The sequence below is a fragment of the Corythoichthys intestinalis genome, chromosome 22 (genome assembly GCF_030265065.1).
Source record: "Corythoichthys intestinalis isolate RoL2023-P3 chromosome 22, ASM3026506v1, whole genome shotgun sequence".
NCBI lineage: Eukaryota > Metazoa > Chordata > Actinopteri > Syngnathiformes > Syngnathidae > Corythoichthys > Corythoichthys intestinalis.
This window is the reverse complement of record NC_080416.1, coordinates 80,962-210,223: the sequence shown is the minus strand read 5'-3', so window position 1 is coordinate 210,223 and position 129,262 is coordinate 80,962. Positions and strand designations below refer to the sequence as shown.

Here is a 129,262-nt window from a genome sequence, read left to right as displayed (position 1 = left end):
GGCCGCCAACCTAGTTCATAGCGGTCTGAAACGAAAAGTAAGGGGGAATGAATTAAGTATGCCGCTCGGGACTTTTAAGGCTTCCCTTAGATCCAATATAGGAAGGGTTGAGTGCCAAAAAGAACACCTCTTTATAATGTGATGCCACAGGAGCGACAGTAACTATAATAAGGTCCCACTCGTCACAACCGAGGTATGCAGAAGAGCATCTCTGAACACGTCAAAACCTTGAGCATGACAGGAGTGGCACCTGGTGTGGTGGTCTTCTCCCACCGGAAGACTGTGTCCTCTTCTGACACAGACTGGGCGCTCCCTGTGTTTTGGGACCCCAAAAAATCCTAGACATGGCTGTGAGTGAGAATTCCACTTTCTGAAATACTCATGACAACCTCAACCATCTGTCACCAACCGCTATTAAAAGGCAAAAATGCCATTCGTCGTACGAAAAAAATGATCTATTTCCCTCTTCTTTGGTGGCATTACAAAATATCCATTGATCAAATATCCTTTTATTTTTCGGAGCTTTAACAGCTAGTACAACTCAAATCAGACTATCCGGCTTATTTGCCTATTTACATCGTCCCTTTTAAATATCCCACTGAAGGCACTCTCCTTACCACAACCTATTCACATCAAATTGAATATCTTTGGCTCACTTTATACATTGAGCCTCCAGAACAAGGCGCCCATGCCTTTTGCTGCATACTGTATACACTGCTGGCCAAAAGTATTGGCACCCCTACAATTATGTCAGATCATGCTCAATTTCTCCCAGAAACTGATGGCAATTACAAATGCTTCGGTAGTAATATCTTCATTTATTTTGCTTGCAATGGAAAATCACAAAAGAGAATGGAAAGAAAATGAAATTATTATCATTTTACACAAAACTCCAAAAATGGGCCGGACAAAAGTATTGGCACCCTTTGAAAAATCATGTGATCTCATATACTAGGTGGTGTCAATAACAAAATCACAGTTGCAGCCAGTAAAAATGGATTAAAGATGACTCAACCCGTGTCCTTTTGTGTACCATATTGAGCATGGAGAAAAGAAAGAAGACCAAAGAACTGTCTGAGGACTTGAGAAGCAAATGGTGAGGAAGCATTAGCAGTCTCAGGCTACAAGTCCATCTCTAAAGACCTGAATGTTCCTGTGTCTACCGTGCGCAGTGGCATCATAAGTGTAAAGCCCATGGCACTGTGGCTAACCTCCCTAGATGTGGACGGAAAAGAAAAGAGATTTCAACAAAAGATTGTGCGGATGGTGGATTAAGAACCTCAACTAACATCCAAACAAATTAAAGCTGTCCCGCAGTCCGAGGGTACAACAGTGTCAACCCGTACTATCCATCGGCATCGGCGTCTGAATGAAAAGGGACTCTATGGTCGGATGCCCAGGAAGACCCCACTTCTGACCCAGAGACATAAAAAAGCCAGATTAGAGTTTGCCAAAACCTACCTAAGAAAGTCAAAAACGTTTTGGAAGAATGTTCTCTGGTCAGATGAGACAAAAGTAGAGCTTTTTGGGGAAAGGCATGAACATAGTTTACAGGGGAAAAACAAGGCCTTCAAAGAACACAGACCCCACAGTCAAACATGACCAACATCCCTGATGTTTTGGGGTTGCTTTGCTGCCTCTGGCACTGGACTGCTTGACCGTGTGCGTGGCATGATGAAGTCTGAAGACTACCAACAAATTTTGCAGCATCATGTAGAAAGCTGGGTCTCCCTCAGAAGTCTTCCAGCAGGAAAATGACCCAAAACACACTTTAAAAAGCACTAGAAAATGGTTTGAGAGAATGCACTGGAGAGTGGCCGGACCTGAATACCGTAGAACAGAAGAGAGATCTGAAAATGGCACCCTTCAAATCTCAGAGACCTGGAGCACTTGGCTAAAGAAGAATGATTGTCTAAAATTCCAGCAGAGCATTGTAAGAAACTCATTGATGAATACTGGAAGCGGTTGTTCGCAGTTATTTTGTCTAAAGGTTGTGCTACCAAGTATTAGGCTGAGGGTGCCAATACTTTTGTCCGGCCCATTTTTGGAGTTTTGTGTAAAATGATCATGACTTTTTTTCATTCTCTTTTGTGTTTTTTCATTGCAAAGAAAATGAATGAAGATATTACTACCAAAGCATTTGTCATTGCAATCATTTTCTGGGAGAAATTGAGCATTATCTGACAGAATTGCTAGGGTGCCAACACTTCTGGCCAGCAGTGTATGTCATATATGTGGGAAAACCCATTGGCAGTGTATCAAATACTTGTTCTCCCCACTGTATAGGACCGATGATCGTCAGGATTTTCTCTACTTTTGGAGCAGTTTTTTTCCCTCCCTCTCAACAGGCTAAAGGAGTATGTTACAAGTTTAATGTCACGATCAAGGTGAATATGACAAATGGTTTTGCAATCTGAGTCGGCTCATCACATCGAATAGAAAAGACGACACACTGTTGCTAATGTTCTATACAGTATGTTTACAGTCTGTTAAGGATGTGACATTTTTGAGAACGCATCACGTGAAAGCATAATGCGCACAAAGTGGATCAATCATTGCAAGTGGCGCGATAATGGACTCCGCTAAAGGCGTCTTAAAAGCACTCGAGAGATGAGAGCTGTATTTAGCAAAACTTTTTATTATCTGCCTTAAATGCCAATCCGTGCCCATGCTCGCCACCTTTGCCTGGAAGGGGGAGACGGATTTTTAAATGCCAACATTAAGTGCAGACTATTACCCGATCGTTCCAAAACACGCGCCGCTGCCGGCAGAGATGGTAGCCAGTCAAATTCAGCCTGTTGCACGGAAACGTATAGCTGCTAAACACTCGTTAAATTAAGAATGACATTTTTACGGCGAGGACGCCGGCCGACTAACTACATGCACAATAAGCAAACGTCACGATTCGGGAACGTACGACAAACTGTTGTGGCATTTGCGTCTCGTCCGAATGAAATTGGCCGTCGTCTCGTTAGTCACGGTCACGGCGACACCGGCGTCGTGAAAAAAGTCTTATCGTCATCGCTGACGAAAATCTCAACGCTGCTCTAACAAATCGTTTCTAAAGGCTCCAGATTTCAGTTCGGCACTACTGGTACCGGTTCTTGATGCAACGCTAGCTATAAATGTTGTAACGGTCACTTCTGTGATCCTCTTTGTTCCTTAGGACATCCACCACACGGTGGCGCCTCTTTATGTTGTATGTTCACTTTCTTCTTCAGTTGCTACCTACTTTTTGGGGAGTCAAGTGTGATCATGTGTACATGGTCCGTTGTACTCCCGAGTGACTGAGCTGGATTTATTTATTTTTGTCTATTAAAAGTGCATAAGTGGACGTCTGCTCCCGTTTTTTTTTTTTTAACCTTTTATGCACTCATCCTGCCCTGCCACGCGTTACAATGTCAACTACCAAAAGTGTGGTGTTTACCAAGTAACAAAAACACATACATTTACTCTATATTGAACACTATAGAATAAACAAGAGAACGTGCATACACAATTCCACTCCGATTGTTTCTGATGTTTTTTGTCGTCGTGGTTTTTCCTAAAATAAATTCTTGATCATAAGTAACCCCGTGCAAACAGTGAGAAGTCTGATCAACTTCAAGTGGATCAGATTTATTGGCATTGCGATCTCATCCAACCGAAACAAGCAAATGCGCCACGTCGAGGTAAAGAATCGGGATAACGTTCCCCGTGAAAGGTCGCCGTAAATTGAAACGTCTGCCTGGTCGGGTCTTGATTGATAACAAAATATAGCTTCGATTGTAATCTGTTTTAGCGGCGGCGGCGGTCTCGTTGAGGTGTAGGGCGTTCGCCGCAGTAGTACAGTACAGAGGAGTTGTTGATTTACACTTGGCAGAACATTGAAGAATATGTGCGCCGTGCATAGAAGCAGTAAAAGCTTTAATCGGAAAGGCTGGAGTTCATTATAGACGCAGTGTTTCTCTCTGCCTGCGTGGCTTAGATAAACCTCGCTCTGACCAAGGCTTCATCCTTTCTCCGTCGCCCCTGGCCCTCTCTGAATTGATTTCAGTAATAAAGTCACAATCTTGCCTCAATGTACCGACGGCCTTTAATTCATGCCGGTTACGGCGCCAAGGGCGTACTTGTTTAAGGCTTTATTTACACTCTTGCGGCGCTGCCTCGCATGCTGTGCGCCACGGTGAATCACGCCACCGGTTGTGGATAAAAGCTTTGAAATGCCAAAAGCTCTTAGTTGGCTGCGTGGCCAGCATTTAAAGTCTTCCGCCGTGAACTTGTGTGGGCCGGATGCGCGACTCGTTATCGCGAAAAGGGCGGCCGTTGAAAATTCCGTCCTTATACTCGCCAAACACGTTGGCTTTCAAGTGATCTCGGAGTACCGGTACGGAGGGCTATTTCAATTCATCGGCCACGACATTGTTACACTTGCCCTCCCTCCCTCCCTCCCTCGGGAATTCAAGTATGGCAAAGTAGCAAAACCTTTCCACCAACTTTGGGCGCTAGACTTTCAAATTACGGCACGGACACCGCAAGCGTGGAGAAGCTAAAATCGGGGCTCCCTCTTTGGCGCGCCAGTTAAAAGGCGCATTTTGACTCCGAAATAAAAGTGCCTCACAGTCGTAAATGGGCTAGCTGAGGCTAAGTAGAAATAAGCTGGTCTTCGGGTTTATTCTGACTCATTTTACGCTAGATATACGTTGGCTGCTCATGACCTACAAGAGACATTTAAATCATAAAGCGTGTAGGCTGGCCAAACGATGAAAAGCAACCTGTCACTGCATCCGCCCGCCTCCGTTTTCGTTGCCAACAAGCGCTCGCCCCTATCGAGCGGAAAGTTCTTCCGATGCCCAGTGGCGGACTTGGCAATTTTGGGGCCTCAGGCGAACGTATCCAGGGGCCCTCTTCATGGGTCATGGGTTAAAAAGGTGAGAAGGGTGTGGAGGAAATATGTTCCGGTATGTCCTAAACGACAAATTTTCTCCAGATTTTTTTTACTAATTTAGCAATGAAATTTTCGTTGACACCTATTAATTGACAAAACTATTTTGGAACACTTAAATTCTTTATTAAAGTACAAATAATCATGTAAATAACAATCACAAATAAACAGTGAGCTTAAATGCTGATAGCATTTACTAGTGCAAAAGAATGGAAAGTAAACACATTCAGAACACTGACTTTGGTTTTGAATAATGTTGGAAAGGCATTCTTAAAAAAAATTCTAGCAATTTTATTATAGTATACTACTATATAAAACAGTATAATAATTGTAATCATTATTCATTGCCAATCATATTTGTCATAGTGTCAAGCTATTCTTAGTGTAGAATCTGTATTCTGTAGTATTTACTCTACATATAATAATATTCTGAAGTACGTGGGATTAACTCCAGAAATCGTTATTTATACGACGAACATGACGTGCTTTTATTTTGAAATGTTCACCGGAGGTACGTTCGCTAAACCGCCAACCGAAAGCTTTACACTCCGTGAAAAAAACATTCTTCGTCATTGTTTGTGGTGTCACTAATAGATTTTTTTTTTTTTTCGTTAGCAAATGCTGTTAACCAGCTGTTGAGTGTTATTGTATGACTGATTGGACATGGAGGCTTGAAGGATAGGGGATGCCCAGGACTTGACCTTTATTCGTTTCATCTCTATTTATTTCATCTGCTGTTTCTAACTGTGTATCACATTGCCTCTGCAAAGCCCTTTGAGACAACCTTGTTGTGATACAGGGCTATACAAATCAAATTGAATTGAATTGATTGGAACTGTACTGCATTGTTTCGCCACAGGGTGTGCTGTCGTGTATTTTTGGTGTGAAGAAGAAGAAAGTTAAACAAGGCATTAGAGGCCTGTTCTCAACTTCTCCCTCACTGCACTTTGGCTCAGCGGTGCTAAACGGAGCTAAGCGAAGCTAAATGGCGCTAAATGAAACTGAGCGACTGATACTCAATCCATTGTAGTGTGTGTGTGTGTGGGGGGGGGGGGGGGGGGGAGGGGGGTGTTAATATAAATGCAGCATTCAAATGGCTTTCGTTTTTGTTTTGTTATTTGTTTGTTTTGTATGCTGACCTAATTATACATGGCGAATAGTTGGAGGTGCTGCTGGCTCCGGTGGCCCAAGAACATGCTCGTTGGGGCAAGGGCAGCTGGTTGGGGGCTCCCTACTGGTTGGGGGCCCAAGGCGATCGTCTACTTCACCTGAATAGTAGATCCGCAGATGCCCATAGGAAAAAGGAGGGAGGGAGGGAGGATCTTCATCTCAACCAAGGGCCACGTCTGCTTTTGACCAATAATGCAAAACATATTTCACACTGTGCAAGGACCAAGGAATGTGTTATGCATTAACAATTGAAATCTTTAGTAGGTTATAGCACTTTTGACAGACAGAGATCACAAAGAGCTTCTCACATTTGCGGATTATTTTTTCAATTTCAATGTGTTTTTATCTCTAGGGGCAAAAAGAGATGCTATTAGCGATCGGGCTTTTCCAGCAACGAGCACGCGAGCTTCCCGCTATTCAAAGGCTCATCGTCTCTACCTACACCCCATCGTTCATCTAAATGAGACATATGAGGATACCGACGAGCCCGGTATTTACTGTCTGTATTTGCGATTTTGATTTTTTTTTTTTTTTGTGATGGCCCTTTCTGTGCTTTGCAGTGCTGAGCGCTTTATCAACAGCACATCTCCGGCTGGCATTGTTTATTTAGATCTTTCCAACAGCCCGTATGTCTTCCTCGGTCAGCCGTTTGCAAATAGCCACTTAAGTTTCGTGAGTAATGACAGGATAGAGCATTGTCTGACAATCTGACACGGATCCTGTGAAGAGGGCAGATAAAAAATAAATTAAAAAAATCACATGACTTCTATGTGTTTGCACTTTTGTAGTTTGAATAGCTCTGACTCATGTTAGCCTCTCAATTTTCAGCTCTGTGCATTCTGTGCTCTGTCAAAAAAACAAAGAAAAAAATTGATAAGCCTAAGAAACAATGACCCGAAAAACCATGTTGCAAACATACTGTAGATGAGCTTGTGGCTATATGTATGCAACCCCGTCAACGAGTGTGATTTGTATGATCAATTTTCCATTAGCAGGCAGACGCGACATTCTGATTTTAAGGCATGGAGGGAAGTGGCGAGACTTTAAATTTGCCCGTTTCAAGTCCAAGCAGGAGGGAAAGCCCTGTAAGATTGTTGGAGCATGAATGACATTATCTAGAGGCTTGCGTTTTGGCTGAGAAGACATCGTTGATGATGGAACGCCAGTCGTTTCAGGCTCCCCATAGTTGAGCTCCAAGCGTGCCATCTGAGAACGATGTCATTAGGCATCAATGGGCACATTAATGACAACGTGTCCCACCAGTCTCCCACAGAATATTAAGAAGCTCCATATACGTAGAAAAAGAATAATGGTACTTACCTGACAACAGCCTTGTCAAGTGGGTAGGTTGAGTCAAAGTGCAGCAACCATTCACACAATAAATCTTGAGCACATATACTGGAAAATGCAAGTATCCATTTTCAACCTCATTTGTTCTGTTCTGTCCGCATTTCCCAAATTTTTGAAATCGTGATTTTCAAACTGAATGTAAAAACAAACCAAAAAAAGTGTGTTGGAGGCCATTGAATAAGAAGCTCCCTCCCTCCTTTGTTTCCTAAGCACAATCTCGCTGCACTACATTTTCTTATTGGTCAGCAGGAAAGGTAAATCATCAACGGTCTGAATGGAACGTGATAAGGTTTCATTAACATAAGTGAATTTTCTCCTATTGAAATGCCCGCTAAAACAAAAGGACAGCTTATTGTTTCCGTCATCGTGGAAGCATTGAAGAGGATGTGGGACGGTCGGCGCTGGCGAGACAATCAAATCCCACCGAAGCAGATGGGAAATACTTGACGTGAAGGACAGATGGCTTTCTCAGGTGGGATCAACCTGTACCTGTACAGCCCCCACAGAAAGGACAAATCTTGACTGTTGGTCCAGTCTGTGGAGATGACATAAGGTCCTTTGCATTCCCAAAAGAGCCCCTTTGAAGACATGCTCCTCACTGTCAATTCAGAATTTTATTGTTGACATGGATGAGGGAACCCTAAAGTGAACACAAAAAAAAAAAACAGCCAAACCTAAAGTGAACAAAAAAAAAAAAAACAGCCACGTGGCATGCCTGACACTTACCCAATCAAAAGAAGCGGGTCTTGAGAGGAAATACAATATATATAAACGAGACCATAATGTGATTGACACAAGACAAAGGTCAATATACTAGAGGCACAATGAATTACATGCAACAGCATCCACATCTCAGACAACACTCCCTCGCGACTAACTAGTAGGAGTTGCACAAATGTAAGTAAACACTGCCCTCTAGTGACCGTGGAAATGCCATCCAACCAGTTACAAATGTTTGAAAGCATAGAATAATAATAAGTGAACCGTGAGTCCCGGGGCTAGTTTGGAAATTCAAAGATTTAAGTAAGTTCTTATAAATAAATGGAAAACATGTATTGCTTGATTGTTATTATTTTGATCAGGGATGTGCCGATATTGACTTTTTCCCCCCCTTCCGATTCAAATTGACCCCCCACCCCCCAAGATATGTTTTGCCGCTACCGATCTGATACTTATGTATATATTTTTAGAGCAGTAAAAATAATGCAAAAAGTCTTTTTAAAAAAAATTTTTTTAAGCCGAACTCCTCTGGCACCTCAAGAATATTACTCGATGCTCTGTTACTCTCATTCATTTCTAAGTTGCAGTAGTCTCACTAGTGGTTTGATTTACAGCGGCCAAAAAGCACCACGGTACTGAAAGCACGCGACTACCGAATCGGATCCAATCTCGTGGCCAAATCCGATATCGTCCGACGCTCAAATAATAGCCTTATCGGTTGCCGATACCGATATTGCATTTCTGACATCCCTAAAATTTGGATTCAACCAGGGAAATACAATTTTTCTGTAAACGAATACCACATGCGTAAACAAATAGCTAGATTTACACTTTTGCACTAGCAGCCTCAAAATGTAGGGAATTGGGTTAAACGAGTAGTGTATTCGCATTAAGATATCCGGCGTCCTCCGCAGATGTTACAAATGTCCACATGCAGGACTCGTCGTGTGCGAATCGGCGCTATTAATATACTCGACCGGAACGGAAGTCGCTTGATACCCGGCGGAACCGCCCAACTAGGAAACCCGTTGCTCGTTGCTCGTTGCTCTTACTTGACGCCGATTGGTAGTATTCCTTGCAGATGGCGGAACCGGGTGGTCAATGCTCCAATAGATATCACGTAGCTACATATAAAACTAGATGCGCTATTGCGCTGCGAGCTAACCGGGACGGCCGTAATCACCCGTCGGCCATTTTGCGTCAGCACCTGTGCATTTTGAAACGCTATACAGTATAAATAGCAGATTTTCCAATTCATTTTATCAAACGTAAGAGACGCACTGCCAGTTTAGCGTCTAGCCCGTCTTTTGTTCCAAATCAGCTGGGAGAAGCTCCGGCACTCCGTGACCCTGACAAGGATAAGCGGTGTTGAAAATAGGTGGATGCTAAGAGATGCAGTCAATGTTTCAAATATAAGCTTTTTTTAATCAAGCAGCCTGAATCATTGAAACGTGAATCCCGTTTGTTATTTATAAATCAAAGGTTTGTGTAATCCGTCAAGAGTTCGTCGACTTGAGTGGAGAAAATCAAGCCATTTTAAAGTAGAAGCCGCCAGAGATGTCTACTGTTTTAAGATGGCCGCCGGCGACCAACGCCGCAGACTACGACTCTCCGCGTCTAGTTCTGTATAGGGCATATCAATGAATGCTACATTTAGCAAATAATCGTTTACATGTTTGCGAGTTGGATTTAGTAAATATACTGTTCGGACATTTTAGTTAGTAAATCGTCGTTTCATGTTTTTCTACCTACTTTTATTATCCGACCCGCAATCGTATATGTATTCTTCTTGTATATTATTGACACAAGAGTGTCCCGGTAGCATCTTTGTTGGAAATTTAGGCCTTGAGCGGCTATTACTGTTGTTGTAACAATAGCCGTAATACCATTTTGGAAGTTTTACAAGTTTTTTTTAAAGGATAGAATTAATACCGTGGGAGTCCAGTGGGCTCCGATGATTTTTAACTGCTGAGGCGTGTGTTGTAATATCGGTGTAATTGAAAACAGTTTACGGGCGGCGTCATCGGTCACAAAGGAAGCAGTGGAATGGATACTTGGATGGTAAATAAACATGATTATGTTCTCATTATTATTAGCATTATTATAAGAACCTACATCGTGGTGCATGGAGGCCCTTAATTATCGTTTGTACCAGCTTCATTTTTAAATGACTGAAAATATCATTTACACATTGCACTGACAAGTATAAGATTAAGATATTTTTTTTTTTTTTTTTTTCAAATACACAACTCTAACCATCCGTTTTTTTCTACTTAATTTTGAGGGTAAAGGCTTCAAACATGCAAACAACCAGGTCGACGTACATACGCTTTATAATCATTGATTGTACAAGGTATTTTTCGGGATTGGGGGGCACATCCCATTTAACGAGTGAAGGTAAAAGCTCTTTCATTTGTCATCATTTATTCATAAGAAACATTGGTTACATTTTATATTCATTTTCATCACCAAACAGGAGTATTTTACTTGCATCGACGATGAATATTGATCATGAATGCTATGTTGAATAATAAGAAAAATCTTATGTCAGTGAGAGAGCTTACTACACGTCACCAGAGTTCATAATAAACTCTTGATCCATATGACTGCTCACAAACCAAATTTCTGCAAAAGTTTTCATGGAGTCTGCAAAAATCCACATCTTATATGAAGTCTGGTTTATACAGATTTTCCCCCCTGCCCACGGTTGCTTATTGTACGCCAGTTGACGTCTTTAGGCAAGCTCTGTAACAAATTTTTAGTTGTGAACTATATAGGCGAGATGGCTCATTCCTCCATATACTGTACTTATGGTAGGTATTTCATAGAGCCCCTTTTCTTGTCATTTTTTGTTAAGACACGGGAGAATGATTCCTCGCATTCGTCGGTTTTGCCGGTTTGAACATTGGTCCGTTTTTTGTCCAGGAGGCAGCAAACGGTAGGGGTGTTTCTGTCAATATGGAAGGAGCTAAGAAAGAGAAGTCCAGTTCCAAGCTGTCTGTGGAGAGAGTATACCAAAAGAAGACTCAACTTGAGCACATTCTTCTTCGACCTGACACATACATTGGCTCAGTGGAGCCCATTACACAGGTGAGTCAAATTCAGACTCTGCGTTAATCCTTCACGTACAACTGTACAAGATCCGCCCGCGCGGAAGAATAAAAAAACGATATCCATATCGATGCATCAGCGGTGCCTTCTTTTCAAAGACTGCCTTTCATATTTTGGACTCACGAAAGTGTCAGTTTATTGTTACAGTGACTTTACCGTTCTTTCCCTTTCAGGTCATGTGGGTTTTTGATGAAGAAGTCGGAATGAACCAGAGGGAAATTACCTATGTACCTGGCCTCTACAAAATATTTGATGAGATTCTCGGTGAGTCTAAATGTTGATTTGATCAGTAGTAGTAGAAGTAGTAGGTTTTTTTTTTTTTTTCTATCTCCAATCAAATTTGCTCTCTTTTGAAATTCTTCCTATGCAGTCAACGCAGCAGATAACAAACAGAGGGACAAAAACATGAATGCCATTAAGATCAACGTTGATCCGTACGTACGCTGTCATATGCGAATATAGTATAGTTTTGATTTGATAGAAAACAGTTTTCTTTTCTGCCACCAGTGAGTCCAACACTATTTCCGTGTGGAACAATGGTAAAGGAATACCCGTGGTGGAGCACAAAGATGAGAAAATGTATGTCCCGGCTCTCATTTTTGGTCACTTGCTCACCTCCAGCAACTATGACGATGAAGAGAAAAAGGTCACGGGTGAGTGGATGCCGAGCCGGGGCAAATATCGATCATTTGTTCGGCTCGGTGACCGTAAATGTCAATTATGGCTCACTGAAATAGGATCTTATTTCCATATCTGCGTAAACGGCAGCTGTCACCGATCAAAACAAACTGATCAGGATAGGGGATTGAGAACAATTTTGTTATCACGTCAAAAGAAAAAAGAAAATACTGTAGTAACACACTCGGGAGCTTAAGGTTCAGCCAAACATTGCGGATTTCCTAATGCCAATGGTTTTATCGGATGTATTTTTCCATGTGTTTGGCGCCAGGTGGGAGGAATGGCTACGGTGCCAAGCTTTGCAATATTTTCAGTACCAAATTCACTGTGGAAACTGCCTGCAAGGAGTACAGACACAGTTTCAAACAGGTGGGAAAAGATCCTCTCTTCCTATATAGTGGTGTCAAAGCGCTTTCAGTGCCTTGACCGTGACGGTGGAATGGCGCTGCGTCCATTCCGCTCCCATTATTCGGAAGGAAACCCGTATGAACCGAAGCGTACACTTGTACCGTTCCTTTTCTCGCGGTCCGGTCAGGGTAGCCGTGGGTCGGGAGAAGCGGGAAGTATTGTTATTTGAAAAAGCCCTCCTGCATTCTTCACTCAGACGTGGCAGTACAACATGAGCAAGACTTCGGAGCCCAAGATCAAGTTCTTTGACGGAGATGATTTTACCTGTGTGACTTTCCAACCGGACCTGTCCAAGTTTAAGATGGAAAAATTGGACAGGGATACGGTGGCTCTTCTTACGCGGAGAGCGTACGACGTGGCCGGCTCCTGCAAAGGCGTCAAAGTCACGCTGAACGGGAAAAAGTTACCGGTAAGTCAAATTCAAACGGACCTGCAATTTTTGGCCTCAAATGTCAGGACCAAATCAATATGCTTGAAATTGAATTTGTACTTCAAAAAAAAAAAAGTCTGGATCCGTTGTGCTTTTCAAATATATAAAAAAATATATGTGTTGAAGAATTGCCCCGGCTTTTCTCATATTTAGTTTCATCTCGCCATCCTTGGTGGAAAGGCCTAGTTTCGGCGAGAGTGTCCGCCGGAAAAACGTATTGGTCTTTGCTCGATGACGGACGTGTTGAATCGTTTGAGCGTGCGAGGTGGCATTTGATTGGATGAGTATTGAAATGGATCAACGATGTCTTTCAAGGTGAACGGCTTCCGCAGCTACGTGGATCTGTATGTGAAAGACAAACTGGACGAGACAGGCGTGGTCCTCAAGGTGCTCCACGAGACGGTAAATGAGCGGTGGGAGGTATGCCTCACAATGAGCGAGAAAGGATTTCAACAAATCAGCTTTGTCAACAGCATCGCAACCACCAAGGTATGTATAGCGACGCTCGCCCTTTACGCTACGGGCCGTGTCCGTAGTCATTCTTTACAGCGGATGCTTGAAATCGCTGGACGGGAGAAAAATCTCATTGCGCGTTCTTCACCTCAACGTTTGACCACAATTGGATCACATTTTCAAACAACTTGAACACAATTGCTTTCACTCCGTTGACTCCATGACTGCCCTGACATTCTAGGGTTTATGACCACACCTTTTCATTCAATATTGAATGAGGTTGGAAAATCTTATTTTGCAGAAACTTTTTCAACCTTTTCTTCCAGGGCGGAAGGCACGTTGACTATGTGGTGGATCAAATTGTGTCCAAACTTATTGAAGTGGTGAAGAAAAAGAACAAGGCGGGAGTGTCCGTCAAACCTTTCCAGGTACGACGTCATTTTAACATGGGCGTTCGCCATCCTAACCGATATTTGCGCCGCAGGTGAAGAACCACGTTTGGGTTTTTGTCAACGCGCTGATCGAAAATCCCAGCTTTGATTCCCAGACGAAAGAAAACATGACCCTCCAGACAAAAAGTTTTGGTTCCAAATGCCTTCTGTCTGAAAAGTTCATCAAGGCTGTAAGTTTGTTCATTCCTTCCTTCCTTTCCACCCCCGTGACCGTTGTTCAATCTCCGTCATCCGCAGGCGACCAATTGCGGGATCGTTGAGAGTATACTCAACTGGGTGAAGTTTAAAGCGCAGACGCAGCTCAATAAAAAGTGTTCCACCGTGAAGCACAGCAAGATTAAAGGCATTCCCAAGCTAGACGACGCCAACGACGCCGGTGGGTTCCGACCGCACAAAGTCCCATATCGAGTACCTTTACGTGGACACGCGCCGGTCCGTTTTCGAGCATCTCGTGACCTCTGCCATCTTGTTGGTGGATACGTATCGTGTCGGGAAATGATCGAGTCGGTCTCTTTTTGTCAAACCAAAGTAGGGTGATATCTCCCTGCAGTCTTGGCGGAATGTTTATATTATGCCTCACATGAGTGCTATTTTTAAAAAGGAAACCGGACAAAAAGTTCTTGTTGACAGTATTTTCTTTTGTCAAGGCGGCAAACACTCTTCGGAATGCACTCTCATCCTCACCGAGGGAGATTCGGCCAAATCTCTGGCCGTGTCCGGGCTCGGAGTCATCGGGCGCGATCGCTACGGCGTGTTTCCGCTGAGAGGAAAGATCCTAAATGTTCGAGAAGCCACCCACAAGCAGGTACGCTTCCATCGATTTCCCCTTCGACAAGTACTGTGCCGTGAAAATGATTCACAATCACGCAGGTACCAATGAATTGATACTGATGCGATTTCATATTATTGATTAAAAGGAATGTCCTCTTTCTTTTTTTTTTTTTCCAGATTATGGAAAACGCTGAAATCAATAACATCATCAAAATCGTCGGACTCCAATACAAGAAGAGTTATGACGACGCGGAGTCCCTGAGGAGTCTGCGCTATGGCAAGATCATGATCATGACAGATCAGGTGGATGCCGGGCAAATTTCCAGCGCCGTTTCCATTTGCTCATGTCATTGTCGTCCTGTTTTCTAGGATCAAGATGGGTCCCACATAAAAGGTCTGCTCATCAACTTCTTTCATCACAATTGGCCATCCTTGTTGAAACACACATTCCTAGAGGAATTCATCACGCCCATCGTCAAAGTAAGGCTTACAACATCTTCCGTCCTTGTATTTGTTTTGGAAAATAGGCTCGCCGTCATCGCGCATTTTAGGCCCAAATCATCAACCCATACAAAGTACCGTCAAACTAAAAATGTCTGTATGTTTCCGCTATTAGTCACGTAACACAACTGTTAGACCAAATAGCCACGCCAATCATTCATCTTTTATTCGGAATGCCGTGTTTTGGCTAGTAGCAGCACATAAAACACTTTCTTGAAATGAAAATGTGGCATTTTGTGTATTTATCCTCAGCGATAGACAGCCTGACCTGCCCATCTTGTGGGTTTTTTTCAGCTTAGCTCCCTAAAAGGGTGTACAGGACACCAGGCTTTTTCAAATAAAAGAAACACTGCAGTTAATAGTTGACTGTTATGAAAGACCCTCGGTTGTATATTTTTTTAACGCTATCTCCCGTAAATCAGCAATTAGTCTGAAGCCAATGATCGTTTCGAAAATGAAAAAGCTAAAAGAAGGTCTGTTGTTGTTTCCGTGGCTGTACAGGTGACCAAGAACAAGCAAGAGCTGGCCTTTTACAGCATTCCGGAGTTTGACGAGTGGAAGAAACGGACAGAAAACTATAAAAGCTGGCATGTAAAGTACTACAAAGGTATGCTCTTTCGGCATCGATTGAGCACGTGTCCCGATTCGTCCGTTATAATGACTACGGTTTGGGTTAGGTTTGGGCACAAGTACAAGTAAAGAGGCGAAAGAATATTTTGCCGAAATGGAGAAGCATCGCATTACATTCCGATACAACGGTGCCGAGGACGACGCCGCCATCACTCTGGTGAGTTGCCGCTTCCCCCTTTTGGAAATCCCGTTCTTCTCGCCGGTCGAGGTCGCGTCGCTCGTCGTGAAGAAAATAAAGAGCGGCGCGGTGCGGCTTGACCTCAGTTTATATATTTTTCTTTGCACAAAATGTTTTTCTCTCCATGTTAAATGATATGCTCTGAAATGAATATTTGATTCTAGTCATTCAGTATTAAAATACATTGCTAATAACGATTGTTATTCCATGTGCTTATATCACTCAAATATGCACCTCATAAATTAAAATCATTTTCCTCATACCAAAAAGAACTAAAGGACAGGAAGCCTTCCAGCTTTACCTTGTTGTTCTTCAGAGAGTGTCATGGGCTTGTAACTAAAACATTGACCTGGAACAAAATAGACATTTAACAAGTCGTGTCTGACCTGGAACAGGAGAGCCTTAGTATCAGTCAACCCTCTTTTAGTTCCAGTGAGAGAAAATTTGGTCAAAAATCAGCTGTGCCACCTCACGCTAACGTGTCGTAGTTGAGCGAGACCCGTGTTCCTTGTTTTTGATGGACTCAGGCCTTCAGTAAGAAGAAAACGGACGACAGGAAGGAATGGCTGACCAACTTCATGGAGGACAGACGGCAAAGACGAATTCACGGTCTCCCGGAGGTCAGTGATCGTCAATTGAAGTTTTCAGGGGTTTTTTGTCTACAAAACAACAGAGAGCACGGGAACCTTTTGAATTGATTTTTTTTGTTTTTTTTTTGTTAGAACTTTTCAAACAAAGTAACGATGCATTTGTCAATCCCCTCCTAGCTTTTTACAATGATTACTCTTTTCATTTCAGCAATACCTGTATGGAACACAAGCCAGACATCTGTCCTACAATGACTTTATCAACAAGGAACTGATTCTCTTCTCCAACTCTGACAACGAGAGATCCATTCCATCGTTGGTCGACGGTTGGTATACTGTCGTGTACAGTATATCTCTACCTCGAGTCATTTCGTATACAGTACAGTCCATTATTTGACATTTTCGCACATCGCGACTAAACAAATCTGGCCCTCGTCAATCACGGCTACGTTATAAACCGGGATGCCCGAGCGTCGTCGGCGAAGGCCGTACGCGCGGGGCGTGTCGTATTCCACACTCGGTCACAAGCGACACGGTATTCAACTGTATGTTCGAGTTTTCCATCAAAATAACACCGTTCCAAAAACTGTCAACAATGCACCGGGTCGACAGCGAGCGCGACAGAAGGCGTTCGGAAGTCGCGCGTCAAGATTCCAATTCGTTCCGCTTCTTCCCAATGTACATGCACATTGAAGGCTGAACGATTTCTCCTCTTCTCAACGGAATTTGCGGTAGGAGAAGCCATGAAATGAGCTCTAAATTAGCCTTGTTTCCAGTGTACTACATCCATTAAGACTAGTTGTCTTTTTGTTGCGCAGAGGGCCACAGTTTTGATTTCCTAGCGACAATAAATCCTCCTTTCCCTAATCTCAAGGTGTGCTGGGTAGACACTCAATTCAATCCAAAAGTCAAACGCATCTCAAATTGTCTTGACGAAGGCTCGAATCTCCTCAAAGCTGTGTGCGCTGAGGTTAGCTTATACGGTAATATGCGAAATTGGATCATCATGAGCATTGAGATATGTTGAGTCATTCGCAGACTTGTTGTCATTGACTCCACTCACTCGTCTCATCTCCGCTTTGTTTGTGATTTTTTCTTCAGGCTTGAAGCCCGGCCAGCGAAAAGTGCTTTTCACTTGCTTAAAGAGGAACGATAAGAGGGAGGTGAAAGTGGCACAGCTGGCCGGTTCGGTAGCAGAGATGTCGGCTTACCATCACGGGGAGGTACATATACAACTGCGTGTCAATCATCGCATTGCAATCTATTCTTCCGTCTAAACACAGTTACAATGGATTAGAAGTCTGAATTGCTATCAGAACAAAGAAGAACTATATTGTCTCTTCATTGACCCCAATTTGCCCGTTTCAAAAAAAAGATCTCCTTTTTACTATATTTTGAGAAAATGTTATACTTGGGAAATGACGGTAGCTCTCGTATTCACCACTTTTCTTTTTAGCAAGCGCTCATGATGACCATCGTCAACTTGGCTCAAAACTTTGTGGGCAGTAACAACGTGAACATCCTGCAGCCGCTGGGTCAGTTTGGCACTCGCATCAACGGCGGCAAAGACGCCGCCAGCCCTCGTTACATCTTCACCATGCTTAGGTAAAGGCCATATCAACCATTCATTCTTTCAAGCCACAATATTCCTCCAAAAAGTCAGCAAATGTACTACTTTTTCTTGAAATGCGGTGGTAGTTTTTTGTTGATGAAATGTCCAATTTGACCGACGATTCCTACAGTCCTCTGGCCAAGCTGTTATTTCCAGCCGTGGACTCCAACCTGCTCAAGTTCCTTTACGACGACAACCAGAAGGTGGAGCCCGAGTGGTACATTCCCATCATTCCGATGGTGCTGGTCAACGGCGCGGAGGGAATCGGAACAGGTTGGGCGTGTAAGATTCCCAACTACGACCCCCGAGAGATCGTCAATAACATCAGCCGGATGCTAAACCATCAAGAGCCCCTGGCAATGGTAAACTCGCTAGCTATCTAGCAGGTTTATGATTGTATTGTGAAAAAAACGATTCCACATAGGGCCGCAGTGGGCGCAGGATTTCGTTCCAACAAAACGAGACACAAATCTGGTGTCGTACAAGTGTAATCAGCTGATTGCAGTCAGGCGCTGCTTGTTTTAGAAGAAACCTCATTGGTTAAACTGTCTGTGCTCGATGGGTTGGGACAAAAATCAGGACCCACACTACAGCGGCCCTCGAGGACCGGTTTGGAGACCCCTGGCTCAGGCAAAAGGTTCAATATCTCAGGCAGGCCAACGGACATATTGCTTTTTAGCGGTCGGAGTACAAATAGGGCAATACGACGGACACGGTATGTCCGTCGTATTAGCAGATGTGGAGAAGCGGCAGCGCTAAAAACAGGGTAGAAAATGATGAAAGTCAAAGAAAAAGTCTGAGCCAAATTTATCCGCGTCCACTGAAAGCACAATGGTGATTGACCTCTCCCAGCTCTCTGCGTGCTTTAAAGTGCAGGAAATCCAGCGTAGGCTTTACAGTATTTTGTCACCTAGGAAATCGCTTTTTTACAATCTGGGTGTTTGAATGTCTGGCAGATGGATTGATCTATGACTTGTTTCCTTATAGCTTCCCAGGTATAAAAACTTCAAAGGAGTCATTCACGAACTTGGTCCAAACCAGTACCTGGTCAGCGGAGAGTTGTCCGTCCTTGACAAAAACACCATCGAGATCACGGAACTCCCCGTACGAACGTGGACGCAGGTATATTTCAGCTCCTTCTCTGTAGACAAAATTGTCTATAGTCAGAAGAACTCTGATATTTGATGGGAAGAAAGGGAGAGAAAAACATTTTTTCCCCTATTATTATTTTACTTAAGGCACTTGGACAGTGGACACGAAGCAAACCACACTTGTCAATGAATGTGTGTCTCCATGCATCTATTGATACTTTGTGTCTTAAAAAGCACTGTGCCAAAAGTAGAAATTGCAAAAGAATGACTCCAGACACATACTGACATGCTCTTTGACCATGCGGCGCTCCGATACAGCTGCGGTGACATGTGACAGAGAAAGTCTCTTCCTTTTGGAAACAATATTATTAAAGCAATACCGGTACTAGCATGAGCGCAAAACACAACAAACAACAGCTGCGCTTCTGCCAATTTGTCACGCGCAGGCTTATAAAGAGTCCGTGTTGGAGCCGATGCTGCAGGGCTCCGACAAAACGCCGTCGCTCATCAACGATTATAAGGAGTATCACACAGATTCCACCGTTAAGTTTGTGGTTCGTATGTCTGAAGAGAAACTGGTCCAGGCTGAGGCAGCCGGCCTCCACAAAGTCTTCAAGCTCCAGTCCAGCCTCACCTGCAACTCCATGGTAAAGCGGATTCCGCTTGAAGTGGGCGCACAGTGCCGCCAATGACGGATGTTTTTCTTTTAGGTGCTCTTCGACCACATGGGTTGTCTAAAACGATACGATTCCGTCCAAGACATTCTCAGAGAGTTTTTCGAGCTGCGTCTGCACTACTACAAACTTCGAAAGGACTGGTTAATCGGTAGCCTCGGAGCTGAAGCGGCCAAGCTTTCTAATCAGGCCCGTTTTGTCCTGGAGAAGATCGAAGGAAAAATTTCCATCGGTAAAAGAGTCCGATAGGTCTCCTTCGTTTTGAACAACGGTCTTCAGATCTCACGTCTTATTCATTTGAAACCATTTTCCAAACAGAGAACAAAGCCAAGCGTGAGCTCATCCGCATGTTGGTCCAGAAAGGCTACGAGTCTGACCCCGTAGCTGCCTGGAGCAAAGCCCAAGAAAAGGTAACTATCAAATAATCCTTTTACGATACCGCGTCGGCATTTGACCTCTTTTAGTTCGTGCTGTCGTAACCGCGAGCTGACTCCCAGAAAACTCAGGACTTTCCCAAAAGTCAGCATTAATTGTCTCCCGCAGGCCCAAGAAGGAGACGAGCATGACGGAAATGAAAGCGACAGCTCGTCGCACTCCGGTACTTCGGCGGGCCCAAATTTTAATTACATCCTCAACATGCCTCTGTGGTGCTTGACTAAAGAGAAGGTGGAGGAGCTCCTGAAACAACGTGACCAAAAGGTTTGCCTTCTTTTTCTTATAGTTGTGGGTACATTGCCAAAAAAAAGAATTCCTTAGCCAATCACTTTATGCCGGCCATGGCCTGCCCGTTATGTCAATCGCGATCGAACGGTCGATCGTAACTCTAGTGTGTGAGTAACATAACTTTATTTATTTCTAAAATCATTTTGTCCAGACCGGAGAGCTTCGGAATCTCCAGGAGAAATCTTCCGAGGATCTGTGGAAGGAGGACTTGGCAGTTTTCATTGAAGAGTTAGACGTAAGTGTTTTGACTTGTTATGATTTAGCTCTTCAGTGGACAAACGCTTACTTTGTCCTACAGTGTCGTGAGACAGTTTTGCGTACTCGTCACGCACAAAGGTCTCGGTTCATCCGTCCAATTTTAATATTGCACAGAGAGAATAAGAAATACACTTTCCAAGTGCTCGTTTTCTTCATCAATGGGGGGGAAAATGACAAACCTATTATCATACTTATTCAATCAAAAAGTAACTGTGACGATCCACCTAAAAAAAACAAAAAAAACAGGCATGCACAAGCCGACCTTTGAAATGAATAAAACCTTTTAGCATTTGGCAAGAAAGAAGGAATAAGCCAATAACAGCATCTGTTTAAAAGCAATACGTTCGTCTCAAATGAAAACATATGACAAGAATAGGTTTTCTTCAAATTAGAGCAGCCGTTTAAAAGCCAGTCCCCAACACGGACCCACCCGATTTTTCACTGAGTGAATTATGGATTCTCAGACAAAAACTGTGTTTTGAAAATTTGCAATCCCACCCCCCATTGAAAATGTACCACTATGTCGGCACCAAACGCCGTTGCCAGGGCACCCGGTTTAAGCCCAATCAAGCCGAAGAATTTTCCATGCGGGCTTTGCTCAGCATCCCTGCAAACAAAGGGAAAGTATTCTATTCAAACCGTTTCCAAAGAAAAGATAAAGAAAACATTTGATCAAATTGTCAGGCGACTAGGCCAAACCTAACCCGAGGAAAAAGTTACGGCGGAACTGCGGTTGAAAATTGTGGTATCTGGTATTGGCAAATCATTCCTTTTTTGCTCTATTTTCTTTAGAAATTTGAGGCACTTGAACGAGAAGAGCAAAATGTAGGCAAAGTTATCAAACTCGTCAAGGGTAAAGTGGGTAAACCCAAAGCAAAGAAGATGAATCTAGAAGAGACCATGCCGTCGCCGTTCGGCCGAAGGGTGGATCCTCCGTCTCAGCCGCTCAAAGTTGACGTCAACAAGAAACTGGCCAAGAAGAAGAAGGTAAGTACAATGTCGTTATTAAACAAAGTTTATACCGGCATGTGCCGGTATAAACTTTGTTTATGAGATTCTGACTGTATGATAAGCTTAAGCAAAAATTTTGCAGTAAAACTATTGCGATTACAGCTCTAAAATGTTTTATTTTAAGATGTCTGGATTTTTTAAAAAAAAGAAGCTTTTTTTCCACATAGGACAGGATTTTTATTTTTCAAAACAACATTTGAAGCAAAGTTAAGTATAATGAAATATTCTAAATAAAATTCAAATAAATGAAGTCTTTCAGGTGGGAAAGTATAAAGCGACGTGTGGTCACATAAATGCAAAATCATATGGGCCTCCTCTGGCAGCCATCCTCCGCAAATATGTTTTACATGTCGGTTGGTGCGCTCCCTCTCAGCCGCGGCCGTCTGTAACTTTTGTGTAGCCAAAGTATTCCCATACCGACAACTTTGTTTTCTTTGTTGGGGGAAAAGCTCAGGTGTTTGACCTCCTCCAGCCATCGTGTAGCATAGCTGACTCACTGAGCAACAACCGGAGGGGGAGAGGTAAGCCCTGCAGCTGCAAGCGACGGATTTCCACCTTTGCGACATAAAAAATATCGTAGCAACGGTATGATGGAAAGTTTTTGTGGTTTTGAAACCGTGACGTTTTCATGCCACGGTGTACCTTGAAACCGGTAACCGGCACATGTCTACAGTGATCCCTCGTTTTTCGCGGTAGTTGGGGACCAGAACCTGCCGCGATAAGTGAAAAACCGCAATGTAGCCCCCCCCCCCCCATGTATTTATTCAGATCTATCATTGGAAAGAGATACATAAAAGACATGTTTTTTTTTTTTTTACCTTTTTCCCCAAAATACACAGTGATTCAAAAAGAATATGCCAAAACCATTGTGGTATATTTATTTAACTAGCTGGATACAAGTATTGTACATAACTGCAAGTTTTTATTTCATGCTTTACATGTGCTCAATGTGACCACCACCAGCGGCACGGACAACATCAAGCCGACAGGACTTTTCATTTGTTAGAATTACTACTTGTTAAAAGGAATTTTAATTCTTATTTAAGTTTTTCTTAAATTAGTAATTATGGAATAACTAATTGATAATTCAGTCTATTTCAATGATTTTAAAATGAATACATCTGTGATGATTTTGGAACGTTGTTTTTGAATCACCCTGTATAACCAAAAAAAAAAAGTATATATACTGTATATTTTAAATCATGGTTTTTAAGCACTTTAAATATAATAACTATCCTTTTTTTAAACACGTTACTGTCCCCCAGAATTATTTTTAAACAAGAAAAAAAGTAGACCTCCAATCCATTTAAAAAAAGTTTAAAAAAAAAAAAAAAATGCTTGTCTTTATTTAAAACTTCATTGAGTGTCCACTCAAATCCGCTCCAGCTGCTCTCCTACACCCAATGACTTGCCACAGTAGCTGTTTAACAAGTTAAATGATGATTGACCCATGCGGCACTTTGAAGCTCAAGTCTCTGGCAAGATCAAAGCTAAACCGTCTGTCAATCATCATTTACTTTAATAGGCAATGCAAGTTCACTCTCTGACCAACAAAGAGCCGGGAAAGGGAAGGAGGGAGCGAGCGTGAGACTGCACGATCGGCTCGGGATAGCTCATCTGTACTTTTTTTTTTTTTAATTGGAAAAAAAAAATCCGCATTGGACTGAGGGCACGAGGTTTGAAGCACGAAGTAGTGAGGGTAGTCTTTATTTTTTAGTGTCCCGTGCGCATGAGACCGCTTGACCGCGCCAGACTTAATCCGTGGCGCCAAAACGACCCCGAACAACTTGCTGTTCACGTCACCTCAAAATAAGTCATGTGGTGACTTTTTTTTCCGTTCATGTGACTTCATCTCCTAACGTGACACCAAAGGCAGTTACGTGGCCAAAGTCAAAAACAGCTTCCGGTCCACGTCATTTCAAAATAAGCAATTTTAATCTCGTCTGTCATATTACAATTTGAATCTGCTAGCATAACAACTTTATTCTCCAATGTGGTGACATTTCTCTCTCAAGATGAGGGGGGAAAAAAGATACAAACTCCAAACACAAAGGGCGGGAACCACGACTGAACCCTCAATCTCGTAACTGCCTTGCAGCCCAGACATGAATGCAGTATCTTTAAAAAGCTCTTTATACTGTACTGTAAAAAGTCCATGCAATTTTCTCCAGTTTCCAAAGGTTATTGATCATGATGCTCATTGAACCTGTTAGTTTTCTATGACCGAGCGCTTGAGATGGTATAACAAAAGGGCTTGATTTCTTTATCAATCAACTGCTCCTGTAAACAATTTGTTACATGAAATGTTTACTTATTGAGGGCATTTGGCACTAAAACAAATTGCCCGTACCTAAATCAGTCTGAATCTCTATTTTCCCACGCATTTTGTTACTCCAGGGTTTGGGTAAAGCTATTTAAGAGCATTTTTGGGAGCTGCCGCCCGCAAAAATGCACTCCTCTCCTTTGTCCGCTTTCCAAAATAATACGGAACCGAGTTGATTTGAAGCGAATTTGTTTCAGGCCGACTCAGACCCGGTTGTGAAGTTGGAGGGCGACGACGACGACTTGGGCCGAGATACGGCGATCGGCCAAAATCCCGCCGTCAAATCCAAGACTCCGCGTGTCAAGAAGGAAAAGAAAGAACCGGGTTTGAAATTTTCCTTGACCATTTGGTTTTTGCCTCCAGTAATGGTGTACCGTACGCTTCTAGAAACGATTTGAAGATGAGACCGTGGACTAAAACGGTTTGAAATGGAAACACCTCATAAAGTGAACCAAAAAACGCTTTTTTGTTGAGACAGGACTTCCTAGAGCGAGAAAGACAGCGGGACCCAAAGGAACTCCTGTAAAGAAGGTGAAAAAACGAAATCCCTGGTCTGAAGACGACTCCAATTCAGACAGCGATCTGGAGGACAATCAACCTATCGTCCCCAGAGAGACCAAGTCTACGAGAACCTCGGGTACGCTTCAATTTTCAGCATTGAGTCGCCATCTGTTGAAATTTTTCCCATACCTCCGATGCCTTCTTTTCATGACAAATGTGAAAAGAAGGCGCTTCATTCATTACGTTATAGGAAGTCGCGATTGCGTGCGATTCGGTCCGACGATGACCGTCGACCGGCAGGAGAGAAATGACGCCTCCGTCGAGACGGGTCCGTGACGAGTGACCGACCGCCGGGCGGGTTACGTTTCCGGCCGTGCGGCCCGTACCGAATATTTGTAGAAAGCCACGATATTGTGAGCGACGACGCTCAAATGCAGCTAGAAGAGTTGTACCGATCGATCGGCCTGCCGGCAGCATTGGCTATCATCGAGCCGAGTTTTGAGTTTCCCGGTGGTCGGGTGCAAAACCCTGTCCAAAATGGCTCCTCCGTGTGCGAGACTGAAAAGCCATGCTCATTCTTTCTTTCTTTCAGCATCCAGGCCAAAATACACGTTTGACTTCTCAGAGGAGGAAGACGAGGGGGATAAGGAGGATAACGAAGATGACGAAACGGCGGCCGCTTCTCCCGGAGCGGGGATTAAAGATTCGCCCGAAATGAAAGAGGACAACAGTGAGCGCGACGAAGACGACTTGGATGACGACTTTGACTCGTACTCCGCCCACGACCAAAAAACCACGTGAGACAGTTTTGTAAACGTACCTACGTCATCCCATGGTACATGTCCGAAATTGATCAAGTGTCTTTAAAAGAAGCTTTCAAAATGGTGCCGCGCTACATATTATGCAGGCTATTCCTCTCAACAGATTGTTGTCTTGTTTTGTTTTCAGCTCAGGGCCTGCGGCTAAAAAGAACGAGACGTCTTCAAAATCCTTCTTCTCGGAAAAGAGCAACGACAGCGGTAACGTTCTTCTTCTCATCATAGAAATGACATATGATTGACTGTTGTCGCCGTCCATTATTTTGGACATGAAAGCATACGCGGAGGCAGGCGGGGCGGCCAAAGGTTTTGTCGATAAAAGCAATAAACAATGCTGATGAGTGCTGAATGATTACTTTTCCTACAGATCATGTGACTAGCAGCTTTGCTTTGCTTAGCCAAAACGACACCTGAGGAGGCAAGACGGATATTCAGAATTTCTTTAAACCTAAGCTTACATTTTGCGGAAAACACTCAGGTGACTTGAAGTTCCGCTCTGAGACCCCATATTTAGCCAACTTTCAAAATTGTCCGTTATGCATGTGTGATACATCCCCGCAAAGCTTTAAATCTCAATTTTCTAGGGGAAAAAAATAATTTTTGAACAGGAGGGCATTTTAAAAAAAAAAAAAAAAAATTACATTTTTAAACAGCAAAACCCTATCCGGAGCAGAATTACAGACGCCATGACTTTAACGAGATGTTACCGCGTACTTACCTTGTCTCGATCCAAAAACTCCACGTAGCATGTATCACTGAGTGTCAAGACACAGCTGTGAATGGCCACAGCTGGATTTTTGGAGGATTTTATGCGTGAAACATGCTCATATAACAAGGGTCGCGATGCAGAAATCGCAGACAACAAGGAGTGGTTGAGATTTTCTTTTTCATATATATTTACCCTTTTAAAATTTATTTTCAATTTTTCTTTGCTTGGGTCGATTATTTCTCATCTAAAATATTGGGGAAATTGCGAGGGTAATGAAAAAAATACAATTAAGCGATAGTTACGGGGTAGATATCCGTGGCTTTTTTTACAGACGCCAGTTTTTTTATTGCGACGTCATGTGTTTAAAAGTTTGAAATATGCGAGGGAATCATTTTTTAAAGTTGTTTTATTTTTTCAAACTAAATATTAGACATCAATTAATGATTCAAAGCTAAAAATGACAAACATTTCGAATAATAAATACGATTACTTACCTTCTTTTGATGACTAGGTTGAAACAAAAGCAGTTCAGCGACGTCTGTAAACAGGCGTTTACAGGGTAAAACGGACAAATTAAAAAGAGTTTGCGGGCTTATTGCGCCATAAATCTGCTATGGCAGCATATAGACATATTGTTCTATCAAACACAACAGTTCTTTTGGCTTAAAATACAGCAGTTTTTTTTTTAAAGAGGGCCACAAGAGCAGAAACTGCTTTTTCAGCCTTGTCTGTGTTTTCTGCCATATATATGCAGTAAATCAGTGCCTTTTTCGTCAACGATGACTATAAAGAAAATATTTCGTCAACGAACAATTTTTTAATGACAACGACGAGACGATAACGAACTCAAAATGTGTTTTGGGAGACTAAAACATAACAAGACTAATGCCAGTTTTCGTCTGACGCAACGAGAACGAGACGAAAATGCGCAACACTTTCCGTCACGTGTTCACAACGTGTGACATTTTACGTGTAGTTAGCCTGCATCGTAGCAGTGTCTGGTTGTGTCACTCACGTGACACGCTGCTGCTCTCCTTTCTACAGGTTAAAGGTCAGGGTCAGGTCAAGGTAAGATTTGTTTTCTTATCTCGGGCAGAGAGAATATACAATGTTATTTTAGCCTTTAAAGGTCTGTGCTAAGTGATCAGCACACACTACATGGAACTTGTAGCATTAGCGTTAGCCTGAAGCTTACGCCAATGCTACGCTAACGGAGAGCATCCTCTTAAACTCTCGGACAACTTTTTTTATATACAATTTGTGGCATCCAGGTGGGTATAATTAATTGAAAATAATGTACTGTTTTCTTGCTGAGTGTGTATTTTCACCAAGTTGGCGTTGTCCTTGTAGTGTAGACGCTACAATATGTGCTCGTCTGTCAACGTTCATTCGAAATAGTTGGAAATCTTTATTTATTTATTTTTGGAGTGATTTTTTAAAAAATTTGTTTTACAGATAAAAACATTTTTAGTGAACGTCGACCAAAATTAGACAAAACTAGTCTCGAGTGTTTGTCAACAAAAACTAGATAAAGACACGCATTTTGAGATGACTGAAATATGACTAAGACTTAAAAGTATTATCACCCAAATGACTAAGACGAAAATTAAACGGGATGCCATAAACAACACTGATATAAATGTATAAATATCTTGTAAGTTCATTTTTATTTTTTGGGTCATCGACATGTCCCCCCCCCCCCTCCCCACCACCACCACCACCACCACAAAGGTCAAACTCGGCCTATGGATTCAAGTTGTAATATTACGAGAACACCTGGTATACGTAGTAATAAGACGGGGGGAAAAAACGAGAATACATTCATACATGGTATCAGAGGAGAACAAACTTTTGACTTCTCCGTCGCTGGACGACACTTGTAGCACAAGTACAGATATGTTTTGTATGTCTGCTACAGGGAAAAAAGGCGCATTCATTATGAACACTCTGGTAGCGTTTAGTGCCATATCTAGCCTTCTCCCAATACTAGCACTCTTAAAACATTTTAGCTATACTTATTCCAAAATACAATTAAGTATAGACATGCCTTGATATGCTTTTAGGGTCCAAGTCTGACAGTGACTACGATGCCGTCACCTTTTCGAGCAGCTCTGCATTTGATGTTTCATCAAAGGGAAAGAAAGGTAACGCATTTCCTTTTTTAAACTATTACGGCGTGACGTGAACACAAGTAGTACGGTAATTGTCTCCGACACCGTTGACTTGCTCGGCGCGCTGATCCGCCACTAAGATGGTGGCCTTTTGACTGTGGGGAAATCGCTATTTATTGTATGAACACTCCATAAAATCAAAACATTTTGCATTTTCATCCACGTTAACCGCTTTTGTGACCGCTTTTGCTGGGCAGCTTCAGCTTGACCTTTGCCAGACTGACAATTCAAGAACAGCTAAATCTGCTGTATGTCTAGGGTCTAAGAAAGCATCGGACGCGGTTCCAAGACCTAGGAAGCCGGCCGCGTCCAAAGCAAAGAAAGCCGATAAATCCGCCGCGGACTCGGATTCGGACACGGGATTCAAGAAAGGTAAAGTCCTGATACAGGGATTCCGCTGTTCAATTCCTACAACACCACTAATTTGACTTTTTGAAGGAACACACATGACCCATGTAAATCACGCTGACAAATATTTCTGAACAGTAAACTCGAGCAGGCATGAATTGCGTGAGTCGAACAGTGTAACTTCAAAACAAAGTACGGGTAGTCCCCGGGTCGGGAACAAGTTCCATTCCTACGCCTGCGACGTCACCCGAATTTCTGCATAAGTCGGAATGAACCCTTCAAGTACCCCTAAATTTCAAAATAACTGTCCAAAACATGTATCTTATTGAAGTAAAAAATAAGATGGTGTACTTACCATCAATGCTAATGGATGGTACACTGAGTATGCTGGGTTGTTAACAAGTGGAGACACAAGAGTTTTTGTTTCACTGACGTTTAAACAACAGACACGACGTAGACACTTAGGCCTGCGAGTGAACAAACAGGTATGTCGTTGTGACTTATGAAGCTTGTTTAGAGCTTGATTTCAGCAACTTATGCTGCATCGGATTCTACTTCCTTAGTAAAAACAGAAAGCGACTTGATTGGGTCTGCGCTCACTCTAATAAAACTTTACTATTTGATTTGAACTTGTAAACACATAATCAGTATAGTCCCAAGAATGACGACAGGAAAACAAAATGCATTACATGCTCAAAAAGATTCAGTCATGTCAATTTTTTAACAACAGCTCTTCAAGTACTTGCAGGGAAACTAGTCAGTTGTTACATTGAGAAAGATACAGAGCTCAAACACACACTCCACACTGTTACACGGCCCCAAAAAAAACTCACAGGGACTCCTTGTAAGTTGAAAGTATCAGTCTTTGACAATAAAAGCAGCATTTTGGTGGTTTACAGCTAAAGGCCGTGGAAGAAAGAGAAAGACATCCGACTCTGAGGAGGATTTCTATAGTCCAGTGAAGAAAGCTGCAAAACCGCCAGGCAGGGTGAGTATCCCGACCGCTAAATATGCTGGTGAATCGATTGGGGTTTAGATTGGGCTGAATGTTCAGGTTGCCCGCAACCTTTTGAGGTTGAGCTCGTGGGCACGCGGCAGAGACCGAGCGGTCTTCTCGCGCGTGGATTTACCATCATAACTGCCGTATTCTTACATAAGAGTGTCCCTATGTGCACATGAGGAGAGACGCCGCTTGTCTTTTTCTGCACTGTGTTTTTTGAACAATGACAAACTCCTCGACTGACACTTTTAACCACACGGCGAGAATAAAGCAGCAGTTGTATTTTTGCCAAATGTAGGTTTTCTCAGATGAACAAGGTGTAAGTTTACCAATGAACCGTTTCGTTGTCCTTTTTTTCCCCTTTCTTTCGGTCGGCAGCAGAAGTCTCAGAATCCTCCGTCGGAGGACGAGAACGACAGCAACAGCGAGGGGACCGCCAACGCTCCTTTCCGGCCGGGACGCGCAAAGAAAGACGTCAAGTATTTTGCCGAGTCGGACAACGATGACATGTTTGACTAAGTCCACATCGACAACGTTGGCTCCCGTTTGATGGAATTCCGCTACGCTCCACAGATTTTGTACATCTCTTTCTCTCTCTTTTTTTTTTTTTTTTTTTTTTAAATGGTATTGTTTTACATTTTGGATGTGTAGTTTTTTTTTTTATGTGATTGAAATGTTCCGTATTTGTCAATGGCAGCTTTTAGGAGTATAGAAAAAAGCTTTTGTTAAATGTAACTCTGTCCAAGTTAAGAGTAAACAATGAAACGTGTCCGTCACCTTTGCTCATTTCGGACGATTCCATTGAAAATTTGATGACTCGGCCAAAACAGCTGTTACACAGAAAATATTCTGCGAGCAAACTTAGTATGAGTAGATGCAGGTTCCTTGTCTTGACTGTGTAACCAAAAGCATTAAGAATATTTGAACAACCACATTTCCATTAAAGCATACTGTATGAATGAATTTGAGTCCGCTCAAAACATAATCATCCAATCCTAAAAGTCGGCCAATGCCACTTTTTGGATTGACATGATGTCACTTTAGCAATAAAATGTTGAAGCACCTGCAAGGCTATTGGCTTCCTTCCGCCATCAATAACCAAAATGCAGACGATCATAATCTTCTCGCCACCCATCCGCAATGTCCGTTCACTTTTCATTTCAACTTGCATCAATCTCTGACAGCGACCGCTAATCGACAAACACGTATTTATTTACTTTTATAATGAATACAGATACGGTCCATTATGAATGAGCTTGTTTATAGAAACAAAAATACAGTAGCTAGAAAGAATTCCATTTTCCGTGGCGTTTATCGGCGAAATGCCAAGATTCCACAGAAAGGCGTCCCCCGCTATTGACTTTTTTTCTTCTTTTGTGGTTTTAATGGAAAAAAATGACATCGGATTGGAAAAGGTAAACATCTTATCTTGAACAGAAGGTTGACATTTGGGCTGGGCTTATTTTTTCTGGTCTGAGTCAGTGATGAGACGACCCTGTTAACGCTCTCTTCTGAAAGGGTTATTTGTCTCTCTGTACAAGCCATTTGCGGTTGAAATCGTCCGGGCGGGATGACCGATATTAACCCATCCAATCCCTTTTATCCTGCTTGAGTGCAATGGGTCTACGTTTGGAAATAAACTCATTCCTGTACGCTAGGTGGCGATATCCACAAGAGATACGTCAGTAAAAGAAAAGAAAGAAACAGTATCCTCCCATGCGATTGGTGGAACGGCCCCTGGCGATCGACGGATTCTGCGCAGAACGTCACCGGCGCTGAGAATTCAAATTTGAAAAGAAGTTGTCGTCACTACAAGTAGACGCGTATGCTGTTGACTTTCTTCATTGCGTCGTCCTGTCTTTTTGGACATTTGACGGTGACTTGGGCACGGAATGGATCCTTTTACTGAGGTACAGTTGAACAATCGACAAAAAGCATGGAAACGATGCGGTTTGTCGCCTTTCTTTTGAATTCTAGTGGCACACTAACGTTACACTTTGAACGGAAATGGCGATAGCCGAAACGGGACGTTTACGGTTATTATTCGAACCATTATCATTCTCGAGGGAGATTCCGGCTAACACATTTAAGCAAAACTACGAACTATGTCCAATCCCCTTACTCCTTATCTTCTCTATAAACGTGTTCTGCGTGCACTAGACCAAACTCATTCGCGGGCCACATTTATGTCTTATGTGTTGGCTCCATTTCCCTGAAATCACTGGCTGCCATTGACGGCGCTAGACGTCTAATCCGTTTTGACCGAGAGGAAGGGGCGAATGAACGTTGCCCCTCCCAGTCAAGATGCATTCCATGATCAGTGAATGGGACGTCTATCATTGTCAACGGCTGGCAATTCAGAGTTCATTTTGCATCACTTCCATAAATTTCATTTTAAGATCATTCCTGTTCGTGTCGGATCGTTTCCTGTTGGTTTTGGCTCACTTCCTCGTTGACTCATTGGCTGCCAGGGATGTCAATTACTTTTTGATAGGGAGCGTGCAAATCAACCAATATGAATGAGTGCAATTTTGCTTTTATGATGTCCAAATAAAGAATTGTAATATTATATGTACAACATGCCTGTCAGGCAGAACGACCCTCGCCCAATCGGACCCCGTGGCGGCCCGCGCGTTTGGCACAAGACGTATTTGTCAGTGTGTTAGTTTTCCATCCGATTCATCGACTCGATGCCAAATTCGCGAATCAAAACGATTGCTTTCATTTTGTTGTTTTCTGCGTATCTGTAAGCATATCAAGTTGAGTCACGTAATAAATGCTTGAACCCCAACAGAAATTGTTGGAGAGGACGAGGGCTCGCAGAGAGAACCTACAGAAAAAGATGGCTGCCAGACCAAACGCCGCAGAGCGACAGATGGCGAAAAGAACAAGAGAGCCTCTGACGGATACTAATGGACCGGTCGCTCGAGCCGTTATCGATGAAGGTACCGTTTTGCCACGTGAACTGAAGTCGATGGACTATTTTCTTATATTTGTTGTCCTTTCTCCCAGTTCCTCAGACGTCCTCCAAACCTTCTCCATCCAAGCGCAGGTGTTCTGCAGAAAATGTGAAGCCCGTAGTAGAAAGCGGTCCTATTCTTCCGGATCCCCCGACAGACAAGAAACCCCCTACGGTCCCGGCGTGCGTCCGACCTATACCTTCCGCGGTCGCGACGGACCCTGCTCCGCCTGCGGAGTTGAAGACTGTCCAGCTCGAGCCCCAAAAGATGGCTACTCACCAGCGGACGACGTCAAAAGTTCCTGTTAGTCCCGCGAGGGAAGACCCAGATTCGGTGGCCCCTGCCGCTGGTATGAAGTCACGTCTGCAGAGGCTTGCTGAACAGAGGAAATGCTGGGATAGCGCCGGTAAGAATTATTACAAGCCATAAATGGGGACGATTTTTCCCAAAACGGTCATCGAAGCCATAGGATGGCTTATGTTCACTGTTTGGATGATTATCTTTCTTATAAAAAGGTCAAACAATCTATTGGCAGGCTGATATATCGAGCCATATGTGGATTTTTTTTTTTTTTTTCAAGACCGGCCGATATATACTATAACCTGTAGAACAGCATAACTGTTATGTTCACTTTTTGGGTGATGATCTTTGTTAATTGGGATTTTGCACACGTAGTGGCCAGTGTTACAAAAGGAGGAATATATACATTTATATCATGAGGGTAAGCGGCATGGAAAATGAATGGGATGAATAATGAGTGTTTCCTTACATAATCGACATGCTTTTAGAAAAAAAAATTAGATGGGTTTACAAAATCACCTTTCGGCTGAATTTTGGGGATCGAAATCGGCCTTTGAAAATCCCGTATCGTCTAATTCAAACGAAGGGTTGAAAAAATATTGAAAATAATTTTCTATTTTTTTCCATATCGCACAGCGCACATTTTTCCATGCTTCCATGAACTAACTGAATGATTTTGACTTTTCCAGACTCCGGCAGCACAGATGCGACACCTCCGTCCCCGTCGAGATCCGACGTCCGTCTCCCGACGTCCGCCGCGAGCCGAGGCGGACGGAGAGAAAGACTGGCCGTCCTCGCCGCGACCATCGGAACTTGGGAAGACGACACGAGCCGTGTCGACGTTTCGAAAGAGAAAGAGCCCGACGCGGGTTTCGCTTCCGTACGGGCACGCGTCGTTTCCGTCAAGCGAAACGACGAGCGTTCGGCGGTCTCAAATGGGGCAAGTCGGCTTTATCGTTATTCCAAAAACCTGACTAAAAGTAGGCTTTTGAATCGGGGCAAACCCAATGTTTTTTGGAGGTACCAGTAGTCAGTTTTGAGGGGAAAACCAAAACGTGAAAAAAAAAAAAGAACCATATCGATCGGCAATGATTAGGATTGTCCAGTAGCTGTCTAGCAAATGCACCTTTATTCCAGTGTCGGGTTTTTAACGCACATGTACCCTTGTGCTCCGCCTGGCCATAATATTCTCTCTTAATCAACAGGATGCAAACATGTCAAGCCCTGACAAAAGTGACACTCCTGCAACCAAATCAGCACTCGATTCAGTAACAAGTTCCCATGGACCGCCATCTTCGCAGTCATCGTCTCAAAGCTCTGTAAAAAGTCCCGATTTGGCCTCGGATTCTCAAAAAGCAAATATGTCCGGCTCCGCTGTCCCGCAGGCAAAGAACGTTGCTCGTCCTCCAGGTAATGTCATTCACATGACACACGATTCAGGGTTTTTTTTTTTTTTTTCGCTTCACCAAATTTGAAGTGTTTTTGTGCCAAAACTCAATCTTCATTGACTAAACGCAGATCTGGACGGTAGATGCTATCATTTTTCTGTTGGACGGCCAACAGGAGTCCAGGTGAAATCCTTCCTGGACCGATTTCAAGAGAGATGCCAAGAGCACGCCAACTCCCCGGCGGGGGGGAACGACCGGTCGCCCGCGGTCCTTCGGTCGGCGACGCCGAGCAACACGCCCGTGCGAAACAGGTTTCTGGCCGCTCCGGCCGCCAAAACCGCCACGGCGGATCTCGCCGAGAAACACAAGCTGGTGGGCGAGCGCCGGCGCAAATGTAAACCTCTCGCACCGTGACGCGCGCTAAATTGACGAGCGTCTTTTTCAGGAACGCGAGTCTGAGCTCGCCCAGATTCGTCGTTGCCACCAGAAGAATCATTTTTGGAAAAATAAAGATGAACAATTGGTGGAGGAAAGGGCAGAACCCCACGCTGGGACCGTCTCTTCAGCATATACGGTACGCTACGTAAAGTGAGCCTGTCCAAAAATGAATGAAATGTCATTTTACTTGTAGAAAGCATATTTGCCTTATGGTTCAAAAACAAGGGCGCCAGAAAGGCTTTTTTCTCCAATTCTGCTCTGCCCTCACGGCGACCACTCAAAATGTCTAAGCACTAGGCCTGAACGATATTGGAAAAAACTATTGTTGCGATTTTTTTGAGGTGTGCAATATATTGCGATATTATATTGCGATAGTAAAAAAATATATATATATATATATATATATATTATATATACAATTTTTTTTTTTTTTTTTAAGAAATTTTCACTAGATGACTTGAATAGCTGTTTGGAAATACTTTGCATGACACACCGTGACCACAGTGTATTCATATAATACCGTTTCATTTGTGAATGATTAAGATTGCTGTATTATTATGAAGGGATCCAGGAAGCAATGTCTGCACAAAATAGATAATTTATTGAACACAATATTTGACACTTCAACAGCAGCAAATACATTAAATGACAAATAAAAGAGCAGGTGCATTCGTCCCCTAAGTTTTGGACAAAATATAACAATAAATCAAAACTTCTGTAAAATAACAACAAAGTTGTAAACATAGTTGAACAAAAATATTAAATATGACAAATAAGAGTTGTTCACAAACTATAACAATAAATAAAAACCTCAGTAAAACAATAAAGTTGTCAACATATTTGAACTTAAATATTAAATCTGTCAAATAAAAGTGCAAGTGCATTAGTCCCCTGAGTTGTTTACACAAAATATAACAATATAAAACTGCAAAACTGCAACAAAGTTGTAAAAATATTTAAAAAATATTAAGTATCAAAACTTTATGTGCAGCTGTACTATAGTTATTTGAAAAATACGATTTACAATTAATTTAAATATAAAAGAAACAGAAACTCAATTGAACTTGTAAATAATTGAACTGAATAACAGCAAATAACTGATGAATAACAGAACCATTTTAACTCCCAAATTTCCTGCCTTCCTGTTAGCTGTCACATGAATAAAAAGAAGAAAAGACATTCCTGCAGCTGTGTTATGTATTTGTCTGCATATCGTCCACCTTCCTTGCTCAGCAATTCTCAACTGGGTCTCATAGGTTTTTGGCCAAGACTACTAGTTTATCCACCATTGCAGGCTTGAGACAACAACGTTGGCACGTAACAATGTTCCCACCTGTACTAAAAAGCCTCTGATGGGAAGCTCGTAGCAGGAATGCATAGATACCTGCGTTTAAAATGGTCCCACATGTTCGACGGATTACTTCTTGTTGAGGCAACCATGGCGAGGCACTGTCGACAGGGCTGTTTTTTGTCCCTTATAGTCTTGTTCTTGCCAAAATACTTCCAAAACTCCTTTTGGAGACAGTCTTCCCTATTCAACGTGTTGCTTGCTTTCACTTTGAAAACGGCCCCTCCTCCCTCCGCTCTGCTGTTCGGCCCCTCCTCCCTCCACTCCGCTGTAGCAGGGGAGGGGGAGGAGCCGATGACTGCGAGTTGGAGGGAATGAGATGAGAGGCTGTGCGCTCTCCTTCGCGCTCCTTCCTCAAAACAAACGTTTGTGGATTTAAAAAAATGAAATGAAAAAACTATCGCACGTCCTTGCGATGGGACTATTGCGCATGCGCACATCGCGATGGCGATGTTTAAACGATATATCGTTCAGGCCTACTAAGCACGAGCATTTGCAGACGCAAATAACTATTTGTACGCATGTACGGACTTCTTTTTTTAAAGGAAAATCCTGAGAGAGCCGCGGACGGCGTCGTTGCCTCAGTTCGGCCAAAAGATGAATCGAAATCCCATTTGATCGAAGCTGTGGAATCCGATCCTCCAGGTAGCGACTTTGACAAGTGATTCCTCATTTCTTTTGAGCAATGATTGTTTGGATGTTGTATTATGCAGATGAATACTGCTGTTCTTCAGACAACAAATACGGGACATTTTCTATCCAAGCACTTCTTGGTCGGTCGTGGCCCAATCTTTTCATTAAACTGAGGTTTTACGTTGTTCCTTCCTTCCCGGTCCCGCGCGCCATCGACGGAAAGATGACACCGAGACGCACGAGGACAAATTTGGCGAGACGACAAAAGAAGACGACGGAAAGGCCGGATGGCACGCCGACCGGTCCGTGGATTCCGCGGTCATCGACGATCTGTTCGAGGGAGTTCTGGAGCAGGAGGAGGAAGACGCTTTGAATATCTCGTCCATGTCCCTTCTTACGCCGGTGGCAGAAAGCGTGGCCGCTGTTGTCAAGAGTCCACAGAGGAGCGTGATGGTATTTATCCATTCTAATTGACTGACTTCAGGAGGGGAGCTCACCTACTGACTCTCATTTCATTGAAAAGTCAAAGCTTCCAATGTACGATTTTCAGCTGCGAATCAATAGCCACTTTTGCCGGTGCCACTTTATGTCTTGACGGAAAAGAGCCGATTTTTTGTCTTTTCACGGGTTCTTTCATTCTTTTAACGAACAAGAGATGACGACACACAATTTGGGAATTAAAAAAAGATCACGGGCTTACATTTAGACACAGACAAGACATCAAGACAGACAAGATAGCGGCAGATGTGTGTTCCCCCCTCTGAGCGCATAGCTGAGAAGAACGCCAGCCTGGCTCCACCTCCAAGCTAAGGCAAAATAGAACGAATAAATAGAAATATATTTCTACACTCTGGTGCTAATCTTCGGCAGATTGAGTGTTTTAGACCGTCTGATGTGACACCTTTTGGATCGTAACGATAACATTTGATGATGGATGAAATATGATATTGATATAAGAAAACACCATTTATGAATACGGACTGCTTTAATGATCGTCATAGACCACATGGACGAATCGAGGAAGGCGTATGTCCAACATTTGGAGTAGGCCATCGGCCCCATTCCACCTACTAGTATATTGAGAGCGGTCGATAAGCTTTGTACCGATGCGCTCGCGGCTCATCCGTTTTGGGACACCTGCTGTAATAGTCACGTTCCAAAACTTGTTTTTTTTTTGTTTTTGCAGACCTCGACTCCAGCGTGTTCTTTCTTGGAGAAGAATGAGACGCCAGACGACGTGAGCCAACCTTCCAAATTCCAGAGAGCCAATATAAGGAGTGTCCTATCCGACAGTATCGAGGAGGACCATAAATTACTTTATAGGTATGATGCCATTGCCTGAAGGCTGCATATTGCACTATGGCCAGCCAATTTTTCACTTCAATGAATTCAATATGAATCTAAATATCAATTTAGTCGGTCGTTGAAATACAGATATCGACTTGAAACTCCTACCTTGCCGACATAATGTCATATTTTGGATTACTGCTACGTACTTTTTCCAAGTCAATTTTAGAAATCAAGAGACTTACCTGGGTCCGCTTTGTGCACACATTTCAAAATGAAACTGTTAACATCTGCCAAAGTTGAATGAAGCAACGTGACGGAAAGCTCGCGGCGTTTTCGGGTTCTCATTCCTTCATCACGTCTGCTCCTAATTTGCACCGTTTATCTGTTGAAGTATCGACGCCTATAGGTCCGTTCGATTGAAGGAGCCCGAGAAGGAGGCGCCGGTGAAAAAAGATGCTCCTCGCAGAGCGGAGGAAGTGCGAGGACCCGCCTTGTTTAGCCTCAAACAGAAGTTGAAGGTTTGCGACCGACCGCGCCGTCGGTCCCGGCTGGGCTTGACGCTTCCCATCTGGCGTCGGCGTGCAGATTCTGACCAACGAGATGAACCTGCAGCAAACCATCATCCACCAGGCCAGCCAGGCTCTCAACTGCTGCACCGATGAGGAACACGGCAAAGGATCCCAGGTGGAGGCTGAGGCAGAGAGACTCTTGCTGGTCGCCAGTGAGTTCATCTTTTCATTTCAAGTACCAGCGAGTGCAGACGCACTTCAATGCTGTACTCGCCTGCCCATGCTCACTTTCATTTTGAGCTATTCGCCTTGAAAGTAGGCCGCGCTCATCCATTTTGGAGCTTTTTTTCCACCGGCGATTTGTCCTTTTTGCCTTTCTCACTGGTCAAATTGGCTTTATCTAGCCTTCCTTTTGACTCTTGCTTTCTTTTTGTCCACCCGCCCCAGCTGAGAAAAGGGAGGCGCTCAAGACGGAGCTGCAGCGTCTGAAGGGCGAGGGTCAGAAAAAAGAGCCGACGGCGTCCGAGAGCGTCTCGCCCTCCGAGGGCTCCGTTTGCCTGCAGGAACTACGCCTGCCCCTCAAGGCGGACTTTGTTTGCTCCGCCGCAAACAAAGCGGGTAGAGTCACTCGGTCGAGCGGCCAAGCGATGGCGACCGCTTCACTTTTCTTTCCTGATTTCAGAGTCCACCAAGCATTCTTTCTTCCTCATGATTCGGGCCGGAGCCGAAAACACGGTGGCCACTCCCCTGGCGAGCACGCACCGCGGGCTCAGCGGGGACACCCTCACCTTCCCCACAAAGTTCAGCGTGTAAGCACGAGAAATGACGTTATCAAAAATACAGAAAATGGCACATTTTTCCACTTTCAGATCCCATGTCAGCAGTGAGTTTGCCATTGATCTTGAAGTCTATTGTCTGGTGAGTATTTCGGAACGACACTTTTTGATGAAATCAAGGAGACAAAAAATAGAATACCATGAAAGCGAAGTGAAGCAAAAGTACACAAGGTCCTCCTCTTTAGCTATATTCAAGCCATTAATCACAATAGTGAGCAAAAACCATCCAGGATGTCATTGAAATGTTTTGCTTTCTGCATCCCTACCTTTGCGGAAAAGTATCAGGCGAACTACACGTAAAGAGATCGGCTTTATTTGTACTAGGGCTGCAGCTATCGAATATTTTAGTAATCGAGTAATCGACTGAAAATTCTATCGATTAATCGAGTAATCGGATAAAACAAATATTTTTAGGTGAGCAATTATACATATACATGAGAAAACAAGACATTTCATCTAATCTTGAACCATTTTCAGTCAATCAATGTCTTTATTTTCGATGTATATTGTTGAAAACAGCCAACAATTGCATCTCAGATGTAACTAGAATTAAAAAAAAAAAAAAGACTAATTCACTGCTTTCACTCAAAAAACTTTTAGATCTTATTAAAAAAAAATATATATATATATATATATATTACCTAAAAATGCCATTACGCTTGATAACACACATCACTTAAAAGTTAGGATTTTTTCCCCACGTGTTTCAATTGAATTTCTCTTTGTGTCAAGCCATTTTTAAGTTCTAGTTAAGTTTTAAGTTAGTCTAAACTGTAAGTCCTGATAGGATTTTGAGTTTTTGCAGTGTTCAAAATAAATGTATGATACAGGCTGTAATAGGGACCAGTGCTACTTGGTGTTTTATCCAGCAATGACTACTGAGCTAAAATTGATAGTTAGCATGATTAAGTTTTTATTTTACACCCTCATCACTCCACAGTGCTATGTTATGTTAAAGCCTGTATGTAAGACATGTTAGCCACGCATCGACAGTGGTCATAATTAATTGAAACCTAGCCCTCCGCAGGGCTAACGTTACGTGAGCTAGTAGCGACAGTAACGTTAATCTTATTTATTAGCGCTTAGCGCTCTTTATTAGCGCTTAGCGCTGTACTGCTTTAAGATGGCGGCTGTTTACAAACGCTGCCCAGACGCGGCCGAGTCTGTCATTTCGCATCTAGTTCAACATACATGTGATCTCTATGAGACGCACCAGACGCTACCTGTTACCAATGTAGCATTGTGCGGGCTAGTATATAGCAACGTCGGCGTCGTTTGTGGCGGCTTTCGGCTGCGGTAAGCCCCCCCCTTCTTCCTCTCCACACGTGACAGCGCGTTGTCCCGCATTAAAAGTAGTCCTAGCAAAACGTGATGCTTAGAGCTGTCAAAATAAACGATTACTCGAGGTGAATAAAATTACTCGGATCAGTTTTTAAACTCGAGTTACTCGAGTTGCTCGAGTACTCGTTTCAGCTCTAATTTGTACGAACGCGACCAAATCTCATCCCGAACGGTCGCGACGTCACTTAGTACGGGCCGGGCCGCCTGCCAGAGAGCCCTTCGCTTCGGAAGTATCAAATGCGGAAAGGGGGGGACTCAAAGCCTCAACATTAAAAGTGCAGTAAACCAAAACGCCACAAAGTAAAACGACCCGTGGACCGCGCCGCTTCTGTACAGCCACTAGGCGGGGGATCGGAACGCGAAGGGTCGGACCCCGAGGTCACCCGGCTCGGGTCGGACCCCGAGGTCACCCGGCTCGGGTCGGACCCCGAGGTCACCCGGCTCGGGTCGGACCCCGAGGTCACGCGCAACATCCGGCTCGCGGCGGACCTCTCCGACCCGAACGCTCGGGGCCTCCGCCGAGTAATGGCAGCTTATCTCTCCGCCCGCCCGCGCCCCTCAGAAGTAGCGGTTAGGCTATTTCTGTAGGCTAGGGTTAAGTGAAGAACAATCGGCACCGATCCCACAGGATTGTGAGCTGTCGTGGCGGAATGCGTCTCAACCGATGAGCAAAGCGAAAAAGGAGGACTTTTGCGTGCTATCCGGAACATTCTTTTGTTGGCAGAAAGTATGATTTGACATCGCAATCCTTCCTAAAATGAACATTATTGTACAAATATTTGAACCCCAGATATTCATTAAATGACTAGAGGAACCGCCGGAAAGTAGGCTTTAAATAAAAAAGAGAATGCTAACTCTGCTCGGACTTTTGACATCCATAGATTCAAAAGCGTGAAATTGGTGGCGACAAGAAGAAGAAAGCCAGCAAGTCAAAGGTACGTTAGCAACAATAGCCCGTCAACTTGGTTTTGCTTCATAGAGTAAATTGTTTGGGAATAGGAGGTCAAATGACAAAGTCCTATTTCTCCTATATTTCAGGCCATAACGCCAAAGCGATTTCTGGCCATCACGGTAAGTTTTTTTTCTTCTTTTCAAAAAGAATAACACTGAGTCTATGGACCCTTGATTTACTACAGTCATATTTGCTTTAACATGAAGAGAAGTTTAGGCTGCTCACGCAAGGTCTAAGCAGTGTTTCTTTGCGGTTAGTCCGTGATACGTTTGTGGCCCGAATGTAGAGGAAAGAAATTCACACAAACTATGGAAGGAAATGTCATTTTCCCTATTATTAGTGATAAAGGGACCTTTGAAATGGGAATATTTTCTTTTGATAGTTTGCACAGTAAGAGCACTTCCATTCCTTTGTGCAATAAAGGCCTTCATTCATTATACTCGCGCCCGCCGCCACTAATAAAAAGAGGAAAAACGGACGGCTCTGGTTTTGTTCGGTTTCAATTTCACAGTAGCTTGTCTTCTTTCGACTGTGTAAAATGCATTTTTCAACTTGGCTGATGTCTTTTGTTTTTCAGAAAGGCGCCCAAACACCAGGTATGTCCATCTTTTAAAAAAAAAAAAAAAAAAATTCTGGCTGTGACATAACTTGGTTGGGTCGGATAGCCAGTGTGAAGCCCATGGTATTTAACAAATATCACTCCCAATTTCTTTCTTTCAAGTTGTCGCGAGCCCAGGCGGCCCCGGCGCCGTTCGCACCAGCAACTTTGTCCTGGTGGGATCTCACAAGCTGACGCTTTCTTCTATTGGGGCAAAAAGGTTTCCTTTGGAAAAGGTAAAGACTTGAAATTTGGAGAACCTGTCCTCGGTTGTAATGAGAGCGCTTCCTCCGTCTATGAGCCATTGTATTTTTTTTTTTTTTTTTTTTTTTGTCTTAAATTTCAATGATCCATTTTACCGGCAAACACAAAGGCAGTTTTGCAACTTTAGCCTCAGATTCTTTCATCTGTTAGGCAGTTAAAAAACATGTAGTTTTCCTAGTTCTAGACTCAATTTGATTTCTTCTATTGTAAATGACACTCAGTCAAATCTCTAAACGATTTTATTTTGATCAGCTGCTTTATATTACTGTTGAATGGTTTTATCCTTGTTTCAAGAACAGCTCATTCATTCATCACTCATCTTGCAACGCATGAAGGCATTCAAAGTGACTTCTTTCATTACTGTCTCTTTTTTTTTTTTTTTTTTTTTTGCATGTGTGTGTGTGAGAAGGCCCACACACAGTCTTTTCCCTTTTCACACTTGTAATAAATGACAAGACCAATTGTCATTCATATAGTCATTCATTTTTTGCATTTAAAAACATGGTCAGCTCTTAAATCTTGAAGACTGTTTGTCACCGCCAGATGCCGTTTTTCATTGTTGATGTGCATTTTCCAAAAGGTCCCATTTTTGTGTCCTTTGGAGGGCCACGTCTACCTCCAGATGCTGTGCCAAGTCAGCATGAAAGTGGAAGAAAAAGGTTTTCTGGTGAGTGCCCTCCAACTGAAAATGGCTGGCTGTCTGCATATCCAAAATAATACACGTGAAAAATGGGGCTTCTCGGTTCCCTAACGACTCACCGACCGACAAGCGTCGCTATACGTCTCTCGCCGTTGAACGCGGAGAGCGAACGGAAGCCGCTGCTATTTAGATCACGAGTGAGCGCAGTCCACTTATCAAAAAAATGTTGCCACTAATGCGTGAAAGGAGTGGAAGGCCGCAAAATTTGAACTGTGTTTATGTATCATCAATATTGGAAACCCTAAGTAGCATCCGTTGGTTAATTCTTTAGTAGTTGCTTGACGTCTTTCCACTGTTAATAGCGCCACGCCGCAACCACCGTTGAAATAGATGGCTGCTGCCGAGGAATATCAATCCACACGGCGGAAGCTTTTTGGCCGGGAGTCCTTTTCAACACGGGAAAAGCCCGCACTCATTCCAGTACAGTCCTGTGACTATCCAGTACAGGGACACTTGATGATAACAAAGGCAAAGTTGCCAGTGACGGTCTTTTTGTCTTCCAGACCATGTTTGAAGACGTCAGCGGATTTGGAGCCTGGCACCGAAGGTGGTGCATTTTATCGGGAAATTGCATCTCCTACTGGACGTATCCAAATGATGAAAAGACAAAGGTGCGTGGGTTATTCAAAAATGGATCTTTTACTTTTTACCATCGCCGTGCCGTTTGGACGCTGGCCTAAAGTGTCGTCTCGGCAAATGTCGGCGACGCGAAGGACGGAACGACGGCCGCCATCGACGTAGCGACGAGCTTGTCGAAAATGTTTTATGTCTACATACGGGAATCTCTGAAACGCACTTTCAGTTTTTTTCCTGTTTTTTCCTCAGAATCCCATCGGCCGTATCAACCTAGCCAATTGTACCACTAAGAGTGTGGAACCGGTCAACCGAGAGTTTTGCGCCCGACCCAACACGTTCGAGCTGATCACAATCCGACCGCAAAGAGAGGACGACAAAGAGACTCTCGTTAGTCATTGCAAGAACACCATGTGCGTTACCAAGTAAGTGCCATCCGTGAATAGTAGGCGTAAGGTTAGGCAGAAAGCCCCCGATGGCAGCGGTGTCCGGCGTGCACCTCGGTAACTCTCGTCCCGTACGTACGCACGCAATTTTCACATTTGCCCCCCTCCCGGTCAAAACGGCGCGGTCGACGGTAGACGACGAGTGAACGGAGAAATGTCCCGAATCCAAAAAGAAATACCTCCAAATCAACAGGAAGTGTCACGTGCTAGCATGTTGCATCAGGCTTCCATCACAAAGTCTGTTCTGTCATGTGCCACCATATTGCATCACAAAGGTTTCCATCAAAAGGACTGTGCGCTCTTTAATATATCACAAAGAACAACTGAGAACAGTATATAAGGCACAAACAAATCGCATTGAGTTTCAAGTCGTCAGTGTTCCGGCATACGCTAGCGTGTCAACTGTCCATTACCGCTTGACCTGATTGTTTCCTTTGCCTGTCAACTTCAATAAAGTCCCGTGTCTGAGATACCTCCGTCCCTTTCGTGACGGGAAGCAGCTCGGGAATGAAAACAAACAAAAAAAAGATTTCAAATTGAAAAGGAGGGACTCGCTGTAACAATGTGAAGTGACACAAAATGGTCAACCACAGAGGTCCAATTTACTTTCAACTGGGAAGGCTTGGGATGCTCGTCCATCCAATCTATTTTTACCGGGAGAGGCGAATGGGTCCAGTCCAAACGAAAAGGCCAAAAATGAAATAAGTTTGACATTGCTGGTCAAATTGTAACATGCAAAAAGTGACTTCGCCCATTTGTTGTTTCCAAAAAAGCCATGTCTTTTTTTTTTCATCATCGCGAGCGTGCGAGCGGCGCATTACTGTGCAAAACATTTCAACGTGTTCCTAATTGTTTTCTTATGCAGAAACTGGCTGAGTACGGACACTAAAGATGAGAGGAATGTATGGATGAAGAAGCTGAACCAGGTTTTAATGGATTTGCGCATGTGGCAACCAGATGCCTGTTACAAGCCTCTGTAATTAAAGCGGGGAGCGCAGACCGGCCGGCCCTTTTGGTAACAACGTGCAATGGAATTTACGTGCATGCTATCCTACAATCTATACGTCATAGTCAAGTGTGGTTTGGTGGGAAGGGGAAAAAATAATGCACCATGGCAATACTACAATATATTACGTTTTATTCAACTTTATTTTTTTTTAGCTTGAATGATTTCCTAAAGTCTGTTGAGTTCTATGCGCACACATAACTTTTTGCAATGTGTGTTAAACCATCAGCCGTCCGTTTCACACGGCGACCCTATTTATTTACCACGATACATATTTTAGAATGAAATTGGCTTTAAGCGCACTTAGGAATGGATATTCTGTGGCGCAGCGTTTGCTGAAATATAAAGCAAGTACAGTATGTTCATTTGAAGACCAACAGTTATTTTGAGAAGGGGCCGTCCTTCCTTGTTCTTATGTATGGCGTGCGCTCGCAACAGCCTTCCGACTCCATTTGGGTTTTACGTGACCGACGTCTCCGTTATTCTTTGTTCGTGAATGTCAACTCGAAGAAACAAAATCCTTGTTTTTGGCATGACTTCCGGGAACAACGGATTTCAGATGTTTTCTGTCAATAAAATGCCTGATTTGATTTCCAAATAAAAGCTGGTCTTTTTCTTTTTAAACGAGAAATACATCCAGAAAATGGACAAACCTTTATAAAATGAGTCTCATGTAACTTCATTCATGGAAATACTTGTGAAATTCAATTCAAATTGTCTTCCGGATGAAACTTTAAAAAAAAAAAAAAAAAAATTTACTCCCTCTAGCACAATTAAAGGTTAATTCATTGTGGAAATGATAATCTGCCGTTTTTGGATATCTAAATGGGATGCCACTTCACCAGGCAAAGTGGCCTTTGGATAGAGCAGCTGGGGAGCTTTTTTTTCCCTCCTTGAATCAAATGATCATCTCCTGATTATTTGATTCAGGTGTGTTGAAGGATGGAAAACAAACTGGACAGAAGAATCTGTTACGGATGGAACTCTGGAATCTGCCTTTTCTTAGACTGTATGTCGGTGTTCTGCGTAAAACACGTGTTATTTTGTCTTTTATGTGTTTTTTTTTTTTTTTTTTGTCACGTCTAGAATAAAGAATGCTTCACGGTACCGGTTTTAATGGTTGTGAGTAAAATGCAAGTAGACGACACAAGGGGGTAGAGGCAGATCAAAGAAAACTACTACAAATTTTGAGAGCACTCCCTTTCTCATATCCGGGATAGTGACCGCATGGAATATTTCCAAAAGAAAAGTGATGGGCGATTTTGCTTTTATTTTGAAATGACTCGCTGCCGTTTACGTAAGGGCGATGAAAGAGGGGAAAAAAATGAAGATGCGGTGCACGCCTGCCTGACCAGACGGCATTCACAGCCGGAGCCGCACTTGAACCGTCAGCAGCCTACTTAGACGCGCCACTTTGAAAGAACAAGGTAACTTGAGACTTGAACTTGTTCCGTTTAACAAAACGTTGCTCGTCACGATTCCACTTGTCGGCTATTTCAAGTCAATTGACCACAGAAAGAGATTTGGCATGCCTTTTCAATTTCATTTTGACACGTCCAACGCGTGAAGTTGGAGACGTGTGTACCGTTGTTTTTGGACATTTGTGAGGTGGAACCCAATTTGGTAATTATATCCTAGTTTCCCCCTTTCGTGTATTAACATGTGTTACACGTTTGCATTTAATTGACAAAGTAATCCTCTCATTTGCATAACCTGGACAGAGGCACATGTTTGGGTATCGTGCAGTAACTGGGAAGTTTTTGCTTATGCTGCCGCGCTACCTGCTGCTTGGGAAGGACGGGACATTAATGAGACTAAAAAGATTGGCTACATTCTTCATAAATGGCTAGTTCCTATGGAAAAAAAGTTCAAATTATTTTCATCGGAGAAAGCCATTTTCAAAATACTTCATATAAAGGATGGGGGGGGGGGGGGGTCAAAATGTGCAAGGGCTGCAAATAATGTATATATTTTTTAAAAATGCAGAAAATACACATTTTAATTTTCAATTCAACTTTGCATTTAACAGAAAACATACAGGAAGACTGCTCTCGAAGCAGCTTTGTACTCGAGTTTTACAGGTTTACAAGTTCACATAGTTTAATGTGGTGATGCTAACTGTGATGCAGGTCAGACATTCAGTAGCAAAATTAGTGGCGTGTTCCCGACATTGACGTCTTTTTACATGACTTACTGTGGCTGCTGCCGCTGGCCGGAAAAAACTTCTAATATCCCTCCTCTTCAAAGGAGGCGGCACGATGACGTGTATTTGTCGGGATTGTGTGAATGTGGGGGTTCTAGTCATCAGCCGATCAAACGTGCGCTTGGGGGGGGGGGGGATGGCCCGGCACATTCAGCAAGTGAAAAGGGGTAAATGTCAATCTGAACATAATGAAAGTAATTCACTTAATAATGGTCGGGTCAATTGTATCCTTACAACAAATGGGAAGGCAATCTAAATTACCTACCGTATTTAACTGAACTCATTATAAAATGCAAATAAAGATGCTTAAAAGATGGGGACAATTTGAGCATCCTGAAAAGTTGCTAGTGTTATGTCCCTACCGTCCCTATACAAACCTACGCCCTTGGTATGAAGATGGTCTAAAGAATTAGAGGAACCCAAGTTGGCTGGCTGCAAAATGGAGTTAATTGTTGAAAACGAATGCCATATTCTGATAAGACAGAGTACTAAGACCTTGCAAACGCAGTAATTCTGAAAATGTAAATATCCTGTCAGATGTCTTTTTTTTGAGCCAGCCGAAAGACGGACTGTGTACAAAAGCGTTTTTCAGTATTCTTCTTCATTTTCTGACTTCGGAAGCTGAAAATATTCACAACAATATTTAGCAACGTCAGTATCTCATTCTAAATGATAAGTGTTACATTTCGACCAGAGATAAATATGTACTTCATTCAAATCTAAATATTGAAACCTCTGCGCTAAATCGAAAGTTTAAAATGAGAAATATTTATTGTATATAATGCATAAATCTAAACATTTGATCTAAATCACAAGTATTACGTTTAAAGCTTATACAGTGCCCTCCATAATTATTGGCACCCCTGGTTAAGTTGTGTTTTTTAGCTTCTGCTATATATATATATATTTTTTTTAATTCAAATAATATGGGACCTTAATGGGGGAAAAAAAGAAGAAAAATCCAACCTTCAATACAAGTGCATTTATGTGGGATTTTTCCCCCTACTGAATAAAGAAATAATCATTTGACATCAAATAATGTGTGTCACAATTATTAGCACCCCTTTGTACAACCCCCTTTTGCCAACAAAACAAGGTCTGGGGACTGAGATGGCCATGGGAGGAGCTTGATTTTGGGTGTGGTGAAGCATTTCTGTGTAGATTTGGCCATATGTTTAGGGTCATTGTCTTGCTGAAAGACCCAGTGACGACCCATCTTCAGCTTTTGGGCAGAGGGCAACAGATTTTGATTTCAAATGTCCTGGTATTTCAACACATTCATGATGCCGTGCACCCTAACAAGGTTCCCAGGGCCCTCGGAAGCGAAGATTCCAAAGGCCCTTTGGAACCAAGATGGAGCTTTTTGGCAACAAACACTCTAAGTGGGTCTGGCGTGCCACAAAATGCGCATGCTGAAAAGCACCTCATACCCACTGTGAAGTATGGGGGTGGGTCAGTGATACTGTGGGGCTGTTTCGCTTAATTATTGGCACCCCTTAACCAGGGGTGCCAATAATTATGGAGGGCACTGTATCTTAATCTTGAATAGGGTAAAACGGAAAGGAGTGGTGACTGGAAGTAACGAAATCCCTATGCCCTTTTTAAAAAAAAAAAAAAAAAAGGCCTCCCTGCTGGCAGCCAGCAAAATTTCAACAATCCTTCTTGCCTTTAGGACTAGATTACATTAGTGTCTTGTTTGTTTTTTGGGTTATAAGCTCCTGCCAATACATTTGGTCAATATTTGCATTGCTGGGGGAATAATACCTCCATTAGCGTATGACAATATGGCATTGCTTTTTTTCCTGCTACGACAGAAAACAAAATTAGCATGGGGTTGGAGGGGTGGGGAAAAAAAGGATGCTATTGTTCTCTCGTTTGGTTGCACAACCAAAGTGTCTGGAGTTGCTTTACCCCGCTCTTTCTCCAGATGTCTCAGAATTCAAGGGTCCTCGTTCACCACGTACGATACGGGCCAAAAGTTTGGACATTTGTGCCTTTCTCTTTCATTTCATGACTATTTACATTGTAAATTCTCACCGAAGGTAATTAAACTATGAATGAACACGTGTGAAATGATGCACTTGGCAAAAAAAAAGACAAAATAACTTTAAAAAATATGCATCATTTCAAGAGGGAGTCACCTAAAATGGTTTTGACTTCACAGGGATAATTAAGAGTGGACCTTCATTTGGGTTGCATTGAATAAGGTGTGTCCCCTCCACTCCAAACCTTGTACCTGTACCGTACGTACATTTTGAGTCGAATTCATTCAGATTGTCAACAATGGAGCGTTTTCGTGATTTTCACCAAGTTCTGACATTGGGATTGATGTATTTACTTTGGAGAAATCGTACCGGTGCGGTCGAACGCCCAGAGCTGTGAGGTGGAGGGAAAAAAATTCAAATCCCAATGGAATCATTTGATTCCGTGGCGTTTCGTCATTTGTTTTTGACGTGTCTCACTACCGTATACCGCAGATCCGAGATGTGCGGTATCTGGGCTATGTTCGGCAGCGACGAGTGCTTGTCGTCCCAGTGCGCCAACGCCGTGAAGATCGCTCACCGGGGCCCGGACGCCTTCCGCTTCGAGAATATCCACGGCTTGGCCAACTGCTGCTTGGGCTTCCACCGTCTGGCTATTCTGGATCAGTTGCACGGCATGCAGCCTTTGCGTGTCAAGAAATTCCCTTTTTTATGGCTGTGCTACAACGGAGAGATTTACAACCACCTCACAGTAAGAATGTTTTGGTTTTTTTTTTTTATTGTGCCACAGCAACGTTTTACGATGATACCGTCTTCGACTCGACCGCATTTTATGACGAACGACCGCCGTCGAAATGGTGCCGAGATGTCGCCTTTCGGTATCTCCGCTGTTAGAGAAAGAAAATCTACACCCGACTTTGTTCTTCTACCTTCTCCCACAGCTAAAGAAGCAGTTTGGCTTCGACTGCCAAACCGAAGTGGACGGTGAGATTTTGCTCCACTTGTACGATCGCTTCGGCGTGGAAAAGGCGGCGGCTCTGCTGGACGGCACTTTCGCTTTTGTTCTTTTGGACACCCGCGAAAGCAAAGTCTGCCTCGGAAGGGACACGTACGGCGTCCGCCCTTTGTTTAGACTCCTTACCGACGACGGATTACTGGGCGTCAGCTCCGAGGCCAAAGGTAACGGAAGGCGTACGTACGCCGAAACGGAGTCGAAATGCGCCTCGTTGGCGTACGTACGCCGAAACGGAGTCGAAATGCGCCTCGTTGGCGTACGTACGCCGAAACGGAGTCGAAATGCACCTCGTTGGCGTACGTACGCCGAAACGGAGTCGAAATGCGCCTCGTTGGCGTACCCGACCTGAAAAAAGATTTGCCCGTTGCCGCCGGCAAATGCGTGTTATGTCAAGAAAACATCATTTAGCAAGATGATTTGATTTATTGAGAAGGGCCTTTGGCTCCAGAAGGAAAAAACGATTGTATTTTTCGGACTATAAGGCCGGCGTGTCATCCGTGAAGGACTTTGTTTTTTCATACAGAAGATGCACCTGATCATATGGCGCAATAGTGTATCAATATACAGTATTTTTACATTGCAGTTATTGTTTTATTCTTGCGTTTCTTGAGCACTTTACCAGAGCAGACAAAATACATCGCATCCGCAACAGCTCACCGGATTACAAAGAAAACTAAAGTCTTTCAAGTGCGCTTCATAGTCTGAAAACTAAGGTCGGCGATTTTTGATTCCTTCCAAAATCTGGTAGTGCTTCGCTTGCATTTGCACTGAACCGTCGGAGAGAGGCGCACGTCACGAGCCGTGATGATGGATTTTCTTCCAGGTCTTATGAACGTCGTCCGCGCCCTGGACACGCGTGCTAAAGTCGTCCCCTTTCTCCCGAGCCATTTTCAAGTCTTTGAATTGAAGACGGACGGCAAAGTGAAATCCGTTCAATTTGAGCCCTTCCACCAATGCACCGACGCGCCCGCTCACGCCGTCTACGACACCGCGGGGAGACTGCCGACGAGTAAGAACGACCGAGTCGTCGGTGCGCTCGACGGCGCCGTCTGTCAAATGTCCGCCTTTCTTAGGCTTTGACGAAAACGTCGTGAAGGGGAACATCAGGACGCTGTTTGAGAATGCCGTTCGGAAACGTCTCATGGCCAACAGGAGGATCGGTTGTCTTCTCTCAGGTACGTCGTGACCCTTCCCTATTGTGGCAAAACGTCTACCCGTATCAAATGGATACAAAGTACCGGCCAATGCAGTCTAACCTTCCGAGTAAGAGCGCTTTTTCAGCGGATGGACCGAGGCGTCGACCATTGTAGTTGACAAATGAAGCTACAAATCAGCTGTTCAGATACAGACTAGTGCTACGCCATCTCGGGAGCGCGTCGAGGCGGGCCGTTTTAAACCTCGCTCGACCCGGGGCCGCGATAAAAATGGGGTCACGTAGATTCCGAGCCGCGAGCGCTTCACGCAGTCAGTCATCGTTGTCACAGGCAGATGCCGGTGATGAAAACCCTTCCGCTAAACGGAGCCTACGGTACGTCATCTTTGAGGGACGTTTCTTCCCGAAAGCGGCTTCTTTCGGTGGCAAAATAGCTGGCTCCGAGCACTCTCTCCAGGTGAAGCCGGAGACGAGCGTTTGTGCGGTCGAGGCCGGACCGACCGACCTTCGACCGGTTTGAAGGAGCCGGCCTGCCTTCCGTTATGTCTAAAATTCCACAAAGACGGGACAGGCACTCCTCCTTCCGTTGCTTTTTCCAATCCCATTTGGTGGTGATGGACAATTTGTGGCCGGATCCCGCCACGTTCCTCCGCTCGCGGTCTCAATTTGCCAACATGTGCGCCGATTGCCCTGCTTTATCCATCCCGTTTTGTCGCCCCCTCGTGACGCTTAACCCAAAGAGCTGCATGACACATTTTATTGGCGGAGTCCCTCAGAATCATGATCCATTTTTTTCCCATTCGGTACATTGTTTTGAAGAAAAGTGCTCGTCACTAGAGAGTCACCTAATAATAGGCAGGACAAGATCATCAGAACAGGGAGCCTCAGGTTCACGTATATAAAACGACAAACAAGTGGCATGACAGTAGTTGATTCTGTCACACATATTTCTTAGTATTGTTTTGGGGATATTTGGAGTGAATCCAAGAAATCTCCACCCACCAGCAGGAGAGCTCTTTTTTTGTTTTGTTTCTCCCCACCGTATGTACTCTGTATTGTTCAGGGGGTCTGGATTCAAGTTTGGTTGCCGCCACATTGGTGAAACTGGCTAAAGAAGCAGGGCTAAAATATCCTATCCAAACATTTGCCATTGGGACAGAAGACAGCCCTGACATTTTAGCCGCTCGTAAGGTAAGCCGCAAATGCCGACGGTAAAAATGGCAAGTCTGAGTCTTTTGTGTCCAAGGTGGCCACTTACATCGGCAGCGAACACCACGAGGTCAAGTTCACTGCGGAAGAAGGCATTCGGGCCGTGGAAAAAGTCATCGTGTGCCTGGAGACCTATGACATCACCACCATACGTGCCTCCGTAGGTAAGGGGAAAAGCCGCGAAACGGCGCCAGAGACGGATGAGCCCCCCCCCCCGTCGCGTCCATTTCAAACATTTCTCTGTTGGACGGCCTTCCCGGTTTGAGCGGCGGTGCGCAATTGCCGCCAGCTCTAAAAGTCCCGAGTTGACACACCTCCGTGGCATCTTACTTGACAAAACGGATCTCGTCCCGAATTCAAAGGAAATCCAAATCATTTCTCTGGTCGTGACCAAATGGCCAGATCTCTTGTCTTTCCATTGCCGGAATCCATCTCGGTGACAATTTTAGCTCCTACGCTTCAATTGGTCTGGCGCAATAGATGAGGGCTGGACCGGCCTTACCTTTCAAACATGATGAGATGAGCTCTGTAACCCTTTTTTTTCCCTCGACCGTAGGAATGTACTTGGTTTCCAAATACATCCGTGAGAAGACGGATAGTGTGGTGATCTTCTCCGGAGAAGGTTCGGATGAGCTCACGCAGGGCTACATTTACTTCCACAAGGTAAGTACCACCGTTTTCGACCTTTACATTTCTTTTGTGCGCTGCCGCCGTTATATAAAAGAAATGGGGTAGCGCGAGTTGGCATGCGCTCGCGTGGCTTTTTTCCCTTTCCCAAAAACAGGCACATGCTCCCGATTCTCAGAGGCATTTGGCAAGATGTGCCCTGCCATTGGTGGGCAACCACTGAGTAAAGATGAATCAATAGGAGTATTTTGGGGTTGCATTTCATAGGCAGGCAGCCAATCTGGACCCGTGCGGGTTTGTGCCACTCCAAGGTCAATGGTACTTTAGTATACCACATCAAAAGAGATTTTAAGCCATTGAATGTTCTGCTCCCGACGGGTACCGTGTCCAGGTCTTTTGTGTTGATGAAGGCCATTTGCATTTCCGTGCCACTTAGAAATGGCCGAACGTGACCAAACGGACAGCGGATCAGATGCCGTAACCGTCGTACGCCCTTTTACGAAGTAAACGCCGGCGGCCGCTAATTCCGCTACGTTAGCAATGTTTATCCCGAGAAGAGAATGTTCCCGCTCGTGTTAACGACGGGTGACGGAAGAGTGGTTAAGTCAACAATCATGACAGAACGGAGATGTTTTCTCAGCAAGCATCAAATATTGACCGTACTCACGTTGAAGTCAATATGTTTTTAGTACAATCAAGTCAAATATGCTCGGATTTCACCACCGTGTGTTTTGTTTAGGCCCCGAGCGCCAAAGCGGGAGCGGACGAGAGCGTTCGACTGCTGAAAGAACTCTACCTGTTTGATAATCTGCGCGCCGATCGCACCACTTCTGCATACGGGTAACTGGCGGCTACCTTCGCCTGTCCCGAGTCCGGTCCCGGAGAGCTCCTTTTCTCTCCTTTAACGCACCCGAATCAAATGGTCGGCTGGAGCTCGATTATTTGAGTCGGCCGTGTCGGAAGAGATGCGGGAAAACGAGCCGGGACCGGACTCTGATACCCCTGGCCTCTCGGCGAGCGTTGAAAACCCCGATTCCCCCGCATTTTAGTTTGGAACTCCGCGTACCCTTCCTGGACCACAGACTGACTGCGTACTACCTGTCCCTGCCCGAGGAGATGAGAAATCCCAGGGTGAGTGGCCCCCGCCGCCCCTTCGATAACTTTCCCAGGTGACGTCTCGGAAATTGGTCCGCAGCACGGCATGGAGAAATACCTTTTGAGGGACTCGTTCAGAGATTCCAAATTGATCCCCGATGAAATCCTCTGGAGGAGGAAGGAAGCCTTTAGCGACGGCGTCATGTCTCTTAACAAGTCCTGGTACATCTTCCTGGAGGAGCACATCGGGTCTCTGGTACGTGTCGTCCGCTCACCGCCGTCGTACCGTTTCGACCGACTCAAAGACGGTTTTATCCGTCCGATCCGAACGTTCGGTGCCAAATCCCCCCCGCCGCATCGATGTCCGAGCCTCTTGTACTTTTAATTCCATTTACTCGGGTAGCTTTGTGAGGGGGGGGGGGGGGAAATCTGTTGTTTTTCCACAGTGTACATTTTTCAACGGATTTGTCCAGAAGAAAGTTTCTTTATCCCAAATATTAGATTTTTGCCAGCGCGGCACGGCGGCTCTAATTGTGAGAGCTCTACCTCGCACGACGCCGATCGGATGTCACCAAAGGTCAAAAGATGTCCTTATTTGTGAAAGCCATTCTAAAACATCGTACGCTCTCGATATCGTGGATTTGAACGTCGCGGCTAATCGGGCCGCGCGTAATAACGCGACTTTAATCTCACGGCGTAACTTTCGTCCGGTTTTCGACGGTTTCTCGGGCCCTGTTCCGCCGCGGCGGATAACGCCGGCCGTTCCGTTCAACCGTGCCCTTTTCGTCCGGTCTTTCGACAGGTCACCGACGATCAGATGGCCAACGCGCCGGGGACGTTTCCTCACAACGCTCCCTTCACCAAAGAGGCCTACTACTTCCGACAGGTGTTTGAAAAGCACTATCCCGGGCACGCCGAGTTACTCCCCCATTTCTGGATGCCGCGGTGGATCAAAGCCACCGACCCGTCGGCTCGCTCGCTGTCCATCTACAAACTTAACAATTATAATTGAAGTTTTTCTCAAAACATCCAGGGCGGGCGGGCGGACGGACGGACGGACGAACAGATAGCTTTTAGTCTTTAGCGACAGTATCGACTTCACGCAAGTGCTTTTCAATACTTGAAATTGGTTCCCTTTAATCAGTGGCTCCCTACTTGCATCTTTTTATGATTTTAGGTTGGGTTCGTATGGCCAATCCAATGGTGCGTTTGCCTTCTGTCTGTCGGGCGGGGTCCAAATGAAATCAATCTTTACTTTGGTGTATCGCTACAATAGTTCATCATTGAACTCATTCCAAATGATTTCTGGCCATCTTTGGGTCCATCAATATAGAAACAATTGGGATGATTATTATAATGACAACAGTGAGCCATTTTGACTTTTCCTACTCTAGAAACTTTGAGTGTATTCCAGTGAAATATAGAAGCACATTTAACTCTTCATTTAACCTACCAAGCATCCTTTTTTTTTTCTTCTTCTCCATTTTAAGCTTGTGTGCGCTTATCACGTGTTTTTATTTTTAGCTCGTAGTTCTTCATATATCTCAATGAACTAGTAGTATTGGTGACCCCAGAGGAAAATCAAATATTAGGTGAAGTATTGAATTTAAATGTTGTACAATTGTTTCTGTCTTGACATTAGCTACACGTGTTAGATTTGCTATATTCTCATTGCCTCTGCAGTGCAACAAAATAAAAACTTTCTAAAACACTGTTGCTTATGTACTCATCATGCAGTGTCAATAAAGAAAAAAAAAAAAGTCAAGTCGACTCCCAATTTTTGACCATCTCCGAATATACTCGCAGGGGCGCGGCCACAAAAACAAGCAAACGTCAGATATGTATTTGTAATTGTCTTTTGCAAAGAAGGAGAATAAATACCGTAGTAGACAGTGTTTTTTGCATTGAAATAAGACTGGAAAAGAGGGGGTTGTCTGATATTCGCAGTCTAGACATTATACCCATTCACGACGCTCGATGGCGCCAGATATCATCCAAGCGATGTTCTGTCATGAAAGATCTCAGCTACTCTCAAGTTTAACCAGTTTGCATTATTGAAATGTTTTTCCTTATTCAGATTTGTTTCAAGACTACAGTTACAGTTAGAACTCACTTTGATGGTTATTGCAATTTTGTTGTTTTATCAAAATAGATTGGTTTACATTTTAAAAACCAGAAGCCATTCATTTACGAATGTGATTGCATTTTAGTTGACATATTTAAATGTTCAGATATTAAGATTTGAATGAGGCTAAATAACATTTTTTCTCAAATATATTTTTATAATCATTTGTTTCAGATGTACTGTAATTATTTTCTGTATAAAACAATTTGGTGTTCAAAAAAATTTTTTTTTCTTTTCAAACTTGAGACTTGAAAAAGAGGAGGTCGTCTGATAATCAGGGCCGTCTTATATTGGGGCTAATACGGTAGATGGCATCTCATCTAAGCACAGAGAAGATTAAAAGCCAGGGTGTTCTGGTGAAATGTCGATTTTTCGCTCCCCGTTGAATCGCTGCCCAAAGCGCTACCGAGCGTGCGCGTGGCAACCGCCCCCCCCCCGTAGGTCGAATGTCCGTCGACTTGTTTGACGACAACGTCGTTGCTGCAAATGAGTCATATTTTTTAAGTATATTCATTTTCTAGTGCCTTTTGACCACTAACCATTTCGTATCCAAGAATAGAATATCGGTATTGTGAGATCATAGCCTCGTTGTACGATGAGCAGTAAATGGTGTTTATTGTTCAAGATAGAATATTGACATAACAGCGGAAGTATCAAAATAGACGTGTCAAAACGTAGGTAGATTTGTTTGCAATGAACGGGCGATCGAGCTGAAAAATTCCCATCCGTCAGTCTTCTCTTTTTCAACAAAGCGCAGATGCATCCGTGCGGCCACCGGGAAGGAAAAGTTGAATGCTTTAAATGATAGGAAAATGACCGTCGTCGGGAAAGATCAGTTGACATTAGATGTCTACTCGGAATAGTCTTTGACGGAAGGATGATCGGACGACTGTTTGTATCCAAAAAATGTGCAATTCTTTGGACTTTTCACAAGAAAGTTGGAAATTTGCTCTCCCAACAAAGCGCACTGAGAGGAAACAAGTTAAAAGGCCAAAATATTTTGTTGGCAAAAAAAAAAAAAACAGAACAGCGTGTCCTTTGTCGTATTTTTGAAAAATGGGAAGCGGCCGTCGCTCACGTCGGGCTCGGAGCGGGTTCCTCCTCCCGCGGACGTTCCGGGTCTCGGTCGGCGCCTCCTCGGTCGTCGTCCTCACGCCGCTCCCCGACCTTCCGCGCGCTCACGTCGGCCCCAGCCGCCGAGTCGTCCGGGCGCTCCTCGTCCCGGCTCGGGTCTCGCCGCTGGAGGAAGTAAGCCCTGAGGAAGGCCTTCCCGCTCTTTGCCTGCCAAAAAGTGCATCGTCGTCTCCCGATGTATACAAAATGATGTGTTTGATTTTTTTTTTTTTTTTTTTTTGGATCAGACCAGGGCCCATTCAAAATAAAAAAATGGGTCTAAAATGTTCAGTCTGAAGTTGAAAAGTTCTTCTTCCTGTCAGCCATTTTGATGATGACAATACTGATGAAAGTTGGCGCAAAAATCACAGGGAAGCTTTTACAGTTTTAATACGTGGGCTGGCTCCCTCTGGTGGTGGGCCAACAAATGACCAAACTTTGGAGGTTGAATTGACATGCGCTACATGTTCAGTTTAACCCTTTCATGCACAATTTTTTTTTAACCTTACTAAACTGATTGGCTGCCATTCATGACGCTAGACGCCCAATCCATTTAGACCAGGAGAAGAGGGCGAATGAACAACAAACGCCACAAATTGACCATCAATGGCAGACAATTTGTTAAATACTGTGGGAGGGAAAAAACCTTCGACTGTTACTTGGGGCCATCTTAGCACTTTTTATTCATTTATAACTAAAAAATAGTCATGATTATTAGATAAAGCATGGCTCAAAAGGACCCTTATGATGAGTAAATCAAATGAAGTCAAGTTTCCCTTGCCCGGACGCGGGTTACCGGGGCCCCCCTCTGGAGCCAGGCCTGGAGGTGAGGCTCAAAGGCAAGCGTCCGGTGGCCCGGCCTGTCCCCACGGGGCCCAGCCGGGCACGGCTCAAAAAGGCAACGTGGGTTCCCCTTCCCATGGGCTCACCACCTGTGGGATGGGCCAAAGGGGCCGGGTGCGTAGGGAGTTGGGCGGCAGCCAAAGGCGGGGGCCTTGGCGGTCTGACCCCCAGCTGCAGAAGCTAACTCTTGGGACATGGAATGTCACCTCTCTGGCAGGGAAGGAGCCCGAGCTGGTGTGTGAGGCAGAGAAGTTCTGACTAGATATAATCGGACTCTCCTCCAAACACAGCTTGGGTTCTGGTACCAATCCTCTCGAGAGGGGTTGGACTCTCTTCCACTCTGGAGTTGCCAACGGTGAGAGGCGCCAAGCAGGTGTGTGCATACTTATTGCCCCCCGGCTTGGCGCCTGTATGTTGGGGTTTACCCCGGTAGACGAGAGGGTAGCCTCCCTCCGCCTTCAGGTGGGGGGACGGGTTCTGACTGTTGTTTGCGCTTATGCACCGAACAGCAGCTCAGAATACCCACCCTTTTTGGAGTCCTTGGAGGGTGTGCTGAAGAGCGCCCCCTCTGGGGACTCCCTCGTTCTTCTGGGGGACTTCAACGCTCACGTGGGCAATAACTGTGGGACCTGAAGGGGCGTGATTGGGAGGAAGCCTCCCCGATCAGAACCCGAGTGGTGTTCTGTTATTGGACTTCTGTGCTCGTCACGGTTTGTCCATAAGAAACACCATGTTCAAACATAGGGTGTCCATATGTGCACTTGGCACCAGGACACCCTAGGCCGCAGTTCGATGATCGACTTTGCAATCGTGTCATCGGACTTGCGGCCGCATGTTTTGGACACTCGGGTGAAGAGAGAGGCGGAGCTGTCAACTGATCACCACCTGGTGGTGTGTTGGCTCCGATGGCGGGGGAAGATGCTGCTGGCCAGACCTGGCGGGCCCAAACGTATTGTGAGGGTCTGCTGGGAACGTCTGGCAGAATCCCCTGTCAGAAAGAGCTTTAACACCCACCTCTGGCAGAACTTCTCCCTTGTCCCGGGGAAGGTGGGGACATTGAGTTCGAGTGGGCCATGTTCCGCACCTCCATTGTTGAGGCGGCCGACTGGAGCTGTGAGCCGTGAGGTAGTTTGTCCCTTTCGCGGCGGCAATCCCCGAACCCGCTAAGGGATGCCGTCAAGCTGAAGAAAGAGGCCTACTGGGCCTTTTTGCCCTGTGGGACTCCGGAGGCAGCCGACAGGTACCGGCTGGCCAATCGGACTGCAGCTTCTACGGTCGCCGAGGCAAAAACGCTGACATGGGAGGAGTTCAGCGAGGCCATGGAAAACTTGCCTGGTACACCAGACTCACCGCTGTTCCAGCTATTGAGTCTGGCCACCATTCAGTGGATACAATTTCCAGGGTGGAGCAAGCCACAGCAAACGGACAGCGGAGAGGACCAATCAGCGACGGGCAGACGTGACGTTAGTAAAACGCCGAGGGCAGGACGAGGGACTTGCGCGCGGAAGTAAACATACGAGGAGAGCGGCGTTTATTCAACATGGCTAGCGCGAGACAGACTGTTGTCAATGACTCGTGTCGATGTGTTTTTGGTAGAGCTGTCAAACGATTAAAATTTTTTATCGAGTGCTTAAAAATTAATTAATCGTAATTGATCGCAATTAATCGCGATTCAAACCATCCATAAAATATGCCATATTTTTCTGTAACATATATATATTCTGTAAAATGTTGGAATGGAAAGATAAGACAGAAGATGGATATGTACATAAGGACTCTACTGTCATTTACATCTGTCTATGCTGGCCTCACTCTGAAGTGTCTACTTTTTCCAAAGCTAGACAGCTAGTGAACGACGCCTTAATAATCAGACTTCTTCCTTTTTCATCTGATTTATTAATAAAATGGCCTCAAACCATTGTCCTCTTTAGACCGTCGTAAAACTACACTAAAAAAGTACACATGCATTGCATTAGCAACAACGTTAGCTTAGCACGCTATACAGGTTCACTAAACATAAACAAAAAGCGTCTCATACAAAAAATAGAACATTTCGCTTAATAACATAATATGTACATTCTTTACAACAACCATACTTGCGGACAAATCTTGTCCAAGGATCATATAAGCACAACATTACAACGTAGGCGTCAGCCATATTGAACTGGCTAGAAAACAAACCATGTCGCAAAGCGACCACAAGAGTTTGCTGTTAGACAGCACAAAAAGCCTTGCTGTAAAACTTAGCAAAAGGCAGAATACTGTCTGAGCGGGACATGTGCGTTAATTGCGTCAAATATTTTAACGTGATTAATTACCGCGCGTTAACCGATAATTTTGACAGCCCTAGTTTTTGGTAATTTAAAACGGATTTTACCGTGGATTGGAACATATTCTCAACTCTCCTGTTCACCATCTGTGTTGTTGTGGAGACGACTTTCGACGCGCAAGAGTGACGTTGCTCGTTAAGAACACGTCACGCAAATAAACGAATCTGATTTGTTGATTGATTTTGTACCTGCTCGAGAGGCTGTGAATGGGCTGGGTCCCAGACTTTTCTCTCGGTGTTTGAAAAATAGAGAGAGAACAGTCTGGCCGTGCCAGGCAAATGGAAAACCACTTCCGGAAGGCTTCGAGGAAATTCTGGTCCACCATCCGGCGTCTGAGGAGAGGAAAGCAGTGCACCATTAACACTGTTTATAGTGAAGATGGGGTACTGCTGACCTCGACTCGGGTTGTCGTGAGTCGGTGGGGAGAGTACTTCGAAGACCTCCTCAATTCCACCGATACGTCTCCCTCGGAGGGAGCAGCGTCTGGGGACTCCGAGGTGGGCTCTCCAATCTCTGGGCTTGAAGTCACTGAGGTGATTGGAAAGCTCTCCGGTCGCAAGGTCCCGGGGGTCGATGAGATCCGCCTTGAGTTCCTAAAGGCTCTGGATGTTGTGGGGCTGTCATGGCTGACACGCCTCTACAACATCGCGTGGACATCGGGGACAGTGCCTCTGGATTGGCAGACCAGGGTGGTGGTCCCCCTTGTTAAAAAGGGGGACCGAAGGGTGTGTTCCAATTAAAGAGGGATCACACTCCTCAGCCTCCCCGGTAAAGTCTATTCAGGGGTGCTAGAGAAGAGGGTCCGTCAGGAAGTCGAATCTCGGATTCAGGAGGAGCAGTGTGGTTTTCGTCCCGGCCGTGGAACAGCGGACCGGCTCTACACCCTCGGCAGGGTCCTCGAGGGTGCATGGGAGTTCGCCCGACCAGTCTACATGTGTTTTGTGGATTTAGAGAAGGCGTTCGGCCGAGTGCCAAGGGGAGTCCTGTGGAGGGTCCTCCGGGACTACGGGGTACCGAGCCCCTTGGTAAGGGCTGTTCGGTCCCTGTACGACCGGTGTCAGAGTCTGGTCCGCATTGCCGGCAGTAAGTCGAATTCGTTCCCAGTGAGGATTGGACTCCGCCAAGGCTGCCCTTTGTCACAGATTCTGTTCGTAATTTTTATGGACAGAATTTCTAGGCCCAGCCGAAGCGTTGAGGGTAGGCCTGTCACGATAACAAATATTAGTGTGCGATAATTATTCTCATAAATTATTGCGATATGCGATATTATTGCGCCCCCCCCCCCCCCCCAATTTTTTTAACCAATTTACAATAACAACAATAAAAAACAACAATATTGATACCGCACAGCACCACAGAATAAATAAAATGTGTTTAAAAAATTTTAAAAAAAAAAAAGAGAAAAAAAATTGCACCAAATAACTTAAGCATTTAGGCAAATGAAAACTTTTCCCTGTCATAGCTTCTGCAATGGTGTTCCATAGGGATGCAACGATACAGTTAAGTCACGGTTCGGTACGATTTTTGATACGGGGGTCACGATTTTCGATCCGATTCAATACATTTAATCCTCCGTAAAAAAATATAACAATTATATTTTTTGTTTCGTTTTTTTTTTTTTGCTAGCGAGCAAAAATTAAATTGCCATCATATAAACATGCATTTTAGTGCATAATATTTACTGTATGTGCTTACTTCTTACTGATCTGAAAACTGTTTGTACAAAAGTGCTGAGAACAATCTTTACGTTTTGTAAAGTGAGGCAAGGCACACTGTTGATTGCTACAGCTTTCTTAGCAGCTAGGTTTACTACATGAGCAAGACATCCTATTTGTGGTCCGAATCCATGTGTCACGTACTGATTTAACAATATTTGCAACATTATCTGTAGTCACTAGTATGGAATGATTTGGCCTTCCTAACTTCCATTCAGTCATGACAGTTTAGAATTCATCTATGTAGTATATGGACTACGTAACCCATAATCACTCTGTGCTCACGTAGCCAATGGCATGGGACGTAGCACATCTAGTGTGCCATTTCATGATATCTAGTGTGTGCGCGCATTAAAAAAGTTAACAAGCGCCGCTGAAGTCACGTCTGCTCATTACTACTCAACACCAGCATATGACACAGCGCTCTTAATTTCAATCAGCTGTTTATTGTCAAAGCGAGGTTGTTCGTAGCAGCCTAGTCGGTAACAATGTTTTGGCGGACTTCGTTGTAAATATCCGGCCTTGTGCCGAAAAACAGCCACCCGCGTGAAATGTCACTCCTGACGGGAGCGCCCACACGTCAACGACACCGGCGCGCTGTAGATGGTCCACAGTCACTCCGGAGCACTGATGCGGCCGGTATACATTGAACAACAGGATATAATGGGAACGATTGGCTCCGGCGCTAGTTTTTGCCGGACTTGGAACGAAGATGCATTTTGCGCAGTTGGTAACGAGGAATCCGAACTTTTAACAGCACGTGCAGCGTCTGCAGTGATGCGGACTCTGCACCGGTCCGTTGTGGTAAACAAGGAGCTGAGCCAAAAGGCGAAGCTCTCGATTTACCGGTCGATCTACGTTCCTACCCTCACCTATGGTCACGAGCTGTGGGTCGTGACCAAAAGAACAAGATCCCGGATACAAGTGGCCGAAATGAGTTTCCTCTGCAGGGTGTTCAGGCTCTCCCTTAGAGATAGGGTGAGAAGCCCGGTCATCCGGGAGGGGCTTGGTGTCAAGCCGCTACTCCTCCGCGTTGAGAGGAGCCAGTTGAGGTGGCTCGGGCATCTGGTTCGGATGCCTCCTTGACGCCTCCCTGGAGAGGTGTTCCGGGCATGTCCCACTGGCGGGAGGCCCCGGTCGACCCAAGACACGCTGGAGAGACTATGTCGCTCGGCTGGCCTGGGAACGCCTTGGAATCCCGCCGGAGAAGCTGGCTGAAGTGGCTGGGGAGAGGGAAGTCTGGGCTTCCCTGCTACAGCTGCTGCCCCCGCGACCCAACTCCGGACTAAGCGGAAGATAATGGATGGATGGATTATTAGATTAAAAAAAAAGGCCATTTCAGGTGAAATGGCAATGGTAGCTTTGCTGTGATGTTTGTTTTTGTCTGTCGTCTTCTATACCTTCTATTGATTTTGGAGGCATTTCGAGGTCACTTCCTGCTGTTGTGGGTTGTGTCCTATTGATCCGGGGTCACTTCCGGTTCATTTGTTGGCAATCAATAGGAGTGAATGGGAAATTTTTGGGTAGGGTGGGAGAAAAGAATGGCCCTACTGTATAATTTTTGGCAAAAAAGATAAAAATTTTGACGTCCTGAATTTTTTCATGTACAATTGATGTCATCCGGATAAAACCTGTAGGACAAGTAGTGTTTTGAAATGCTTTTTTCCCCCCAAAAGACACACATTTTTGGCCGGTCATTTAAAAAAAAATTTTTTTTGCGTCAATCAGATGGCCCGCCTGCCTGCGTCGTGCGAAAATTCTCATCGTTTTGGTGTTTGAACACTGTCGCTATGGCGTGTCATGTAAAGCTACCATCGATGATCATTTTAAATGAGCAAAAATAATTTATAAACTTTTTTGTTCACTGTGGCCCGTGGCCAGTTTGCGTCCGGATGATTCCGCGACGCTAGCCAGCCTAGCGCATCGTCGTATTAGTTCCGGTGCCTTTACAAACCTGGCCGGGTGCGTCCGCTTCCCGTTTGAGGGCGCAGGGCCGCCGCGACTTCCCGGACCGGCCCCGGAAACGCTTCTTGGACTTCTTGGGCATTCTGGCTGCTCCGTCCGGCGACGCTCGCGCCTCCTACGGAGCATAAAGAGCGTGACGGGTGGCCATCGTGCGAGAGGTCGCCTCCCGACCGACCGACCTTGCCGGCGCAGTAGAGGTCAAACCACTTGAGGCTGCCGTTCTTGACGGCGTAGCGAGTCTCCCCGAACCAGTTGACCACGTAGCTACGCGGCAGGCCGCTGTCCTCCGCCATCCGGTCGTAGTCCCTGGCCGTCGGCCGGCGCGAGCGCACAAACGCTTTCTTCAGGACGTCCAGCTGCGCCGGGGTTTTCTTCAACGCTCGGCGGCCGGAGGGCGGCACGCCCGCCTCGCGCGCCCGGCCTTTGCGCCGATCGCTGAACCAGGCGTCCACCTCGCGACGCGTCAGCTTGGTCTGCGCTCGCAAGCGCGCCACCTCTTCGTCGGACGGTGTGCGGCTTTTGCGGAAGCTGGACTCCAGGATGAGGAGCTGCCCCGAAGTCTTCTCTTTGAACTTCTGGGGCGTGAAGTCCGGGAAGGCGTGGCGGAGTTTTCCGCGGCGCTCCGCGGGGACGGCCGGCGAGGGGGTGACCGGTGAGGAGGCTACCGGCAAGGGGGCTGCCGGCTCTTCGCCGGGGCCGCTCGCCTCCTCGCCGGCATCCCCTTCGGCCGCCGCGCTTTCCCGCCGAGGCTCCCTAGAGTTCCTCTGGTTGTAGCGCGTGTCGCTGAACCATTTCTTGATGGCGCGCTTGGACAGTCCGGTGACCCGCATGAGGCGCGAAATCTCTGCCTCGGTGGCCACCCGGCGCCGGCCGTAGCTGGCCTTCAGCTCGGCCAGCTGCTCTTTGGATTTTTTGGGTTTGGAGGCGCAAGAGGACTGTGCCTTTTGGGCCTGGGGCTCGGCGCCTTCCGCCGCTTTCTCCCCGGGGGCCGCCGCAGGGAGGCTCGCGCCTCCAGGTGGCGGCGCGAGGACCAGGCCCGGCCCACCCAAGATCCGGCACGTCCGGAAGACGCCGTCGGCGGCCGCCCGGACGGGGATAACGGCAATGGTCGGAGGCGGGCTTTGTCGGAGCGTCTGCGCCGCGCCGTTGGACTTCTTTCGGCGCGCCTCTTCCACCTGCCGCCGAGGGACACGTTAACGAGGTCGTCTCGACAACGGCGACTATTTTTCGACGGGTTCCAGGGTTAGATTACATTTAGCCGGCGAGCGGACGTTACCGACCTCTTCCGGGGTCCAGCTGACGCCGCGTTTCAGTCTCTGAGCCGAGAACCAAAGCTTGACGTTCTCCTCCGCGAAGCCGGTCCGCGCCGCCAGCGCCTCTGTCTCCGACGGCGCGGGATAAGGAAACCTGCGTCGGGGTCCGCGGATCAGAACGGGACCGCCGAGCCCACGCGCGCCCGGCACCGCCTACCTGTTGTAGGCGCCCAGCAGAAGGACGTCGCCGTCCATGGCGGCGTCGTAGGTCGGGATGCTGCTGACCGGGATGAGGAGCTGCATCTGGTTCCGCTTCTGTAAAACCGACAGGACCTGGGCCAGAGCGCCCACCGGCAGGGCGCCATTCAGCACGTCGGCCCCGTTGACCAGGAAACTCTGCGTCCCTGTCTGGATTTGAAGCGGCGCCGACACAGGGACGAGCCGGGCGGCGGTCGCGACCGGTGGCGCGGGCAGCTCTCGGTACTCATCCGTCTCCTCCTCGTCCTCATTCCCCACTTCGATGAACTCTTCGCCGACCGTTTGACGCGAGGCGGCGAACTTCTTGGGTTCCGGCCGGGACCTCATGATGGGCGTCTTGCTGAGGGCGATCCCCTTCCGCCCCGGGTCCTCGACCCTCGCCGTCTCGACGGGGCTCGCCGCGTCCTCCGTCGCCGGCTCGCGTGTCGATTTGTCCCGGCCCGGGCGACGTAGCGCGTCATGCGTCTCGAGCTCTTCGTAACTGTGGCCAAAACGGAGAGGACGAGCTATCGTTAGCGAAACGTACGTAGCGAACGCGCCGACGGCTCGCAAAGTCGCACTCGATCTCATGGGCTCCCTCTGCCCCGCTGTCTTCGTGGTTGTGGGACCGGCCCGCGTCCGCCGCCCTCTCGCCCGAGGGGCGTTCCTCCCGGGACGGGAGCATGCACGGCGTGCCGGACTTCCTGCGGCTCGCCATCGCCGATCCGGCCGGCGCTTCAGTCGAGGGCACCGCCCCGGGGCGTCTGGGCGGTCATCGCGCGTGTCGCGGTCGGGCCGACGGAAAGGCTCTCGGTCCCGTGACCGCTGTTTGAACGGACCGGAAGATGAGCGGCGAGCATTCCCGTGAACGAGGCGCGCTTGCCGGTCACGCTAGCCTCAAAACGAGCTTACGCCGCCTTCACGTGGTGTCGTAATTATGGGAAATAACAACTGTCGAGTCAAAAATTGCATGTGAGCGCCCCCTCAAGTTATTTTCTACAAATAACAAAGTTGTGAATGGTAAGAAAGTTTCAATGAGGATTCATCGTCAATTTGCACTTTTTTTGACGCCAGCATAATAATGTAGTGTACACATTTTTAAAACTTTTTTTTTTTTTTTACCAATTGTTTGCTGAAATGTTCAGTTACAAACCAAAATTGACTGCTGGTATTTTGTTGCAGTCTCTTCTTGTAGTAGATAAATGAATAGGTCTACGTAACAACCCAAAATGAAGTCCGTGTCAGCTGTTTTTTTTTTTTTGCTACGACAACAAAACCTCACGAACAGAACGTCCTCGAACTGAACAATTAGCAAGTGGTAGGGCTCATCTTTCCCAGCGCTTATAATGGCAGGATTAGCTAAGCTAGCTAGGTGCCTTTTTCGTTGAGGTTTGTCGCTCCGCTCCGCGGTGGCCAACTCGGTCGGCTCACTGTTAGCTAGTCGGCTAGCACGTCCGCTGCCTGGCGCGTGTCGATGGGTTTGCTCGCTCCCGACCCGTCCCCATTTTGACGGGACCGAACCGCCGACACCCGTCTTATCTTGAAGTCGAGTCGTCCACGACGGTAACTACGCCAAAGGCTTTCTTCGGGCTCTCAAGTCAAGGTGATGATAGAATTGGAGACGCGGCTTAAAAAAATAGCTCGTGGCTTCCGCTTTGGGCTTTTCCAACTAAATCTGATGCTCGACAAATCACCGTCGCGTCGTCGAAGTTTTTCCCTCATATGGATTGATGTTTGCTCTTTGCGAAAATAACTCGCGTGCTGCGCATCACCGAAAGGTCTCTCCGATGGGTGAAAGGACCTCGTTCGCTTGCTTTGTTTTGAAGGGTTATATCAGAGCGGAAGAACCGTCTGTGCGACTAATTGATGATGTTTTGTTTTTCTGCGTTATAATTATTATTATTTTTTAATTTAAAATAGTACAATATACAGAAACCGCAAATCAATTTAAATGATGTACTATATATGTACATCAGATTAAGTCATACCAAATCATATTGAGACATAGGCAAAAAATAGATATACTTGGTAAATGTTTCTGAATGAGCTTCAGTTGCAGATTGCTTTTTCTGTTTTCACAGCGACTTGAAATACATTTGCGCTTCAATCAAGAATAAATATTGGGGCTTTTGGGGCTGAATTTACGGATGCGCCCCCCGCCCCCTCCTTCACCGATGCGCATTTGACGCTCGACGAACTGCGTCCGATTGACATCATAGTACACCTGGGTCTTGGCGTTTCCAAACCTGCGGCAATTCATTATCGGAATCCTTTATATGAATATAACGGCCACCTGTTTGCATTTCCGGGCACCGGAGAATGTTCAACTGCGGAGCAATCGGGATTGTCCAAGTAGGAAATTGACACCGTGCATTTTGTACCCATTTATTGAGCCAATAAAAAGAGCCACGAAAAGAGTGCAAAAGTCCAAAAGTTTGAAAGGGAACAACTCCGGAGATCGTCTGTTTTATACGTTTCTCTAAATTCATACAATGTTCATTCAAAACAAATTCATGTGACAATTAAGCAGAAATGCACATGCACGGCCCCCAACAAGTAACACTCTGAAATTGATTTCATAGTCATGTATTTAACTAGACGCTTGCCAGTGACAAGGACAGACATTCAGTTCATTTCAACCAGAATCACTGCCTAGATAGCAGACCGACATTGAAAAGATGTCCATCTTATATTATTGAATCAACGTCACTTTTGCGTCCTCAATTAATGTTGTTTCAACGTTGAAATCCTTACGAAAGCCAAACGTCATTTCGATTATTAATAATATTGGAACAACGCTGAATCAATGTTATGTTTTGGACCAAAACTCCCGCTCATCCATAACGCAATGACTTTCCGATCATATTTCCCGGTCAATCGGAAATCAACTATTTGTCAACATTAGTTCATCAACTATAAAACAATGTTAACCCAACCGTCGCCTGACATACCATAGAACAAGTTTGTTTCAACGTCACTTGACGTCGAAAATTTCCATGTCGACCATGCTGATGAACGTTTATTCAGTGTCGCTCTGCTATCTGGGCGGCTGCGTAGGAACGCTCAGTTCTGCTCCAAATAGATTGGCCGTCTGGCGGTGTCCGTAGCAGACGGTGAACTAAATGAGTGCCCTGTCAGAGTTAAAACAAAAAATCAATGAGAATTTCTCCACAAAAGTGTTCAAAGGAAGACAAAAATTCCACTGGTATCGGCCCGTCCCGTTCCAAGCCGTCGCTCATTCGGCGGTCAACAGCTTTTCCGCGTGCTGCGGAGGAGCGGAAATTGTTAGTCGCGGATCGTCGGCGTCCGTTACCGTCGACATTCTCACCTCGGCGCCGTTCTCCGCAGACCCCACGCCTGCCGAGACACAAAGACTTAGCGCGAACTAGCTGTTGTCGTCGCCCTCTGCGCGCTTCCCGTGGTCTACTTACCTGAATCGGAGGAGAGAGAAGAGTCGGAAATCCGGCCCGATCCCGTCAGGCTGTCTGCGAAGGGAATGAAAGACCGCGGGAGTTCAAGAGCGCTCGCGTCGACGGACGTAAAACACGGCATATGCGTGGTACGCTCAATTTCAAGTGTGTGCATCTTATGCATTGCGCCTTTCTACACAATAGTTTGACATAACATCAACAACATGGAAAAACCTGATACTGGAATTTGTGTGTGCGTGGCAGCAACACGCTTCAGTACAGCACTGAATGAATTCAAGGATAAAGGAGTGCGAGGTCATTACCTAGTTGGCAGTTAACATCCTTTCCCGCAACGACGACAACATCACCGTCATTACGCATCCGACGGATCGGCCGTTTCCACGGCCACCTAGCGCCTCCTTTGCCTTTCTTGCAGCGGCGCCACACCAGCACGGCGACCGAAACGGCGACCAGGAGCGCCGTCGCGCCCAGACCCGCCGCCGTGGCCACGGTCACGGCGGACCGGCCACAAACCTCGCCGTCTAGAGGGAAAACGTATACGGAGACCGTTACGCCAATTTCATAGTTCGCGGCGGCGGCGTCAAAAATGCGCTCACGCTCGCCTCCTCACCCCAAAGCGTTTCCACGCGAAGGCCGGACGGCGGATGTCGTAGAACGCAGGTGAAGCGGGCGCGGTCCGTTTGGAGAACCTCCACGCCGTCCCGCCTTTGGAAGGTCCAGTCATGGTTGGGTCGCACGCCCGTGGACGCCACGCCGTCCTCCGCAAGCAGCGTGCGTCCGTCGCGCCGGATCTCCAGACTGACGTCCTTGAAGGGGAAGCCGCTGGCGTGGCAACTCAGCAGCGCCGTGCCGCTCTCGGAGCGCGTCTTTTTAGCGAACATGACGACGGACGGCGGCGCTGAAGGACAAAAACGGAGACTTACAATCACACGCGGCTACCGATCGGCCGTCCGACCGAGACGAGAATTTGGCCCGACTAAAAGCGGGCGGATGGACGGCGTACTTACGCGGAGGCCGCGCCCGGTCGCTCCGGTAGCCCAGAAAGCGGCTCATCCAGGTGACGCACTCTTTGTCCAGGTACGCGCGGGTGTAATCCTTGAGGTTGGGCACATCGTCCCACTTCCTTTTGGTCTCTTGCGCGGCCGCCGCCGTCGCCACCCACTCGGAGCGCTCGTGGTGGAAGGACAGGAAGTCCGAGCCGTCGTAGCTGTAGGAGTCCACGCCGCCGCGGAAGGCCACCGCTCCGTCGGGCCGCAGGTCACCGCGGCAGCCGTGCCGCCACTGGAGGACGTGCACGTCTGGGGGGCCGAGCCAAAGCGTTAGAGAGCGAGCCGGCCGGCCGGCCAGTTGGACGAGGGGCAAACGGCCCTACCCGAGCGGTTGTGTCCCATGCGTTGGAGCAGGATGTCCACGTTGACCCTGAACCACTCCTGCTTGCTCCTCCTGGACAGGCTGCCCTGCTTCCAGTAGTTGGCACTCATCTGACTTTCCATCCACGCCTGCTTGGGGACCTTCTTCTCGACCCCGCTGTCGTAGTAGTCGATGACCTGACCGTCCAGCACGCCCATGGCGGTGAACTCCCGCGCGCCCGGCAGCCGCAGCGCCCCTTGCGACAGCCCCGTGTAGATGTACATCAGGCTGTGAGTCTCTGTCGACACGTGAAGAAGAAATTGCCTTTCTCTAGGTTAGGTGTTATAGGAAAGCCCGCTCTTTTTTGGATTTTGTACTCTGCATCTCAAAGACTTCATTTAATACAGAACCGATGGAGCCTTCTGACACTTGTCATCAAATTCTCGAGCTATTCTTCCAAAGTCGCGTTTGACAAAGTGACACGCCTCCATTCAGCGGTGAAAAAAATAAAGAGTGTTATTTTGGGCTGACTCCCAATGCCACTCGCACTCATCTGCGAGCTGACAGTCAACTCACCTGTCGCGCGCACAGAAAAAGCTGGCCCGACCTGACGCACGCACGCGCGCGTTCAGCAGTTGCCTTCCTCGCCTTTCTGTTTCTGTTTCTCACAAAATCAGCGCTCACACATTGTTGACTGACTTTTGGTGCCACATTTCGCTTCAAAATCAACAATCAAAATGTTTTTTTTTGTATTTTCACTTTACATTTGAGGTGAGACCCAACTTACCTGTGTTTGAGATGAACGGAGCATAGTTCAAGAAAACCAAGAAGATGACAAACATCTTCATCTTTTTCCCAATCACATGAAGTCGTCCAAAACCCTGAAACGGATTGAATTCCTGCTGAGAAACGTCGATCGATCGATTGTCCGTCCGTCCGTCCTTTGACTCCGTTCCTCAAGACTGTCAAGATAGCTCCTCCCCTCCTTCCATCTCATCACGTCGCGTTCACTGCTGATCGGAAACTTCAGATCCTTCTTGCTTTGTGGTTGGGCCTCGTTTTCTTGCCCCGATTTTGACAAATTCTCTGTGAAAGGAGCTGGACTCGACAGTCATCGTCGTCGCGAGGACTTTGTTCGAACCGCTTTCTTTTAATTTTGTTTGCACTAGTCGACTTTTTCCTGACTTTCGTTTCGTTTTCTTTCACGTCGTGTCTGGCCGGGGCCCCGTTGTCTTCCGACAGATACTTAAAATTCCAACTTTTGGCTGTGTCCAAAACGCAGCGAACTAACTCCATGGAAACGCCTGCAAGCTAGCGACGTTTGTCTTCATTTGTTTCGTTCGTTCGGCGTGAGTGACGTCCGCCCGCCCGTGGACTTTTCTTTTTACTTCTCGTTTCTCGGCAGAAATGATTCGAACTCCCGATGCGCGAACGAGGTAACTTTTTTTCCCGTCATTGTTTTGGCGTTTGTTTCAAGGGAAGGCCGTCGGTGTTCGCCGAGCTAATTAGCCGCGTCTCGCTAACGCGTCGAACCTCGCAAGCGAAGGAAAAATGCGAATCGTCATTTGGCTTCGGCAGTCACCCTGGACTCCAAATCGCACTCCATCAGTATTATTTTTGTGTTAACAGCGCACGCACGTTTAAACAACAACGATGTTTTTGAAAATAAGTTCATGTGCCATTTTCGTTTGCCGTTTGCTTGCCTAGATGTATTGTAGAAGAACAGCGCTGTTTATTTCAAGCACGTTGGAGCAGTGGCGTTCCTAGCCTACACTGTGCCCTGGGAGATAAGACACACAGAAAAACATACAATCACAAAAAAAAAAACGGCAACAGTTGACCCACAAGATATAGCGCATGACGTATACTTAGCACAACCAAAACACAGTATTTGCTAAGAATGATACATTTATTACCGGTGTTCGGCCATTCCTTACTACACAATGTTCAGTGCGCTTGCGCAACCATCCGGATGCATGCGCACATGTGCAAGCGGCGAGTACTCACTATTTTTGGTTTTATTTCGTTTTTTACAAGCGTTTCATTGCCTCAAAGATACTTTTTGATTGTATTACCCTCTAATACTTTTAACCATTGTGTTGTTTTGTGTTAGCTTTGAAGCAGTTGACCACACTAGTCAAGTACGTATTTAAACTGTCCTTATTTGATATTTGAACTACACTAAGTATTTTCTTAAGGCATTTTTAGTACGTTCTGCCTGTATGCATCGAAACAAAACAAGTTTAGAGCACACGGTAGTACTTTAGGTGTCAAATTTGATTAATGTAGACCTTTCGCCGATGTAGGAGATTTTGGCAGAACATCGGTATCGAACCCGTTGAAGGTGCACAGCAATAAACATGTGCAAGAGAATATTAGTTTAACATCACAAACGATAACAAGGAAAATGTGGAAGATTCTACTCGTGTCTAGTTGTCTCAGATGTGTTGACTGCTACAGGGGCCCCCGTTAGAGAGCACAAGAAATGAAATCAAATACTTTTTTGGGGCTCACGTGCAGTTGTGCATACATTTACAGTATTATCTGGTGAATAACATATAGTCAACATTCACAGGTTTCCTAATGTGTTTAGCTTCTTAAACCACAGCATTTGAATGGTAAACCAACTATAGTCCCCCTTCAAACCACTACATTAACTGCTCACACCATTATTTGAATATGATGCTAACCATCAGAGCCGGTTAAAAAAACAAGCTAACCACTACGACAACCGAGGACCCCCATTGCGTCGGAGGCCGTGACCGTCGCGTTTGTTTTCAGGGACAATCAGACCAAGAGGATCCGGGAGAACATTAGCAATGTTAAAAAACACTTTGGCGAGCTGTGCGCCATGTTCGCCGCGTACGGCCGCAAGACCGCCAAGCTGCGCGACGAGGCCGACGCGCTGGTGCGAGAGATCGCCGACTACGCCGACACCGAGACGCCGGGGCTCAAGAAAAGCGTGAAGTGTTACGCCGAACACCTGGCCAAGATTCAGGACTACCGGCAAGCCCAGGTCCGTCCCCTCCGATCGGCGACAGCTGCGCGTCCGTCGCCGATCCGCACGTCCCGACCCGTCCCTTCTGCCCGCTTACAGGTGGAGCGACTGGAAGCCAAAGTCATCGAGCCGCTCAAAGGCTACGGCGCGCTGGTGCGGCGGAAACGGGTGAGTGGCGCCGTCGGCTTAGCGTTTAGTCGGGCGACCTTGACGGCGCCGTGGCGCAGGAGGACGTGAAGGTGGCCTGCGGCGCCAGGAAGCACGAGTCCAGAAAGATGGAGCAGCTGGAACGAACTCGACAGCGAAACCCGGGCGACCGGCAAGTCATCGTATCCTTTATTTTATTTTTTTTCTCGCCCGTGCGCTTTGGCGGCTCCGGGGCCCCTTTCCTGAACCCCGCCTCCAGTCCCAGGTGTGTCGTCGGCGCTCTTGCGTGACATGTGTGACGCCGTGATGATGATGATGATGATGGTGTGCGTCAGGCCGAGAGCGAGTTGCAGCGAGCCACCGTAGACGCCGCGCGCACCACGCGCCAGCTGGAGGAGACCATCGACGACTTTGAGAAGCAAAAGATTCAAGACATCAAGGTGGGACTGCGGCCGTCCTCGCTCGATCGCGCGTCGCTCATCGCTCGCTCCCCATTCAGAGGATCCTGTGCGATTTTGCGTGCGTGGAGATGACCTTCCACGCCAAAGCCTTGGAGCTCTACACGCTGGCCTACCAGAGCATGGACGGCGTGGACGAGGAGGACGACCTGGAGGTTGGCGGCCACGCGCTCGTAGAGCCGGGAAAAGCCCTGACCGTTGCCGCCTCTTTTCAGGTGTTCAGGAGCTCGCTGCGTCCGCCCGACTACCCGCCGCGCGCCAACTCTCGCGCGTCTTTGGACGGGACCGCCTCCTCCTTCCTGACCTCGACGGTGGCGCTCCAGGTAGAGTTTGCCCGCCGGCTACGGCCGCCGCCCGTCTTTTAATGCCGTCGCTCGCCTTCGCCGCAGAGGGCCTTGGGCCGGCCGGCCGGAGAAGAGGGAGAATCGGAAGAAGAGGAAGAAGAAGAAGAGGACGAGGAGGAGGAGGAGGAAGAAGAAGAGTCTGAGGAGGAAACTCGATGACATGGTTTTTACCCTAATAAACTCCACGTGTGCTGCTCTGGCATTACACCAATGTTGACGGACACTGAGGAATTCACGTAGCAATCTTTCTTTTGTCTTTGTTATACTTGACGCTAACGGATGTCCAATCTACATGGACTAACCCTCCCGGTCCAAACAGATCGCCGCCGCCGAAAGAGGAGCGTTTGCGGTTGAAATGAAGCCGACGCGCGTCGGTGTCAACGGCAGGCGACGAGATAATAAAAAGAAATCAAAGTCCAGATGCTGTGTTTTCTTCTCACATTGATAGAGAAAATCAAGTTGTTTTTATTTTGAAACCATTGGAAGTTTTCATTGTCTTTATTCTAAACTTGAGGTCGACCGTAAAGTCGAGAAGTTCTTTCATCGTCATCGAGCGCACGGTTGCTAGGTGGGAAAGAAACTCGGTCGCACCGTAACATTCGCCCAGTCCAATAAAAATACATTTTTAAAAAAACAGCCCAAATGACAACCTCGCCTTCAAGATAAGATGTTTGCCTTCAACTCGATCCAAATTTTGATAACCAGGAGGGAAAAAATCAAAAGTGGGAGATGGGAATCAGGAGATGAAAAGGCTCAGCCTATTTTATTGCCATTTCCATGCACAGAATATTGAACAATTAATCATATATGTAAACAGAAATCACTGACTTGAAGTACAACTTAGCGTTTCAAATCGGCTCAATATTGTCATTCTGGAAAAAGAATATTGCCATTGTTGATGGCGTGGCTCAGTGGTAGAGTAGTTGTGCCCCAACCAAGAGGCTGTGGGTTAGATACTCTGCCCTGATGATGGCCTTGAAAGGTGGAAAAGCGCGATATGAGGAGAACAACACTATTTACTATTGTTGTCAACAGCAGAAAGAAATCCACTGGAGACCAGTCAAAACCCCAGAATATATGACAAAACACCAACAAGAAATAAAATGGATGAACACGTCATTTTTCAAATTATTGTTGAATTCGTACCTCCAAATCAGAAATGACATGCAGTTCACAGCTCCAGGCGCTGAGGGGCGCAAAAACGCCATATATAATTCTAGCAAAAAATAAAAAGATGCTACTGGATGCCGTGCAGCTAAAGTTCAAGGTGTAGAGGAGACATACAAGTGTTAAAACGGAACCAAAAACCCTCAAATCAAAAGTGTTTCTTCCAAAACCTCCAAAGTTGGCCAAAAGTAGCCCAAATACGATCATACCCCCATCATCTGGCAACGTTGCTACTAGCGCGCATGCGCGTAGTCACGTTTCAAAGAGCAACCCGGAAGCGTCCGCGTTTACCTCGGCGGCGCTAAAAATGGCGGAGGCTAAGGAAGAGGATGAGGAGGACGAGAGGCCGAGGCCCACGCCGACCGAGAGCCGCCTGAGGGAGGCCGTCGAGCGCCAATTGGCGGCGGCGGCCGAGCGCGTCCTGCGGCTGCTGCTGGAGGAGCGGCCGAGCCCGGACGCGCGCCGCCTCAGGCGCCTGCTCGCCGACGCCCTCGCCGCCGCCGTCGACCCCATCTTCAGCGAGTACGAGGCGGGAGCGAGAGCCGTAGCGCCCGCGGGAGGTCAGTACTCGTCCTCGACACCTGGGCTGCCGTTGACGGCGCTAGACGTCCGAGTCACCGGATGTGGGAGGGAGGGAGGGAGGGGGAGGGAGCCCCCCACGTCATTTTCATCGTTTACTCATTGGCGGCGAGCCCCCCCCCCCGAAGCGGGAACGAACGAATGAATGTTTATGACTTCAAATGCAGGGATTGGACGTCTACTAGGGGAAAAAACTCATTTCAGTTGACAGCACAAGAATAAAAAGAGCCAACTTCAATGCAACTTACAGTATTTCTTTCGATCAGTGTCAAAGCATCAGCAATTAACCTGCCAGAGATGAACAATCTAGTTGAAATTCAAACGGTTTGGACGTCAACCGGTGATTCACTACAGAAGCGTATTGCTCCCACTCAGGGGAAAAAAAGGCAAATATCACGTGTTTACATCTGATATCAACTACCATCTAAAAACCTAAATCATTATCGTGTAAAAACGTGATACTGGACTTTGAGTAGCAGCACTACACTACCGTGATTCAAAGACTGTCATTTTCAAGAGCCACGCTATTGGATCATCACCCGTAATTAAAAGCAGGATTCATTTTTTGATGCTGATGATGAAAATGGCATTTTGACAGTGACAAGAGTGCAAAGGTAACAAACGGTAGGTCTCCTCCCTTTCAGAGGCCGAGCCGGGGGAAGCGGGCGAGGTGAAGTCCTTCTCCCTCCTCCGGCGCGTGGCCGGACGCGCCCGGGAGGCGGAGCCCGCCCGGGGCCGTCCGCCGGGCTCCCAGCGAAGGACCTGCCGGGTCTGCGGTGAGGGGTTTCCCTCCGGCGGGGCCAGGGATGCGCGCCGCGGGCCCATCTCGTGCCCGGCGTGCGGGAAACGCTTCTTCGATCAAAAGGGAAACGTAACGGCGCGGCGCCGCCCCCGTGCGCAGGTGGCGCGCTCTGCTCTTTGCCTCCACATCGGTCAAAAATGGTTCAACTAAGAATGCATGATTTTTTAATCTACATATTGCATTTTCTAGTTGTATAAAGCAAAAATCGGTCTGAATTTTTGTCAGAAGAAGCAGAGACTCGCTCGAAATGACACGAGACTTTGTGCCTTTAGAACCCTCGGAGCGGCGGCGCGGACGACAGCAGAAGATGCGGGCCCGGCGACCGCCCGAACGACGAGCGTCCCGGCTCTGACCTCGGGGACGGCGTCCAATTTAGCGTTCCCGTCCGGGACGACGGCGCCCAATTTAGCGTTCCCATCCGGGACGACGGCACCTTCCCGTGCGAGGCGGCGCCGCCGCTGTCGTCGTGCCAAGCGTGCGGCAAGGCCTTTCCCGGCAAGAGGGCCCTGAACCGCCACGCCAGGCTGCACACAGGCGAGCGGCCCTTCATTTGCGAGTTCTGCGGCAAGACCTTTGCCGAGAGGGCGGTCCTAAAGCGGCACCTGAAACGACACGCGGGCGGCGGGCCGCGCACCCACGGCTGCGAGGCCTGCGGCAAGACCTTCGCCACCGCCCAACACCTGCGCGTCCACCAGAGGATCCACACGGGCGAGAAGCCCTACGCCTGCCCGGCCTGCGGCAAAAGCTTCCGGCAGGCGGGCAACCTGTCGGCGCACGCCAAGATCCACTCGGGCGAGAAGGCCTTCGTCTGCAGCCTGTGCGGAAAGAGCTTCCGCCAGAAGATCTCGCTGGAGACGCACGAGCGATTCCACCGGCAGGAGCGGGCCTTCGCCTGCCCCGACTGCCCCAAGCGCTTCGTGCAGAAGGCGGACCTCAAGCGCCACGCGCTGACGCACTCGGGCGAAAAGCCGCACGCCTGCCGCCTCTGCCACAAGCGCTACCGGGAGAAGCGCTCGCTGGAAGCGCACGCCAAGGCGCACGCCCGCGCTTGCCTGACCTCAGACGGCGGCCGAGCGACGAGCGCGCTTGTTTGAGAGCCCCCAAAGTCACGGATGACAAAAGGGACCTTTGTCCTGAAACTGAACGCGTACCTTTGGCGTCCACCTGATTGTTGTTGTTTCATTGCTGTCAAAATGACAAACTCTGATGTCTAGTGGCTTCATTCATGCTACCTTTGCGCAAAAGCTTTTTTCTTGCCAGACCCTAACCCATAGTTAGGCTAGGTCTTAATGCACAAATCCAATTTTTCGTCATATCTGATTTTTGGCATGCCCGTTCAGACTGCCTTTGTCCATTGAGACCGTTCAAGTATGACGCATGCGCACTCATTCGCAGTCCGACACGCGCTGAGCAAGAAGACCCGTGTGCGCAGAAGCATCAAAACAAATGACCACACGTGCCGTCTGTCATTCCAGGGAAATCGTAGTTTGATTTCCAAAAAGAGGACACAAATAACAGATATAAATAATCCCCGTTTAGGCTTAGGGTTTAAAGTTCATTTGGATCGATTGCACGCACGCGCTGTCTGTGCATGTCACACACACATACGGGCAGTTGCCCCGACTGTCTGCCGTGTAAGCAATCTAGAAATATTGCTCATATAGAGCAGAGAGAAAACCCAGCATTCTGAGGCCCATTTTTATGACTCGTCAAGCCCGACCCTTCCCCAAAAGCCGTGTTCGAGGCAAGCTAGGCGCTAACGCACAGCTTCCGTAGCGCCCCGTCTCTCTCGTTCTTTGAGACATCATGAATTCCGATTTGGGAGACATTCTTGTGGCCCAGATCGGATTTGAAACGGTCCACTTCAAGTTAATGCCTCACTCGAATCGGAAGAACATGAAAAAATTGGATTCGTGCCGTAAGACCTGCAGTACGAACCTAGCCTTGGAGTCATCGACACCATTTGTACACCAAAACGATCAAAATTGTCATGCGACGCAAGGTCTTTTTGTTTGACGTCCCAAAAATGACCGCCCGAAAATGTGGCTTTTTTTCTATGTAATTTTAAAGAAAAAGTGAAAAAATGCTACGTGTCCTATAGCTTTTGTCCAAATCACATCATTTTACAGGATCAAGACACATCCAAATCAGGCTATTGTTCCTGTGGCAGAAGGTACACTTTTTCTCATTCGTTTCCAATGAAAAAATGTCTCCTCCGTTTAATTCAATGGTCTTTTGGCCAATTCCATCGACCGGAAAAGCCACAGGAAGTGACCCTGAAATCAACAGAAAGTGAACCCACAGCAACAGGAAGGGGACCCTGAAATGTCGCCAAATCAACAGGAAGTGACCCGATAAAGTAACCATCTCAGCAAAGCTACTATCGCCATCCCTCCAGAGGCGGCTTTTTTTAGTTGCAGAGAACAACGTCGATTTCGTCAACGAGTCGTTTGAAAATTGCTGCTGCTGACTGCGTGCAGTACGTCCTCGAGTCGCCGGAGGGCGCCAGACGCGACGAGACCGAAGGTTGCTCCCGAAAACGAGTTAAGAAACGTCGACGCTGACGTTTTTTGTCCATTCGGCATCCAGGTGTTCTGACAAAATTTGCAACCCATCAAAAATTTCTACCTTGCGGGTTTTGCGCATGCGCGTAACATTAAAAATGGCCGGGAATGCGGCGATTCCAAAGTAAACACTACAAACTTTCATGAAGAAAGGAATATTTACTTAATTTTCATCATGTAAAGACATGTACAAAAGTTCTCAGACACATCCTACCATGTTAGCTGCACACAGTAACTGCACTCCGCGCTCTCACTGTTAATAACTTTGCCGCGTCGTTAAGTATTAATTTAAGCCATTTTCGTGTTGCGCATGTATGTTTATGATGTATCTAGTTTAGTTAGCACTTTGGATAACATTGAGAGTCCAACTGAATGTAAAAGAGGGGGTTTTCAGCGCCACAAAAGCTTTGGGAGAAAAATTTTATAAGGGAGCAAATTTTGACAGAACACCAGCCGGGCGACGCGTTAGCCTCACTCTCGATTTTGTTTTCAATTGCCCGAACGGGCACGTTGCCGAAACGTCACCCTCTCTCGGTCAAACGGCCGCGGCGCTAGGGGCGGCACGGCACGTCAATCGTCCGCCTTTGGCCAATCGCCGCCGCCGCCAGCGGGCGGGCGGGCGGAGCTTCTCCCGGAGTCCATTTCCTCCTCGTTGCTAACAGGCTAGCTAAGCAGCTAGCGCGGACGGGCGAACGAGCCTCTCTCCTGTGCGTGGAATAGGAAGCGCCCCTCCCTCCCTCCCTCCCTCCCGTGCGTCCGTCCGTCCGTCAGGAGACGTCAAACTCGTGGGAGCGCCTGAGATGAACGTCGATCGCGACGAATAGGTTGCACCATGAGTCTGGATGTTCTGTGCGACTTGGACGTCGGACGATTCTTAGCCGACAATCTGTTGACGAGCGAGGACTGGGGTGAGTCAAAGTAACAACGGTCACGCTCGCTCCCAAGTCAATTTGCTCCTTTTGCACGGCGAGGCTTCATTTGGCTAAGCACGAGGGGATGTTTTGCTGCTTCCGCCTTCCTCCGACCCGGATATGGCCTCTCGATTAGGGACACCTCGCTCGTTTCAACGTGATCGTCATCGGAACGCTTTTGTCTTCCAGATGCCTGTTTGTATCGCTGCGAGGGCGACGCGTCGGTACGTGGGCCGTCCCGAGTCCTGACCCTAACCCCTGACCCCGACGTAACTTCCCGTCCCTTTTCCCTCGCCAGCCGGACGACGAGCTGTCCCTGCCGCTGGCCGGCCAAGCCCCCTCGTCTCCGTGGCGACACGCCTACGATAACGTGCTGACAGGTGAGGCCGGCCGGGGTTGCAGCTATCAACGGTCATCTCGGATGAGGAACGTTCCATGCGTTGCACAATACATTTTAGGAGAGGCACTTTCAAAACAGCGTTCAATACAAAAATGACATTGTCCTAACGATGCGGAATTGCACTTTCATTTCAAAGTAGCCTACCTGAGCATTGTCTCAAACGATACAAAAATCAAAAGTGAGGATCAAAGTCAAAAGGACCGTAGGCTAACTTGTGTAGCAAAAATTGGCTCCTTCATATGCTGTAATTGCTATTGCCAAAAGAATCATAATCATTTCCAATGAAGATATTGGCTGTTTCGGATGATCGAGAGTGTCGCAAGCCATAAATGACGTCGCTTTTGTCACACGACCCTAAAAAAAAAAATGTTGTTTGGCGGCAGGGGCCGACGTCCGGAGCGACGGCGCCGAGCCCATGGAGCTGCGTAAGTTTTCCGAGCCCTCCGCCTCCGCCGCCGCCGCTTTTTCATCCCTTGTCGTGGCGTCCGCGCGCAGTGTTCCAGGTGAAAGCGGAGCCGCCGTCGCCGGAAGCCGACCGCTCGCCGCCGTCGCCCCGTGACCCTCAGGTGCGTATTGGCGACGCCCGTTTCCGTCCGCCTCTCGCTCACTCTTGGCGCTCGCGCGTCCTTCCGGCAGCTTCCCGTGAAAAGCGAAAACCCGCCCACGCCTCCCTACGCGCTCGGGGACGTGATGTCGCCCCCCTCGCACCGGACGGCGGCCGTCTCCGCGTCCGGGAGGCCTTCCGCCAGGACGCTTCCCGCCGTCGTGGTATCCGTTCGGAAGCAGGCAGCAGGTGCGAGGAAAGAATCATTTGGATTCAAGTTCCACGTGGGCGGAAAATCTCAATTCATTTCTCTTCGCGCCGTCGTATACGTGCCTTCGACGCCGGTTTTTCACGAGGTGACGTCCGATCCATTTGAAGTGGCCGCCTGCCCTCCCGCTTCCATTGGATCGGACGTCTATCGCCGTCAACGGCGGCCGAGGAGTCCAAATTTTTCCCCTCGATTTTTTTGGTTTTTTTTTTAACGATCCGAGCTCATTCTAGAAAGATGCGATCGGGCTCTTAAAGTAGCACGGGCAAGAAAGATTGTGTCGTCTCTTCAGCGGTTGCGGCGGCCAAGCCCCCCATCCGGCCACGCCCCCTGTGCCTGGGCGCGCCCGTCGCCAAGACCCTGTTCCTGCACGGCCTTCCCGCCGCGGAGCCCGGTGAGAGCCGCGCTCGCTCGGAGTACCCGTCCGACCGACCGAGCTGATTTTGACGCTTTGGCAGCGGCGCGCCTGTCGTCGGCCCCCGCCGCGGTCAAGACGGAGCCCCTCCCTACCTCCGCCAAGCCCATCGTCCCGGCCGGCGCCGCCGAGCCCGCCGGCGGCCGCGACCGAGTAGACGTGAGTCGGAGCGCGCCTTTGCTCGAGTTTGTCCGAAGGGTGACCTTTGGCCCCGCAGATAAAAGTTCTGAAGCGGCAGCAGAGGATGATCAAGAACCGCGAGTCGGCGTGTCAGTCGCGCAAAAAGAAGAAGGAGTACGTGCATAACCTGGAGCTCCAACTGAGGGAAGCCCAGCTGGAGAACCAACGGTTACGCCGCGAGAACCAGGAGCTCCGCGACAGACTCGGCGCCGACCGGGTGCGTCGCGCTCCTCCGCCGCCGTACCTGGCCAAACGCCGTGACGCCGGCCGTTTCTTCCGCAGGCCGGCGAGTCCGCCAACAACAAGAGAGCCGCCTGCGTGATGGCCGTCCTTTTCTTCGTCGCCTTCAGCTTCGGACCCGTCAGGTAAAAGAAAGCGCTCGTCGTCGTCTTACGGGTCCTCAAACCGCGGCTTCGCTATGTAGCATCTTGGACAGGAAGTGGACGACGGGCTTCGGAGACGGGGCCGGGTCCTTCGCCGGTCGCCGGCTGCTGGAGATGCAGACGGCGCCGCATCGGCGAGAGCCTGACGACGGGGAGACGGAAGTTTTGGCATCCTTTCCCTTCAGGTGAGCGCTCCGCCGCGAACTACGCGGGCGACCCTGACCTTTTGCGGTCGCAGGAACGGCAGCTCGGCCCCGGGCCCGGTGGCGGCCAAGGACGACGACAAGCTCCTGCGCCGTCTGGAGAGATACTTCAGCGACGCCGTCTGCCCGCGCTTCAACCGCTCCGAGTCGCTCAGGTGGAAAGATTCAGTGACTCTAACCCCAACCCTTTCTCACGGCGCTTTTGTCGTGCAGGCTGGCGGCGGAGCTTCGCGGCTGGGTGCGACGTCATCAGATCGACCGCAAGAAGTTGGGCGGGAAAGCCAAGAAGGCCAAAATGGCGCAGGTGGCCCACTTTCTGTAGCCTGCCGGCACGCGAGCACGCCATTTGTGACCTGTGTTTTTTTTTTGTGTCTGTGCGCGCGCAGCAGCGGGCGCAGCTGAGGAAGGCCAACGTGTCCAGATACGTCCCGGCGGAGACGCATCGCTCCTTCGAGAGGTGGGGACGCCGGTCGGCCGGCGGCGCGCTCGACCGGCCGCCGTCGGCTAAGCCCGCTTCGGTCCGCCCCTTTAGTCAACTACAAGTGGTCCCCGGGCCCGAGGTGACCTACGGCGACTTCCTGGACGCCATCGACCGACGTGAGGACACCTTCTACGTGGTGTCATTCAGACGGGTGAGAGAGAGAGAGAGAGAGAGAGAGAGAGCGAGTGAGCGTCGCCATCCCGAGCCGCCTTTGTCGCTCACGCGCGTATTCGCCACAGGACCACCTGCTGCTTCCCGCCATTAGCCACAACAAAACGCGCCGTCCAAAAATGTCGCTGGTGATGCCCGCCATGTCTGTCAACGGTAGGCCCGTTTTCCCGAAGCGGCGCGCTAACCCTAATCCGGGGAGACGACTGACGGGGAGCGTCTTTTGTCAGAGAGCGTGTACGACGCGTCTCCGGGGTACGAGCTGATGATGCAAGTGGACTGCGAGGTGATGGACACGCGCACCGTCCCCATCAAGTGGTCGGCCGTCCCGCCGTCCCTGCGTCGGGCGCCCCCGTCGGCGGCGCCTCCGCCCCACGCCACCGACCGCGCGGCCCTGCGCGGACGGCCGGCCTCGACGCCGGACTACCTCATCGACCGATCGGAGGGCGTCTGAAGGACGGGCGGCCCGCCTGCCCGTGATGGCGCAGTTTTTTTTTTTTTTTAATTTAATATTTGTATATAGTGATGTGTAAATATTGTTTTGTTTTTGGTTTTCGTTTAGATTTTTGGATGTTTGTCTGAGAAGAAAGGTATCCTTGCGTTCGAAATTCAGTCTGGGTACTACCCGGTTTTGTCCTGGAATAATTTAAGCTGGAGCACAGGCCGACGGGCGTCGCGTTGATTCGGGCTCCCCGTCGTCGATGGCGGCCAAACCTCATCAATATTCTATTTTGATGTTTTAGCACGTACGTCAAAATGGTAGTCCGTAACGACGGACGTGTGACCTATGTTGGCCTTTGGCGGCCTCGCGCGTGCTCGAGGCCCGAGCAATGGGGTGGACCGGCGACGTCCGAAAGGAATCCCTGTCGCGACCCCGTTTCGTGGGCTATGCGGAGCGAACGGCCGCGTACTTTTGAGCTCGAGATGGGCACCCGAGGCTGCGGAACCGTCACCTTTTTTGCAAATCCCGCCGGCTCGCCCTCTCGTCGCATCTTTCGGAACAGTCGCTCGGCCAAATATTTAGTTTTGAAGCTGCGACGCCGCTGCCGTCGGTGCTAAATTCAAAGCCGCTGCGCTTTGTTTGGCTCACTTGACGATGATTTCAATCATGTGGACTTTTCAAGGTGACGGTGAGCAGATTTGATTTTGAGCCGTTTGGTTGTTCTTTACATCTATTGAATGAAATATGAAGTTGTTCTGATCATAGGGCGAGTACAAGGACTGTGCCTCAATGTCAAAGGTCAAGTTCGCGTCATCAAGATTATGTACCGAACATTTGATTAAATAAAAATGATGTGGCTTGAAACATTTGGAATCCACTGTATTTGATCCGCAAGTCCTCGGCCAGGCGACGCCTTAAAAGCCTAAGTGATTAGCCTCACTCCCATGGAAAGCCCTTCCTAACCCCTGTCCCCTAACCCTAACCCCCGTAGACAGAGGGCTTTGATGCCACGCAAGGGGGACGGGATCGCGACAACCGAAGGATTTCGCTCTCCGCCGTTCACCTCTCGGTACAGGAATGCCTTGGCGTCTCCCGGAACCGAAAACAACAGGTATAGCAGAGACGAGACGACGGCCACGTTTCTGTACACGATGTCTACGCGCGCTCCGAGTCAATAAAGGTACGGGACGGACGAGTGTGGCGCGGCTCCGCCCGCGTCCTCGTCGGGCCACGGTTTTTGCTATCAAAAGGGGACACTGTGCATTTTCTACAGTGCGGGCATGAGCGTTAGCGAAGCTTTATTTCTTCGCGGGCTTCGACGATCGCCGTGATCTCCGCCGGACAATGACGAGGCGCCGGAGCGCGTCGACCGAACCGGACGTCCGATCCCACGAAAGCCAAAGGGCCGGCGCTCAACAAAGGAAACGTACGTTCGCCGCGCTGAAGAGATCGGACGTCGTCTACGAGTGACAAAATGGCTTCGGAAGCACGATCGGACGACTGGTTCTACGGACGGACGCGCGTTTTCTCGTAGCGGAAAATCTCCAGGCTCTAAAAGGAGGCGCTTTCCGCGACGCGGCCTCGTCGAGCAGGAGCGGCCTTCGGCGCCAAGGTCGGCAAAGGACAAAACCTCGTCGCCGGTGTCTTGGAGACGTTTCGGTGCCGGCGAGCGCGCTAATGAGGCCGGAGCGGCAATCAAGCCGCTAATTACGCTCGTCGGCCGAAAGCGTGCGTCAGCGGGCCCGCGGGCGACGCCCACCTCTGACCCGCCGCCTATAAAAGGTCACCGCGCCGACGTCGCGCAACGCCGGGACGCCGAGGCCGACCAAAGGTAGGAACGCTTTTTCCGCATTTCGGACGAAACGTCCGTCGCGCGCCCTGGCACGGACAATTGACAGACTTGAAAAGGAAGTCCGTTTCTTCCAGGGTCGCTTTCAGGGTATTTTTATGACAGACAAGGTGCTGTTTGCGTGTATAAGTGTGGTTTTTTTGGTTTGTTTTGTAGTTTCCATCTTAGGGGGTATTGGCCTATATTAAGGTCACATAGTTTGCAAGTTTGATTCCATTGTTCGGGAATGTATGTTCAATTTAACTGGGGGCCGGAAAACAATAAAAAAACAAACAAACAAACAAAAAAATATATATATATATAGTACACTCCATTGATTTAAAAGCAGGCCATTTTTCTCGAGTTGAAACTGTAACCTGCATGTTGCACATGAAGGGTAGCATGCATCCTTGATGTTGCCTTTCAGATGAAAGCGTGCGCATCCCCCGGCGGCTGCCGGCTGGCCCTGCTGTCCCTGAGCCTCCTGCTGCCGGTTCCCCCCGCCGTGACGCCGCATCCCCGGCCCCGCCCCCCCGCGGCGCGCTCGTTCGAGCCGCGCTCGTCCTCCTTCGTGGTCTCCTCCTCCCGACCGTCCTCCCGGCAGACGTGGGGGCAGCCGCAGCTCGAGGCGGCGCTCCGGACGCGGCCTCCTCCTCCTCCTCCTCTTCGCCGGGCCAGAGAGGACGGCGCCCAGGGCGGGGCGGGCGGCTCCAGGACCGGCGAGGCCCTCACCTCCATCCTGGGGGGCCTCCAGACGGCGGGTCGAGAGAAAGGCGGATTCGGCTTTCGCTTCGGCAGAAACTCCGCCGTCCGGGGGGGCTGAAAGCCCCCCCCCCCCCCGGAGTCTCTATACTCCTCTAATAAAAGCATGAAAGCCTCGGTTCCGCGTGTCCGTGCATGAATTGACGAAAAATTGGTTTGGAGCCAACTTTGAGAAATATCAGGACCATTTTGTCAATGTTGGCATCCTCGTGGTTAGCGTGCTCTTCTGGCTTCACCTCTGCTCTATCTCCACCTTTCGCTAGGCGAGATGGGGTGTTTGGACTACCACCCGCTGTGGAACGCGAACGCATATGCAGGAAATACACTAAAATGTTGGTCTTTGCGCGGTGCTGTTGAGCTCAGTGTTTCAATGAGACCACTCATTCCAACTAATATTGATATCCCATACAAGTGGTCAGTTGTGGCAGATGTCCTTTTTCTTCACCATAATACACTTAACCGGCCAAATTCCTAACAGATCGGGTATGATTTCAAACAAACGTTCAGGTTGGATTTTACGGGAAAATGTGATTTTTAACGATGTGTCACTTAAACTCTGACGTTTATGAAAAAACAAGCCGTTTGATCATCGTTCATGTGTCGATTAAATGAGTGAAGATGAGAAATAGTATTCTAATGAAAGTAACAGACCCTAAAAATAGTTCTAGATGTAGGTCAAGCATGTGGCGTCATTGTTGTGCACGCATAGTTTATGCCTTTCTAATTTTGTAGTTTCTGTTCCTGTGTTTTCTTATGTCGTTTTTCTGTTGTTTTGTGTGCTATAGACGCCCTGTGTGATTCTGGAATAAAGATCTTATATATCAGTTTAAAACGGAGCAATTTGTAGCTATTTCAAAGTACACGCTCCATCGACTATAATGTCATGTTTCCCAAACGGCACTGACACAAAATGCCCGACACGGGCTGACGGCGCACATCGGACATCTAGTTCTACCAACGACGATAGCAGCCTCGAAACGGACGTCCCATTTTCAGGCTTCCAAGGCAGGCGGGTGCCGATTGGCTCTTCGTCTCGCTTGGCATTGGCGGAGTTTGACGTCACTCGGAATCCTCCGCCCGGTGATTGGAGAGGAGGCCGCGCGTCACGTCGCTTCTCTTCCTCAAATCGAAAAAGTAGCACGAAGCGGCGCACTGGTTGGGAAAGGAAAGCAGCTACTCGAGTGCAACGAGTGCCTTTTTTTTTTTTTTTTTTTTTGGCCCCCGCCCCGTGCCGTCCGCCTGCGAGGGGGACGGGGCTTCAATTAAGCCGGCGGAGATGGAAGCCGCCCCGGTCAAGGCCAAGCCGCAGGGCCGCCTTCTGGTGTCCACGCAGCTCGACGCCAAAGACGAGCTGGAAGAGGTACGAGTGCAGTCGAGCGACGAGCTTCGTGCCGCGGGCGGGCGGGCGGGCGGGACTGAGGGAGGCAGGAAACGGCGCTTCGGTTTCACCCGACCGACCCGCGGTGACTTAAAACGGCTAGCCGGCGGCTACGGGTGTTAGCTTAGCCCGTTAGCATCTAGCTTCAAATGGGAGCCTGTAAACAAATGGACAGCCTCGAATGCGCAAGCGCTGCAACTTGACGTTGGCGCGCGTGTGTGTGTGCGCAGAAACTGGAGCGTTGCGTCGGAGTGGTGCACTCCTTGACCAATGGCCTTTCCGAGAGAGAAGCGAACGACGCCCTGACGGCCAATGTAAGTTGATGACGTCATCCCTCCCGCCGTCTGAGCTCCACCGATTTCACATTGGTCCCTCAAATCAAGATTTGGGGCTCGTCCTCTCAAATGCTTTAACGGCAACTCTGCTCCGGGAATTTCCTGCTAGGAAATCCAGCGTTATGTTGGCGCTTGTACCAGCAAGACCCATACCAAACACAGCACCTAGTTGGGTTATGTGTTACAACTAAGTGTTGTATGTGTTTTGGTACAGCTCTTACCGGTACAGGCATCATTTTTGTTCCGATAGCCCCTGAAGCTCTTATTTGCATTCATTGCAGATTTGTCATTCTTGCTTCAAATCCACAAGCACGTTATGCTGAGCGTCTGTTCCATGCGATACCAAAATCGATGTATAAATGCTCTGCCTTAACGCCGTCACGCTCCCTCGCTCTCGATTTGATTATTATCGGCGGAACTCGTGAACGAGTTCATTCGGAAGAAGAAACGCGGACAACAAAAGGCATCGTGACGTCGCTGTGTTTGTTACCGCGGCGAGCAGGTGTGTAAAGGCCAGCAACAGCACGAAGAGGTTTGTCTCGGTCTCTTGGCGCTTCTTCTCACCGAGCCGGCGCAGGCCCAGAGGGTAAGGACCGCCCCCGCTCGTCGTCGCGCGGCGAAACGGCCCCGGCGACGGATTTTGCCTTTTGCGCGCAGTGTTACCGAGACCTGACCCTGGTGAACAGAGACGGAATGAACGTGGTCCTGGTCAAGATCAACCAGATCCTAATGGAAAAGTTCCTCAAGCTGCAAGACGTCCCCAGAAAGCAGGTGAACTCTCGATCGCGTACGAGCGCCGCGTCTCCGCGATCCTGACGTGCGGCGCGCGCGCGCGGTTCGCAGTTGGTGTGGCTGGTCAGAGAGTTGGTGAAGAGCGGCGTGATGGCGACGGACGGCGTGGTCATGACGCTGCTCAAGCAGATCGCGGGTGGGTCGATCGTCGCGCGCGCCCGCCCGCCCGAGCAAAAGTCCGCCTCGGAACCGTCACGCCTATTGTGCCTTCGCAGGAGGCGACGTGTCCGCCAAGAACTTGTGGTTGGCCGAGAGCGTCCTGGACATCCTGCTGGAGCAAAAGTAGGACGGGCGAGCTAAATGCGCCGACTCCGCTTTCCCTAACCCTTTTGCCCTGCGCAGGGAGTGGCTGGCGAAGAGCGGGATGCTGATCGCCATGTCCGTCTACACGTACCTGCGGCTGATCGTGGACCACGGCGCCCCCAACCTGCTGGCTCTCCGCCAGAAGGAAGTGGACTTTTGCATCGGGATGCTGCGGGAAAAGGTGGCGGCGGGGCAGGGCGGGGTGAGGTCGGGCGAGGGGCCGCTTCAACCCTCCGCCGCTTTGCGCGCAGTTTTTGGAGTGCGTGATCATCGGCCGCGATTTGGTGCGCCTGCTGCAGAACGTGGCTCGCATCCCCGAGATGGACCTCCTGTGGAGGGACTTGCTCCACAACCCTCAAGTCCTCAGTCCTCAATTCACCGGTGAGAAGGGAATTCTGTCCCGAATCCTGTTTTGGGCAGAAGGCGGCCGCCTAGACTTTCAAGAGAAAATGTTACAGATGCCCAGATGTGAAGTCAATACAATCAAATCTTCCTTCATCCAAACTAGGGCTGCAGCTATCAAATATTTTAAAAGTCGAATAATCCATGAAGTAGTTTGTTCAAATAATCGAGTCATCGGATAAGGAACATAAAAAATGAAAACACCTAAGCTGAGCCTCATGTACAACAAAAGAACAATTGGGTAATTTATATAACACAAGTCTGCTAGTCTAAATGCTATAAAATGCTAACTTATTTACAATCCTCTCAACAAATGGTTCAGACACATATTCCCACAAAAAAACGGCTAAATATAAACTACTTTACGAATGCATTAAAAAAAAACATTAGCTCAAAGAAAAACTTAGTTTATGTTGGTCTGAACAGGGAGCAGCTGGATTCAGCCACGTGAAGCGAGGCAGAATAGAGGGCAGTCTATCCACCCAAATCAGTAAAACTAAATGCAAACACTTTCAAAACAAACCATGACAACACCTCTTTAACGAAACGAATACTCGAATCTTTTTGTTTCATCGAAGAGTACTCGAGTTGATCCACTCTAATCCAAACCTGTTTGTTTTAAATAACTTCTACAGCGGCAGTGGGTTTTGTGCTGGCCGTCAGGTGGGCTCGCGCATACGCCGTCTCCCCTTGGTGACGTCGCACCGGCTAAGAAACCATTTTTTAATCGGCCATTTATCTTCCCTGGGAACGCCTGCTTAGTGGGCAAGTCAAATGGTAGAAATGCGGAAAACGGAGGCTGAAGGATTATTTGTACATATATGAAATAATCATAGAAAAGTACAATGGTGGAATGTGATTTTGACTTTTTTTGTTTTGGCTCTCTCTCCGACGTCAGGCGTCCTCCAGCTGCTGACGGCCCGGACTTCCCGAAAGTTCCTGGCCTGCCGTCTGACCCCCGACATGGAGACCAAGCTCCTCTTCATGACCTCCAGGGTAAGCGGCGGCCTCCCTCTCGCCGGGCGGCAAATCTCCCGAAAACGCTCTCCGCGTCGCCGGCAGGTCCGCTTCGGGCAGCAGAAGCGCTACCAAGACTGGTTCCAGCGCCAGTACCTGTCCATGGCGGAGAGCCAGTCGCTGCGCTGCGATCTGATTCGCTACATCTGCGGCGTGGTCCACCCGTCCAACGAGGTCCTCAGCTCCGACATCCTACCGCGCTGGGCCATCATCGGCTGGCTGCTCACCACCTGCACGGTAAGCCCTCCCTCGCATCGCATCGCCTCGACGCCGCCCCCGCCCCCTTCTAATCGCCGAGATTTGCCTGCGCGCAGTCCAACGTGGCCGCCTCCAACGCCAAGCTGGCGCTCTTCTACGACTGGCTGTTCTTCAACCCTGACAAGGACAGCATCATGAACATAGGTGACACGCTCGTCCGTCCGTGGCGGTCGCGCGAGTAACCAAAGTGCGCGCGGTGTGACGCAGAGCCGGCCATTCTGGTGATGCATCATTCCATGAAGCCTCATCCCGCCATCACGGCAACACTGCTGGACTTTATGTGTCGGGTGAGGCGCCGCACCGCGTCGCGGCCGCTCGTCGTCACCTCGCTTCCTCATTGGCCCCTTCCCTCCTCAGATCATTCCTCACTTCTTCCCTCCGTTGGAAGTTCAAGTTCGTCAGGGCGTCTTCAACTCGCTCACGTTCATCATGGAGAAGCGAGTGCTGGCGTAAGTCCGGCGCGCCGTCGCCTTCCGATCACTTTTCAGTCGGCGGGGGGAGAACGGGTTAAGAAGCGAGCGGCGCCGCTTTTGGGAAGCGCCGATAGGATTTTGCTCTCGTAGGCACCTGGCGCCGTTGTTCGACAATCCCAAGCTGGACCGAGAACTTCGCTCCATGCTCAGAGAAAGGTTTCCGGAGTTCTGCGGCGCCCCCTCGCCGCCGACAGAAGGTACCGACGCCCTGTCGACGCCCCGTCGACGCCCCGTCAACGCCGTATGTGTGCGTAGTGAAAATGGAGGAGATGGCGTCTATGGAGATGGAGCACATGTTGGACAAGGAAGAAGGTTGCTACGACAACACGGAAGCCGCCTTCAGCGACGACGAGGAGGAGGTCAACAGCAAAGGTGGGCGGGCGGGCGGACGGTTGACTCGACTCGGCCCGGTCCTCCCGATAACCCACGGTTTCGCTCGGTCGGCAGGAAAGAAGCGCGAGTTCCGCTTTCATCCCATCAGAGAGGCCGTCGCGGAGGAGCCCGCCGACATCACGCCCTGGCTCCACCAATTGGAGGACACCATGAGGGACAAGGTGGTCCAGCTGCAGAAGTCCAGGTCGGAGGTGGACGCGGCCGGCCGGAGGTTGCGCCTTCCGCTTTCGCTCACTCGTGTCCCGTTTCCGTCCCCCGCCAGCGATACGGAGACGCAGTGCGAAGTCATGCAGGACATCGTGGACCTCATCCTGGAGGTAGGACGCCGACTCGGCGAGGCGAGGCGAGGCGGGACGGCATTAATAACCTCCCCGTATTGCAGGAGGACTTTGACACGGAGCAGATGTCGGCTTTAGCCTCCTGTCTGGCGGAAATCTTCAAAGAACATTTCCGCGGGGACGTCCTCCCCGAAGACATCACCGACGAGTAAGACGGCGCTCGCCCGCGGTCGCTTCCGCTTCTCACGCGCGTGCTCTCTTTAGGTCTCTGGAGGAGTCGGTGTGCAAGGCGGTGTGTCTGGTCTTCCGCAACTTGGTGACCATGCAGGAGGACAACAGCGGCTTCTCCGTTCTTCTGGACATGCTGGCCGAACTTTACCAGAAGCAGCCCAAGATCGGTTACCACCTGCTCTACTACCTCAAAGCCAGGTGAAGAAGAACTCCCGACCCAAAGCGCCTGCCCGGCCGGCACTAACGCCCCCGTGCGTGTCGGCGCAGCAAAGCGGCCAACGGCAAGATGATGCTGTACGAGTCCTTCGCTCAGGCCACGGCGCTGGGCGACCTTCACACGTGCCTCATGATGGACATGAAGGCGTGTCAGGAGGATGACGTCCGATTGCTCTGCTACCTGACGCCCTCCATCTACTCTGAGGTGCGCCCGTACGCAGACACGCACGCACGCACGCAGACGCGGTCCCAGCGCCTTTTTTTTTCAGTTTCCGGACGAGACGTTGCGAAGCGGCGAGCTGCTCAACATGATCGTGGCAGTCATCGATTCTACTCAGGTAAAACGTCGCCGTGGCGCCGCCGGGCAAAGAACGGTCCGCCTGACGTCGGCGCGATGCAGTTGCAGGAGTTGATGTGTCACGTGATGATGGGCAACCTGGTCATGTTCCGCAAGGATTCGGTCCTCAACATCCTCAGTAAGCGCCCTCGCCGGATGGTCGGTGCGTCGTCCGACACCTTTCTTCTTCACTTTCTTTTCTGCGTCCAGTCCAGTCGTTAGACTGGGAGACTTTTGAGCAGTACAGCACGTGGCAGCTTTTCCTGGCGCACAGCATTCCCCTGGAGGCCATCATACCCATCCTGCAGCACCTCAAATACAAAGGTGGCGTCGGTAGCGCGCCGCGGCCGGTCGCCCGTGACTCATCGGCATTTTTTTCCCCTAACTTTTGCCGGCAGAACACCCCGAGGCCCTGTCCTGCCTGCTCCTGCAACTACGGCGGGAAAAGTAACGCCGGGCGGGCGGGCGGAGCGGGCGTGCCCGCGCCTCTCACCTGTCTTATCTTTGTCAGACCCAGCGAGGAGATGGTGAAGATGGTTTTGAGCAGGCCTTGCCACAGCGAGGACCAGTTCACCACCAGCCTCCTGCGCCACTGGGCGTCCAAACACGACGACACGCTGGCCGAACACATCAAGGCGCAGCTCATCAAGAACAACAACCAACCGCGGAAGAGGCAGAGGTGGGAAGGCGCCGGCCGACCGAGGCGGAGAGTCGAGTCCAAACGCCGTGCCGCGCCGCCCTCACCTACGCCCGCCCGCCCGGGGCGCCCTTTGCAGTCTCCGCAGCTCCAGCAGCAAACTGGCTCAGCTGACCCTGGAGCAGATCCTGGAACACCTGGACAACCTCAGGTTGAGTCTCAACAACACCAAGAACAGCTGTCAGTACACCCGCCTTTCCGTCCGCGGACAGACAGACGGACGGTCGACCGATGTTTCCGTGTGTTCAGTCTTCAGCCAGACGCCCATCCTGCAGGCCCTGCAGCACGTTCAGGCCAGTTGCGACGAAGGACACAAAATGAGGTAGGCGTGCGTGCGTGCGTGCCTCATTCTCATCAAAGCTATGCATTACGGTCAAGAAGGACATTTCCCAAAGCTTGACTCATCCACAGTTTGAGCTCCCTAAGATTCGATTGATCTCATGACATATTATGGTCATGATCACTTATGATGAGTGGGTAACTATCAACAATATCAAAAAATGCCAAATTATCTGACCCTGTCAATGTCTTGAGTCGATTGAAAAATAAGTTGGCAGGCTTGGACACTAGATTTTCCTTCAATAACTTTTGATTCAGTGTAAGAAAATGGCTTACCAAATGTATTGAATATTTATGGTTGAGGTAAAATACGTCGTAACATATTTTGGTATACAAACGGCGGCCTGACTTTCGACTAAAAATCAACAGGTCGTCTCCGGTTTCCACGTCCGACTACCCCGAAATCTTCTATTCGGAAACATGTAACATATTAATAAAATGAAGTCCAAAATACGATGGATCCATAGATATTCATTCCCGCCGGTCACACCATCGTTCTTCTTACAACTGACATTTCTTCAGTCCGAATGATGAACACACCATTAGAAAATAAAATACAATAAGGTCATTTATAGTGCTTCTGAAAATGGCCGCGCAATGATACCGAGGGCAATTAGACAAGGAAAGCGGCACCGGTCCGGCGGTCGAATAGCGAGCGAACGTGGCCGATCCTGCGCCGTTTACCGTTTCTCTGCCTTCTTGAAACGTAAACTGGCATTCACCCCACGTAAAAGCAGAAAGTCCGAGCGCAACAAAGGAAAGCGGACCGACCGACCGCACATATGAAATAGCGGGAACTAGGGGTGTGACAAAATATCGAATACTTTGTATTAAGCCTGAACGATATATCGTTTAAACATCGCCATCGCGATGTGCGTGTGCGCGATAGTCCCATCGCAAGCACGTGCGATAGTTTTTCTTTTTTTTTGATCCACATACGCCTCACTTTCTGGTCTGCGCACAGCCTCCTACCCTCCCTCTCCCAGCCTTTTGATCCTCTCAGTCACAACAATGGCTTGGATCTGGCCAAAGAAGCAGACTTCACACGGGCATCTGTCAATCATCGTTTAACTTGTTAAACAGTTGAAAAGAAGCCGCGCTGGAAGTAATGTGTGTACTGTGGGGACGTTGGAGAAATTTAAATGCCAGAAGTGATCATGAGGAGTTTGAAATTTCTACATGTCACTTCAACGGTCACAGCTAAAGTAGATAAACAGAAGCATTTAATACAGCCAAGCATTTATCTGCTACAGTACTTTATTCTTGTTAAAAAATGATTTGGTTGGACAGTTATGTTTAAAACGTATCATAATTATGAAATTTGAAGTGCTTAAAAACCATTTATTTATATACATTTTTAAAATCACTTTGGGGGGGGAAAGTGAGAAAAAAACATGGACATTCTTATATGTATCTCTTTCCACTGCTAAATCTGAATAAATACACTGGGCACAAAAAACACACAAAAAAAAAATTTTAAATGGGGGGGTGGGCTACTTCGCGGTTTTTCACCCATCGCGGCGGGTTCTGGTCCCCATTAACCGCGAAAAACAAGGGATGACTGTACACTGTGGTGATGGTGAGTCATCTAAAGTCTTTCCAAACAGCTATTTAAGTCATCTTGTGAACATTTCTTGAAAAAAAAAAAAAGTACATTTTTTTTAATATCGCAATATAATATCGCAATGTATCGCAAACCCAAAAAAAATCGCAGCAATAGTTTTTTCCAATATCGTTCAGGCCTACTTTGTATCCTAAAAGGATATCGATATGCTCCTGTCAAGAATGGAGGTATCGTTTTAAAAAGGTGTCCGTTTAAAAAAAAAAAAAAAAAAGGCTGCCATTGACGGTGCTCGACGCACAATCCATTTAGACCGGGAACGTTGGCTCATTCAAAACCAGAGCATTCAAAGTCATTCGGTCAGATATTGGGGGCATTTACAGGTCACTTGCTTTTCATTTTAGGGCATTTACAGGTCATTTCCTGTTAAGTTTGAGTCACTGCCTATTCATTTGGGTGAACCTCCTGTTCTGTAACTCAGACAGGAAGAGACCCATAAAATGCCCCAAAATCAACGGGAAGTAACTGAAAATCAACAGGTAAATGGCCCGAAATGACCTCGTTGCCTGGCATTGGCTGCCACTACCAGCCATGGGGAATTAATAGCCATAGGGAAAAAATAGCGAATGGACAAATTCATTCGCTGCCCTCCCTCCCACTTCAAATGGATTGAACGTCTACGAGTGATAAACTCATTCCAGTTGACAGCAGAAGCTTGTTTTTCTGTTTATTAGTTTTATGTAGAATGTGCTATAATGATTTCCTGACCAATGTATCCAAAATCCTTGTATCGCTATATCGTCAGCTCATCGTCATCGTGAGCTTTGTATCGCAAATCGTATCGTATCGTGAGGTACCAAGAGAGTGGGAACCTCACGATACGATACGAAGCTCACGATAATCATTATCTTACAATATCGCGATTATTGATGTATTGGTCAGAAAATAGATATTCGACGACAGGGGTCCCCAACCTTTTCTGCACCACGGACCGGTGTGATTTGGGTCTTTTTTTCACAGACCGGTGTTCTGTCAAATTTCTCACCCTTATAAAATTGTGCTCCCGAAGCTTTTGCGGCGGTGAAAAAAGCCCTCCTTTATATTCAGTAGGACTCTCAATGTTATCCGACGGTACTAAAAAACTATTTACGTCATAAACATACATGTGCAACACGAAAAGGGCGTAAACGAATGCTTAACGAAACGGCAAAGTCTTTAAGTGAGAGAGCTGCGTGCAGTTGTTGCGTGCAGCTAACATGGCAAACGTAAGTTCATATTCCTTTCCTTAAAGAAAGTTTGTAGTGTACGTTATGCGCATGCCAAACTTGTCAGAACACCGGCGATGTGCGGCAGAAAAATACAGCACGTATAAAATAACATTTGTTTTTAGCCCCGTCGTGTCATGTGCGGGGAAAATACAACTCGCCCGCCGAATCAGCGGGAGGCCCGAGCTTGTTTCTTTGAGACGAGATGGGAGAGTGAGAGAAGCCCGTTTCACAAAGATACGATGTTGGAATTTGTAGCACACTTTTCAGTGCTCTCCTAGCGATGTCAGGATATTCCGAAATGACTTGAATCCAGAACCTCGGTAGAGTTGTTGTTGTTGTCTCAAATGTACGTTTAAGGTCGCCGTCTTTTGCCATCTCTACAAGCTGATATTCCTGCTTGGCAGACATGCTCGAATCACTCGGTTTATTTGCATACGGGTCACGAATCCGCTCCTTCGCAGTTGGTGGGTCTTTAGTGATTGGGAAGTAGTGTAGATTTTGTTTTCTTCGAGGTTGTATGCTCATCTTCTGGCTCGTCGGGTTCCCTTTTCCCCGTAAAAAATCTGTTTTTCAGTCATTCTAGTGTGGGGGTTAATTATTTCTGGGAAGAAATGTGATTGGCCGACCACCTACATCATACGTTATTATCGAGTCCAAGATATACAAAACGAGATTTAGTGCTAACAGCCCAATCAATGCATTTCTATGACCTCCTCCTATCCTGTAGTTGTATATCTAGAGTAGACAGGGATACTGGTGTGTTAAGCGGCACAGGCCAAAGTCAAGGCTACATCTATCAACATGCATATCACTTGATATATATTTGGGAAACCATTTTTATAGCTTATCGTATCAAAATAGCAGTAATCGTCGTCGTTTGTGTAGTCCATTTGATGGAAAGTGCTTCTCAAATAAATTGGTGTAAGCTTGTTTGACCAGCCAACTTAAGGTCCACACCAAATGTCATCCAAATTCTTTACATTGCAAAACATCAAGTGATAAAGGCAGGCACCACTTGGTCACCGGCTGCAAGTGGATGTGCATATTCATTGCTTTTTCTTACACACATTGTTCACCTTTCTTATTGGTGTCCAATTAAAAGGAATATTTTCCGCCACTACTCCCGCTCAACATTTTTTTCCCCCATCCCACTTGTAGCTCCCTCTCTTCTCCTCGAGACAACTTGCGCTTTGCACTTAACTAGGGCTGCAGCTATCGAATATTTTAGTAATCGACTGAAAATTCTATCGATTCATCGAGTAATCGGATAAAACAAATATATTTTTAGGTGAAGAGCAATTATAGATATACATGAGTAAACAAGACATTTTATCATTTTCAGTCAATCAATGTCTTTATTTGTGATGTACAGTGCCTTGCAAAAGTATTCGGCTCCCTTGAATCTTGCAACCTTTCGCCACATTTCAGGCTTCAAACATAAAGATATGAAATTGAATTATTTTGTCAAGAATCAACAACAAGTGGGACACAATCGTGAAGTGGAACCAAATTTATTGGATAATTTCAACTTTTTTAACAAATAAAAAACTGAAAAGTGGGGCGTGCAATATTATTCGGCCCCTTTACTTTCAGTGCCGCAAACTCACTCCAGAAGTTCAGTGAGGATCTCTGAATGATCCAATGTTGTCCTAAATGACCGATGATGATAAATAGAATCCACCTGTTTGTAATCAAGTCTCCGTATAAATGCACCTGCTCTGTGATAGTATCAGGGTTCTGTTTAAAGTGCAGAGAGCATTATGAAAAGCAAGGAACACACCAGGCAGGTCCGAGATACTGTTGTGGAGAAGTTTAAAGCCGGATATGGATACAAAAAGATTTCCCAAGCTTTAAACATCTCAAGGAGCACTGTGCAAGCCATCATATTGAAATGGAAGGAGCATCAGACCACTGCAAATCTACCAAGACCCGACCGTCCTTCCAAACTTTCTTCTCAAACAAGGAGAAAACTGATCAGAGATGCAGCCAAGAGGCCCATGATCACTCTGGATGAACTGCAGAGATCTACAGCTGAGGTGGGAGAGTCTGTCCATAGGACAACAATCAGTCGTACACTGCACAAATCTGGCCTTTATGGCAAGAAGAGTGGCAAGAAGAAAGCCATTTCTCAAAGATATCCATAAAAAGTCTCGTTTAAAGTTTGCCACAAGCCACCTGGGAGACACACCAAACATGTGGAAGAAGGTGCTCTGGTCAGATGAAGCCAAAATTGAACTTTTGGGCCACAATGCAAAACGATATGTTTGGCGTAAAAGCAACACAGCTCATCACCCTGAACACACCATCCCCACTGTCAAACATGGTGGTGGCAGCGTCATGGTTTGGGCCTGCTTTTCTTCAGCAGGGACAGGGAAGATGGTTAAAATTGACGGGAAGATGGATGCAGCCAAATACAGGAACATTCTGGAAGAAAACCTGTTGGTATCTGCACAAGACCTGAGACTGGGACGGAGATTTATCTTCCAACAGGACAATGATCCAAAACATAAAGCCAAATCTACAATGGAATGGTTCAAAAATAAACGTATCCAGGTGTTAGAATGGCCAAGTCACAGTCCAGACCTGAATCCAATTGAGAATCTGTGGAAAGAGCTGAAGACTGCTGTTCACAAACACTCTCCATCCAACCTCACTGAGCTGGAGCTGTTTTGCAAGGAAGAATGGGCAAGAATGTCAGTCTCTCCATGTGCAAAACTGATAGAAACATACCCCAAGCGACTTGCAGCTGTAATTGGAGCAAAAGGTGGCGCTACAAAGTATTAACGCAAGGGGGCCGAATAAAATTGTACGCCCCACTTTTCAGTTTTTTATTTGTTAAAAAAGTTGAAATTATCCAATAAATGTTGTTCCACTTCACGATTGTGTCCCACTTGTTGTTGATTCTTGACAAAAAATTAAAATTTTATATCTTTATGTTTGAAGCCTGAAATGTGACGCAAGGTTCAAGGGGGCCGAATACTTTTGCAAGGCACTGTATATTGTTGAAAACAGCCAACAATTGCATCTCAGATGTAACTAGAATTTTAAAAAATGACTAATTCACTGCTTTCACTCAAAAAACCTTTATATCTTCTTTTAAAAAAGTATATATATATAAACACACCTAAAAATGCCTTTACGCTTGATAACACACATCACTTAAAAGTTAGGATTTTTCCCCACGTTTTTCAATTAAATTTCAATTTGTTTCAAGCCATTTTTAAGTTCTAGTTAAGTTTTAAGTTAGTCTAAACTGTAAGTCCTGATAGGATTTTGAGTTTTTGCACTGTTCAAAATAAATGTATGATACAGGCTGTATTGGAGCACATTAGGGACTAGTGCTACTTGGTGTTTAATCCAGCAATGACTACTGAGCTAAAATTGATAGTTAGCATTATTGAGTTTTTATTTGACACCTTCATCACTCCACAACGCTATGTTATGTTATACCCTGTATGTAAGACACATTAGCCACGCATCGAAAGCGGTCTTAATTAATTGAAACCTAGCCCTCCGCAGTGCTAACGTAAGGTGAGCTAGTAGTGACAGTAACGTTAATCTTATACAGTATATTAGCGTTTAGCGCTCTTTATTAGCGCTTAGCGCTCTACTGCTTTAAGATGGCGGCTGTTTGCTAACGCTGCCCAGACGCGGCCTAGTCTGTCATTGCGCATCTAGTTCAACATACATGTGATCTCTATGAGACTCACTGGACGCTACCTGCAACAAACGTAGCATGAGCGGGCTAGTATTTAGCAATGTCGGCGTCGTTTGTAGCGGTTGTCGGCTGCAGTAAGTTTTTTTTTTTTTTTTTTTGCTTCTTCCTCTACGCACGTGACATCAGCGCGTTGTCCCGCATTAAAAGTAGTCCGAGCAAAACGTGATGCCTAGAGCTGTCAAAATAAAGGATTACTCGAGGTGAATAAAATTACTCGGATCAGTTTTTAAACTCGAGTTACTCGAGTTGCTCGAGTATTCGTTTCAGCTCTACACTTAACCTTCACTGGACCGCCGAGGAATTGCTCAACAATTATTCAATGAGCCGTGAATGGCGATGAATCGAATGGCCAAAATGTCAAATAAAAGTATCCCTACTTGGCGGGGGCATATCGATAACCGTTCGGGTTGCAAAATATCGCCGTCTTCAGAAATATTGTCACACTCTTAATATGAAATACCAGATATGTATAGCAATTACAAATCAACCATTTCCATTTATTATATGACAAATAATATTCAGTACTTACCATCCATTCTGAGAGGTGGCGGACGAGACTGTTACGTCACTGCAAAAAAGCAAAACGGCGGACGAGACTCGGGCGTCGTAACCCGGGGACTACCTGCGTTTTGCGACGAGATCCCTACAAAGACATAGTTTGGCTTCATGAGAATCAACCACTTGGAAAAAGTTGAGTCCAACCCGACGCGCTCCTCCCCCGCAGGTTCAGCGACCTCTTCGCCCTGGCCGAAGAATACGAAGATTCGCAGGCCAAGCCGCCCAAGTCTCGGCGCAAGGCGGCCGCCACTTCGCCGCGGTCCAGGAAAGGCGCGGCGCCCCCCAGCAACAACGAGGAGGAGAGCGCGTCCAGCAGCGCCTCGGTACGGCGGGCGATCGCCGTCGCCACCGCCTACCCTGGCTCACCTCATTTTCACCTTTGCGCCTCAGGAGGAGGAAGACTCCAAGCCCAAAGCTCCCAAGAGGAAGAGGAAATGCTCGTCGGCCGTGGCGTCGGACAGCGACTGATCCCGTCGTGCGCCGCCGAGACCTTTTTCTTTTTTTTTGTTTTTGTTTTTGAGAACTCTTATCGCAGAGGTTTCAGACTTGCTCCTTTTCTTTTTTAGCAGCCCTTTCCTCGGTCGCAGTAAAAGCCTTTGCATTAAGCCGGCCACCTTTAGTCTGATTTGGAACGCCGGCGGGTCCGCTTCCCGTTTAGCGACATCGGGACACGCGTTAGTCGTGGCGGGCGCGTGGCCGGCCGGCCGCCTCGCACATTTTTTGAGAGAACTTTCCCAGGCGGGAAGCGGTCGCTCACCGCGGACTCTGGTGGCGACTCCGGAAGGAATCCCGGATTTCCTCGTTCCGCCGCGCTCCCTTCTTGACCGAGACCGCCTCGGGAGCCCCGGACGCGGCGAAAGTGGCCGCTTCCGCTCGGCGTCCGCCGATCGCTCTTTCAACGGGGACGGATGCGGTGGCCATAGCCGCCCCTCTTTTAACTTTGTTTTAATAAAATAATTTGAACCTGACATTTGTCGGCATGACGAGACGATCCGAAATCGGGCCGATCGTGTCGTTATTCAGTGGATCGGAACCGGGTTTTAAAAATATTAAATTTTCTGTAATCGTTGCGCAACAAAATAATCCAAAGGCGGCACTTTTTTCAATGACCTTCACAGTTGAAGTTGTTTTAGACATGTCACCATTTCAAAGCACACTCTCTTGTATGACAATGTGCAGTTTGTGTTAAGACTCTTAAAGAGAATGATAATACTAAGGGGCTGTGAGATATATCAATAGAACCATTATGTGGAAAGATAACAAATGTTAACAAAAAAAAGAAATCACATTCATGAGCAATTATTGAAAACGGATAGAAAATGAGGAACATTTCCAAATGTAGCCCGGAAACAGCCGAATGGGGCTATGGCGTCACAGCCAGGAAGCAAAAGGTCGAGGCAGGGGCTATCGTTGTTTATGGAGGAGAGAATTGCGTTGGTGTTTTATCCAAAAAAAACGCTAAAATGGTTCAAACCTGTCGTGCTATGTGGTGTACAAATAACCATTTGTCACAATGTAGTACCCATGAGTTCCAGAATGTGAGAAAAACAGCTGGACTACGTAGACAATGGCTCAAGTTGGTCCCTGCAAAGAGGGTTCCTTTTGCAGACCCAGCCTACGGCACGTTTTTGTGTAGTGTGCATTTTACACCTGAAAGCTATGGACAAATGAAATCAGGTTTTGCTAAGAAATTGCTGCTGAAAGCAGATGCGGTGCCCACCGTACACGCGCAGCCTCCTAAATGTCCCGAGATACCAAGAAAGAGGACGATGACTGGCACTGATGAGACCACCCCACCAGCCCAGGCAAAGCAAAGGAGGGGAGCTGCCAAGCGGCCAGAGTGAGTACTCTATTATAATAAAAAACATGTCACGCATTGGATACAGGACTGGACACATGCATAAATTATCGCTCGTAAAATATATACAACAAATCCTCTAATCCCATTCATATTTTTCGTCTGTTGGCAGAGCGAAAACCTATGATAGCACAATAAATGATCATTCTATATTATGCGGTCACGGTGTATCAGCTTCGCAAAAAGAACCGTTTCATCAGTGTGATTGCTCTCCTCAATGATCATTTCATTAGGCTGCATTGGCTTTCATTTGGGCTCAAATTGATAACCCAAAACACCAAAGAAAGGTTCATAACTCTCCTCGTCACCATTAGAAGAACGTTTCTTATGTCAGATTCGTCGCTGCAACTAGAAACAAAATTGTCCGCCATCATCGCTGCCTTTCAGTACTTTGTCGGGACCCAAGCACTGAGCCGCGTGTTTCCTAGTTGTGACGTCACGCACACAATATGCCAGTTTCGGGGAGCTCGGGCGCCAGTCGTTTTAGCTTGACAATCGATCCAAATTTCGATCATATTCTTGATGTTGTGATGTGTGCAATTACACGAAGTGGCATGATATGAATTCAAAAGGCATGCGGTTATGGATAAATGATGGAATATTAGCATTTTCCCCAGGTGTTTTTATACTCTTGAAGCTGTTATATGAATGGTTTTATCATCGGGGTTTCTTCATAAAAAGAAACCTACTGGATGGGGGCAGGGCAGCACGGCCCGGGCCACGTGTCCTCGTACCGTGGAGGTGCTCCCTGGTGTCGTACCGTGCGGCCCGGGGGGCAGTGTTGAGCCTCCGTCCCCTCGGCCCGTCTCCGGCCTCAGCCGCCTCTTTGGGGCCGCGGCGGCTGCCGCTGCCCTTCTGTCGGCGGGGCCTCCTGGGGTAGGGCCGGTTGTCCCCTGCCTGCCGGTGGGGCGGGTGTCCCCGGCGCGGCGCCTGTCCGGGGTGGGTGCCCGGTTGGTGTCGGGGGCGCCGGGGTTGGCCTGCGGCGGGGGTCGGTCGGGGGCCCGGCACTTCTCCCGCTCTGCGGCCGGTAGTTCTGGTGGACGCGGCCACGCCTGTGGTAGCCTGCCTCTTAATTCGTGCACTCTTCACTTTGCAAGGTACATATCTTTCACCCTGGAACCTACATACTCATTCAGCCCCATCTGACTCTCTCCTGGATTTTAATGCATCGCACACCGAGGTTGTGGGATGGATGGGATCTGTTGGTGAGGGGGTGACATCACTGTTGCCTCCTTACTGCGGGCCTTGCCATTCTTTTACGCACCACATACATTGTACTCCAGGGGGGAGCTCCGGTGAGGGGCGGTGGCATGGGCGGCTGGGTAGAATTTCCGTGCGGCGGTCCCGCTGCCCTAAACCAGACTCTCCTATTTAAATGCAAACACTGCACTACCGTCCCCACGCAATCCTATCACGGTGCCGGGCAGCCACAGTGGTAGATGGGTCCCACACTTTTTCTCTATGGCGTGGCTCCCAGGGGCGGGGCTCTGATCTCGTGCCACGGCGGCTTCTAGGGGTTCTCCTGCTTCTGCCTTCCCCTCTCTTCTCCGCCTGGGTATCTGCCCTGCGCTCCGGCGCGGGTCACCGGCAGGAAGTCATATTTATGTTATAATTTCAAGAATGTGAGGAAGGTCCTACACAATTGTTGTCGGTTAATTTGCTCATCAAATAGTTAGCGTTACTGATTCATTGTTGCACCTCTAAACGGGTTTGACAGTAGTCGCCGATCGGAAAATGCTCAAAGCTGGTATTTTGGAGGTAGGGCGTGTCTGAAGAAATAACCCTCAATGTCAATTTGGGATTTTTTATTGACAAAGCTGAGGGAACCCTAAAGAAAAAGCACTACTACTCCAGCAGGGTTGACCAAATCCGGAATTTTCCTGTCGTGTTTTCCAAATCTCCCTCCAACGCACCCGAACCAAATCATCAGGACCATAATCAGGCTTCTCATCATTTGATTCTGGTGTGTCAGGGGAGAGAGAGAGAGAGACGTGGAAAACACGACAGGTCAGAATAGGATAGGTGGCATGGAGGTCCGGATTTGGTCAACCCTGACCTATAGCCTAGCGTGGCTAATACTGACTAAATACAAGGAAGCCGGGCTATTAACCATCTGAGAGCACGTATAATATACAGTGTATCACCAAAGTGAGTACCGCCCTGGCATTTCTGCAGATATTGAAGTATATCTTTTCATGGGACAACATTGAAAAGTAGTCTGTGTGCAGCTTAATCATTTATTTTCCCCTCAAAATATAGCCATTAATATTGAAACCCCTGGCAACAAAAGTGAGTACACCCCTTAGTGAAAGTTGTCAATAATAACATACGTACAACATGTCAACTGTCAATATTATGTGTGGCCACCACTATTATCCAGTACTGCTTTTACTCTCCTGGGCATGGAGTTGACCAGAGCTTCACAGGTTGCCACTGGAATGCTCTTCCACGATGACATTGCGGAGCTGCTGGATATTTGAAACTTTGCGCACCTCCTCCTTCCGCTTGAGGATCCCCCAAGTATGTTCTATTGGGTTCAAGTCTGGAGACATGCTTGGCCAGTCCATCACCTTTACCCCTCAGCCTCTCCAGTAAAGCTGTGATCATCTTGGAGGTGAGTTTGGGGTCATTGTCATGCCCTGCGACCCAGTTTTTGGAGGAAGGGGATCATGCTCTGCGGCAGTATTTTACAGTACACGTTTCCCTCAATGGAATGTAACTCTCCAACACCTGCTGCAGCAGACCATGACATTCTCACCACCATGCTTGACTGTGGGCATGACACACTTATCTTGGTACTCCTCACCCGGTTGCCGCCACCCACGCTCGAGACCATCGGAACCAAACGAATGAATGTGTCTCATCAGACCATAGGACATGGTTCCAGTAATCCTTGTGCTTTGTTGACATGTCTTCAGCAAAATGTTTGCGGGCTTTTGGCTTTTCACGCACACCAGTTTGATGTAGAGTACGGCATATGGTCTGAGCACCAACAGGCTGACACCCCCCCCCTTCAATCTCTGCAGAAATGCTGACAGCACTCCTGCGACGATCTTTCAAAGAAAGCATTTGGACGCGACGCTCGGCTTCTTTGGACGACCGACCCGAGGCCTGTGCTGAGTGGACCCTGCTCTTTTAAAACGCTGGATGATCTTAGCCACTGTGCTGCAGCTCAGTTTCAGGGTTTTGGCAATCTTCTTGTAGCCTTAGTCATCTTCATGTAGCGCAGCAATACTTCTTTTAAGATCCTCAGAGAGTTCTTTGCCATGTGGTGCCATGTTGGAACTTTCAGTGACCAGTGTGAGAGGTGCACTACAAATTTGAACACACCCTTCTCCCTATGCACACCTGGACCTAGTAACACCAGTCGCATGATGAGGGGAAAATAAATGAACTATTATATGAGCTGCACACAGACTACTTTTCATTGTGTCATTTTGTCAGCGTTGTCCCATGAAAAGATAAATATCTGCAGAAATGCGAGGGGTGTACTCACTTTTGTGATACGCTGTATGTACACTTATAGTACTAAAGATTACAACGTGGTTGGTTGACACGCAGCAAACATCACGATCAGACCAGCACTTGCTCGTAGGAATTCCATTCATCCACCAAGTTAGGTATGGCTTGCTCTTTCATTTTTGACTTGAAATGGCCTCCTCTCAGTAAGAAACGGCGTGCATGCGCTCTGCTTTCTTTTAGGAAGCCACGATGATCCGTCGCAACTTGTGACGGCATCCGAGGATGCCGGAAAGGTAAGCTGAGCGGCTTGCTCCTCGTTGTCTGCGTTAGTGCTATCGTTTCATTCAACGTCCATGAGAAGCCCATCATTGAGTTCAGGTACGCCGTTGAAATCATCCTTTTCATTTCGCGGTAGAAAATACTGTGTAATTGTCGGTCCTCGACTATTCGTGCGCTCGCCTTCTCGTACTTTTCAACTCTCAATGACCCCACCTGCTTTTAGGGTGGAATAATACAAAGAACTAGAAAATGCTGTTGGTGGAGAAATTGGACTAGTCTTTTTGCTATGGTGGATAAAGTCACTTCTTGTTTATCCGGGGGTCACCTTCTGTTGATTTGGGAGCATTTTTAATGTCAACTTGAATTGAGACAGAAAGATAAGGTGCTATTTTTCACCCCTGGGATCGGCAGATCCTCCATTGGGCAAAAACAGATGCGATCGGGACAGTACCAGGATTATTCACGGACAAGGAAGACCGAATGTAAAAAGCTATCCGACTTTTATTTACAAAAGCAAACATTTTGGGAAAGGTCTTTCCTCTCAGGAACCGGAGTTGAGCGGGGGCAGAGCCAGTTCTTCCGGCTTGCGCGCGGCCGCCGAGGTCACGCGGAAAAGACCCAGGAGGTCGCGGAAACGAAGGCTCACCTGAAAGGAAAGGGCGTTACGACGGGACGGAACGGAAACTGCCCCCCCCCTCACCTCCCGGGCCGTCTTGTTTCCCAACTGAGCCGACACTCGGCGGAACGTCCTTCCCGCAGCGCCTCCCTGCCGGCAGGCCGTCAGAATGAGACGGTCCGCTTCTCTGGAGCCGGAAAGGGACGAGATGAGACGGGAGGCGGATCGCGCCGGCGCGACGACGAAGCCTCACCGCGTCCAAACCACCGTCTTTTCCCCGTTGACGCCCAAGGAGACGTTTTTGGCAAAAACCCCCGGCGAGTGTCGATCGGCGGCAAGAGACGAGCCTTCCTGCGGCGGGTCTTCCTGAGGAAGCCGACCGATGATTTTCTGCACGCTCGCGAGCGGCTGTAGGTGCCCCCCGCTCCGGCCTGGCCGGCATACCTGGAGCGCGCGAGGGGAAGTCGCGTCGTTTCCAGCGGCCGAGGACGGTCCGAGAGCGGCGCGGCGAACGAATCCGGCCGGGCGAAAGCGGAGCTCGGGGGGCGGGCGGGGAGGATAGAGGGCGTCGGCGGAGCCGTCTGGGGCCTCCGTCGCCGATGAGGCGGCGGGGTCGCGTAGCTTCGAGATCACGGGAAGACTTCTCTGGGAGACGGAAACGCAAAGACCACGTAGGCGGGAGGGCGGCCGGCGGGCGTGGAGGAGTTATCTCACCAGCAGCCAAAGGGGCATGAGTTTGACATCTCTCTCCACCGGGGGACGGCGTTCTGACTCGGCGACGTCAACGCACATGGGCGCCACGTGAGGAACGACCCCCTTGTGTCGGAATTCCTGCGTGCACCCGTGACTTTAATGTAGGAGCCCAAAAAAACAAATTCCTGCCGGCGTTACCTTGACAACGTTGTGGGGGGTTCCCGGTCGGCAGCACTGCAGGATCCTCCGTCTCGCCTGAACCAGACTTTTGGCCAGCAATAAGTCGCACAGCAGCCGGACGGGGTCGCGCGAATCCGCCAGGTTCCGCAAGCCCAGCGCCAGCAGTCTGCGCACACGAAAGGACGCGCTGCAACGGTCCGACGACGCTCGGGCGCACGGACGCGGCCTACCGGTCTTCCGCCGCGGTGAACCCCGCCCTCCTGCGGGGGCAGAAATGAGCAGGATCCAGGCTGACGCGCGGCAGAAGCTGCGGGTAAAGGAAGACGGGACGCGTGGCAAAGATCCACGCCAGCTCGGCGGGCATCGTCGGGAAACTCCGCACTGGAAAAAAGTCACGCGTCATGATAAAAAAAATAAGACTAAAAAAAAAAACTGCCAGGGATGCAGCCGTCCCGACTTTGTCCGCGTGCGTCCGGCGTGCACTTTTGGGCGGCGAGGGCCACGGGGCGCTCTCTCAGCTCCTCCAGCAGCTGTAGCGCCCCCCGCAGGTTGGACGCCCCGAATGCGCTGCCCCGCCCGGACGGCGTCGTCAGCTCTCCCCTCTGCGCCAACGCGTCTAATTCGAACTGAGGTGGCAGACGAAGGACGAGCGTCAGGTCCCGCGCGGCGATAAATTCCACAATATGAACTTTTCGACCTAAATCCATCCCTTCGTCGGGATCGGGGTTCGGAAGCGACGAATGACGGCGAGCGCTCGTCCTACCCCGATCTCGATGACCGAACGAGCCGGTCTTCCTTACCAAAAACTGTCGAGTGGTTTTGGCCTCGTCGCCGAGTCCTTCCACCGGTGACGTCAGGAGGTGAATCTGAAGCAACAGCTGCACGTGCTGCACGCAAATACAGCCAGATCTTAGCTAGTGCTAGCACTCCATCAATTACAACAGGGGCACTCATATTTCACCGCCGTCGACGGCCGGCCCGCGATTGCCATCGAAGCGGGTCGCCGATGGAAATGAGTTGACGCAACAAAACGGGCGCGTGGTGTCGCTTCTCTTTGCGGGAGCCGTTTGAGCGGGCTTACCTGCTGCACTTGTTGCCGGAGCGCGCGTCTGTGTTTGCCGTCCAGCCTGAGCGGGCGCTCGCAAGGCGCGCTCCGCGGCGCGCTCCGCAGGTAGGCCAGCTGTCGCTTGACCGTAAGCCGCTCTCCGGCCGGCGGATCGGTCGCGGCAGCCGGGCGCGCCTCCTCCCGGGGCTGCCGCTCTTCCTCGCGGCGGTCCTCGTCCGCTTCCCGGCCCGCCGCGTCCTCTTTCAACTAAAACGGATGTCAGATTCTTGGCTCGGTCCACGCACGCCTGCGCGTCTCACCGTTTCAAAGAGCTCTTCCATCAGCTGGTTGACTTCCTTTTCTGCGGAACGGGGACGAGGCGGCGTTTTGAGGCAGGCGGGCGCTCAAGCGTCGGGCCTTAGCGCGCTTACTACTCACTGGTGATGCGTACGGCCTTGTCGTCGCGGTAATCCTCCCGGTCGGGTTCGTCCACGTCGGCCAGGAAGTTGTACTCGGGGTCGTCCTCGTCGTCGCACTCCTCTGAAAGAAAAAAACGGTCGGGCGGGGGCGCGTCTCTACCGTACCGCTATTAGCGGCGACGCGACGCTCACCGTCGTCGCCGCCTTCCGAGGTCATGAGCCCTCTCAGCCAATCGGTCCAGTCGCTGTCCTCCGGGGCGGCGCCGCAGTCATACAGGTCGGGCGTGATGTCGGGCGCCCGGAGCTCCGCCTCCAGCCTCCCTAGGGGGACGTCCCGAAGAGGGCGCTTGGAGCGCGTTCGGTACGCCATCAGGCCCCCTTCGCCGGCGTCCTCCGGGGGCCGAAGACCGTTCTTGGCGTCGGTACGGTGAGGGAGGTAGGGGAGCTCCATCCGGTAGGGTTCCGCGCACACGGCCAGCTCCGCCTCTACGGCGCGGAGCTCCTCCAGGAAGTTGTCGGTCGAGGGAGGGGGCGGTGGCCCCGCGACGTCGCGATCCGCTCTCCCGCTCTGAGGGCGGGACGGGAAGAGCCGTGTGACGTCGCCGATCGGCCACGCGAGGGACCGCCTCACCTGGTCGGCGGCGTCCGAACCGCGCCTCGGCGACGCCGCTCCCTCAAAGTCGCTCTCCTGAAACGTCTGCCCGCCGAAGTAGCGTCAGCGAGGCGGTACGGAGCCGCGCGAGGCGGCGGCGGCGGCGGCTTCGCTCACGTCTTCGGCCGTCTCGTCCTCCTCTTCGTCGTCGGGACGATACTCTTCGTCGGAGGAATCTTCCTCAGCCAGCGGGATGTCCGCGAACTGTCGGACCTGCGGGCCAAAACGCCGCTCGCTGACCGACGGCACGGGCCCCCGGCGGCTTTCGACTCTTACCTCGCCGTTGTCGTCGCTCTTTTTGATGGGTGAGATGTTCCACGCGGGGATGAGCTGGAGGGAAATTGACAATGCGGCGATCGCCGTTTACGACCGACGACTAAACTATTTGGATTTCTACGTTTGTCCGGGAGCGGTGTTCGGCGCCCGCGAGGACAGAGGAGTCTCACCGCGCCTTTCTCTGCCACTTCCTTCAGCTTGGACCTGGTCATCTTGGGTTCCTGCGGAAGTCGCGCAAAGTTGAAACGAGCGGCGGACCCGGAGCGGCGGCGGACCTGGACCGGCGACTCACAAACGGCGGCGCGGCTTCCGTCTCGTCGATGGCCGCTTTCATCATGGCCACCACGTGCTCATTGGTGATGACTTCCTGCGGGGGGCGGAGTCAACGGGGGTTGGAGACAGACGCCGGAGGCGGGCGCGCTCACGTGGATGATGTTGCGCACGTTGACGCTCGTCAGATTGTGTTGCTTGGACTTGGTCTCCAGCGATCGGTCGAGGCGCGTGTCGACGGGCAACCCTTCCGCCGCGTCCGGCTCCGCTTCCGCCGGCTTCTTGCGCTTCTTCCCGGCCGGCCTCCTCCCGGGGCGCCCGCCGTCTGACGTGCGCACACATCAAATGGCGTCGGCGCGCCGGGGACCGCGTCGGCACACTTTACCCGTAGACGTCGGCGGCGAAGGAGGGTCGGCCGCTTCCGCTTTGGGACGTTTGCAGGCAGACTTCATGGTAGAGTGGTGTGACCTATGGCCTGGGGGGGGAAATGTCTTATTGGGAGGGACAACCTGGACTTTGGAAAGACAAGAAAATATGCTACCGTCTTGAAGTTGTGCATTCAACAAACGTTGGAGTCCATTCTCTATTTTCAGTGACACAGCTCATCTCATTCTGGATTGTCATGGCCACTGCCTGTTGATTTGTAGATTTTGGGGGGGGGGTCTGGATTGGAAATCGGTAGGTCCGAATGGTGCCGTTGAAATGAATGGCGGGTGAATAGGAAATCAATATGCAGAGTAAGACGTTTCTTGCACTCCGTTACATTTACTTGAGTCACTTTTTGAGAAAAATGTTGTTTTACTAAGCTATACTTTTGACTTGAGTAGATTTGAAGAAGAAAAACGCTTCTCTTATTTGACGGGTTGACCGCGGAAAAGCGGAGATATAATCCTTTTCATTTGGAGACGGTAATGATGAAGAAACGCTTTACTACTCAATGGCGGAACGACTTTCTCCACCAGAGGGCGGTCATGCTCTATGGACGAATAATGCTTCATTTATTGGTTTTTCACTCGTCGGAATTCAATGTTTTTTTTGTATTGTATTTCTTTGGCTTGATGTAGTTATGTAATGGGTTATTGTACAGTATCATTATAACAATAGTCCATATAAATAACTTGGTGCTCAGAAAAAAATACCATTGTTTCCCAAAAAATGTTAAGCAGTTACTTAAGTATTCTTTTCACCAAATACTTTTTGACTTGAGTACATTTTTTGAATGACTACTTTTACTTAAGTAATATTTTTTGGGAGTAACGCTACTCGAGTCCTATGTTTGGCTACCCGATCGACCCACCTATGTGTATATGTCGTTGTTAAGGGGGAAAAAATCCCATGTCTTAAAACCTGTTTGGGATGGAAATCTCAAGCCACCCTTGCATTGAACAGTATTGCCATGAACTGCGAGAGTCGTGAGGGCGATATAGCTTACTACGCGGCGAAACGTCCTACACAATGCTCAGCGCGCTTGCGCATGCATGCGCACATCGGTTAGAAGCGGAGAGTACTATTTTTGTTTTTATTGAGTTATTTAGAAGCTTTTCACTGCCTCAAAGATACTTTTTGCATGTATTACCCTCTCATACTTTTAAGCATTGTTTTTTGTGTTAGCTTTGAAGCAGTTGACCACGTTAGTCACGTGGCGTATTTAAAGCGTCCTTATTTGATATAACTACATTGAAGTATTTTCTGCAGGCATTTTTTAAAGTACGTTATTCCTGTATGCATCTACACAAAACAAGTTTAGAGCGCACGGTAGTACTTTGGGTGTCAAATTCGACTCATGTAGACGCTTCGCCGATTTTGGCAGAACACCGGTGCCTTTGAGGCGAGGCGCTCGGAAAAAAGCCGCCGCCGCCGCCGCCCGCCAGTTTATTTGCTTTTAGCGCCCCGCTTTGGCCAAGGTGAGCGTATTTGACGCATGGCTTCGGCGATGGGAGATAAGGTGCATTTGAAGATAAATACAAAGAGCACTGACTTTGGAGAGACGACTTCCGATCGGCTCCATCTTCGTCTTCTTCTTCTTTGTCTCTTTTCTCCATCGGCTACCTGACCTTTATTTTTTTTCCCAGTGACTGCCATCTGGCGGAATGATAGCTTTGCGCTAGAGAGCGTTCATTTGGATATTTTTCAAACGAAACGCGTGACGTCACGTCATCACGAAGGTCTTCGAGAGGATTGACCGTTGAAGCCAAGCCTTTATTGTGCCAACACTTTTGTTTCATTCAAACTTACACCTTTACAAACATCTGCCACAATGAGCCATTTTGACGGACAGATGCGTACAATCCAAAATAACAGCATCGATATACGGTCGACAAAATAAGTAGAACGTGTTCTATTGATTATTTTGAACCAGTTTCAGGGGGGACTGCTTTCTTTCAATGCTCATGAGTTAGATTGATGTGCTCCGATTCTGATGGAAAGAATGCAAAAGAAAATGGAAAATTTTGGTTTGACAAATATCCAATGCTTAAAATATTCCGAACGTCTATCTTTCCGATTCAAGCCGGAGCCGGAGCCGGAGCCGGAGCCGCCACTTCCTCCTTCCGTCGAGACGACGGACGTCATCGGATCGTCATGGCGGCTTCCGCTCGGCAGCGTTTGGCCCTGGCCGTCTGCTGTTTGGGGCTTTTCGCCGCGTCGGCGTCCGGCGGCGGCGGCGGCGGCGGCGACGTGATCGCCCTCGGGGACGCCGACTTTGACTACCTGGCCACCGAGCACGACACCATGCTCGTCAAATTCTACGCGCCATGGTAACGCGGGAGCGAGAGCAGGTGCATTTCGCTCCACCTCCTTTCCTCTCTCACGTCCTTTCCTTCTTCCTTCCTTCCTTCAGGTGTGGGCATTGCAAGAAGTTAGCCCCCGAGTTTGAGAAGGCAGCCGGCAAACTGAAAGGAAGTGTGCAGTTGGCAAAGGTAAGCCGTTTCAGTGGCGTGCCTTGCCTGCCCATGCCTAGGGTCTCTTGGGGGCTCCAAGCAAGAAATGAGCTTTTGGCGCACATCGTCAAGTAGAAAACGGGAAAAATTGGGACAGTGGTGGAATGTACACCGCTGACAGGAAGCGACCCAGAAAGTTCACCATCTCAATTCAGTGGTGGATGAAGTACTCACTTTTGTTACTTCAGTCAAAATAGAGATCATACAGGTGCAAAAAATATGACTTATGTAAAAGTATCTCAGGAAAAAAATACTCAAGTAGAAGTACTTGCTTTCAAATTTACAAGTCAAAGTATTTCTCCTGATGCAAAAGGCTAATATGCATATACAGTGTATATATCTACAATATGCATACGCAGAGATCTGAGTTCATATTCAAAGAAAGAACCATACAGTTTGTTGACTGCTCAGTTTTATTTAGAATTGTGCAGAATGGGGGGAAAAAAACAATTGTCTGCATTATAAACAGAAGTTTACCAGCTATAAAACTCCATCCTAGCTCAATGGCGGATTGTAAGTAAGCAACGGTCAGGAGCATACCAGCTACTGTACAAGAGTGGAGTGGTATATCTTGTTCACCGGCCTCATCCCGCTTGTACTCGTCTCGCCGCTTCTAGTGCTCTGTTACGGTATAGTTGCACGGGTCCTATACGGAGGCGTGAAACCCAAATCGTCCATTCACAGTGAGAAAACTGACAAAAGTAACTCAGGTGAAAATTTGAAAAGTAAAAAATGTCGAGTAGTCAAAAGTACCCCTCAAGTAGGGATGCACAAAAATATACTTGGTAGAATTTCACCACCGATTCCTGTCGATTTCTAGCTCACTTCCTGTCAATTTGGGAACCTTTCTGGCTCACTTCCTGTTCAAAGAAGTGAAGGCATCAAGAAAAAATTTAGGCCGCCATTCAATATATGGAACATTTCAATAGACAACCATTGAAATAAACCAATTAGAAGAGATACAATGACAGCGTCAAGTACAGGTGGTTACAGCAGATTGGGTGGCCGGGACTCATTACCGTGGCGTCCAAATGACCCATTTTGGGAGCCCTCGGGGGCCCATTTATGGGCCGGCCGGGGTCCCGAGCGAGCGAGCGAGCGGCCGGCCGCTGACGCGTACCCCTCAGGTGGATTGTACGGCTCAGGCGGAAACGTGCGGTCGCTTCGGCGTTTCGGGGTATCCCACGTTGAAGATTTTCAGGAACGGGAGGGACTGGGCCTCCTACGACGGTCCTCGTTCTGCCGGTAAAATCCAAAACGCGCACGCTCGCCGCCGCCGCCGCCACGTCAGAGACTCACGAACCCTCGCCCGCCAGAGGGGATCTTCGAGTACATGAGCAAGCAGACGGGTCCGGATTCGCTGAGGCTGCTGAGCGACGACGACCTGCGAACCTTCGTCCGCCACTACGACGCTTCCGTCGTCGGTAGGCAAAAGCCCGCCCGCCTCTCCTTCTTTTTAATCCGAGCTGAGCGCCCGCCCACCCGCACCTCAGGCGTGTTTTCAGGTGAGGACAGTTCCGGTCTGGCCAACTTCCTGAAGGCGGCGGAACTTCTGAGGGATCAGTTTCGCTTCGCTCACACCACGCGTCCGGAGCTCGCCGAACCCTACGGACTGCGATCGGAGTCGGTGCACCACGCTCCCGTCCGTCGCTCTCTCTCTCGCCTTTCGTCCTAAACGGAGCGCCGGCGCCGCTTTCAGAGGCGTCCTGCTCTTCCGTCCTCCGAGATTGGCCAACCCCTTCGAAGAAGGCGTCGTCGTCCTCCGAGATTTCGGCAGCGTCCCGTCTCTGAGACGCTTCATCCGAGACAACGTGTAAGCGGCGACCGCGCTCAGAAAGACCGTCGCAGCCACAGTTGTTATCCCCCCCCCCCCCGTAGATACGGCCTTTGTCCTCACATGACTTTGGAGAATAAAGATCGTCTGCGAGCGGGCGACCTCCTGACGGCGTTTTACCACGTGGATTACCGGCACAACGTCCCGGGCTCCAACTACTGGAGGAACAGGTGAGGCGGTGCCGGGCGGCCGTCTCAAAGACCGATCTGCCCGTGCGTGTCGCCGCCAGGGTGATGAAGGTGGCGTCCGGCTACGCGGGGCGCGGGCTGAGCTTCTCCGTCGCCAACCTGGAGGACTTTCGGGCCGAGCTGGAGGCCGAGTTCGGCGTGGGGACGGCGGACGGCGGGGACCTTCCCGTGGTCACCATCCGTACCAAAGCGGGTCACAAGTTCGCCATGCGGGAGGAGTTCACGTAGGCGGCGCTCGCTCGCTTGCCCGCCCGCGGTAAGCGGCGTCTAACGTGTCTGCCTCTACCTCCTGCAGGAGGGACGGCGCCTCCCTGGGGAGATTTCTGGAGCAGTATTTTGCGCGTCGCCTCAAGCGTTACGTCAAGTCCGAGCCGGTGCCGGACGGGAACGCCGGCGCGGTTCAGGTGCGTGACGCGAAGCCAACGGCGGGGCGGCCGCTGACGAGGCGACGATCGCCGCAGGTGGTGGTGGCGGAGTCCTTCAATGCGGTGGTCAACCAGCCCACCAAAGATGTCCTGGTTCTCTTCTATTCGCCGTCCTGTCCTCGCTGCAAGAAGCTGGAACCCGTTTATGCCGAGCTGGCTGAGACGGTAGACGCCTTTCTCATCTTTCACAATTTGACGCTAGCTAAAGAACAAACCGAACCCCGCTTACGGTGTGGCTTTATTAGCTCAGTTCTGCCCGTCCCGCTCTCTCAGCTATCTGCGGACGCTGACGTGGTGGTGGCCAAAATGAACGCCGTGGATAACGACGTGCCGCAGGGCTACGACGTTCGAGGGTGAGTGGCGTGACGCGGGGGGGGGGCGCGTCGGAAGGGGCGCGGTTAATTGCCGCTTTGGGTCCTCAGCTACCCGACCGTCTACTTGGCTCCCGCCGGCACGAAGGACCGGCCCGTTCTCTACCAGGTAAGGCCGACGGGCCGGGACGCGCCGAGTTTCCCGCCGAGTTCCAGGAAGTCTGCCGCGCGTCTGTCGCAGGGCGGCCGAGAGCTCCGAGACTTCCTGGGCTTCCTGCGGCAGTGGCGGCGGGCCGGCCCGAGCGGCGTCAAGCAGGAACTCTGATGGCGGCGGGCGATGCCGGGGGAAAGGTTTGGTTCTCGCGTCGCGGAGTGGACCGGCGGATTGTTTTTGGAGAGGCTGGATTTCAGAAGCTTTTTGATGGATTATTGACCTCTTTCTTTATTGGAACTGCTCGATATCTTTACAAGATGTCTCTATTTATTGCTGTCCTTTTATTTATTTATTTGTATTCTTTGGAATTCATTTCTATACAGCCATTGGTCTATTTATGGTTTAAAGAGAATCCAACCTTTTGTTCATGGCCTTTTTGTCTGCTTTGTTGAATCAGCGATCACGTGTCTTGTTGAAATCACTCAAGACAATTGGATGTAAGAAATTTAAACTCATTTGGCCCGTGGGCCACGTTTACGGCAATAGCGTACCGCACGAATGCTATTTTTAGACCGCGACGGCGCATCGTAAAGCGGAAGCGGGACATGATGACACGCCCTCGCATACAAACAATGACATTTGTAGTTTTCTCAGGTAACCTTTCAAAAACGAACATGCCGATCAAACTAGAAACGACTAGATTCAGATATTTTCTTCATACGTTTCCCGAAATCAAAAACTCAAAGGAAAAAATGTGAACAATGGATCAGCTTGCCTACAAATGACAATCCCGACCCGTTGCCTGCCACAGCGTCCCCCGAAGAGGTAAGCCATTTTGACTTATTTTTGAGCGTGGCGTTTTGCCGTGCTGCTTCAATATGACTTGAAAAAAATGAAAGTGGTATCTGACTGCCACCGTTGTCACCTTTTCTGTTGTAAAGAAACAACTTTAGTAAGGGGGAAGTGTAAATAAATCAATAGAATTAAGATTTGTTATTGAGGAAAAAAATGAAAAGTGTTCGTTGGCTGTCACTAAGTAGAATTTGCGATCACTATACAAAATATAAACTACCCCCAAGAACGGTCAGAGACTTAAGACAAGGGGTAGGGGTTAGAGACGGGGCATATGGGGGTAAAGGATAGCTTGTTGAAAGAGGAGAACGTTCTTGTCAGCGTCGTCATGAAAAAGGTGTGGATCTGCTCGGCTCTTGTTCAGTCCTCGACACTCAAAGCATCTCTTTAACTGAACATTTGTATGTTCTTCCACATCTTTACCAGTGAATTTGGCACCTCGGACAGAATTGGTAGGTTTAGCTCTGTCAACATCTCATTTGTACACTTTCCATTCATGTCCTATTGAGGACAAACGGTAGCGTGTCCCCCCCTTAGCAACGATTGCTAACGTCATGAATATTAATGAGCAGAGGTGACGTGTAGCGTGCGGTACGCCATAATAGGGTTGTCACCTTTCAGAAATAGGAAATACGGGTCGCACCCAAAGCTGTACAGGCAGAGAAAAAAAGGGACATCCCCCAAACGCCTACAATGCATATAAATGTATCCATTTATTTTCCGTATTAGTTCAATACGGAACGCAACATTTAATTCCCAATTTCGGATCGTTCCTTATTTCAAGGGACAGGTGGCAACCATGGGACTCTTATTTTTGGGCCAAACAAGTCAACTCGCCGGTTGCCATTGACTGGGCCACGCACGGCCAGCCCAAATTGGACGTCTGTCGTCGTCAGTGGCAGGCAGGCAGGCAGTTCATTTTTTGTCAATCCTTTGTCATTTTAGGGTACGAACAGGTCACCTCGTGTACAGTTTGGATCATTTCCTGTTGGCATTTCTGGGCTGATTCCTGTTGATTTTGGGTCATTTCTGTTCCTTTTGGTTGATTTCGGGGAATTTACCGGTGTTCGGCCATTCCTTACTACGCGGCGAAACGTTATACAATGCTCAGGGCGTTTGCGCATGCATTCATGCGCACATCGGTTAGAGGCGGCGATTACTCACTATTTTTGTTTTTATTGAGTTATTTAGAACCTTTTCACAGCCTCAAAGATACTTTTTGCATGTATTACCCTCTCATACTTTTAACCATTGTGTTTTTTTGTGTTAGCTTTGAAGCAGTTGACCACATTAGTCACGTAGCGTGTTTAAACCGTCCTTATTTGATATAACTACATTGAAGTATTTTCTGCAGGCATTTTTTTAGTACCTTATTCCTGTATGCATCTAACCAAAACAAGTTTAGAGCGCACGGTAGTACTTTAGGTCTCAAATTCGACTAATGTAAACGTTTCGCCGATGTAGGATATTTTGGCAGAACACCGGTCGCTTCCAGATCATTTAGGTGCATTTCATGTATGAGCTACAAGGTGCCCGTCAGGCAGAACCGCGCCAGGGGCCGGATTGGACCCACGCCAGCGGGCCGTACGTTGGACATGTTTGAACGCACGCTTTAGCGCCCCGATCACAAGGCCCTCCTCCCTGACTCTATTGGCGGAGCTGCCGTCAATCGGTCTTGATCCGCCCGCCCGCTTTGTGGAGAGCTGCTGCCTGCCTAGAAGCTTTCGAGTCAGCCGGCGTCTTTCTTCCTCGTCATCGTCGTTGCTTCTACATTCTTTCGAGATGTTCGGCCAACAGGTCCTCGTTCTCAGTGAGTAAGGGGTCCGTAATGAGGTTCAAGCGTCGGCCGGTCGGTCGACCGACCGAAGCGCCGGCCGGCCGCGCACGTGCTGAGCGAGTCGCCTCGCCGAGCTAGCCGTTAGCCGCGTTAGCCAAAAGCTAGCTCGGCGAAAGAAAGCCAGCGAGCCGTTCGCCACTGTCGGCCGCCCGCGTCATCGGTGCGGGCAGTTTGCCGCAACTGTCCGTGGCCGTCGAGGCTCGCCGAGCCGCACCCTCGCCGTCATCCGGACGCCTCGGTTAGCTCCTAGCTGCTAACGTTAGCATCGCTACCTACGACATGAGATCTGTTTGGGCTCGGTGGCTGGCTGGGACGAACTAAATCCGCTTTGAAAAAAAAACAAACCCGCATTTGATGGCATTTTAGCCCACTGTTCCTAATTTGCTCTCACTTTCATAAACCGAAAGCAAATTTGTGAGTCCAGTCGGTCACCGTGGGAGAGAGACCATCAGTCTCGACATGGCTAAAACCATTTTACGGGACCTACTAAATGTCAGCATCAAATCATTGCTTTGGATCAAGTCACATAGGATTTGGAAATGCTTCTGTCAAATTAAACAGATGACCTCTTTCTTGCAGACCAGAACGTGAAGAGAGAGTCTGGACGGAAGGTTCAGACGGGAAACATCAGCGCGGCAAAGGTGAGGGTGTCTTCTTGGATTTTTGTTTGTTTCAAGAGGATCGCTTTGCTAAACGCCGTCTGCGACAGACCATCGCCGATGTGATCAGGACCTGTCTGGGCCCGCGGGCCATGATGAAGGTGAGTCACTCGCGCGTCGCCGACCGCTGCCGTTGGAGGCGCCGACGATGCGTGCGCGGAATCTTCGCAGATGCTGCTGGATCCCAACGGCGGAATCGTCATGACCAACGACGGGAACGCCATCTTGCGAGAGGTGGGCCGCCCGCCCGTCGACCCCCCGTCCGGCGCCGTTTTCACCGCGCCCGCCTCTGTGACCGCAGATCCAGGTGCAGCATCCCGCCGCTAAATCCATGATCGAGATCAGCCGCACGCAGGACGAAGAAGTCGGAGACGGAACCACGTCCGTCATCATCCTCGGTGAGGAGCCGCTTTATCTTTGCCCCGCCGGAGGCTAACGCTCCTCCTTCCCCAAGCCGGCGAGATGCTGTCGGTGGCCGAGCAGTTCCTGGAGCAGCAGATGCACCCCACCGTCGTCATCGGCGCCTACAGGCGAGCCCTGGAGGACATGTTGGAAACCTTGAAGGAGATCAGGTAGGCCGGCGGGGGTCGGCTGGGCAGCCATCGATTACTTTCATCCTCCTTTCATTGGATCAACTGTGGCAGCACTTTTTTTTCAGTGATCCTCTCAATTGACTTTGAAGTTGTTTTTGGCATGTAACAAGACAAAATGGATGACTACTTCCTTCAAAAACAATCTTTTATGACGGCCGCCCAACTTAAATGCAGTCTACTACTGTATCAAATTGGTTGGCAACTCCTCTATTAATCCACGAGTTGTTGCAGCCGAGGTAAGATGTCTGAAAAATGGCAGATTTTTCTTCATGTCCTACTTTGACTTGACAAAAATATCAGGACGAAATTGGACCTTATTTACAACTGGGAAGTACAAATATTTAGGCAAGTACTTGTCCATTTCTTTGCTAATCCATGAGTTATTGTCGCGCCTCGGGCTCGTTGGTGCAGTCAACGCACCAAAATGAGCAGGGAGCAGCCGGAAAAATGGACAGACCCTGAAATGACAAGGAAGTCGTCGTCCAATTGGCTTCAACTGAAAGGCCCGGCCGGCCGTGAATGCCAGTCCATTTTCAGGGTCCGTTCATTTGCCACCTCTGTGTCGGAACGGATCGGCCGTCGAGTCGGGCGATGGTCCGGCCCAGGTGAGACGCGATGGCCATAATTGCGGACCGCTCCCGTCTCCGCAGCGTCCCCGTGGACACGTCGGACCGCTCGGCCATGCTGAAGATCGTGCGCTCGGCCGTCAACACCAAAGCGCTGAGCCGCTGGTCGGACCTGGCGTGCGGCATGGCTCTGGACGCCGTGCTGACCGTGGAGACGGAAGACAACGGCCGCAAGGAGATCGACATCAAGAAGTACGCCAAAGTAGAGAAGGTACGACGGCGAGCGCTCGGCCGACCCGAGCGCCGACTCACGCTTCCGCCCGCCTCGCCGCCAGGTACCGGGCGGCATCATCGAGGACTCGTGCGTGCTGAGCGGCGTGATGGTTAACAAGGACGTGACGCACCCGCGCATGCGCCGCCTCATCAAAGAGCCGCGCGTGGTGCTGCTCGACTGCTCGCTGGAGTACAAGAAGGGCGAGAGCCAGGTGAGCGCCGCCAAATAAGCCACCCGCCGCCGGACCTTGACCTTGCCCTTGCCCTTGCCCGGCGTGCAGACCGACATCGAGATGAGCAAGGAGGAGGACTTTGCGCGCATCCTGCAGATGGAGGAGGAGTACGTCCAGCAGATGTGCGAGGACGTCATCCGGGTCAAGCCCGATCTCGTCTTCACCGAGAAAGGAATCTCAGGTGGGCGTTTGACGCGCCGCGCCGGTCCTTCGGGAGGCCGACCTGACGGCTCTGCCCCTTTCAGACCTGGCGCAGCACTACCTGGTCAAGGCCAACATCACCGCTATCCGCCGCGTCCGGAAGACCGACAATAATCGCATTGCCAGGTGGGCGGCGGGCGGGCGGACGCAGGTAAGGAAGCGGGAGACGTGACCGTGTGGCGTCGTCGCAGGGCCTGCGGCGCGCGCATCGTCAGCCGAACCGACGAGCTGCGCGAGGAGGACGTGGGCACGGGGGCGGGGCTCTTCGAGGTCAAGAAGATCGGCGACGAGTACTTCGCCTTCGTCACCCAATGCAAGGAGCCCAAGGCTTGCACCGTCCTGCTCAGAGGCGCCAGCAAGGAGATCTTGGCGGTGAGCCGGCGCGCCTCCCAGAAAGTCCGCTCGGCGGCCGAGCGATCTAAAGTGCCGCCCGTTCGCAGGAGGTGGAGCGCAACCTGCAGGACGCCATGCAGGTGTGCCGCAACGTGCTGCTGGAGCCGGCCCTGCTGCCGGGCGGGGGCGCTGCGGAGATGGCGGTCTCCAAGCGCCTGACAGAGCGTTCGCGCGCCCTGGTGGGCGTGGAGCAGTGGCCCTACCGCGCCGCCGCCCAGGCGCTGGAGGTCATCCCGCGCACGCTGATCCAGAATTGCGGCGCCTCCACCATCCGCGTGCTCACCTCGCTCAGGGTAGGCAGGCGGCTTCCGACCGACCGACCGACCGACCGAAAGGCTTCCGTCTCCCAGGCTGACTCCTTCCGTTCCGCGCTTCCGACAGGCCAAGCACGCGGCGGCGGACGGCGCGTCCTGGGGCGTGGACGGCGAGACGGGTACCCTCCGCGACATGGCGGCCGCCGGCATCTGCGAGCCTCTCGCCGTCAAGGCGCAGACGTACAAGACGGCGGTGGAGGTGAGACCGGACGCCGACTTCCCTTCCGTCGGGGCGGTCGCTGACCGCCGCCTTTGTCCGCAGACGGCCATCTTGTTGCTGCGCATCGACGACATCGTGTCGGGGCACAAGAAGAAGGACAAGGATCAGGCGGCGGGGGGTCCCGGGGCCGAGTAACACGTCTTCAATAAAGTTAATGAGCAAAAGTTGTTTTCCATGTGTCAAACGGGGTGGAGGTGGCGTGCGTGCGTGCCTTTTGTTTTCTGGAATAAACCTAATTTGCCCTGGATCTCGTGCAGGGGGGTTTTTCACTTGCGCAGAACCATTCGGCCTTTCCATCACCAAAAAGGAGACCTCGTTCAGTGAAAGTCAATTCTTGGTTTTCCTCATCCATTCAGGTTCTGTCAAAAATGTTAGGAGCTCTACGGGGAAGCCAATGTCAACAGGGGCAAAACAACTTGAATCTTTGGGTTTTGCCTCCTCAAGGAACCGGCGACTGCATTCAAGCCAAGTTTTCTCATTTTGACTGAAATTCCACCACATTGTGTTTATAATACCATCAATTGAAATAATATGGTTACACACGCAGAGAAATGACTCCTATGTATTTCCAATCAACTTGAATCGGCGGACGCGGCGCAGTTCGTAGCTCGAGTTCAATTCCCAACGATGGTCAAGGCGCCGAAGCCTAATTTGCCCTTGACGGATTGGCACGGCCGCAGCACAATTGGTGTGTGAATGTGGGCTAAAAAAGGTGCTTTGGGCATGGTGAAACCATGTAGATATATGAGTACATTTACAATGCGATGACATTTTTGCCTAAACCATCAAGGTGCACGTTTGCCCTATGACCTGGCGGCCGGCCTTTGTCTGTTTTGACAACTTGTCAAATATTGCTTTGGCTTTTTAAAAATCTACAATCTTCCCATGCGTGTTTTTTTTCTTCAAATATAGATCAGCACCAAAAAATACACATTTGTGCATTGTAAACAAAACATACACACGTGATAACAAAAATAAAGGAGGCACATTGTACTACGCATGGCAGAATTCTTTTCAATGATAAGGCACTTCAATTGTCATATTTAGAAAACACGCACACAAAGGTATACCTACACAACCCTACGGGTCAAAGACAATTCTGAGTGTTCAAATACTTTATTTGTATGCATAAGCTTATTAATATATAAATTTGATTTTAAAAGTAGCCAAAAATATGGAGTGGACTTTGAAACCCTCATTTTGTGTATGTAAAACTTTATAAACAGCAACATCAGATCAGCATCTTCCTACGTGTCCATTGGAAGGAAAATGAGACTGCAAATAAAATGCGTGACGTCATCAACATGAGTCTCATTGTTATTCTCTTTTCATTTGTTTTTTTCCGGGAATCTTTTTTTTTTTTTTGAACTTACATGCATACAAATATGTGCTTCAAAAAAACATTAGTTGACCAAAAAAAAAAAAAAAATGACACGCACAGATGTAACCAACACGGGTATCAGAGCAAAATAAAAGTCATTAAAAAATACATAAATACAGTTGAACACGTAAAAATGATACATTTTGACCAGAAGCTTCCGGAAAAAAAACATATTTTCATCAGTTTACAACTTAAAAAAAAAAAAAATGCTATTGAGTCCTCATTGTCGTTTCAATAAAGTTTAGCTGTGACGTATCCGGACACGCTCGACTCGCCTCGTTCACGTGCGGAGCAATGGCGGACACGCGGCGGACTGAAAAGACGGGCGAGGACAAAGTGGCTGAAAGCGGCCAGAAGAAGAAAGACAAAAGCAAGCGGGTCGCCGAGGACGACCGCGACGAGGTGACGAACGAGCCGGGAGCTAGGGTTAGCTGTAGTTTTAGCAGCGAGCTAACACCTGCCTGTTTGTCCGCCTGTCTGCCTAACTAACCTAAAAGGCGTAAAGCAAGGAGCCCTCGCAAGGCCAATGAATGAATGAATCCCGTTTGGGGAAGTCATCACAGTGTCAAGAAATGTGTTCATTTAACTTTGGGAAAAGCTAATTGCAATAGATGTTTGTGCTGAAATGATACTTGCCGCTGGAGAACGCTTGGCTGACGCAGACCTTTGACCTGACCTAGATGTTCCCGATGAATGCGTCCGCCGACGAGGAAGAGTCCCAGAGCGAGTCCAGCGTTTATTCGGGACTCGAGGATTCTGGGAGCGACAGCGAGGATGAGGAACGAGCGCGGCGGGAGGTGACGTTTAGCGCTCCCGTTTTTTATTTTGTGTGTCGCGTCAACTTATGGCTTCTGTCTGTCGCCGCGCGCAGGACGACGGTCCGAACGACGACGGGAGAGAAGAATACGAGCGCGACTCGTCGGACGAAGAAGTGAGATGCCGCTCCGTCGTATAGGGGAGCGCGTTTGGCCTTAACAAATTTGCTCGCCAGGACATCAGGAACACGGTGGGCAACATTCCCATGGAGTGGTACAAAGACTTCCCTCACATCGGCTACAATTTAGACGGCAAGAAGATTTTCAAGCCCATCAGGAACAAGGACGAGCTGGACGAGTTCTTGGACAAAATGGAGAACCCCGATTACTGGTGAGAGCCGCCACGGTCGGCGGCGAGCGGCTACCGCGACGCTACCCTGGGTTTTGCGCGCAGGCGAACGGTCCACGACAAGCAGACCGGAAGCGACACGGTGCTGTCGGACGAGCAGGTGGCGCTGGTCAAGCGGCTGCAGCGCGGGCAGTTCGGAGACGCCGACTTCGACGAGTACCGGGTGAGCCCAGCCGTCCGGGCGCGCCCCCGTGTGGGCCGCCCGACTAAAAGCGCGTCCTCGCCGTCCCCAGCCCTCGGTGGATTTCTTCACCCGAGACGTCATGCTTCATCCCGTCACCAACCGGCCGGCCGACAAGCGCAGCTTCATCCCGTCGCTGATCGAGAAGGAAAAGGTAGCCTCCGCTCGCCCCTCGGCGCGCCGATCCTGCCCGCTGACGCCGCGCGCCGCTTTCAGGTATCCAAGCTGGTCCACGCCATCAAGATGGGCTGGATCAAGCCCCGCCGAGCGCGGGACGACGGCCCGGGGCGCTACTACGACCTATGGGGCAACGAGGACTCCTCCCAGGTGGCCAAACACAGGATGCACCTGCCCGCCCCCAAGATCCCCCTCCCCGGACACCAGGAGTCCTACAACCCTCCGCCGGAGTACCTGTTCACGGACGAGGAGGTACGTAAAGCCGGGGGTGTCGAACGTACGATCGGCCCCGCCCCTGACGGGCAGTTTGTACAGTAAATGCACCAAAATGAACGGGAACTGTGAATGCCCCCAAATCAAGCGCGGTGACCCCAAAGTACACCAAAACGAAGAAGAAATGCCCCCAAATCGACAGCAAATGATCCAAAGTTGACTGGCGAATATCCTTAAAATGACAATGAAGATTAACTTCAACTGGTAGGACTAGCGGTAGCGCCGTCAATGTGATTTGGCCTAAAATAAAGCGCTCTGGCCCACGTGAGATGGCATTGCCATGAATGTGGCCCGCCAACCAGAATGAGTTTGACACCCCTGCGTTAATGGCCTCGCCCGGAAGTGCCTCGCTCGCTCCGGTACTCAGCCCCTTCTTCTGGGTCGGCAGCGGGCGCTGTGGGAGCAGCAGGACCCTTCGGACAGGAAGTTGCCTTTCGCTCCCGTCAAGTTCGCCAGCCTGCGCCAGGTTCCCGCCTTTCCTCGCTTCATCCACGAGAGATTTGAACGCTGCCTGGACCTTTACCTTTGCCCCCGCCAGAGGAAGATGCGGGTAACGCACCCGCCCGAGACCGGCCGGCCGCTCGACAGCTCGCTAACGCCGCCCTCGTCTCTCCGTAGGTCAACGTGGATCCCGAAGACCTCATTCCGAAGCTTCCGAAACCTAAAGACCTGCAGCCCTTCCCCACTACCCAGTCGCTGGTAAAAACGCACGCACGCACGCACGCAGGCACGCGGCCCAGAGATGTGGCGTCACGCTCGGCTTTTCCGTCTTCAGGTGTATCGCGGTCACAGCGGTCTGGTTCGCTCCATTAGCGTTTCTCCGTCAGGACAGTGGCTGGCATCGGGTAAGTGCAGACGGGCTAAACTCGTCGGCGGGCCATTCTCAGACCCGTGATACCGCGCGGCGTTTAATGAGCGGGATAACATTTGCGGCGGGACCGCCGTTTGAGACTCTGGACGGCCGTTTTTTCAGGAAGCGACGACGGCACCGTCAGGTTCTGGGAGGTCAGTTCGTCCCGCTGCGTCAAGGCGGTCCAGGTGGGGGGAGCCGTGAAGAGCGTGAGTTGGAACCCCAACCCGGCTTTGTGTCTACTGGCGGTCGCCTTGTAAGGAACGGGCGCTCCGGTTACGCTTCGACCGACCGCTCGCTCGCACCCTGACGCGTTCCCGCTCGGCAGGGACTCGCTGGTGCTGATCCTGTTGGCGTCGCCGGCCGAGCGACAGACCGTCCTGCGCTCGGAACGTCTGCTGGCCGCTCACCGGGAGGCCGAGCAGGCCGAGGCGGCGGGGCCCGCCGTCTGGAGCGACGCGGAAGGCGAGGAGCACCAGAGAGGCGTTCGCGTAAAGATCCGACATCCCAAAGTGCGGGCGTAACCCGGCTGGCGGCGGCGGCGGCAGCAGCGACCACTTTGACCAAACTTTTGTCCCCGTCTCAGGCGGTCCAGCAGGTGACGTGGCACGCCAAAGGGGACTACCTGGCCTCGGTCATGCCGGACAACTGCAGCCATCAGCAGGTGTTGGTCCACCAGCTCAGCACCAGACGCAGCCAAAATCCCTTCCGGCGTAACAAAGGCCTGGTCCAGTGCGTCTCCTTCCACCCCGTGCGGCCCTATTTCTTAGTGGCCACTCAGCGCTACGTGCGCATCTACAATCTGGTCAAGCAGGAGATGACCAAGAAGCTACAGGCCAACTCCAAGTGGATTTCCAGCATGGCCGTCCACCCGGGAGGTGAGTCTGACGGGACGGATCAGAATCGCCGCGCCGCATCGCGCCGCGTCTGTCTCACTCTCTCTCTCGCGTGTAGGCGATCACATCATCTGCGGCAGCTACGACTGCCGACTCAGCTGGTTTGACCTGGATCTCTCCACCAAGCCTTACAAGATGCTTCGGTAGGTAGCGCCTAGCGCAGGGGTAGGCAACGCGGTCCTCGAGGGCCGCAGTGGGTCCTGGTCTTTGTTCCAACTGATTCAGCACAGACAGTTTAACAGTGGAAACAAGAAGCACCTGACAGCAATCAACTGATTGCACTTGTGAGAAACCAGATTGGTGAAAGGCTGTCCTCATGATGGGTATGAACAAACCCCAGCACCCACTGTGGCCCTTTGTGGAATAGTTTGCCCACCCCTGGCCTAGCACGGCGGCGGCGGCGACTCTCTCCGGCTCACCGTTGTCCCGTTCGCAGACACCACAAGAAAGCGGTGAGGGCCGTGGCCTACCATCGACATTACCCGCTCTTCGCCTCGGGCTCCGACGACGGCGCCGTCATCGTCTGCCACGGGACCGTTTACAAGTAGCTACGGGCGAGCGGGCGGGCGAGCGAGCGTCTCGGCGCACGGGCTAACCCGACCTTCTCCTTTCAGTGACCTGCTGCAGAACCCGCTCATCGTTCCGGTCAAGGTTCTGAAAGGTCACGCGGTCGCTCGTGAACTGGGCGTGTTGGACGTGACCTTTCACCCCACGCAACCTTGGGTCTTTTCGTCGGGCGCCGACGCCACCGTCCGCCTCTTCACCTAGCCTTGCTGTCCGTTGTGCGCTGATGTTACTTTTATAATAAATGTTTTTTTCCTCCCCTCCAACGCGCGAACGTCCTGTTGTTTGGAAAACCTCGGTCACTGGTTTGACTACAAAATGGCGCTGACGTCCCCGTTTTGGGACTTTTCGCTCCAGCCCAGCCGGTTAGGAGGCGCTGCCTCCTTTCTATGACTTTTGAAGGACCGCCACCGACGACCGGCCGAAAAAAAGAGCCCGGGCAGTCGTGGCAGATTTTTGATGCTTTAAGATTGGAAAAGCAAATCTTTTAAGTCAGACTCTGTCGAAGAGCAGTTTTGACTCATTATCCGATAGTTTTTTTTAGACATTTCCTTGAAGTGTCGATTGTTGTGGAAGTCCACGTTATGTCGTTAAAATAATCATCTT

The 129,262-nt window shown here is 48.8% G+C and overlaps 14 protein-coding genes across 29 annotated transcripts; 11 read left to right on the top strand and 3 right to left on the bottom strand.

Annotated features, from left to right (window-relative positions):
• Window positions 1-9,542: 9,542 nt before the first annotated feature.
• top2b (DNA topoisomerase II beta) lies at window positions 9,543-30,565 on the top strand. 2 transcript variants are annotated; one of them, XM_057827197.1, is made up of 36 exons: window positions 9,543-10,225; window positions 11,090-11,254; window positions 11,449-11,539; window positions 11,646-11,709; window positions 11,783-11,928; window positions 12,225-12,322; window positions 12,558-12,770; window positions 13,107-13,280; window positions 13,571-13,672; window positions 13,729-13,866; window positions 13,934-14,072; window positions 14,344-14,501; window positions 14,645-14,770; window positions 14,837-14,947; window positions 15,470-15,575; window positions 15,646-15,755; window positions 16,304-16,396; window positions 16,575-16,689; window positions 17,465-17,586; window positions 17,820-17,968; window positions 18,106-18,337; window positions 18,963-19,097; window positions 19,513-19,713; window positions 19,777-19,972; window positions 20,059-20,150; window positions 20,284-20,439; window positions 20,615-20,698; window positions 21,514-21,708; window positions 24,253-24,379; window positions 24,534-24,692; window positions 25,149-25,353; window positions 25,505-25,575; window positions 28,147-28,227; window positions 28,513-28,626; window positions 29,502-29,590; window positions 29,984-30,565. In XM_057827197.1, exons 1-36 carry the CDS (start codon window positions 10,211-10,213, stop codon window positions 30,119-30,121), a joined length of 4,710 nt encoding a protein of 1,569 aa, XP_057683180.1. In that variant the 5' UTR covers window positions 9,543-10,210; the 3' UTR covers window positions 30,122-30,565. The 2 variants fall into 2 exon arrangements, with proteins under 2 accessions (XP_057683180.1, XP_057683179.1); XM_057827196.1 differs by having other exon boundaries at window positions 29,981-30,565.
• A 750-nt stretch (window positions 30,566-31,315) lies between these two features.
• Window positions 31,316-45,723, top strand: anln (anillin, actin binding protein). Of its 2 annotated transcripts, none has more exons than XM_057827198.1 (23): window positions 31,316-31,512; window positions 32,397-32,547; window positions 32,615-32,968; window positions 33,552-33,802; window positions 34,068-34,272; window positions 34,381-34,622; window positions 34,696-34,824; window positions 36,582-36,681; window positions 36,893-37,122; window positions 37,856-37,992; window positions 38,351-38,477; window positions 38,545-38,680; window positions 38,916-39,086; window positions 39,151-39,277; window positions 39,338-39,386; window positions 41,527-41,580; window positions 41,684-41,716; window positions 42,175-42,193; window positions 42,319-42,431; window positions 43,040-43,126; window positions 43,663-43,770; window positions 43,985-44,157; window positions 45,044-45,723. In XM_057827198.1, exons 1-23 carry the CDS (start codon window positions 31,495-31,497, stop codon window positions 45,156-45,158), a joined length of 3,129 nt encoding a protein of 1,042 aa, XP_057683181.1. In that variant the 5' UTR covers window positions 31,316-31,494; the 3' UTR covers window positions 45,159-45,723. The 2 variants fall into 2 exon arrangements, with proteins under 2 accessions (XP_057683181.1, XP_057683182.1); XM_057827199.1 differs by having other exon boundaries at window positions 34,426-34,622; window positions 45,044-45,720.
• LOC130910178 (zinc fingers and homeoboxes protein 1-like) lies at window positions 39,932-67,874 on the bottom strand. The gene is made up of 6 exons (XM_057827201.1): window positions 66,631-67,874; window positions 66,030-66,551; window positions 65,840-65,966; window positions 64,739-65,734; window positions 64,549-64,674; window positions 39,932-57,874 (listed from the first exon to the last, which is right to left on the bottom strand). The coding sequence occupies exons 1-6, from the start codon at window positions 66,765-66,767 to the stop codon at window positions 57,668-57,670; spliced, it is 2,115 nt and encodes a 704-aa protein (XP_057683184.1). The 5' UTR covers window positions 66,768-67,874; the 3' UTR covers window positions 39,932-57,667.
• asns (asparagine synthetase) lies at window positions 46,318-56,233 on the top strand. 4 transcript variants are annotated; one of them, XM_057827203.1, is made up of 12 exons: window positions 46,318-46,611; window positions 49,865-50,120; window positions 50,311-50,548; window positions 51,208-51,393; window positions 51,458-51,559; window positions 52,601-52,728; window positions 52,784-52,910; window positions 53,303-53,409; window positions 54,113-54,213; window positions 54,423-54,504; window positions 54,569-54,724; window positions 55,271-56,226. In XM_057827203.1, exons 2-12 carry the CDS (start codon window positions 49,872-49,874, stop codon window positions 55,478-55,480), a joined length of 1,686 nt encoding a protein of 561 aa, XP_057683186.1. In that variant the 5' UTR covers window positions 46,318-46,611; window positions 49,865-49,871; the 3' UTR covers window positions 55,481-56,226. The 4 variants fall into 4 exon arrangements, with proteins under 4 accessions (XP_057683186.1, XP_057683188.1, XP_057683187.1 ...); XM_057827202.1 differs by lacking the exon at window positions 46,318-46,611 and having other exon boundaries at window positions 47,549-50,120; XM_057827204.1 differs by lacking the exons at window positions 46,318-46,611; window positions 51,208-51,393; window positions 51,458-51,559 and having other exon boundaries at window positions 47,547-50,120; window positions 55,271-56,230.
• A 1,346-nt stretch (window positions 67,875-69,220) lies between the features above and the next one.
• On the bottom strand, window positions 69,221-72,667 carry LOC130910180 (major histocompatibility complex class I-related gene protein-like). The gene is made up of 8 exons (XM_057827206.1): window positions 71,618-72,667; window positions 70,853-71,128; window positions 70,488-70,778; window positions 70,091-70,378; window positions 69,783-70,001; window positions 69,481-69,534; window positions 69,378-69,406; window positions 69,221-69,314 (listed from the first exon to the last, which is right to left on the bottom strand). The coding sequence occupies exons 1-8, from the start codon at window positions 71,676-71,678 to the stop codon at window positions 69,285-69,287; spliced, it is 1,248 nt and encodes a 415-aa protein (XP_057683189.1). The 5' UTR covers window positions 71,679-72,667; the 3' UTR covers window positions 69,221-69,284.
• cibar1 (CBY1 interacting BAR domain containing 1) lies at window positions 71,589-75,190 on the top strand. Its single transcript, XM_057827207.1, has 9 exons — window positions 71,589-72,266; window positions 73,612-73,846; window positions 73,928-73,996; window positions 74,056-74,157; window positions 74,235-74,240; window positions 74,311-74,415; window positions 74,475-74,588; window positions 74,649-74,756; window positions 74,823-75,190. Exons 1-9 carry the CDS (start codon window positions 72,238-72,240, stop codon window positions 74,934-74,936), a joined length of 882 nt encoding a protein of 293 aa, XP_057683190.1. The 5' UTR covers window positions 71,589-72,237; the 3' UTR covers window positions 74,937-75,190.
• A 1,011-nt stretch (window positions 75,191-76,201) lies between these two features.
• Window positions 76,202-79,485, top strand: LOC130910649 (zinc finger protein 771-like). Its single transcript, XM_057828124.1, has 3 exons — window positions 76,202-76,504; window positions 77,168-77,424; window positions 77,598-79,485. The coding sequence occupies exons 1-3, from the start codon at window positions 76,252-76,254 to the stop codon at window positions 78,417-78,419; spliced, it is 1,332 nt and encodes a 443-aa protein (XP_057684107.1). The 5' UTR covers window positions 76,202-76,251; the 3' UTR covers window positions 78,420-79,485.
• A 1,126-nt stretch (window positions 79,486-80,611) lies between these two features.
• On the top strand, window positions 80,612-85,133 carry atf6b (activating transcription factor 6 beta). Of its 3 annotated transcripts, XM_057828234.1 has the most exons (17): window positions 80,612-80,797; window positions 80,990-81,024; window positions 81,099-81,180; window positions 81,584-81,625; window positions 81,696-81,766; window positions 81,837-81,993; window positions 82,305-82,406; window positions 82,471-82,586; window positions 82,645-82,824; window positions 82,890-82,972; window positions 83,032-83,175; window positions 83,229-83,348; window positions 83,407-83,497; window positions 83,580-83,650; window positions 83,726-83,825; window positions 83,914-83,998; window positions 84,073-85,131. In XM_057828234.1, exons 1-17 carry the CDS (start codon window positions 80,722-80,724, stop codon window positions 84,294-84,296), a joined length of 1,779 nt encoding a protein of 592 aa, XP_057684217.1. In that variant the 5' UTR covers window positions 80,612-80,721; the 3' UTR covers window positions 84,297-85,131. The 3 variants fall into 3 exon arrangements, with proteins under 3 accessions (XP_057684217.1, XP_057684216.1, XP_057684215.1); XM_057828233.1 differs by having other exon boundaries at window positions 83,583-83,825; window positions 84,073-85,133; XM_057828232.1 differs by having other exon boundaries at window positions 83,580-83,825; window positions 84,073-85,133.
• Window positions 85,134-85,965: 832 nt separating this feature from the next.
• qrfp (pyroglutamylated RFamide peptide) lies at window positions 85,966-87,693 on the top strand. Of its 2 annotated transcripts, none has more exons than XM_057828236.1 (2): window positions 85,966-86,115; window positions 86,540-87,693. In XM_057828236.1, exon 2 carries the CDS (start codon window positions 86,540-86,542, stop codon window positions 86,933-86,935), a length of 396 nt encoding a protein of 131 aa, XP_057684219.1. In that variant the 5' UTR covers window positions 85,966-86,115; the 3' UTR covers window positions 86,936-87,693. The 2 variants fall into 2 exon arrangements, with proteins under 2 accessions (XP_057684219.1, XP_057684218.1); XM_057828235.1 differs by lacking the exon at window positions 85,966-86,115 and adding an exon at window positions 86,152-86,243.
• A 283-nt stretch (window positions 87,694-87,976) lies between these two features.
• On the top strand, window positions 87,977-103,912 carry ints3 (integrator complex subunit 3). 3 transcript variants are annotated; one of them, XM_057828231.1, is made up of 29 exons: window positions 87,978-88,234; window positions 88,483-88,566; window positions 89,090-89,173; window positions 89,245-89,358; window positions 89,431-89,515; window positions 89,595-89,661; window positions 89,722-89,863; window positions 89,934-90,063; window positions 90,983-91,080; window positions 91,147-91,338; window positions 91,416-91,503; window positions 91,567-91,646; window positions 91,717-91,808; window positions 91,923-92,029; window positions 92,088-92,204; window positions 92,280-92,409; window positions 92,488-92,542; window positions 92,608-92,711; window positions 92,768-92,932; window positions 93,002-93,155; window positions 93,220-93,288; window positions 93,357-93,426; window positions 93,498-93,611; window positions 93,686-93,734; window positions 93,799-93,966; window positions 94,064-94,164; window positions 94,234-94,306; window positions 101,595-101,751; window positions 101,819-103,906. In XM_057828231.1, the coding sequence occupies exons 1-29, from the start codon at window positions 88,151-88,153 to the stop codon at window positions 101,894-101,896; spliced, it is 3,051 nt and encodes a 1,016-aa protein (XP_057684214.1). In that variant the 5' UTR covers window positions 87,978-88,150; the 3' UTR covers window positions 101,897-103,906. The 3 variants fall into 3 exon arrangements, with proteins under 3 accessions (XP_057684211.1, XP_057684214.1, XP_057684212.1); XM_057828229.1 differs by having other exon boundaries at window positions 93,351-93,426; window positions 101,819-103,903; XM_057828228.1 differs by having other exon boundaries at window positions 87,977-88,234; window positions 93,351-93,426; window positions 94,064-94,306; window positions 101,819-103,912.
• A 2,473-nt stretch (window positions 103,913-106,385) lies between these two features.
• gon4la (gon-4 like a) lies at window positions 106,386-113,920 on the bottom strand. 4 transcript variants are annotated; one of them, XM_057828515.1, is made up of 22 exons: window positions 113,157-113,915; window positions 111,720-111,841; window positions 111,564-111,653; window positions 111,334-111,503; window positions 111,201-111,275; window positions 111,079-111,129; window positions 110,909-110,962; window positions 110,750-110,845; window positions 110,612-110,677; window positions 110,173-110,548; window positions 110,000-110,101; window positions 109,882-109,922; window positions 109,598-109,828; window positions 109,317-109,403; window positions 108,974-109,142; window positions 108,747-108,897; window positions 108,535-108,682; window positions 108,358-108,474; window positions 108,088-108,288; window positions 107,897-108,009; window positions 107,728-107,830; window positions 106,389-107,673 (listed from the first exon to the last, which is right to left on the bottom strand). In XM_057828515.1, the coding sequence occupies exons 3-22, from the start codon at window positions 111,628-111,630 to the stop codon at window positions 107,569-107,571; spliced, it is 2,523 nt and encodes an 840-aa protein (XP_057684498.1). In that variant the 5' UTR covers window positions 111,631-111,653; window positions 111,720-111,841; window positions 113,157-113,915; the 3' UTR covers window positions 106,389-107,568. The 4 variants fall into 4 exon arrangements, 3 of the variants coding, with proteins under 3 accessions (XP_057684497.1, XP_057684498.1, XP_057684499.1); XM_057828516.1 differs by having other exon boundaries at window positions 111,720-111,811; XR_009061930.1 differs by lacking the exon at window positions 111,720-111,841 and having other exon boundaries at window positions 106,386-107,673; window positions 107,897-108,005; window positions 111,564-111,687; window positions 113,157-113,920.
• LOC130910891 (protein disulfide-isomerase A3-like) lies at window positions 113,082-117,451 on the top strand. Of its 3 annotated transcripts, none has more exons than XR_009061931.1 (13): window positions 113,083-113,934; window positions 114,018-114,096; window positions 115,245-115,362; window positions 115,434-115,541; window positions 115,611-115,740; window positions 115,817-115,930; window positions 115,996-116,121; window positions 116,181-116,363; window positions 116,435-116,543; window positions 116,601-116,729; window positions 116,810-116,917; window positions 116,987-117,044; window positions 117,117-117,205. XR_009061931.1 is itself a non-coding variant. In XM_057828521.1 (13 exons), exons 1-13 carry the CDS (start codon window positions 113,582-113,584, stop codon window positions 117,198-117,200), a joined length of 1,671 nt encoding a protein of 556 aa, XP_057684504.1. In that variant the 5' UTR covers window positions 113,089-113,581; the 3' UTR covers window positions 117,201-117,451. The 3 variants fall into 3 exon arrangements, 2 of the variants coding, with proteins under 2 accessions (XP_057684503.1, XP_057684504.1); XM_057828521.1 differs by having other exon boundaries at window positions 113,089-113,934; window positions 116,838-116,917; window positions 117,117-117,451; XM_057828520.1 differs by having other exon boundaries at window positions 113,082-113,934; window positions 116,838-116,917; window positions 116,987-117,451.
• Window positions 117,452-119,310: 1,859 nt separating this feature from the next.
• On the top strand, window positions 119,311-124,401 carry cct3 (chaperonin containing TCP1, subunit 3 (gamma)). The gene is made up of 14 exons (XM_057828522.1): window positions 119,311-119,691; window positions 120,298-120,359; window positions 120,428-120,478; window positions 120,549-120,611; window positions 120,679-120,775; window positions 120,832-120,949; window positions 121,621-121,807; window positions 121,872-122,021; window positions 122,091-122,223; window positions 122,288-122,369; window positions 122,435-122,615; window positions 122,684-122,929; window positions 123,018-123,149; window positions 123,213-124,401. The coding sequence occupies exons 1-14, from the start codon at window positions 119,664-119,666 to the stop codon at window positions 123,303-123,305; spliced, it is 1,623 nt and encodes a 540-aa protein (XP_057684505.1). The 5' UTR covers window positions 119,311-119,663; the 3' UTR covers window positions 123,306-124,401.
• A 384-nt stretch (window positions 124,402-124,785) lies between these two features.
• On the top strand, window positions 124,786-128,922 carry bop1 (BOP1 ribosomal biogenesis factor). The gene is made up of 16 exons (XM_057828519.1): window positions 124,786-124,953; window positions 125,232-125,348; window positions 125,423-125,482; window positions 125,543-125,697; window positions 125,761-125,878; window positions 125,949-126,050; window positions 126,113-126,325; window positions 126,735-126,896; window positions 126,965-127,045; window positions 127,122-127,191; window positions 127,320-127,452; window positions 127,525-127,708; window positions 127,783-128,074; window positions 128,151-128,235; window positions 128,529-128,636; window positions 128,707-128,922. Exons 1-16 carry the CDS (start codon window positions 124,846-124,848, stop codon window positions 128,858-128,860), a joined length of 2,142 nt encoding a protein of 713 aa, XP_057684502.1. The 5' UTR covers window positions 124,786-124,845; the 3' UTR covers window positions 128,861-128,922.
• Window positions 128,923-129,262: the final 340 nt, after the last annotated feature.

Excerpts from the sequence above, each read along its gene's own strand:
- top2b (XM_057827196.1), top strand. Across the intron at positions 14,502-14,644 it reads GAGAAGCCACCCACAAGCAG|ATTATGGAAAACGCTGAAAT; the intron begins GTACGCTTCCAT and ends TTTTTTTTCCAG. Across the intron at positions 20,440-20,614 it reads TGAAACAACGTGACCAAAAG|ACCGGAGAGCTTCGGAATCT; the intron begins GTTTGCCTTCTT and ends CATTTTGTCCAG.
- anln (XM_057827198.1), top strand. Across the intron at positions 34,623-34,695 it reads TCGCCGAGAAACACAAGCTG|GAACGCGAGTCTGAGCTCGC; the intron begins GTGGGCGAGCGC and ends CGTCTTTTTCAG. Across the intron at positions 38,681-38,915 it reads GAGACTCTTGCTGGTCGCCA|CTGAGAAAAGGGAGGCGCTC; the intron begins GTGAGTTCATCT and ends CACCCGCCCCAG.
- asns (XM_057827202.1), top strand. The coding sequence starts at position 49,797 with ATGGAATCATTTGATTCCGTGGCGTTTCGTCATTTGTTTTTGACGTGT. Across the intron at positions 51,560-52,600 it reads GATCGGTTGTCTTCTCTCAG|GGGGTCTGGATTCAAGTTTG; the intron begins GTACGTCGTGAC and ends TGTATTGTTCAG. Across the intron at positions 54,505-54,568 it reads AGGAGATGAGAAATCCCAGG|CACGGCATGGAGAAATACCT; the intron begins GTGAGTGGCCCC and ends ATTGGTCCGCAG.
- LOC130910178 (XM_057827201.1), bottom strand. The coding sequence starts at position 66,767 with ATGGCGAGCCGCAGGAAGTCCGGCACGCCGTGCATGCTCCCGTCCCGG. Across the intron at positions 65,735-65,839 it reads TCAGCTGGACCCCGGAAGAG|GTGGAAGAGGCGCGCCGAAA; the intron begins GTCGGTAACGTC and ends CCTCGGCGGCAG. Across the intron at positions 57,875-64,548 it reads AAGCGGACGCACCCGGCCAG|GCAAAGAGCGGGAAGGCCTT; the intron begins GTTTGTAAAGGC and ends ACTTTTTGGCAG.
- LOC130910180 (XM_057827206.1), bottom strand. The coding sequence starts at position 71,678 with ATGAAGATGTTTGTCATCTTCTTGGTTTTCTTGAACTATGCTCCGTTC. Across the intron at positions 70,379-70,487 it reads CGACCGGGCGCGGCCTCCGC|CGCCGCCGTCCGTCGTCATG; the intron begins GTAAGTACGCCG and ends TTTGTCCTTCAG. Across the intron at positions 69,535-69,782 it reads GGATGTTAACTGCCAACTAG|ACAGCCTGACGGGATCGGGC; the intron begins GTAATGACCTCG and ends TTCCCTTCGCAG.
- cibar1 (XM_057827207.1), top strand. The coding sequence starts at position 72,238 with ATGATTCGAACTCCCGATGCGCGAACGAG. Across the intron at positions 72,267-73,611 it reads ACTCCCGATGCGCGAACGAG|GGACAATCAGACCAAGAGGA; the intron begins GTAACTTTTTTT and ends GTTTGTTTTCAG. Across the intron at positions 74,589-74,648 it reads ACGAGGAGGACGACCTGGAG|GTGTTCAGGAGCTCGCTGCG; the intron begins GTTGGCGGCCAC and ends GCCTCTTTTCAG.
- LOC130910649 (XM_057828124.1), top strand. The coding sequence starts at position 76,252 with ATGGCGGAGGCTAAGGAAGAGGATGAGGAGGACGAGAGGCCGAGGCCC. Across the intron at positions 76,505-77,167 it reads AGCCGTAGCGCCCGCGGGAG|AGGCCGAGCCGGGGGAAGCG; the intron begins GTCAGTACTCGT and ends CCTCCCTTTCAG. Across the intron at positions 77,425-77,597 it reads GGCGCCGCCCCCGTGCGCAG|AACCCTCGGAGCGGCGGCGC; the intron begins GTGGCGCGCTCT and ends TTGTGCCTTTAG.
- atf6b (XM_057828232.1), top strand. The coding sequence starts at position 80,722 with ATGAGTCTGGATGTTCTGTGCGACTTGGACGTCGGACGATTCTTAGCC. Across the intron at positions 81,994-82,304 it reads CGTTCGGAAGCAGGCAGCAG|CGGTTGCGGCGGCCAAGCCC; the intron begins GTGCGAGGAAAG and ends TCGTCTCTTCAG. Across the intron at positions 83,176-83,228 it reads TTGGCATCCTTTCCCTTCAG|GAACGGCAGCTCGGCCCCGG; the intron begins GTGAGCGCTCCG and ends TTGCGGTCGCAG.
- ints3 (XM_057828228.1), top strand. The coding sequence starts at position 88,151 with ATGGAAGCCGCCCCGGTCAAGGCCAAGCCGCAGGGCCGCCTTCTGGTG. Across the intron at positions 88,567-89,089 it reads ACGACGCCCTGACGGCCAAT|GTGTGTAAAGGCCAGCAACA; the intron begins GTAAGTTGATGA and ends CGCGGCGAGCAG. Across the intron at positions 89,359-89,430 it reads AAGACGTCCCCAGAAAGCAG|TTGGTGTGGCTGGTCAGAGA; the intron begins GTGAACTCTCGA and ends CGCGGTTCGCAG.
- gon4la (XM_057828514.1), bottom strand. The coding sequence starts at position 113,186 with ATGGAGCCGATCGGAAGTCGTCTCTCCAAA. Across the intron at positions 111,688-113,156 it reads TCGGAAGTCGTCTCTCCAAA|GTTGTCCCTCCCAATAAGAC; the intron begins GTCAGTGCTCTT and ends TCCAAAGTCCAG. Across the intron at positions 110,678-110,749 it reads AGGACGAGACGGCCGAAGAC|ACGTTTCAGGAGAGCGACTT; the intron begins GTGAGCGAAGCC and ends TTCGGCGGGCAG.
- LOC130910891 (XM_057828520.1), top strand. The coding sequence starts at position 113,582 with ATGTGCTCCGATTCTGATGGAAAGAATGCAAAAGAAAATGGAAAATTT. Across the intron at positions 115,363-115,433 it reads CGACGGTCCTCGTTCTGCCG|AGGGGATCTTCGAGTACATG; the intron begins GTAAAATCCAAA and ends CTCGCCCGCCAG. Across the intron at positions 115,931-115,995 it reads CGCTTCATCCGAGACAACGT|ATACGGCCTTTGTCCTCACA; the intron begins GTAAGCGGCGAC and ends CCCCCCCCGTAG.
- cct3 (XM_057828522.1), top strand. The coding sequence starts at position 119,664 with ATGTTCGGCCAACAGGTCCTCGTTCTCA. Across the intron at positions 120,360-120,427 it reads GAAACATCAGCGCGGCAAAG|ACCATCGCCGATGTGATCAG; the intron begins GTGAGGGTGTCT and ends CGTCTGCGACAG. Across the intron at positions 120,479-120,548 it reads GCCCGCGGGCCATGATGAAG|ATGCTGCTGGATCCCAACGG; the intron begins GTGAGTCACTCG and ends GAATCTTCGCAG.
- bop1 (XM_057828519.1), top strand. The coding sequence starts at position 124,846 with ATGGCGGACACGCGGCGGACTGAAAAGACGGGCGAGGACAAAGTGGCT. Across the intron at positions 127,046-127,121 it reads TCCCCACTACCCAGTCGCTG|GTGTATCGCGGTCACAGCGG; the intron begins GTAAAAACGCAC and ends TTCCGTCTTCAG. Across the intron at positions 128,236-128,528 it reads AAGCCTTACAAGATGCTTCG|ACACCACAAGAAAGCGGTGA; the intron begins GTAGGTAGCGCC and ends TCCCGTTCGCAG.